At 45.7% G+C, this 143,296-nt stretch overlaps 5 protein-coding genes and 1 non-coding gene across 11 annotated transcripts in view; 5 read left to right on the top strand and 1 right to left on the bottom strand.

Annotated features, from left to right (window-relative positions):
• The window catches only part of LOC149336116 (uncharacterized), a 12,154-nt gene extending 2,824 nt beyond the window's left edge, over positions 1-9,330 (top strand). Inside the window, exons 3-4 of the mRNA XM_089554661.1 lie at positions 5,398-5,506; positions 8,901-9,330. Coding sequence (XP_089410787.1) covers positions 5,398-5,506; positions 8,901-9,330 — 539 coding nt within the window. The remainder of the gene's footprint in view (positions 1-5,397; positions 5,507-8,900) is intronic.
• Positions 9,331-26,492: 17,162 nt separating this feature from the next.
• On the top strand, positions 26,493-36,054 carry LOC149336115 (uncharacterized). The gene is made up of 5 exons (XM_089554660.1): positions 26,493-26,588; positions 27,804-27,948; positions 29,194-29,333; positions 33,456-33,564; positions 35,670-36,054. Exons 1-5 carry the CDS (start codon positions 26,525-26,527, stop codon positions 36,052-36,054), a joined length of 843 nt encoding a protein of 280 aa, XP_089410786.1. The 5' UTR covers positions 26,493-26,524.
• A 10,835-nt stretch (positions 36,055-46,889) lies between these two features.
• Positions 46,890-60,650, top strand: LOC149336114 (uncharacterized). The gene is made up of 5 exons (XM_089554659.1): positions 46,890-47,156; positions 51,618-51,744; positions 53,846-53,985; positions 55,386-55,488; positions 60,100-60,650. The coding sequence occupies exons 1-5, from the start codon at positions 47,090-47,092 to the stop codon at positions 60,509-60,511; spliced, it is 849 nt and encodes a 282-aa protein (XP_089410785.1). The 5' UTR covers positions 46,890-47,089; the 3' UTR covers positions 60,512-60,650.
• Positions 60,651-71,324: 10,674 nt separating this feature from the next.
• On the top strand, positions 71,325-113,883 carry LOC149336112 (uncharacterized). Of its 3 annotated transcripts, none has more exons than XM_089552599.1 (5): positions 71,325-71,740; positions 105,030-105,165; positions 108,369-108,517; positions 112,123-112,234; positions 113,562-113,883. In XM_089552599.1, the coding sequence occupies exons 1-5, from the start codon at positions 71,671-71,673 to the stop codon at positions 113,776-113,778; spliced, it is 684 nt and encodes a 227-aa protein (XP_089408725.1). In that variant the 5' UTR covers positions 71,325-71,670; the 3' UTR covers positions 113,779-113,883. The 3 variants fall into 3 exon arrangements, with proteins under 3 accessions (XP_089408725.1, XP_089408726.1, XP_089408724.1); XM_089552600.1 differs by lacking the exons at positions 105,030-105,165; positions 108,369-108,517; positions 112,123-112,234; positions 113,562-113,883 and adding exons at positions 80,458-80,590; positions 83,935-84,074; positions 84,879-84,987; positions 86,504-86,742 and having other exon boundaries at positions 71,413-71,740; XM_089552598.1 differs by lacking the exon at positions 71,325-71,740 and adding an exon at positions 97,437-97,583.
• TRNAT-CGU (transfer RNA threonine (anticodon CGU)) lies at positions 87,580-87,651 on the bottom strand. Its single transcript has one exon. It is a non-coding gene; the product is annotated as a tRNA-Thr (tRNA).
• A 4,255-nt stretch (positions 113,884-118,138) lies between the features above and the next one.
• On the top strand, positions 118,139-139,047 carry LOC149336111 (uncharacterized). 4 transcript variants are annotated; one of them, XM_089552594.1, is made up of 6 exons: positions 118,139-118,867; positions 131,345-131,484; positions 134,102-134,240; positions 136,290-136,438; positions 137,266-137,374; positions 138,735-139,047. In XM_089552594.1, exons 2-6 carry the CDS (start codon positions 131,415-131,417, stop codon positions 138,952-138,954), a joined length of 687 nt encoding a protein of 228 aa, XP_089408720.1. In that variant the 5' UTR covers positions 118,139-118,867; positions 131,345-131,414; the 3' UTR covers positions 138,955-139,047. The 4 variants fall into 4 exon arrangements, with proteins under 4 accessions (XP_089408720.1, XP_089408721.1, XP_089408719.1 ...); XM_089552595.1 differs by lacking the exon at positions 118,139-118,867 and adding an exon at positions 128,533-129,476; XM_089552593.1 differs by lacking the exon at positions 118,139-118,867 and having other exon boundaries at positions 129,548-131,484.
• Positions 139,048-143,296: the final 4,249 nt, after the last annotated feature.

Raw genomic sequence — 143,296 nt, 5'->3', positions numbered from 1 at the left:
ACAAAGTTAGCGGGTGGTCTTACGCATTCTCACGCATAAGCAGTCTTGAATGCCTCTGCTAACTTTTATGCGTTGCATATTGCAATCATTCAGTTCAGCCCTTGGGCGCGGCCGGGCAGCCACCATTGACCTTGACCGCAACCACGTGACGTGACGTCACGACAGCAGGAGGAAAAGCTGGGCCCCAACTCGCGCGGTGGCGCGCGGCCGCAGCCACCACCTGACTCCCGCTCCTCCCGCTAGGGGCGCTGCGCCGGCGCGTGACGTCTTGCCGAAAAAATCGAGTGCCGCCAAGCAATACCTCGCCCTCAAAAAAAAAAAAGACCGCGCAATATGCAACGCATTCTTGGCTTAACCAAGCTAAGCCTGGGCATCTTTTTTTTTTCATGCTCTTAATCAGCAGTACTTGAGCGCAGCTGGGCTCGCCTCAAGTTAGTCGGTTAGAGCAAGAAGAAACTATGGGGACCGCGCTTTTCTGGAACAACAGCCTCTTCTTTTCCTTTTGGATGTCGCTGTCTTGTTAGCACAGACAGAATAATATGGAATAATTGTAGTTATTTCTCGCACTGGGTTAGAGTAAACGCAGTCGCAGGGATGAGCACGACGGTGTTCGGTGAAAGCGACTCCCATCTGTCTTCTCACTGACTTGATGTGCACAGAACTGTACACAGTACCAGCATATATTCCGCCTAGGACAGACAATAGATATGCTCAGAGATATGTATTCGAGATATGCATCCTGTTGATAATATCTATTCAATCGGAAACTATCACTCACATGGGCAATGCAAGTAAATTGCTGTTGGCCTGTATCGAGCGGTTCCCGTATTCTAAATACAAGGACGTTATTTTCAGTACAAACGAACTTCTAATAGCTACGAAAGGGAAAAACATTAAGTATAGTAGTCGCCATTATCGACCGGTTTTGCAAATTAGCCGCATGCGTTGACAACTTTTTACGTCGATCTCAGAGGCAAGGTTACAAAGCCTTTCACTTCAAAACGGCGATCACGGAGTCCATTCCGGGGATATGCGCAACAGGTCTGACTCATTAGTGGCGGAAAAATTTTAAATACGCTTGTCTGAACAAACAGTTCATATTTTGCTGCCGACAGTCATCAAGATACTTACAAAGAACTTTGGAATTTTAATCTAGAGCATTTTAATTTTTTTAAAGCTATTTGGATGCAGCTGTCCTCAGAGTCCCGTCAAGACAAATCAATTTTGCCCAGCCGCGTATATTTAAGATGGAGCTGTGTAAAGGAAGTGTGTCTTGCACTTTTAATGGTGATAGAACGTTCACCTTACTTTTACCAGCACAGTCGTTACAGCTGGGAGTCACTTTACGACCACCTTTAAAAATATCTCTTTTCGAATCTCACTCATCACTGCAGAAGCAAAACGAAAAATCTGAGATTAAACCTATTCGCTGACTCTAAGCTGTTTACATTCCTAGCGCCGAGACAAGGTGGACAAAACTTAGGCGCTGCATTGCCATTTAATCTCTACACTAGTGCTGGGAGCTAGTGTTTGCGAGGGAAACGTGCCGAGGCGGTACTGCCTATCTCTTTCCACCCATCTATATGGCACTGAATACCGTCTACTTGTTGACAACACAATCTATCAGAGTGTTTTTGGGTAGTGCTTCGTCATGAGCACCGGCCTTCAAGGTCAGTGGAATAGCTTGTATGAAAACGGAGGGGCCGTTCAAGAAGCGATGGAGAGAAGAAAGAAACTCGGAATAACGTTAGGAGAGCGGAAGTGGTCTGCGTGCTCTCGACACATAACTCGACAATATTATAGCTGCTGACAAAAGACTGACGAAGGCTCGAGCAGGACATGCGGTGGTTGCAGAGTGTACAACCCTAGACGATTCCAGAGAACAGGGTTTTGGTACAAAAAAAGAATGGAAATGGAAAAATTGAATGCAATCAAAAATGCATTAAAAGAGAATTCATAATAAAAAGAAGAGACCTGGCAACTCTTACTTTCAGTGATGCCTGCTTTTGTTTGAACTGCCGGCAGTGCTTTTTAACTAGCCAAGGAAAGTTGCACACGACGATGGCGACCTTTTGATGCACGACTTATATCAGGCAAGTAGGCTTGTTGATAATTAGCAGCGATGAGAGAAAGGTAAAATCAGCCCTCAGGTGTTACTTAGTTTCAGAGCACAAGAGTATTTAGCCGCAGCGAATGTTCAAAAGAAACCGTTAACTTAATTTATAGTCTACCTTTGCACCTTCAGGGGTTAGCTGCTGTGTGTCCTGCAGTGCCGCATGCAGTTATTGACGTCCAAGCAAATGAGCAAAAGGCAAACCTTTCTGCAGTGAAGAGACGTTTGCAGGGTGTCGAACCGGAACCGAACCTGAACCCGAAACCGGAACCGAACCCGAATTTTCACCCGGAACCGGAGCCGAACCGAACCCATATTTTTTCGCCATCTTGGAACTGAACCCGAACCGGAACGATTCAAAGGAACCGTTCCGAACCGGTTCAGAGCTCGGTTCAGGCCCACTTTTTTTGCAACCCTGCAGGCTTATTTTTTTTTTAAAGACAAAATGAGATAGCCTAGCGCGTAGGTTTACTCATCCGAAGCTCTCTGCGCTGGAAAGTGGCAGAATGGCACCCAGTATATGCGACAACAAAACTGAATGAAGGGTGGTGTGTAGGAAGAAACCTAATTGACTCTTCTTTAATGTACTAGCGCCAATTCTAAAGCATTGTACGCCAGGTTTTTGGGAAATCCTGAGTTTTTACTTCTCCTGCTTTTCATGTTTGTGAATGGTTTTAATCAAATTGTTAGCACTGATCTAACTCAATAAAGGACTACAGACACAAATTTTTGCTTGCGTATTTTCTTCTTTCAAACAATGATTTCGGCATTGGTATACATGGAGCCCCCTGTGGTATTTGCCTACAGCCTATAAATAATTTGTATTCGAATTTCTTTCTGACGTTGTTTTATTTTCATCAGCAGAACGATGGCTGTTACCTGTAGTTGAATTTAAGTTACAAGAAGCACGAAATGAAACGGCAATAACTCGTTTGTTGTAATTCTAGCCTTTGACGCAGGCTGGTTTATGTGCAGTAGTGAGTAAAAACGAAGTATCAGCGTCTATATCACAGGTTTTCATGCCTCATGTGACAGTTCCACTACAAGTCACATTTTTCGGTTGATGAAACCGAAACAGCATGTGAGAATAAATTTTTTTCTAAATTATTCAGCGGCCGTAGGCGAATACCGCATGGTGACCCAGGTATCCTAAGATCTAAGTCATCGTTTGAAAGAAGAAAACACGCAATAATATGTGCGTGCGCAGTCCTTCAAGCACCGATTGAGAATGCTGTTGCGGGGTACGGGCTGCGGACTAGATGAAGACTAGGAATTGAGTCTTTATTTAGAGAATATGACCCAAAGAGCTTTGTCACACATCTACATGCGTTTGGTCACGTGTGTTTTCGAGCTGCTTCTGTAGTTCGTGTGCTCATGCAGCGACAAAAGTAGCGCGGCGCTCGTGGCAGTGAGTGCATCAGTTGCACTGTCCGCTGTATGACGCTGCCTGCACGTGGTAGCAGCGCAAAAGATAGAGCCTACTGGGCAGGCTATGCATACCACGTGACCAACCCGTGGCTAACACGCATGGCTAGCAAGGCTTTAAAAATTCTCAAATCGCTGCTGTTACTTGATTCACGACCATGGTCAGTAGCTCCGCTTTCGAAGATGCCCCTTTCTCACACGCACCGCGCTTCTTCCACTTGAGAGGCTTTGCCCAGCCGGCGAACACGCAGGCAATGATTGCCCTCGTAGGCCATCGATGCGGGCTTGGCCTGCGGTTACTTACTGTTTGAATAGAGAGTTATAGCATATCGTTACCGTGTTTACGTTACCGTTTATAGTGGGGTTCCCAGACGCCGGATTTTCCGGTTAGTGCTGCGCACTGCAGTGCCGTCTTTTACTGCATTTTCGGGTCGACATGTTCTTTCCGGAGCTGTGTCGTGAAGGTTGAGAGACGTTCTCTCACTCCGCGTTTACTGGAAGCACGACCTCTTAAAACTCGGGGGTAGTTTACGGCGCCTGCTCGTTCGCTATAACCGAGTGGTGCGGCCAAAGTTTTTCATTGTATCTGCGGCGAATTGCCGTTGCCCTTATGCATATTTTCCCGGCAACACCACACCCATTCGTAATGAGCGAGCGTTCGTTATATCTTCGGCCGTTGGGCTGGACTACATCCGCTGAATTCGTATCAAGAATGGCTAGGCAAGGGTGCAGATATATGGGCAGAGGATGTAATGACCGAACACAACCTTTGTCGTCTGCCTTGTGGAGAGGTCGTACAGGTATCATAAGGAAAAGCGAAGAGGGAGAAAACCGAATGCATCAGCACAAAGTTCTCTCACGGCCTTGTCCAGAAAAGACAGACGAGCACTTAGTCGCCCATTAAGCACAGCTCCCAAAAAGGGGTTGTTTGTAGTTTTGAAAATAAATGCCCTGAAACAAGTTGGTGGACAAATTGTGCACGACAGATTCACCACACTCTACCAAGGGTGCCCGCGTAAGTGTACTGCGTACGAAAAATTCCCGTCTACCTCGAGCTTCAAGGAGGCCAATTTGTCGCGCGACGGGGTCTCCGAAATTCCTCAAGGTGGAGAGTTGTGTAGATGCAAAACCCACCGGCTTTTCGCCTTATACATCATCATAAGGTTATAGCATACACATAGCCGTACATTATATTTCGAGTTTATTTCATTTTTTGGCTCGTGACGTAAATTCGTCGTTTAGCCGCGGACAACACCAAAGTGGGCAAAGGGAGAACATCTCGCATTAAAAAAATTTTGCATTTTTTATTTCATATATAGATGCCACAGAAAAAAGTAAACACCATAACAAGGTTGATTAAAACCCATCTATGTTCAAATTTTTTTTTTGCCCTGAACCCGTTTGAACCGGTTCAGTACAGTCCGAACCGGTTCGAACCGGAACGGAATGTTGCTCTGTAGCCGAACCCGGAACTGAACCCGAAAGGTGTGAACCCGAACCTGAACCGAACCCGAAAAAATTCCGGTTCGACACCCTGGATGTTTGTGTAAGATGACAAATTAGACGGATTTTATTTCATTACCAAATACCGAAAAAGCGACGAAACCGGAAGAGCTTGAAACTGTACGAACGGAACTCACAGTTCAAGAATTTCGGATTCTTTCTTGACAAAAGGCTGATGGAAAATTGTGCTGCCGTTAGCAAAACAGAAGGAGTCACTCACGGTCTCACAAATTTTCTACGCATCCTTCGTTACCACACAATTTCTGTCAGGTAACTAAACTAAATGAGCACATTGTTAAGTGCCATGAAACCCATTAACAATTTTTGTTTTTCTTATGTCTTTTTTTTCTTGCCAGCACCTGGTTTCCTCCGCATATGTGTGGACACTGATGTCATGAAGAAGTGCACACTGAAAAGACCGCGCGAGTATGAGGACCTCTATGCTTTTAGGAAGAAAAGCTACGCGTAAGTTAGAAATTAATGTTTGTCCTGGCTGCTAGGGGCGTACTTGAGCTGACGTCATGCTGGCGTCGTATTGAATGCCGGAGGAAAGCCCGCACCACGTTTTCGGTACGTGGGGCTGTCTCAACTGGATTTTCGCCGCTATCATACTGTCGTCTGAAGAAGACTACGAGAGTTTTGCTTGGATTTTGATATGTCAACAGTAGCACACGTAGGAATTTTGATCAGCTGAACTTAAGCAAACATAATTTTTCGGTGGATCTCTAAATTGTGATCGGCTGAATATAAATAACTTTTCCGTGAATACACATTCACAGAATCTTTTCGGAAAAGCCTAACGCTGAGATGAGTCCACCTTATCTTAGACACAACAGATGCCCCTGCTGTCTTTCTCAGGAAAAAAAAAAACAGTGATGCTAGTTGCTAGAGACAGGAAGTAGATTAGTTAACAGGGCTATTCTACTGCCCAAGGATAGTGCATAACGGGGGGAAGGGGTTTGGATAAACTGCAGGCCGGGCTAACAAAGGGAATAGTCGCTGTTAATGAGGGTCATGCATTCTGTAAGGTGGCGTAGACAGCCAAAATAAAAAATGAATATGAAAGTGAAGTTTATTAATTTTGTTGAACCTGATTAGAATGGTTACGGCAGGGAGACGTTCGTTATAGTCCGGCTGCATTGGCACTTCCTGTAAATAAAAAAAAAATTAAGCAGCAGGTATATAAATAAAGCAAAAGGGAGCAAAAACGCTGTGAAAAGTAGCCGCGGACATAAAAACGAATGCGAAGAAAAAACTACTAAAATATGTGTTGTTGATTTGAGGCGCAATGTATTACCTGGTTTAAAATCTTCCTGCGGGCCATGATGCTATACAGTATACAACACCTATAACAAGCCTGACGGTCGCACTGAGTGCGTTCGTTGTATCCGAAGTTTGTAGTAAGTGGAGTTGTCATTTTACTGCCAGAGATACGAAGTCGAACGAAACTGGCGTCGATTTCTTATAACAGTTCGCTATGCGCTCAGAACACGGTGTTTTTCAAGCTTTCAAGAGCGGTCGTACTTTATGTTTCTCTCTGAGGCCGTAAGTCCCAACAGTTAGGCTGCTTTAAGATTATGGCGTTTACGGCAAACTAGTGGAAAATTGGCCTCCTCGTAATCGTCATAAGATTCTCTGCAGTCACACAACACTAGTGCTTCGCGTACAATGGCTTCGTCAGTGTATGACTGCGATGCCCACGTCATGATCCGCGCCAACGAAGTTATCTCAGACTAAATCATGTCCGGCTATCTGTAGATTAACAACACGTTGCTACGAATACAGATACTTCTAATCACGAGGATGTTCAACAGTGCTCTCAGCCGTTAATTGCCCCATGATGGATGATTTACGGAAGCAATTCATAATGAACTCCACAGTCTGTATCATTCAGATGGCCTTAATAACTTTCACAGCAGAGACTGAAGATATCCGAATCGCAATATCGCCATTTATTGCATGAATTGCTATCAGCATGAGTCGGATGATGCACCGAAGATGGGACATCCTAGCACGTGAACGACACCGATGTCCGGTGGTTGGATCTTGCGTTTGGCATTTGATGACGAGGGGAACGTTGTCACCATGGCTAGAGAAGGTAGCGTATGGCGCGTTACAACGTTATCATGAACCAGTTGGCACTCGTATTCTTTTCGCTATGTCATGGTTATGCTCAACAAGCCTCTCGGCGAACAAATCGTTCCCAGTAACCATCGCGCCATTGAACCTTATACTTGGTTGCACGCTCTTCTCGTGAAAACAAAGTCACGCGTTATCCAGACCTTTGTAGCTGATAGCAGCGCACACAGGCTTTGTAGCTGGATAGCATCGCACGTAGCTCCCAAAGCATCGAAGTGCACGACATTTGTTGATGATAAAGGGTCGTTGCCGGTCTCTGCCGTTGCACCTTGAGTGCACTCGGAGGTTAACGTGAAAGCTTGCCGTGGCTTTCACCAGTACAGGTGTCGCCTTTCAAGGCATGCGCTTTCGACGGCAGCATTTAGAAAAACTGTTCCGTTTTGTCGGCAATGTCTCATCTATTCTTACTGCGCTTTTCAGTCCCCGCGTACTGAAGGAGGGTGTCACGGGCGGCCGGAGACGCTCCTTTATCTGCGCGATTATCGGAAGCTTAAGGTTTATTGGTTCATTGGGGTTTAACGTCCCAAAGCAACTCAGGCTATGAGGGACGTCCTAGTGAAGAGCTCCGGAAATTTCGACCACCTGGGGTTCTTTAACGTGCACTGACATTGCACAGTACACGGGCCTCTAGAATTTCGCCTCCATCAAAATTCGGCCGCCGCGGCTGGGACCGAACCCGCGTCCTTCGGGTCAGCAGCCGAGCGCCATATCCACTGAGCCACCGCGGCGGGGGATCAAAAGCTTAAGGACGAATTAGGAGGCTCCTTAAGCGAGGCCCCACTGTCGAAAAACTTATCGAAAGCTTAAGTTTTTCGACTGCGGGGCCTCGCCTAAGGCGCCTCCTAATTCGTACTAACCTATTTACGCCGCCACGCTTGTGCGTTGTATCTGAGACGCAGTCCCGTTGCCTTAATGCATATTTTAACGGTAGCATCGCCCTCGCTTGTAATAAGCGAGCGGTCGTTATAACTGCGGCCGTTATAAATGGGCTCGACTGTATTTACTAAAGTTTGGCACTATGGACGGTTGAAGTTTGCAGGCACCTTTGCTCTCCCTATCTTGTGCACTTAGATGAGAAAATGGTCGAATTCACGTGTTTTTTCCCGAGCATTTTTCTAAGATCCCCAGTGATCAAGGCGGCTATAGTACTCGTAATTCTAGACATTATTTGATGAGAATAGGTGACTTTGGTTGCCTTTCAGAACGTGTCAGTTTTATGCGTGCTTTCGGCGAATTCGCATTTACTCTGCCCTAATTTTTTTTTGTGAGCGTAAAACTGCTTGTTTACGGCTGTTTAACGTCCTAAAGCGACTCAGGCTATGAGAGACGCCGTAGTGAAGGGCTCTGCGTCTATACAATGCACAGAGCATTGAAAAGGCATTTTCGCTTAAGCCTGAATTAGTGTGCAAATAGAGTTTCAAAAACAGGAGAACCAGTCTTCCACTGTCAATCTTGTTACGCATCTTATGCTTTAAATTAAGGCATTTCTCGGTTTTTGCTGCCGCACGTAGGTCGAAGGATGTCGCTAGGCTCTAGTTTTAGGCAGTTCATTGCCATGACATTTCGTACTACAGCGCTTTATGGAAAACTTTTTGTACGTCCCAAGTTGAATAGATAAAATCCCCTTACGCCAGAGTTTTCTAACGCAGTTCTCAGCTACATACCGGACTGGATCCCGTCGTAGCCATTTCTCATGGTCATGCACTTTTCCTACCCGCAGCTTGATCCAGGACCTCACAGCCTGTGTGGAGAAGGCAGTTGCGCAATGCAACGACATTCAGGCCGAAAGACTTAACACACTGAATCTGGTGCTCATCGCCGCCACCGAACTCAACTGGTTCGATAACGTGTTCGAGCCAGAGCCGCCGACAGACGCTCCGACGACAGTTACAACGAGGGAAGCCACATATTCCACCAGCCTCAATGACGAATCCGTTTCGACACCTGCGGTGGCGGCCGAAACCACGAAAAGCTGGGAGCATACATCGGAGGCATCGTCGGCCGAGTCTTCGGCAGAGCATTCGACGACGCCCTCGGAAGCCGCCACTGAGGCGGTCATTGCGAACACAACGTGGCCTCACAGCAGTGCTTCAAACGTGAACGCCGTCGGAACGCTGTTCTTCCTCACGGTAGGCTTGCTCCGACTCTAGGACTGTGGCTCATGAGCATTTTGAAAGGACTCACGTTGAATAAACCGCCCATGTCTGTGTCAACGCTTTGAAAATAAATGAAAGGAGCGAGTTTGCCTGTTTGATAGCTTTGTGGCGACTCGCAAAGGGCCTGTTTCTTTATTAATGCCAAGGCATTAGGCGGCTCAACCCCACAAAAACCCGGCGTAATCGAAATAGTTTCGTTACAAAGCTCGCGATTGGTCGAAATGGTGGGACGTCATCAAAGTAAAGAAAACGCGACAAGTTAACCAGTAGCAGTACTTAAAACGACGCAAACTATAAAGGAATACAAATGAGTTAGAACAGAATTATAATCGAAAGCATTTTAATGTCGTGAGACGACTCCAAGCACAACTGAGGCTGTGGCCGTTAAGGCATTAGATAGCAGCGCTTCCTATTTTTGCACCCCTATACTTTCGCACCAAGTTGCCCAGTGTTGTGGTGTAGGGTCAAAGATTGTGACTCCCCAAATTGTTGCAGAAGCACTGGGATGTTTGCGTTCGAATCGGCCTGAGATGTGCCACAGAACTACTAGGTGCAAAGTGAGTCGGACCGTCAACCAGCAAATTCAAGGGTGTCTATGAGAGTTGGTAGACGCCATATTGCAAGCTCGTTGGTAGCCGAAAATGATGTTATTGCAACACCACAGGCAATTAGCGATTAAGTGTCCCTCTAAATTTTTGTTTAGGAATCTCCACTCTTTCTAACACTGCGCCCATAGCCTGGGTAAAACGCTCAGTATTTCCTTGGCCAGAAACAAGAACCTGCAAGTTTGTGCGCGATTCCAAAGAATTTGATTCTGGCTGACAAAGTAATTTGCGGGAGGAAGGCTTATATAATTTTTGTCTGCTCTCTCTTCTGTCCCAAATAAAGTCCACAGACAAAAGATGTCACCGGTATTTATCTACATTTTCTCGGGCCAGGACATTAAAGTCCAGATATTTTTTATTAAAGAAACACTATGGGATTCATACAATTTACATTATCTGCCACATGCTTCTTTCCAGCACTGCAGAGCTTCGGTGTTTCACACCGCTTCAGCACAGCTGTCGAGCACGCTGTGTTTACTTAATCTTTATCGTGTTTGTCTAGTACGGACAGATTGCTTTGCTCTGGAGAAAAGGCCTTTGATTCTGAAGAATAAAACATTGTAATATCAGCGAAATACACGCCAAGCACCGATAGTGTTTATGGGCGTCTCACTTATAAGGGCGGTAACCTCACGGTACCGAGAAGATGACGTTATCTAACTGTCTGGGGTGTAGAAAGGAAGCGCAGCATCACTGACGTTCTGATCGAAGATACAAAAACAGAGCCAGCGAATAAATTGTGGGAGCTGTAATACATGTATCGCAGTAAATAAAAGCATAACGCTGAGAAGATTGCCGCTTTAAGAAAAAGCAGGGATGCTTTTAACTTGTGCATCGCCACTTTTCACAAGACAAGCGGATAAAGAACTTGAAAAATGAAAAATGGCAGAATACTTATACAGTCAAGCTGCAAGCCTCCGCCTTCTTCACATATAATAAGCTGTCGTACGCAGAGGCAAGTTCAATACAGGAATAGTTAGAGAAAGGTTCTCCATAACCTCATTTAATCACGTGGGCACAATGGGACGGTAAAGGGCCCTATGAATGTGCGCAGATTCTAAATAAATGTTTCAAAGCTTCTCTCGCTGGCTGTGGCGTTACTAGAGATTCAGGTCAGCGTTCTGGTTTCCTTATTTTATTACCATGCAGCGGATGACAAGAAACGAACAGCTGAACTTTTTTTCTACAAAAAAAATTCATGGCTGAAGCGAATGTCTGATCTGAGAACCTCTGTATCTGTGCGGTGAAGCGTTGGAGCACTAGGCTGCATAGCGTATTGTTGTGGACGGATTGACTTTTAGCCCTGAAGCGTGTGACAGGGTGGTAACCACGTTTTGAGGGTGTCTATTTCGAGCAATTTCTTATTGTTTTGACAATAATAGCTTGAAATTATAGAAAGTTGAGTCACTGTCCTAACTGATGCCTCTAGAATAAGTTATTGGCCCACTAAATTCCTTAAAAAAATGCACTTTGGTCACTGCATTTTCACCGCTTTGATATACGCCCATTGTTTAAACATTGCGTGGTGTCGGAAGAAACTTTAGGGGAGGCATCCACACGCCGCTATCTTAGACGCGTGCGGAAGATCACATAAGAGCTAAATCCCACGGCAAAGCCAAGTCTGCTTTCTTTAGGATTATTTCTACCAAAAACCACGACTTCTCCCGCTGAATCGACATATGCCGCAAGGCTTAGCGGCGCTAGCTTTCTAGCTAGCAGCTGTCCGAAATTATAACGAGCTTCACTGTGGTGAGAAAGTTCTCAAGAACCCCTTTATGTCCGTATTAGCTCCGCTCAAATTGGCTTATTTTTATTCATTGCCTTAATATGCAAGGCAAATTCATTCTACCGTAGCGTTTCGTGCAGTATAGAACTTGCGAGCTGGACAGCCATCAAGTGTCAGCGAAATATCTTCGCTCAGTTTTCCTTAGTGTTGTTTTTGATGGTCTTCCCGCAACAGAAACAGCGCTCGGGCATAACAAGTCACTGCTGTCGTAGTTTTTGGCGTCATATGTTGAATCAGCAAAATACCTTCCTAAGCCCTTCCTCCCCGAAAAAAAAAAAAGCGTTCTTTGTTGCAGAACCTGTCCTGAAATCTACGGGCCGAGTGAAACTGCTGTCTCCAGTTAATAATTTCATGTTGACTGTCGAGGTACCAGTGACAGATTCATCAATCGTTACTTAAAATCCGCCGGCGTCATCTTCGAGTTTAGCATGACAACATTCTACCCGATTTTTTTTTAATACGCAAGTCCAAGTTTGAGCGCTTATGTGAATGGCAGCTCAACACTCACAACAATTTTACAACATCATTTCAACAAATTACAAATTCCTGATTCTACAACAACTCGAATAATAATCTCTTGTCTACCAAAATGACGTCTTCCAGACTTCGGCGACCCTTCTAACAGGGGAATGCAATGGTGCGACGGATGCATGGATAGTCTGACTGCACGTTGTGTGTTAATACGGCTGTCCACGTTCGGACAATCTCACTAGGACAGCGCACTGCCTCGGAACACATCCAGGGATCATGAGCCCATAAAAACTTACAGCCGTTGCTCCCAGTTTTGTGGCAGTTTTGATCGCGTCGTAATTGTTGATGGTGTCCTTCTCTTCCTCTAGACTCATTCAGCGACTTTTATTACAACGCGGTGTGAACAAGATGGAGTGAGTGAGGAGACGCACATGATCTGTAGTAAACTGCAAGGCATCTCGAACCAAAACTTTTTACTTCAAAAACTCCGATGCCGTGGTAACGAAGTCGAAAAAGCTGCGGTATGGCTGGCATGTTACCTTCACTTCAAGTTACCGTCTTGCTATGAGCAACCTCATTTGGAGCTAATCGATGGTTACCTTGGTCACGGTTAATGCTTCACTTGTAACAAGTGTGTTAGATTTATAACTTATCGAAGGTTCTTGGTATTTCGCTCGACCTTGGGGTTGCGAAATAATCGGAGCATTCCTACTGAATATTCGCCAACCAAGTTGTACACGAGATACGGAGCTGGTGTCTTATGCGCATCCTGGAAGTATGGGCCAGAGACATTCTGCTGCAAAGCCGGCAGGTTCGCAAGTCTGTGGTATCTGTGGTAGCACACTGCGGAAAACACGGGGACCACTTTTTATGATGAGAAGCTGGTGAGACTGCTCCCATGTAATTCTCTTCTCTTGAAGGGGCTGAAACTCCTAAAATACAGAAAACTTCACCACCGTTGCTCCGTAACTGCCCATAATATTCGCCACAAGACTTTTCGGGTGCGATCATGACATGTGAGGTCAGAGACTGAACGGAACAAGTGCAGCAATTTCTCCCGTGGCTAATTAAGTTTACCACGCCATCAAATATCGCGGCATCCACCACAGCCAGCACAAGCAAGTTGCAGCTCATAATGGCGCCATTTGAGGATTTCAGCAAATCGAGGCACCGATCAATCAGAAAGCAACACTCTAATTTGCGCTCGCAGTGATATTGTGCGCCTAAACCGACACGTGATAAGGCCGTGTCGATTGCAGAGCTCCAGCACATCGTTTACACTCGATGTCACTCGCTCATTCCCAGTGCGTGAGTGGGTGCAATGTTTCGGTTACACACGAAAGAGTGCCTAGAATGAAAGTGGAAGTCTCTGACAAAACGCCAGCATCGAATGGCAAGTATGGTGGTGCAGTTCGACGCCTGGCTTTCATCGGTTGTAAGGAGAGAAATCATACAGGGTGAAATATGAGAAAGAACAGCAGTCGTTTACACAAGAGAGAGACTCGTGATACACGGTAGTCCAGCACACATGCAACATAGGTACGTAAATCAGTGCGAATCGAACGTTCACAAAAGTAGGTAAGATACTACAGCAAAAATGCATGCATTACCACATTAAAGTTGCAGCGGGCACAGCAGCGGTCCGCATACAGATTTTCTCCAAGACGCTGGCACCCGTAGGCAAGTTTTGTAGTGTGAACGCAAGGCTTGGGCGCTGTCTACGCGGTGCCCATAGACAAGTGAGCCTTCCCTGTTGTTGTTTGATGTGCTGAGCAGTATTTGTAATGACCGATAATAGTGGCGTGTTGGCGGTTTGTCCCCGATATGGTGGTCTCTATAACAAGTATAAGTAACTTGACAAGCAGGAGGAACTGCTACCAATGAAAGGTCGGCCCGCCCATGTGAGGAAGCATTCTTTTCGAAGCACATGTGACCACCTCGAACTCGCCAAACAGTTTTCTTCTCCATGGCCTGACCAGCGTACGCAATCCGACTATTTTCTCATTGCGCGGCTATTCGCAGTTAGGTGGCACGCAATATTTATTGCGAAAACGTTTGCTCATTCTCTCTTCGCGGAAGAAACTATTGGCAGAGGAAAAATGAACAGGCCAGAAGACTCGCGGAAGTTCTATAATACCAGACGCTGTCCTCCCCTCTTGACATAAAGTAGCGCACAAGAGACAGCGCTTTTTGTCCCGTCATCATGAGGAGCTTGCGAGTGTCACCTGGAATGCTCTCTGGCATGCACCGGATAGTTTATGAAATTCAGCTGCACAAATGGCTTTCGAGTACGCTTAGTGTGGGACACCCGTGGCGTGTTTTAAAATGCATGCGTTAAGGCGTGAACAGATGGCGGAGTAACATAATTCTTGATGTCTCCGTGAACAGCATGGGACTAATAACTTTAGGAAATTGCGGAAAAATTCATCACTTCTATCTGACAGGAAATTATACCACAGATTAAAAAAAAAAGCTTCACCTATGCACCTTGTTTTCGGTCACTGTCCGCTTCCTTCAAATATGTCATAACGATCCTCTCTTTTTCTTTCACTTGTCTGCTGAGAAGACACTGCTGATATAAGTGGGAAACTTAAAGAAAATGTAGTGATGCTTGCCGGATAATGATTTTGCTTAATCCGACGAAATCTTGGGAATTTGAACGCCAATATCTTAATCAACCACCACGGAAAGAGAGCAAGCGGCATCTACATCATGTGCGGTCAGTTAATCCGGGGAAAATACACACGTCCACATTGAGCCTCAGCAACTGTGTCCAGCCAACAATGTCCTCCATTTCTGTCCGCACCTGGGCACTATTTGGCCAAGATAAACCGCAAGATAAGAATGAGCGGCGACAGTTACTACGAATAGAAACCTGTATCGACAGCTGAGCGCACAGTTCCATCTCCAGGCCGCGTCAACTCGCAATAGCTTTGCTCTTTGATCCTCAGGAAAATAAGTTTTCTTTTCTCTCTCTTTTCAAGCGATCCTTGCAGAATCACAGGAAAATAGTGACACGTAAAATAGTTGAAAATAATCTTTCCGCACCGTTAATTTTTTCTCTCTTGTTTGAAAATGGGTGCATAGGTTACTGCAGATTCATGGGGTGCCAAGGTACATGGTTTATGGGCGCTCTTTAAGCTATATGACATTAGAACACTGCGAAATCGCGTTTCGCGTCAGGGAGAATTTCGACGTTCGGAAAATCTCGTCAGCCTCTGTGCGTGACGTGCCTTATCATGGGTGGTCTTTGATACCCGCATGGATTCATAACCCAATCTCTGGCACTCCTATAGGATTGTAACACGAGTTTTGCTTGTGTTATTAATCTGACAGACCAAAGCTGATAACGCCTGTTATCGGACTTGTCTCTGATAACATCTCTCACAACAAGTTGCGCTGTGAATCTCCACGCCAGTTGACTCATCGGTAACAGAGATGAGTATCACCGTGTCCCCTTTCCGCTTTGATGCAACCTTAATTGCACCAAATGTTGCTAGAATCGACTAGAAATAGCGTACATCTGACTAGCAATAATCGATGGACAAAAATACGTTTTTTCAGAGCGAAGATTGTCACCTTAGAAATTTTTGTGACCCTGCGTAACAAGGAGGGCACCTAACACATGCTGATAGTGTATTTAATAACTTTTCAAATCTAACACTGAACTGTAATCCAACACCCTGATGAAGAAGAGCTGACCTATAGGTCAAAGAACAAAGCTTGCAACGAGAGACCAGCAAGAGGAGATTGAAAGCATGAGGACCATGAAAGAAAGGGCAAAGGGCACTACCACTCTTGTGTTCTTTTTCTGATCTGTCGTTCCAAGCACTGTTTTCTTCCTTTCCTTTAAGAAATTTGCGCGCAACACTACGTAAACCTTAGATTTGTCTCTGGAAATAAAACGACATATGTTTGCCGCGGAGGAGTACAGTTACAGTCCGCAAAGAGGCGCACTTCTGGCACAGGGCAATGAATCTGCTCCACGTATCCGCCCCTTCCGTAACGCCCAGACTCATTGAACTCGCAGAGTTCGACAGACCTCACAGACACAATACCGCATTCAGCCTCTCAGTTATCCGGTGGCGTCTGCAAATGAAAAAAACAAGCAAATAAAGCCGCGGGTGTGTCGTATCAAGATAAAAGAGCAAAAAAAGTCCAGAGGACCGAGACGCCCCCTGTTACGTGTGAGAACAATTGTATCGCTTGACATGGGATGTGGTCTGGAGAAAGAACAATCGTACTGTCGTAAACGTGCAGGTTTTTTTTTCTGCCCCGTTTCAGTGGAAATTGCCAGCGCTCAGGAAATTTTCGCTCACTTCTCGCGTTCAGGTTTTTCTAGACCCTGCTTACCACTAACATGGTGAAATGCTTAGGGGAATCCCCCAAGGTGGAGTAAATTTGTCATAAGGGAGCAATTACTCATTGACATCCACCCGAGCGCAGCCATACGGCTACAAAGGAAAGCTATACAGCTTTCTCAGAAACTTCGTAGTTAAAGAAAAATTCGTCCTGGTTCGCGGTTCGAACCCGGGACCACCGCTTCACCGGAGCAGTCGCTCTACCAATTGAGCCAACCGGGACGGCAAGCTTATGGTAGGGCGAGAGCGAATTGATCAAAAACTCGAAATGGGAACAGTGTTGGTGAAATGTTTAGGGGAATCCCCCAAGGTGGAAGATTTCTTTAACTACGAAGTTTCTGAGAAAGCTGTATAGCTTTCCTATGTAGCCGTATGGCTGCGCTCGGGTGGATGTCAGTGAGTAATTGCTCCCTTATTACCACTAACATGCTCAGAAAAAGCTTCAATACTGGAGAAAAATAAAAATAAGTCAGCTGCACTGAACGTCATCGCGATTTTTCACAAGCAAGCAGAAGCATAATAAAATATGCCAAACAGTCGCCTGATAGCGTGATATAATTTTTCTTGGTCAGTGGTACACCCGTAGCCGAGCGTACGAGCCCACGGGGTTTGATTGTGAGGCCGGCTGTATGCATCATTATGCATCCTCAAGGACCGTCATTTCTCGAAAGAGGAGCGGCTTCGCGTCCTCGTATCTTTCCAAGCTTGGAACTTCCAGGTGCTCTAGGCAGCCCCGCTAAACAGCTTAGAAGCAAAACTCCTTGGCCTGTACACTTTTGACAGAGGCTGTGCATGATGACACATGGAGTCTGAATTTGCTATGGCGCAAGTTTTCATTGCCTGAAGCCTTGGAATTTTTTTCTGTGCTACCGTCTACTATAACATCTTTCCTTCATTGTGTAAAAAGAGGCCGCCATTTAATTTGTCCCGATTCCCAATGTCTCGCTTCCGGTTACGCCCTCGCGCGGCTCTTAATTGAATATGTTTATTGATAAGCACGAATTTCATGTTTTTGGGCACCAAAATTTCCCTCACGGCGATGAGGCGAGTGGAAGTGAACCGCTCCGTAATAATTATGATTACTGCACGTTCCTTAACGTACACTGAATTAGCCTCAGTACAAGATGGCTCTTAAATGATGCCGCATACTTCTCGTACATTCGTTAGCGCAGTTCCGTTAAAACTCGATATGTTTTCATTCAGCCAATTTTCTCTATGTATATTCAGTAAGCACTTACCCTCAGTTGGTACCTAACTTTCAGCCACTAGGTTGAGTATTTATATAATTAGGTGGCAACAGATAAGGTTTGTTAATAGCGTTCACGTTGACATTCTCGTGTACAAATAAAACAATTTGCATCATTAAGGTCACAACACTGCTGAAGACAGTATTTGCGCACTGGTAATTTTTTTTTGTCTTCTTTGTAAATGGGTGCTCAGGTGGAAGCGAGAAGCAGCTCCATGGGATGCAAGGGTGCGCAAGGGTTTATGGGTGCTCTTATACTCTGCGATCAACTTTACAGCTGTTCATCAAGCATACATATTGTAGCGCCACCGCTTCGGCACGCGGAAGACGACGAAGCGGTGGGCACGGGCAGGAGAACGCCGGCTCACGCAGGAGAGAACGCTCTGGACTTCGGCCTCGCCGGACGCTGCCGCCGCTGCTCTGTCGCTACCTCTTCTCAGGCAGCCTCAAATAAACGTGGCCGTGGTCGCCTCCTGGGCGACCTCAACATGGCCTCCACAATATAAAGTGATGTCGGCTCTTCGACGTTTTCATTATAGGATAGCTGCAGGTTTGATGCCTTCAGCTATGGCTGCGATTTCCGCCCTCAAAATTTGAGAATGAACTAAATTTTCTTAACTCATCTACGAAGCAGCCCTGGCTCCAAATGAGGGCCTGTTTAGCTGGAGCATATAAACGTAAAGAAACCATTACGAGCAGGTGTTGAGTACGACACTGTGTGTAATATCACCTCAGTAGCGTAGAGCGACTTATTACAGTAACTCCCAAGTCTAGCTGCATTCACCTGTTTTGAATGACGTATGCTGGCGTCGTGCTGCTGTGCGAGCTGTTTAGCCGAAGGTTATTGCCATGGCGGATATTTTTTTTTCTGTTTCGAATATATTCTACAAAATACCCTGTGAACACGATTCGGTCCCCGGAAATCTGATTTGACTGCATGAAGGTACAGTCAGGCCGTAAAAGCCATGCCATGGTGCCATTATAATAGTCGAGGACACTGTAATTCTAGTGTATATTGAGACAGGTTACCGGCAGCTTTTTCTACGCACTGCTCAGCTTCCCTTTAAAAGTGCGCGCCGAACAAAAACGACCAGCGTCTTTTAAAGTCGTCGATATTTATGCCATTGCCCAGAAACCAAGCCCTGTATAACTACAATGCTGTCGGCAAAAAAGTGCAACTGAACTTATCACATCCCATTTTATGGGCGTGGCAACTATACTTTGTATCCATTTAAGGGGCTGCAAATATGCGAATTTTTTTTTAGAGTGGTAGGTAGCTTACGTGGTTGCTGCAGTTACTAAAGCATTTTAGAGCGCTACTCTTAGGCGCCCTTACCTGGGTTTCGCGTCATCGGCGTTGGCGTTGTTGGTGTAGTCGACGTAGTCGCCGTAGTCGACGTAGTCGCCGTAGTCGATGTAGTCGCCGTAGTCGATGTATTCGGCGTAGTCGAGGTAACCGGTTGCACAAGAAGCAGAGTGAAACGCTACCTGAACGATGCCTGCCACGGGAAGATCCCGGAGAGTAGCTAGTAGCGTAACATGTCACCTGCCAGTCGTGAAGAGTTGAGCTGACATTTCGCTGTAGCGGCTATCGTAATCGTCTGCCAATTTTTTGGGGAGGAAGCTACTGCAGGACGTTTTCTTTTGCTTTCTGTGTTGCGAAGGCTCGAAAACCTGTACGCTGTAGCAGAATTTCAGTACAGTGCTGGTGTAACTCATGGCTGCTTTTCTTGGGCGAATATCCTCTGGCAGAAAACAGATCGTAAATAAGTTTCAATGACACCAATCAATACTCTATATTCTCAGTAAGTGAAATTTTGCTTGATGGTGTTTAAACAGAGTGTTTGATGGAGAACAGTCCACAGGCAGCCCCGCCAGAGATGTGGAAAAGGCTTCGATTCAGCAGCCACCACTGTAAGACTTGAGTAAGAGCTTCCAGAAAAATGCTGCTGCCGGGATTTTTTTAATTTTCAGCATTTAATAAACACAGGCTTGAAACGTTTCCCTTCCACCACAAAGATCGTATGTGCAACGCCCCATCTGAAATATCCTGGCCACAATAATGGGGAAGTGGCTCTATACGTTATTCAAGAACAAAGCAGCGGCTGAAACTGTTATAACCAAAACTTCATTGGGCAGCAAAAATAAAATAGGAACACGTAATTGCATCCTCCGAATAAGCTAGGCGCGCGATTGAAGCGTGTTGCAACGATATGTCTCTTTTTTGCCAGCGCTGACGACGTATTTCATTCGTGAAACAATGGAGGTATCGAATTGTTTTATACTCATATTATGCACAAATCTACTATGAAAAAACTTGAAACAAATATGGATCAATATTTCAGTAAGAACTAACCTGTCGTGTTTATCACGATTTCTATCAATGCGTGGGCGACACGTACAGGGTTTTGTGTAACGCTTCCGCAGAGAAAAACCTTGGCATAGTTCCTTGCTATTCCCTCTGTAGAATATAAGCCGAGAATTTGCCTCCTAGCTCTATGTTCTCCATTCTTCTCCTTGCCTCTTGGTTTCGCCGGAGCTCTTTGCTTACTTTTTTTTCCCCCAATCTCACCAATAACCTATAACAGAGGCTTGCACAACCGGTTCTTCTGTAGCTTTTTTTTCACCGCACTCTCGTGCATTGTTCTCCTTAATTATTTGACCGCACCCGATTAAAGCTCTCGCGGATCGAGGGCAAATATCACGCCCCCCGGAATTTCCTGGGACTGGATATCAGCACAAATTGGCAGCGGCGCTATTCCCTTCATTCTTTTAGCCTCGTGCCTTTTCAATAGCATCCACAAGTTTTCGAAGATGTTTTCTGTTTTTGATTTTGGTTTTCGGAAATAAACATTCTTTGCATTTAATAATTAGCGGTATAACCGGTTTTATTGTAAATGGAACAACAGGAAGCATTCTTTTTGTTTCGGATTGATAATTATTTTTTTTTGGGTACTTAATAAAATGTTTATTTCGTGATACTTAAATGTTGCGTGATAATTAAATGTTGCTTTAAATGCGAGAAGCAAGCTTTCAAAATAAGAGGCGGGCACCTCGTCGAGTTTTACACGCTGCATGTTGTTACATTCGCCATTTAAGCTTTTTTCAAAAGGAAGAGGTGTATACGCAAACCAAACAGCTTATTGATATTGAGCACAATACTAAAAGCGTTAAGGTAAATGGCATACAAGGAATGGTTCGAAGCAGCAGCCGGAAATTATTTTTCTACATAATGTCTTAAGAATCAATGTAGTTGTAATCTAACTAAAAAGCGAGAAATGTTCCGAACATTTTCTTGCAAGGCAAAGTACGCATAGACTCTCATGGTGTTCATGAATTAAAAGCCCGCTTGAATAATTCTGACACGACCTGCACAGGTATTGTCTGTTCGGTGTGTGTATAGATAGGCTGTGAGTCAGAGCAGCGCAATGCTTGTCAGTAGCGCTCTCATTGTAACACTCTGTTAAGTTTGCAGTGCGGCAGCCCTGAAGTGGCTACGAACATAGGCAAATATTTTAATGCGCTCGCGTTACAAGACCTACCGTGAAGAAAAAGTTTTCGTAGTAGGATGTACAGTCTTTGTCAAAAGTTTAGAGCCCAGGGGGTTTGCTTCTAAGCCTTGTAGTGGGACTCCTGAAGCATTCGTGGCAGCCCTACCCATTGCAGGAGGCAGAACCAGACATCATCTTGCCTTCAGGAAATTTGGAGCGCTGGAGATGCATTACGAACCACACGGTGTGGCTCAGGAGCAAACCCTTTGGGCTCCAAACTTTTGACAAAGGCTGTACACCACTTGCGAACCACTGCACCTGCCACTGTTGGCAGGTGGTAAAGCGAAGAGGGAAATCCCCGTCTCCACTTTTAGGTGAGAACCCGGAAGGTGGCAGCCATAAGAAGTACTCAAAAACAAAAATGACTAGAAATAACTGAGCAAAACTGAAAATGACTAAGAATGACTCAGCAAGAATAACCTGCCATGGTTGGAGGGTGGAAAAAGTGGAGAGAAAGAAATACCCCTTTCAATGTGTAGGGGGCAGGGAGAGAGGCCGGAAGGTGGCTACCCCTTAAGGACACAGAGGATGGCTGCCGTGGGCGGAGGAGGTTTTGACGCAAGCGGATTAATGCGCAGCCTGAGGGTGCTTGCCAAGAGAACAACCCAGGGTGACAGCCATGGAAAGTGGAGGGCGAATCTGCCGGCAACCTTAGATCTTTACGCAAGGCTAACAAGCACTGCATGAGCACAGAGAGAATCCAGAAGAGCAAATAGCTGGTCTTTGAGACCGGTGCTTAAAAAAGAAGATAACCTGATAAGTGGGTCCATGAAGTGATTGCAAGGATCTGAAAGTGCTCGGACATAAATGCCAAGCGTTTCTTGTGCGCCTTGAATAATCATGATACGTGGTAGGAGCCAGAGGGGAAGAGAGCAGAAAAATTCGTGAGTTCTTTGCATCACACGGTTGAATTGTTTCGAAGCCGATCGTAAACTGAAGGTTTGGCATTACGATGTCGAGCCCAGCTGAAGAAGCTATAAAAGAGCCTAATTACTGCGCTTTAACTGCTACTGTGCAGAAGCTTCTGCATGGTGCGGGTATTTTGAGTGCGAAACCTCACTCCAAGCATACACTCTTCGGACATTCCGCATACAGCCCTGAACGAGCGCGTGGTATCCGTATTATTTCTTTTTCTCCTTTACTCTTACCGAATCCCTCGCTGCGCGATTCAGGTGCCTACCCAGAGTGAGACAGACACCGCGCTGCTCCTTTATTTTGCTCTTCCACTTCCCTGCTTTCTTCTCTTCTTCTGAAGTTCTCCGCTACAGTTGTATTCGGAGAACAACCCAAGAAGACCAAGCCCTTATTTGCCCTTATTTATGATCGTTCCCATTGGGGCTAGCTGTCTCTGGAATAAGGAAGAAAAGGGGTGTTAAGGACTTACAAGAACACCAGCGAAAAGAGCATTTTAACTTCTGCCGTTTTTGTTTGTGCGTGCATAAATATCTAGCCGCCCTTTACTCCGAAGAGCCTTCTTCTCCAGTTGTTGCTGTCCTCTGTTGGAGTTGCACATGCCCATAGTCTGACAGGAATAATGTCTCAGTCTTCCTTCTTAAGAAATGTCATGACTTTCTTGAGCTTTGTGAAAAATTAATCGCTAGTGTTTCGCGAGACGTGGCTTGGCGCGCCCCACCCACGCATGGTCAGGGACAGCAACCTCTTTATCAGGACGTCAGCCTCGACAGCTCTAGCCCAACCAGCCATCGTATCGTCAACACTTGCTAAAGTAAACACCCCCAGAATCTTATCTTGGTCACGAAGCAGCATCCATACCTGCCTTTGCTTTCATTCGCGACACAGGAGGAAGTTGCGCCGCCGCGGTGGCTCAGTGGTTGTGGTGCTCGGCTGCTGACCCAAAAGACGCGGGTTCGATCCCGGCCGCGGCGGCTAGAATTTCTTTGGAGGAGAAATTCTAGAGGCCCGTGTACTGTGCGATGTCAGCGCACGTTAAAGAACCCCAGGTGGTCGAAATTTCCAGAGCCCTCCACTACGGCGTCTCTCATAGCCTCAGTCGCTTTGGGACATTAAACCCCATAAACCAAACCAAACCAAACCAAACCAAGCAGTTGCGGAACAGTTTACAGCTGCCACTGCTTTGTGTGAACTGCAGCTAGTTGTTGGTCATGCATATCCTAAATTAAGTGCGTACATTGCCTACAGTGCAGGCTGGCTCTGAGCAACGCCACGCGCACCTCAGCGTACAGAGGAAAGAGAGCGCGGAGGAGAGCAATATAAATTGTTTAAGCATAAAATGTTTCTGGCGCCTATTTTCTGCAAAAATCAAGTGAGCAATGTTCCGAACATGAGGCCGAAACACAAGCCGAATTTTGGCGAAATATTTCAAACTTTATCATCGGAATGGACCACAGCGTAACAAAAACTTTCCCATGCCGTAGCCCCGAGCGGGATTCAAAATAACGCTGGCGTAAACAAAGTGACCTCGCGGCCCGATAACTGATACCAATCGGCCGACCCAGCAGCTCTCGGTCTGTGTTTTGGTTTGGTTTGGTTTGGTTTGGTTTATGGGATTTAACGTCCCAAAGCGACTAAGGCTATGAGAGACGCCGTAGTGGAGGGCTCCGGAAATTTCGACCACCTGGGGTTCTTTAACGTGCACTGACATCGCACAGTAGACGGGCCTCTGGAATTTCTCCTCCAAAGAAATTCTAGCCGCCGCGGCCGGGATCGAACCCGCGTCTTTTGGGTCAGCAGCCGAGCACCATAACCACTGAGCCACCGCGGCGGTGGTCTGTGTTTTGTAATTGGCGTATACCACTTGCACACGAGGACAAGAAGGCGGCCAAGAGGGTCTAACGCGTTGGCAAAGCCGATGAGGAGTGGAGGGAAAGAGTGAAGAGAAAGCAGGGGGCACGGGGTGGGGCGGGGGGAGGTGGGGAGTGGCTGGTACGGGTAGGTTTAAATGGCTCAACGCGGCGACACGCAAAGCAACGAAAGCGGTGGCGCATGCAAGTGCGCTGCTCTTCAGCTGGAAAAGAAGCAGTTGATGGTGTCGACTAGTCAAACTTTGAAAGCAACCATTACCACCATCCGCGCTTCCTAGCTTATAAAACAGGAGCGGGCGAGGGCAGTGGAGACTCCAGCAGCCAGCGAAACTGGCCGATACCCAAGTTTGGTTGACACCATTTATTGAACCGTCTGAGATTTTACTAGGCTTTCCCTGCAATGTACTTCATGCCTATTCTTGAGGATGAAAATGGAAGCAGTTTTTTTTTTAAGTCACAGTTTTGTCAGCATCGTCATCGCCCTAAACCTCCTTGTGTTTTCTGCAGGATGAAGATCTCTGCAATGATCTGCAATTGGCGATTAACTCAGTAGCCGCGGTGATTCTGCTCCAGAATACTTGCTAATATGTCCGCAACGGACTTCATGCTGCCCTGGTTTTCTTTCCGTCGGAATGGACTATCGCCTCTGTGCTCTTCACATTAGGTGCCTTCACTTCATGCTCTTGATTTCAGCCAGGATATGATAAACTACAGGATGGTTAACCATTCAGCGTGGCTTAGTATGCAGAATGTCGCATGGCAGGCAAGGAAGCGTGTGCCTTCTGTACTACTAGTTTGAATGACTCCTGTTAGAGAGCACGCCTGTGAAAGTAGTATGCTTTCGAATGTGCGAAAGGGCTTCAAATATTTTGTGGACGAAACAGATTTCTTCCAGCTAGCTGAATTCTTACGCACTTTTTGTAAAATACTTGAAAGTTGAATGAGTCGTGCAACGGCACAAGGACGATAAAAAAAAAACGCAGCATAGCGCTGCTTCTAATATGCATTTACGCCTAATTTGTTTAATACGGCTAGTAAGTGTAACGTCTTTTCTTTGCTTCGTTTATGTGCCGTTGCTATGTTTCACCATCATACCATACCAGCTCACCGATTACTTCAGGCTGACACGAATGTTCGTACCGAAAAGAAATCCGTTTGAAAATTCGAGATACTTCAGAAATGAAGGAGGTCTGTAACCAAACCTAAGCTCGAATGTGATACGCCGCGAAATATTACGGTTTTTGTTTGTGGGGCTTAACGTCCCAAAGCAACTCAGACTATTAGGGACGCCTTAGAGGAGGGCTACAGAAATTTCGACCACCTGGGGTTCTTTAACGTGCACTGACAACACACAGTACACGGGCCGGGCCTCTGGCATTCCGCCTCAATCTAAAAGCGACCGCAGCAGCCGGGATCGAACCCGCGTCTTTCGGGTCAGCAGCCGAGCACCATAACCACTGAGCCACTGCGGCGGCCCCAAGCACCGACGACGCTCGCTCACTGGGCATTAAAGTGGGAATTAAACACTGGGAATTAAACACTGGGAACACTGGGAATTAAAGCCTGTAGACTGATCTGGAACCTCGAATCTATGACTCACCTCCTGTCTATCTCCAAAGTACCGTTAGAGAATAAAGATCAAGTTCCATTTTTCCTATCGCAGCTATTCGGTGGTTTTGTCAATGGTTATCCGGGTGTGATGTAGGGCGGGTGTCCTCAAAGCAACGATACTGGCAGCGTTCAGTTGTCTGAACTCTTTCGCTCAAAATCCTTTACGTTCCAGTAGGCGACGCTGCTCGTATTTTTATTTCTTTATATACACAGACAGCAGTTTCGTCTCCATTCAACACTGAAATAAATAAGACGGTTGCCATTTGAGGAAAGAATACTGTTTGACAAGAGGAAGGCAGGCTTTTACCACTTTTCTCGTAAGCTTGTACAGCAAACGTCGTGGACGGACATAAAATAAGAGCCAGGGGCTTAGCAAAAGTTTCGCAACTCTGATTATGATGCTAGGTTTCTTTGGCGCAAGGGCATCTAAGGAGTTTAGTCTAAACTCGTTTCAAGGACGGGTCCCTGACCGGCCTGTTGATCTGTCGTAGAGCCGCCGGGTGTGATAGCGTGTTTCAATAAGCTTGTCGGCCAGCGCACTCAGGTGCTGTGCGAAGCAAGATTGTAGTGTGCTGTCAATAACCGACGTTTGGAGGGCGGATCCGCATGCTGAGAATATGAAACTCGGCCACGAAAGGAAACTTTAACAGGCTACGGCAAACGGCGCGAATAACAACCGTCCACTGGCTGCTGCGTGAAGGGTAGTCTCGGTTCAGCAAATTCAACGTATATAACAGTTTGATTCGACGCGACGGAAACAAATACGAAGTCAACATGCTACCCACAGCTGCTGCTTTCCTCATAACAGTGCCGCTGGTTATCGGAGCTAACCACACGGGTAAGCTCTTTACAGCCTTATCTTTAGTGATGATTATCTTTCTTATCACTAACACTGGTAATTATTAATATTACACTAGCCGCGTTTACATGAATGCGACAGCAGCGCATCGCATTTCCTAGCGTATCCCGTGGAGCCGATGCGCTACTGCTTACACGTACAGCATCATGTCCGGTGGGACAGTGACCCTTCGACCTTTGCACGCGGCAGAGGGATCCAGTGACCCCCATCTTGAGCCAAGTCTGCTTTGTTATCCGGCGGGGTGTATTGTGTAGGCACGACAAGAAGGAGGAGGGACACCTCCAAACCTGTTTCCATTCACCGCTGAAGTCGACTTGCCATTCTCCATCTGCCCCCGTCTGGCGCATTAATGCGATGCGGTTTCTTAGCGCATTACCACCGTTTACATGAATACGATGCGCTAAAAAGTTGATGCGATGCGCTGCTGTCGCATTCATTTCCTAGCCTACCCACAAGCCAAATGAGTCTCTGCCGTCGCGTCAGTTATGTGGACACCTTGATGCTATTTTTAACTTCAGAGATAGCCTTTAAAAATAATCAACAATGGGTGGCCCGAAAACGCACATGGTGCGGTACTGATATCAAAGTTCAGCGAACTGCAAGATATATGTATTTATTACCTGAAATACAAGAGGGTACCAAAACAATAACTTCATGAATGGCTTTTACTTTGGACACGCTTAAGTTTGTCTGCTCAACGTAAACAACGCGGAATTATCAACTTAATTCTCGTGCAGTTGAGCCATGGCAAACCACTTAACAACGTCGGAGAAATGTAGTGTCGATTATTGCTAGTAGATGCTGCTAGAACTGCTTTTTTTTGCTTTAAGCTTGAAAGCTGCAAAGCTTCAGGAGCTTAAACAGCTACTCTTTTAGAACACGCTAACAATTCAGATCACCCACTGGTTTGCATGTACAGATACAAAAAAATATGGTAATAATCTAGGAAAGTGTAACATCGTTCAATGTTATTATCGCTCAGAGCCGTGCTTATGATTCTGCTGTCACACGGGTTGTTGAACACGTCTGCGCAACTCTGAAGGTATACCAAATTTTTACACAGCCTAGGATAACTTTACTGCCTTCTGACTTTTTAATGCAGCAGTAACCGCTACCAAACTGCTTTATAGGCACTTCCAGTGTGCATAAAAGCTCGTTTCCTTCCTTACTCCACCTATTACTTTTATTTCTAAGGTACTAACCAGAGCGCTCCTGGTTGTGATGTGGATCGCGGATTGTGGTGCTACTGGGAAGTCGCCTACTTGTTCGGCACGGAACACTTCTTGCTCAGCTCCGAACCAGGCGCTGACAAGAAGTACCTAACCGAGCTTTGTAACAGGTTGGTATGCGTCAGTAGAGGCGATTCGTAGTTACCCCCACTTTAGGAGCCGCAGGTGTGCAAAAGCATCTAGATGCCACAATATACTCGGCATCCATGACTTCTAACGGAGTTCAGTTTTTGATTACTGAGGAAACATCGTCAGTTCGAGCGCAAGCGTACCCTACTGGCCTCATGTATTATGTTAAGATTTGGTGTTCGGGAAGGATTGACACTCTTTTCTCGGATTTTTACAGTTGTGAAAGCTGAGCACTAACTTGGCGAAAGCACGTGCGATAAGAAAAGAAACTGAGTGATAAGCACCATAGACACTGTTCCCTGCACCATACCTGGCACGCTTCGAAATCACTAACTATTCCCGTATAATTACTTACAAGGCAGGGGGGGGGGGGGGGGGGGATGCACATGCGTATTTTGCATTTCCTTTGGTAACGCCTCCAAATAAAACACTGTGAACCCTCATGGTTTATAGTCTGAGGGTGATTTATAGTCAAGTGAAGCGCGTTTATAGAAGTTATTCGGATATAAATATTGTACGGAGTCATCCGCCGGCTCGTTGGTGGCCTATTTGACTTTTGTGATTAGGAGACGAGTTTATCCTCACGAAGTGTTGTTGTGTATGCTAACAGTATTTCAAAATTCAACCACTAATATATCGGAATCAATGCTGACTTTAAAACACAGCCAGATTACTCCGAAGCAGACTGTTGGAGCTACTTGATTGCAGGCATTACTGAGATAAAGTCAAAGTATTCATACTCTGAACTACTATTTAAAATAACTTAATGATATTTTCCCATTGATACAAATAATCCGACCATATAAACAGCAAAAAATCTGATGCAAACTGTTGACCTAATTAGCAAGAACCAAACAATCTTGGGGTATAAACACCATAGCAGCCTCGGGACGCTGTAATGCAACAATGCGTTTCGCTCAAAAAAATGTCACTGTAATAGATAGCAGTGAAAAAAACAATAACCAGGAGAGCATTGTGTGTCAGTGGGTGATACATAGAAATACCTAAGGGGTTCTGTCACAAAAAAAAGTTCTGTGAGGATGGTGCGGGCTTAAACATGTTTGTCTAATTTCTAGAGCAGCCTTTGACTCCTTGTTGACTTGTCTAGGAGAGCGAAAGCTAGTTATAAATGCTATCTCTAATGCTGCATACCAGCTTTGTAGCGCGTGGGAAATGCACAATAGCTTTTACCTAAATGTTTTTGCTTATATTTTTTCTGCATGCAGAACCATTCTATTTCCGACTCAAGACTCCTGTAAGTCTGAATACGCCCTGTGTTCGGAGAATGAGAAGCAGCGTTTCGAGAGTATGGAAAGAGGCTACTCCACGCTTGAAAAGGCTATCACAAATGAAAACGTATGTTCTGGTAAGGAAAACTTTTTCTTTGAGTTGTTCTTTTTAAAACTCTGCTAGAAACTCCCCTGCGGATTTCCTTCTTGCTTACCTCAGCAGGGCTAAAATGTGGCAGCATCGGCAAGAACTGGTTGTGAGATTTCGCTCAATTGACCCATGCCATATAGAGACCAATTCTGAGAGGCTTAACTGACTCGGATATTTGACTTTGGCTTCAGTTTTAGTTTGGACGGGGTCCAAACTCGTCTGTCAAGATGGGGCGTCGCATACACTAAAAGCACCCTCTAAAAAAATTGTATTAAAGAAGCAGCTCTCACTTTTGTGTCTCTTCCTCCTGCTCTGAAATACACAAGTGCCAATTTTCACAGCCTTCGCGCGAACCTGTTTATGCGTTTGTGAGGAGAGTATTTCGAGGACAGGGATAATTGCAAGGATATTGGAAAGGTATTTGTCCTCCGGTGGTGATAGGCTGGTGCTGCTGCTGATGGTGATGATGATTATGATGATAAAATTGAGCGACTACTGCTCACAATGACCTGAAAGAGCCACTGGGCGAGCATGTTGAATCATCATTAAAGAATATCACCAGTCTTACTGCACTGCCACGTGAGCCTCAGTCACCTGGAAGACTCGTTTCCTGACAGCCATCAATACTAATATAGCTTTACAAATTTTCTTTTGAATTTTCTCCAAGGTAGCGGACGCCGTCATCGCTTTCGACGTCTTAGTATGTCGCCTTATAGCGACCGTACGCTGCTATCCATTGTTTGCCCACATCAGGGCAAGCAGTATGGAAGTATGTTTCGATTAAAATAATCCAAGTTTAAACAAGTCATATAAAAAATTTGAAAAAAAATGCGGGGAACATTACCAAAAGCAGCTCACTGAATTTTTTTCTCAACCTCGAAGGTAATCTTTTTAGGACAGTTATCACCGCAGTCGAAAGCGACACTTGGCGGTTTTTTCTCCTAATTTCTGAAATTACTCTTCCACCACCGCAGCTCGTTGCCATTACACTCGAAAAGCTAGCCTAGAATCAGCTACGAAGCTACATGAGGCACTTGAAATAAAAATTTCTTCAAAAGAACCAGGGTGCAAAGTTATGAAGGTGTTGACGTGGCACCTAAATCTAGCTTGCCGTCCTCAATGCTTGTTTGTTTATTTCTCGTACTTTAACATGGCCGACTTCAGACTTGCGCGGCCACTGGCCATTTACTACAATGTTTGCGCGATCGCTGTGGTCCTCGCGCATCGGATAAAAAAAAACAATTTTCACTCCTTACAAAGTTAAATGTGTGTCCCTTTCAAAGGTAAACGCTTTGCTTAGAGTAATTATACTGTCGGCACAAGTGTAGTAAGCAAAAATGGAGTGCCTAGAATGATACTAATGTTCGGCTTGCCTGCTTACGTGCATTGTTTTGAACAACTACGACACGAAAAAGAGAGCTGATTCTGCAACGTTTACGTAAAATGTAAACCTCAGCAACCGAGGAGCGGTTTTTGTCTCCAGCAGGTAGTTATTTAGAACTCTTGCTCTGAAAAAAAAAAACAATGACAAAAATGACGGTAATGAGAAGCCCATTGGCTTCCAAGTGACCCACAGGAGAGGGTTTCCGGCTGACGGGTAACTATGGGCAACGAAAAGTAACAAGTGGAGGTAAAAAAAATTCCACGCTTAACGAAATATGCGCGATCCACAAATACGCCAAATTTGCTCGTGCTGTGCATACCGGAGGCTACTAACGCTTCGTTGGTATTGTGACAGTGACAGTGAGGCAGGTGGGCCGCCTATGTCGCGTGTCCTTGTGGCGTCATCCCAACCTGCCCACCGGATTGTGTGCACACTTTCCACCATGACAGGTGGCAATTAAATTAATGATTGGTCGCTCGGGAAGAGCCACCTGGGTTGCACAAGGCCCACCGGTGGCAGCACCTGCCATCGCAGGGCAATAGTACGTCCCTTAACCGCTGTATCCCTGCGCCGGGAGGGGTACGAGGGCACCCAGGGACCTAAGCATGTAATGTAGAGAATGACGACTTCTGCATATATTGGAATTAACCAATTACGCTATCGCCTTATACACTTAAAGGGAGCCTAATTGTCCTCTTCAATTTTTGAGTCCCTAATATGCATCAGTTTTGTGTCTTTTGGTTTTTTTCTATGCGACAGTTTTAAAACTGTATCCATTGGGGCCGAAAAGCTCTCGTCGGTTACCGAGATTAGCAATTCATTTGAACGCTGCAGAAACAGCCCTATTTTTGGTGTTTATTGTAGAGAGAGCGCAGGTAGATGTGTTTCTTTACAACACAAAGTGAACAAGGGAGGGAGAATCTTCAGGGTACTTGTGGAAACGTTGGAAAGCCCCCTTAGGCTCCAAGCGTACAAGCAAAAAAAAATAAAAATAAAGTGAGGTAACCTCACTTCGTTTTCTTGAATGCCCGCTTGCGCCTCCCCCTTCCTTGTTCACTTTGTGCTGTTTCATTTGGTGCAGTATTTTTCCAGAACAGTACACCCAAGCTCCAAGTCGAAGAGAATTGTTTTAGGCAATTCATCTTTGTTCACTCCGCTCATGCCACCTAAAATTGCCACTAACAACACATACAATTGAAGTCTAAACGCATTTTTCTTACTATGGGTGTAAAACTTGTTTTCCCATCATCAGCTGAAGGGTCATAGCGAACACGCAAATATTGCAATATAAGGTCACTGGTCGTGGAAGCGTGGGACCATCACCTTAAGTTGAAGAAAGAGCCTAACTATGGCTGAATGCTCATTTGTGTGTTATTTTGTTTTCAGTGACTCATTCATTCTCTGAATTACCTTGTACGACACTACACTGAGGTGGCTGCATCCTAAAAATTTAAAGAATAGAAAACATAATTGAAAAATATAGCGCTTTAAAGGCGCTTTCAAAGGTTATTCAAACCCTCCCCCTGAAGAGTATGTTCCGCTTAAGACGCGCAAAGCTTTCTTGTATTTGGCCAAGAAGAATCCAGGCTGCCTTTCTGTGCTTCTCCAACTTTATGTTGTGTTTAAGGGTTATGCAGCTAAAGAAACTCATGCGCAATTCAAGTACTGAGCTTCGTGTATAGTACGCATATAAAGTGGTCTTGGCCGTTTGGTAGGGAACTAAAATTTAACCATGGAGAGCCACAACGAGAACTACTAATTCACCTTGTGTGCTTAGTCTCACTTAGGTTGTGGAATAACTAGATATTTGAGTCACCTTACCACAATCAAACTAGTACCACAATCCGATGCGTGGACAACTGGGCAGGAGATTTTCGCGTGTTTATGGAATCTGAAAATGCACCACATTGTAGGGCTTCTTCAACGTGACAAATATATAGAGTTGCTTCAGGAGAATAAGAAGGTAAAAACCAGACATGCAAGCAAGACTATGCGCGCAAAAATAAGTAGCAGAAATGCGATGGCAAACAAGAAAAAGCCACAATCGAGAGGACTGGCCTGTGAGACTGACTTCAAAGTTTTGATTTGTGAATTTCATTTCGTCATGTCTGACAGGAAGATTTAAATTCGTTGAAGCACTCCCATGAAATTTCGGTATCGGCATCACTGCTCACCACTATTTTGATTTGAACAACTGCATAGCTGACAACCATACACATTACTGTTCCAAAGGTTCTAGGAGGCAGGGCTTGCTTAATAGGCCTATGTCATGCTCTGTACCCGTAACTGGAAACACCTGGGCAGTTAAAAGAGTTGTACTCCTTAAGATTTCACAGCTTTTAAGCTCCTGTTGTGTTATCACAACTCTATTATACACCCAAGCAACACACCTGGCCTCCTGGGAGCCTTAGCGAAGAGCGATGTGTATTGCTATCAAGTGTCCATTAGAGCATTTTTCACGGGGTAGTGTGGATTGTTTACCACTCGATTATTAAGGAACTTGATTATTACTCGGGCATGCCTATATATATTTAGACCTTCATTCAGAAAATTGAATACGCATATCGACAGCCAGACCACTTGCGCATGACAATATTGAGTCCTGTATAATTCCACTAAGTGTAAGGTCAACCTGAAGAGCGCGGAAGGTGGGGAAGCGCGCGCCGTGACTTATGAGCCCTGAGAAATATTTTGTTCGTCATGCTTTCTTTTTTCTTTACCTAGCCATATCCCACCTCAACAAATGTGTCAACAAGAAAGAAATGAAGAGTTGTCGAATTCAATACCATCCAGAAGCAGGGATGGGTGATGCATTGAGGAGATCGAACTACGAGTACGTATACGATTGCGATATAATTTTTTGTGCACCTTTTGACTTTCTTTATAGCTCGGTGTAGTGAGCAGTGAGTGCGTCATGCTAGACTGCATCACTGTGCGGCATCTTTCAGCCTTCGTTTCTATATTGTTTCCTTGGTGCAGTGGTGGTTCAAACATAGATGCATAATTACGAACACGAAGGTAAGACGAGAACGGTTCTCGCCGCCACGGTACAGCTGTGGTGAAAAAAGTTTGACAAGGAGCTTGACTTCATCAATGCGGCCACTTAGTGACGTCATTGTCAGAGCGGTGACATACAAATAAGTCAGTTGTTGGTGTGATCAAAATATAGTCGTGTGCACAGCGTCGTCGTCGCTGTGCACACTTTCTAGTTTGCGAAATGACATTACCGCCTTCAACTTAAAACATCACCAAATAATACTCGGCGCATCATGTGCGATTACAAGCACTGCGAAAATATTTTGGTTGGTTTGGTTTATGGGGTTTAACATCCCAAAGCGACTAAGGCTATGAGAGATGCCATAGTGGAGGGCTCCGGAAATTTCGACCACTTGGGGTTCTTTTAACGTGTACTGTGCGATGTCAGTGCACGTTAATGAACCCCAGGTGGTCGAAATTTCCGGAGCCCTCCACTACGGCGTCTCTCATAGCCTTAATCGCTTTGGGACGTTAAACCCCATAAACCAAACCAACCAAAATATCGTCGCAGTGTTTGTAATCGCACATGATGCGCCGAGTATCATTTGGTGATGTTTTAAGTTGTAGGCGGTAATGTCATTTCGCAAACTAGAAAGTGTGCACAGCGTGTGGATGTGGGGTGTCAACATTTACCACAGACATAACTGTTCTATAAGCTGTATGAATGATGTTGCCGGGAATGGGCAAAACATGCGCGTACAAGGTAGTGGGCACTTCGTTTCGGAATACTTAAAATAATTACGTACACAAACAAGCTGATGACAACCATATAATAAATGTCTATTCGCAGCAATTTTTACGCGTGGTTAGATGCTTGGCGCGCGTTCAGTGAACTATATCTACAGCTGGTCTAAACGCTCAAAATAAAATGAGTAGGCCCGCGATAATTTTCGGACCCGTCGGTTTACATAGCACTCCTTGAAATATTACCAATCCATCTAGATTGTTTTTTCTCGCTGAAATTTAAAAGGCGGTGTAATAGTCCCAAAATTCGCGAAACGTAAAACTAGGTACTGACGAATAAACAGCCTAAGAGACGGAGGACAAAAAAGCAAAAAAAAAATTCATTCCACGACAGAGGACTAAGTCGTGATCACCAAGAGGTTCGTGGTCATTAGAGCTCTAATGAACCAGGAGCGTTACGGGAGATAATGTACAGAAAGCAATACTCAACAAAAGGTAGTCGTAAGGCCTTCGCATAAAATTATCTCAACAGCATGCTGTAGCTCTCTGGAGGAGACCCTCGCCTGCGTTTTACATGCTGCTTTCTTGGGAACAGCTATGACTGTCTTTTCCCTAGGTTTGCACTGGCTCGCTACTTTTTCACTTCCCTTTTGGAGCTATGTCTGTTACTGCTTGTACACACTGAGAAACGGATCGCCATAGGCACTAGCAAAATAGCCTCCAAGAAGACTGACGCATTGAGTATACACAACGCTTTTCATTCAAAGAAGACTCTGAACAGAAAGATGAGAATTGCTATTTGACCTGCGCCGCTTCACTGCCACCTAGAGTAGGGGATAGGAAAAACTTCGGCGCTCTTTCAGGGCAGAAATTCGGGCTAATTTACTTAAAGCCGAGAAACAAAAGGCAAGTTGGAAAGAGCTGTTCTCTGGATTTTGTAATTGCGCCAGTGCAAAAAAAAAATTAATCCAACACTTTTTACTTCCGATTATCTATTTCTTCAGCATTTATGGAAAAAATATAGCGAGGGAGACTCTACCACTGAATGCTGACTTATCTCTTTTGCTCCTTCCTGTACTGTGCCTTGCAAAGCGAGTCTGACGCATGCTTCGTCCGATGACTGCCTCGCTAAAACCACTTCTGCTTTCTGTGCCTGATGTAGAGGGGCGCGCCGTTTAAAGTTGCTTATAATGAAAATTGAATCCCATCTTCTGGCAGGTGGTCACTTAACCTCAGCAACTGCATGGAACATGCGCTCAAAAAATGCGCAAAGGACAACCTCAACGTTCCCCGCCTGAGGCACCTGCGCAGAATCATCCAGGCAGTGATGGACCTCGTTTGGTACGACGAGTACGAGGGCTCCGTTACCCAAGCTCCTACGGAAAAAGCCGGAAACTCCACAGAAGCGACTCCTGTGGGAACAGGGTCGTCTAGTGAATCGACGGAAGAGACGACAGAGTGCTCGACGAATGCACCGTTGCCAACGTCGACGCATGGGACTCAAGTTTCGACGCTCCCACCACACAGCTTAGCCGCTTTACCAGCGAGTTCAGGGATATTAAAGGTTGTTGTGGTTGCACTGATCCTATCACGGGTACGATGAGTGCAATCTGATGAGTGGTTCTTGAGTTACAAAATTCTCTGTCGAACGTTTTTTATTGCAGTGTAGTTTTGGCCGGCTTGGAAAAGTGAAGTTCTCTAAAGAAATGATTTTTTGTTTCATTTTTTCTATCCAATAGAGGCGGTTATCTCAAAAGGCAAACTTATGAAATCAACAGAAAGTGCGCTGTTGACATTCATGCATATATGCATTGCGATAAGGTGACTCAGGAGTTGAAGTACATAAAGCAGGATTTTGCTGCTGTGGATATTTATATCACGGCTTGGTCATTGTTTCAAGTGATAAGTATGACTAGTACGGCATGAAAGGTATGAAGGCGCTGGAAAAAATGCATAGCCCGCGTACTTATGAAATCGAAAGAAAGTGCGCTGTTGACATTCATGCATATATTCATTGCGATAAGGTCACTCAGGTGTTGAAGTGCATAAAGCAGGATTTCGCTGCTGTGCATATCTGTATCACGGCTTGGTCATTGTTTCAAGTGATAAATATGACTGGTACGGCATGAAAGGCATGAAGGCGCTGGAGAAAATGCATAGCCCGCGTAGTTTCTGGTGTGGCACAATATCGAAATCCCGTTGTGCTGCCGAGGAACAAGCTTACTTATTGCAGGTCAGTCGTACATTAAATGCCACATCGGAGTTTTAGAAATAGAAATAAAAAAATATCCGAGGTGTTTAGTGTGGTTCCTTGTGTCATTCATTGCGCCCAACTGACGACATCTTAGTGATAAGAAGACGAGAATCAGAATCAGTTTATTAGAACAAAAAAGAAAATACACTGTGCAAAAATTTATACAGAAGGACATTCCGTTGTCGGTGACTGTACTGGGACCATGGGAAAGATGCACAAGTTTTTCTTCTGTTTCCTTCCTGCCTGCTAGCAGTGATGTCAAGCTGTAAGGACTGCACACAGCGTCAAAAGCGATCAGGCAGATTTGGAAGGCACTGATTTCACATGAACGGACCCACAAAGACACGCAGAGATGAAATACCATCTAGCCCCAGTAGTAGGTGTTCTGTCAGAAGGGATTTATACTGCGATATCTGGGAAATGAAGGAAATGAATCGGTGTTTCCTATGAGGCACGATTTCCTCTCAAGATCGTTCCTCTGACACCTGAAGCAGTGTGGACGGTCGAAACATACTTCCGGAGAATCTAAGAGCTTTTATTGTTGAGCAAATAAAGTATTCTTACTGCGCATGCGCTAGGTAAGCTCAGAACATGTTTAACAATGTAATACTTACATTGCTTCTATGTATGAAGGCTAGCGGTGATAAAGAGAATTTTTCCCCCGCCATCGTACATAAGCGAGGCTACCGCCGTTATTGTATGAGACACCGTGGGAACGGGAGGAAAGGCGAACACATTTGCACAGAACAAACGCTGGACATTCAGGGATTGTTTGGTAAACCAGAATGGTTGCCCCGAATGAGAATGGTTCTGTTTCCTTTCAGGGCTTTTGCTGTTGCTATTCCTCATACCACGTCCAGCCAACTAGCCATCAGTTTTAACCTGCGGGGAATCTCAGGCGAGTCCAGGAGCATGGTTGGAGCATTGAGTGGCCAGCAGATTTACTTATTTATTCACATACCCTAAATGCCCGTTTCGGGCGTTACATAAAGGGAAGGGGGGAGGGGGTGTACAGTCCACAATATAATATTCCACACTTAATTATACAACCACAAAACAAATCCAAAAGCACAAGCGAAATGGATAGAGAAAACTCAGACCTTAGCGTACACATGACTGGGGTGTTCCTACTCCGAATTTATTTGTAAAAAAATACTTCAGTTTTTGCACAAAGGTGTCATGGTGTAATGTGAAAGCAATAGCACCCGGTAGCTTGTTTCAAAGATGTATGGCAAGGAATAATGGTGAATGACTAAGGAAGTGGGTACGCGCAAACATTGGTTACATTTTGAGAGCATGGTCTGAGCGTGGAAAGATACGGCGGGCGGATCTGATATAGGATGTAGAGAAGGATGAGTGGCTGTGATACAATCTGTGAAAATGTGATAATTCTAGTATTCTTCGCTTTTCAAGTGATGCTAGCTTTAGCGATGCTTTGATGACCGTTATACTAGAATGGCGTGAATTGTCCCTAGTTATAAATCTCGCTGATTTATTCTCTATCAACTCGAGTTTGTTAATCGAGTGCATTTTATGCGGGTTCCAAATTAAAGATGCGTATTGAGAAGGCTACTGTAAGCTAAAAGTTTTGTGGCAGGGCTAGTTTGGTGCAAGTGACGCCTGTTGAAGCCAAGTGCTTTAGAAGATTTACTAAAAATTCCATCAATATGATTGTTTAACATTAGTTCAGGCGAAATATGAATGCCTAGGTATTTAACTGTGGAGACATTCTCAATGGGTATACTATTCATGGAATAAAAGTGATTTTGAAGCTATTACTATTCGTAATGAATTCTTGCCTTGAACTAGCGCCTCAAGGGCTGCATATAGTAAATGTACAAAACGGCATAATTTACCTACCAGTAGAAATTTTCTGCCTGTCGCACTTGGGAGTTTGTGCCCACGCAAGCCTCGTTTGGGGCATCTCGACACCATGAGCGAGCCCTTGCGTACTTCGCGGCTAGACCCCAACATTCCCATAGTGCATAGCCCTTAACAAACTTTCTCAGACAGTTTTAAGACTGTTCATCGACTTTTTTGAATAAAGTCCATAGACTGTCTATGCAGGATTCTTATTGACTAGAATCTATACATTAGATATTCTATAGACAGTCGATGACAATCTATAGCTTTTAGGCGATACACTTTTAATAGATTTTCTGTATTGACTGTCTATGCGCTCTGGTTAGACACAACAGTCTGTGTATAAGAAGCCAAGACAGAGTCTATAGAAATTTTATAGAACTTCTATAGACCATTTTAATTAGAGAGGCACCCGAATGTTCTTGGTGTGCCCAACCGTCGCCTCTGTAACTGCCGTAAGGCTGTCTCTACAATCTATAGAATTACCCCTGGCATACAGGAGGCTCATAGAAAGAAAGCAAGGAAGTTGTTCAGCGTGTGGCGAATAGATATGCACAATTATCCTTCGCGCACAAAAGAAATGCTGCTGTAATTTTGTTTTTAGCCCACTATTAAAACCATAGACTCCAGGTTCAGTTCCAGCGCCACTATCAGAACTCAGAAGTCGCTTGCATACCTTAATCGACTAGAGGCGCCTATTTTTTGCATATGAGCGCCTATTTTTTGCATATGTTTCCAACCACATTACGATTGCGCTACCCCACAAAGCATTCTTGAAACGCTAAACGCAAAAAACGCAAACCAGTTCCCACATTGTGCCAGACAATCGTCATCAGTACAAACATTTAAAGAAATATGTATCATTTAGTTTAGCGTCTACCATTTATGTAGCATTTAGTTTAGCGCCATTTAGCGACCGGTTTCACAGGCGATAGAAATGACCCGCTGCTGATGTTGTGCAGGAAGAACGACACTTTAACAGACAAAGTGAATGCTTACCGATGCTCCACAGTACTGCACAGCTGCTACTGATGCTCGAAACAAGTAGGCGGAATAACTTTTAAACATGTAGATGTCCAAGGCACGCTCCACCACCTTATGAGGTCCGCAGCTTCAAATACGTTGGTTTTAACCCCTGTGCTTTGCTTTATGAACTCGGAACTAGAGAGACGAAACGGAGCAAGCATCCATTATCGAAACCGAGTACTTGAGCTCAATAGCACAGTCGAAAGTAACTTAACCTCAACAATTAGAAAAAATATTCGCGCTATTGAAGATATTGCCGAGAATCTTTGTAGTGTTTGTTTGTTTAGTCTTCAAAGCTGCCGGCACGCCGCTTTATCGCTTTGTTTGTAATGCAAGACGCGTCTAGATTTATCTCGATTGATCCCATCCAGGCGGAGCCAGTTCTACGTTGTTCCAGAATGTTCTAGTAACTTTCCAAGCTGTATCTCGAAACTTCGATATCAGCTTTGAAAAGAGCACGGCCGAGAACGGCTGGCATTCTGTTCGACGACCGCCGAGCACGCTTGTTGCTACGCCGCCGGCGAGTGATGCAGTTCTTTGCGGGCGCAAGTCAGCCCAAATAAAAGAGTTTCATTAAGGAGTCATTCTCGCTGTTTTTCTTTTCGCCGGACTGCAGTAACAACTGCGTGACAATATCGTCATGAGAACGCGGACATTACGGCCAGTTTCGGTGCGCCGTACGCAGCGCCTCAGGCAGGAAGATTAAGGCCCGTCCGGCGTATGATGTATACCGTCGAACCTGGTTATAACTAAACGACTTGTAACGAAATAATGAATATAACAAATGAATGACGACTCCCCTTGGGAGCTCGATCAGCGCGGGCTATAACGAAGCTACGGCTGTAACGAAGCAATCGCAGGGCTATTTCAACTTCGTTATAACGAGGTTCCGCACGATTACCTCCTGCTGCACTTGAACACAGGGAGAAAAGAAGCATGTACTTTCGGCACAACGAAAATGAAGAGAAGGGCCAAGAGATGCGCTGGCAAATCATATCTAACATCGATCATACAGTCCGAGATAGCAATAACGGTGATCTCGCAAACGATTTTTTTTTGTTCAAACAGAAAGGCATTTGCAGGCGCTACAGGTATCGCCGTTCCCGGATGCGAAGTGTTGCTGCGCGCTGTTCTACCCGTGTAAAGGCCGCTGGTGCCACCGTAGTTAGGAGCTTTAATGGAGGTGAGGAAATCGTCGGATTACGTTTCTAAATCCCCACGAAGCGCCTGCGATAAACATGTGTACAGCATGTATACAAGTATACAGCCCAAGGGGTCTGCTCCTGAGCCCTGCAGCGGCGCGGCTGCTCTTGCATACTCAGGGACCCTAATCTCACGAAGGCGGGAGGCACTTAAGCCCCCAACCCTCCCCAGCTTAGGACTGTCAGATGTGCTTAGGAGCCCCGCTACACTGCTTGGAAGCAAACCCCTTGGGCTGTACATTTTTGCCAAAGACTACGTGTATAAAGTGTTTGAAATGAGAGCCCTAGGAATTATTTATAGCAAAGAATGGACATTACGTGAAAGGCTTTTTTTACGTACATCATCTACTTTATAACCTACATATATAGTCACTAGCATACCTAATATCTGATATGAAATTAAATAGCTAGAAATAATTAGTAAACTTTTCATGCAAAGCTGTAAGCACGATTGTTTATTTTCTAAACTTATGGGCGACCGAACGTCCAGACATCCTCCTCTGAGGCCGTATTCTCTCACTAGATTTCTCTTTAAAAAATCCACTTAATTGCGCCTGAAAGTCTGCGACGACCGAGGCGCAACTCCTACCTGTTGTGGCACACCTTGTGCGGATGACGTTTGCTATTTTCTCTTCACCGCAGTGCCGCTTATTGGCCAGTTGCGATCACGTGGTTAAGCGCCGGCATGGATCGCCCACTCACTTGAGTGCCTGGCTCGACGCAGCGCTTCCGCGGCGGCTGACCGACGTGTTTGATGAAGTACAATTTTTCTGGTATCTGTCTGCGTGCCTAAACGTACACAACATGAGACCTCTGGTTCGCCGATGATGCCGCGGTCTTGCGGCTTCGTGTTCATTGACAGGAGAAAATCTGGTGAAGCGTTATTAGCGATTCATTGGTAATAATTGTTATTAACGATTCTGAGCTGATGTCAGATAGTAAACGAAAGGACGGTGTGCGTGAATCGCATTCGGTGCGACAAATAATTATTAACAACGAGGGCCTGGGTGTGCGAGATAGGTGTCGTACGAACTTACTGCCAGGGACGGAAGCCAGTATTTTTGTGTACGCTGCATTCTATCTATTTGGTGTCACTATCGGGCACCCAAAAAAAAAAACTGCATTGCTTTGTAAGTGTTCTTTGCTGAAGATACTATGTTATCCAGAGACGTTGTTTTGCGAGCTTTCTCTCTCGGCTGGTAATTGACATCGCTGCCCGAGGCTCCTGACTAAATGTACACATTCGTAATACCGGCTGCTCATACGGAGTTAGCCCCATGAATCAGCATGCTAGCACCGTGGCCATGTATTCTAGCGAACGCATCTCTTGAAATATATGAAGATTTAAGCGTAATGCCTAGATGCCGTAGTACTGTTTTTGCGTATATGCACACGAGCTACGCACATTTGCGCATTTTGATGATATATTCTTCAATCGATGGCCTTGCAGTTTCTTGTTGACATGATCCTATGCTTGCGGCTTGGCTATAAGAGCATCGAGTTGAGAGCCGCGAGCAAAGGATCATGTCAAAAAGAAACTGCGAGGCCAGCGATTGAAGAATATATCATCAAAATGTTCAGATGTGCGTAGCTCGTGTGCATATACGCAAAAACAGTACTACGGCATCTAGTTATTACGCTTAAATCTTCATAGCAGATGCGTTCGCTAGAATGCATGGCCATGGTGCAAGCATGCTGATTCATGTGGCTAACTCTATATGACAACCCGTATTACGAATGTGTAGATTTGTTCAGGAGCCTCGGGCAGCGATGTCAATGAACAGCCGAGGAAGAAAGCTCGCAAAACAATGTCTCTGGATAACATAGTATCTTCAGCAAAGAACACTTACAAAGCAATACAGTTTTTTTTTTTGGATGCCCGATAGTGACACCAAATAGGTAGAATGCAGCGTACACAAAAATACTGGCTTCCATCCCTGGCAGTAAGTTCGCACGACACCTATCTCGCACACCCAGGCCCTCGTTGTTAACAATTATTTGTCGCACCGAATGTGATTCACGCACACTGTCCTTTCGTTTACTATCTGACTTAGCTCAGGATTGTCAATAACAATGTTTAACAATGAATCGCTAATAACGCTGCACCAGATTCTCTCCTGTCAATGAACACGAAGCCGCAAGACCAAGGCATCATCGGCGAACCAGAGGTCCTATGTTGTGTACGTTTAGGCACGCAGACAGATACCAGAAAAATTGTTTCGGCAGCTTTACAGCAGCTCAAGACCACTTCAGCACCAGGAGCAGATCAAGTCACCAATAAGGCTCTGAGAAATCTGGATGGCAAAACCGTCGCGGCCTTCACAGAATTCGTGAATCAGCATTGGGAAGTTGGCACGCTCCCAGAACAGTGGAAACATGCCAGAGTTACCTTTATAGCTAAACCAGGCAAACCGTTAGACCTGCAAAGTCTACGGCCCATATCTCTAACTTCATGTGCGGGGAAGCTCATGGAGCATGTTGTCCTAAACCGTCTCATCCGACACACGGAAGAGAACAACATCTACCCCCATACCATGTTCGGTTTCAGACCCCACCTTTCAACACAGGACGTCATGCTACAGATCAAGGAAGACATACTTGATCCATCGATACCTCACCTCACCAAAGCACTTTTTGCTTTAGACTTAACCAAAGCATTCGATAATGTGCAACATTCGGCCATTTTACAAGCTTTGAGCTCAATGCACGTGGCAGAGCGCACCTATGCATATGTGACAGCTTTCCTTACGGGCAGGACCGCGGAGTTCGAAATCTGATCAGTCACATATCTTACCTTCCCACTAGGCAGCCGAGGCACGCCACAAGGTGCAGTTCTCTCACCATTTTTGTTCAACATCACGCTCATCCCTCTTGCTCAAATCTTGTCTAAAATCCCCCACCTCTATCACTCCAACTATGCGGATGATGCAAGGGTGGAAGAGCGGGCTAGTTGGTAGTTCATATTGAGGAAAAACACAGCGCACTCCTAAGACACGGACAAAGAAAGGCAAGACGATACAGCGTTGTATCGTCTTGCGCAGGACGAGCGCAGGAAACTGCGGTGAAATAGAGGAAACATTACAAAATGCAACAGACGCGGTCCAAAAATATGCACAAAGTATAGGCCTGGCATGTTCGCCTGCCAAATCAGAACTCCTTATAATCAGACCCCGATACCCGGATCCTGATCCGCCACAAATTCTCATCAAACTTGAAGACATTAAAATTCCAATTAAGCCCGTCATTAGGGCCTTGGGTATGCTCATCACGAATGACGGCTTCAACACAGTCACCATTAAATCCCTCCGCCGCACTGTCCAGAATACGACTGCGATCATTCGTAGAATTAATACTAAACACAGAGGCATGAAGGAGGCAGACACGCGCCGTCTCGTTCCAGCCTTCTGTATCATCAAATTCATTTATACTCTCCCCTATCTGCATCTCACTCGGATAGAGGAAGAGCAGATAGACAGAATGATCACGGGTATATATAAGGCTGCCCTTCACCTCCCGAATTCAACCCCCAGCAACAAATTTCTCAAACTAGGCGTGCATAACACCCTGGCAGAACTAATTGCAGCCCACCTCACGGGGCAATACTATAGCCTATCTCGAACACCTACCGGACAGAATCTTCTGAAACGGCTCAAAATCACCCTCGACGACCAAATAGAGCATAACATTCCTCTCGACCTTGCAAAAAATCTTTATATTCCCCCTCTTCCCAGAAACGCCCATCCTGAGCATGACAAAGATCGTCGCACAGCTCGGGCAACAGCCCTACATAAGCACTACGCTAGGGATCCAACAGTCGCATACGGAGATGCTGCAGAATATTCTACCACCTCAGCCTATGCCATCACGGTACTTAACCGCGATCATAATCCTTGCTCAGCTCTGACTCTCAATCGCGTTCAACATCCCATCGAGGCTGAAGAAGCCGCTATAGCCCTGGCCATTACTCAAACAAATGCAAAATACATATTCTCGGATTCTAAATCAGCGATACGAAATTTCGCTAAACAACGGGTTCACACGCCACCACATCGTGTTCTGAACAGTGTTGTACCACCGAGTCGGCTCATCACACTTATCTGGGTTCCTGCGCATTGCGGACACCCGGGGAATACGGCTGCACACAATCACGCCCGAGGACTCGTCGACCGCGCGGTGGACGGCCTCCCCTCGTTCCGTCGTGCTAGGGAACGCATGATGACGTACCATGAAGTCACGCTTCACTATCGGGGTTCCCGACTAGTTTGCTCCCCTACCCATAAATCGCTAAATAAGGCCGAGCAAGACGTTTGGCGACAGATTTAGACAGACATTTTTCCGAACCCTTACCTGTATTCCCTCAAGCACCCAGGGGACTATCATACTTATGCCAGCACCCTAAGGCGGATGTTTATCACATACTTAGGGCTTGCCCTAATACTCCAACTCCGCCTTTTCTGAGACTTGACGAACGGGAGTGGTGGGGGGCCGTGCTGCACAGCTCACAGCCGGAGGTTCAGCTCCGGATGGTGACCTGGGCCACAGAGGTCGCCAGGGCCCGTGGGCTCCTGGCCACCTAGCGCGACCGCGAGGGCCCACCTGTTCCTGCAACCCCCTTATCCTTATCCCCACCCTCACTGGCTTCCTTTTAAGGGTTGCTTAATAAACGTTTTTTCCTCCTCCTTTGCTCGCGGCTTGTTCGTAAAAGTTTGAGATCGCAGAAAAAAAATCTGAGGTGAATGCAGTTCCATTTCTGCTTCTACACCGCCTAGAAACGAACGAGAACTCACGTTTCCACGTGAACCTCGCTCTTACCTATCACTGCTCTGACAGCTCTGAAGCAGCATGAACACTTCGGCAACGATTATTGGTCCCTTGAGAGTATTTGTGAGCATAAACTGCAAGCTCTGCTCGTTTCTGCAGGCCCAAAGGCTTACCAGCGCCACTAATTGAGAGAGAACGAAGCCCAGTCATTTCTGGACTGCATCTCTCCTAAGCAGTCGTCAGCAGACTTTATTGAGGGTCCATGTGACCGCGCAGTTAGAGATGTGGACCCGCACACAAGAGCCCCTCGGGCCGTCCAACAGCTTCCCAGAGAGTAAGGAAACGGGGAACGCAAAAAAGCCACCGTAAAGAGAGTCCCATGCTTCGCAGGCTTCACCCGCGGCGTGATCACCGCGGCCACTGTGTGAGAACCTTCATCTGCGTCAGCGGGCGTGCATTAAGGCACACCGGCGAATTGCATAGACACTGCCGTTAGGCCCTGTATGCAAGGCATGCACAGAGAATGCGTGCCATGGTCTCGTCGTACTTAGAGACTGAACGTACAGGGTTATCCGCCAGACCGTTAAAAAAAATTGTAAGCGTTCTTGAACGTGGCACGAAGGCGATTTCCGTTGCGGTAGGCCGGGTGGAAGCCGAAGCGTCAGGTCAGAGGTCGCCTTCGAGCTCGGGCATCAGGGCCGGGTTTGCTTGGTGTGCGTGGGCCCTGCTGTGTAGTCCAATTTTTCTGGGCATGTGAGGGAATTATAAACTCAGCGACCCCAATGGATCTCGTTGCGGCGCTGATCCATCCCGCGCACACCAATCACAGTAGCATCGTACGCTTCGTGTGTACCAAGGTTTGGGCTAGAGGTCCACAAGACGTAACCGGTGAAGCAAGCTTTCTAGCGGCTCGAGATGCCAGTGCCGTTTTTAGTTTGTCAAGCCCACAAAATTAATATAAGCCGAGAAACTTGCTGGTTCTATAACATACTGCTGCTTGCCCGTAATTCCAACCTGTTTCTGGTGTGGTTCTCCAGTCACTGCCCATATGTTGTTTCTAAAAAAAGGTTTATATCTCAGATGGGAGAAGCGTCATTGATAATAGTCAACGCGAATGAGGTCACTCTTGGAGATACCTCACTTACTAGTGACGCGGAACGGGGTCACGATTCGGAAGCACGCGCCGACTGCTGCCGCCCCCCGGAGTCCAAAATGTGCCCTCTGTGTGCGTCCAGACACACCGCCCTCCGCTACCTTACTGTAATTTTTCCTATCTCGAGGGAGGAATGGATAAGCTACCGTAGGCGCGTTATCAACTAAATGCACCGGCGGGCTCAGGGCAACTAGAGCTTCGTGATCGATAAGAAGGAACAATGCCGATCTGTACCGACGACACGCATTCCTCTCTATCGTAACGGGCGCCCATTTAAAGCTTTCGGTTCATATAGTCCCGTGTACAGTGCCTGTGAGTTACTCGCCACAGCGGTATCGCAGTTGTCGGCAAGGTACGCCCCATTCACAGACTGCCCAACATGACCGCCTGGAGGTCCGCAACGCTCGCAGTCGCTGCCTTGGTGCTGCTTGCCGGAGTTCAAACAGGTACGGTAGTGTCTTCTTTCGGAAACAACCTTTTTATTTCCGCCGGAATTATGGATGGGATAGTATTGGAAAGGTAGAAAGAAAAAACAATTAAAAAGTGCTTGCCAGTCCTTCTGGAAGCTGTCTGCGCAGTTGCGAGAGTTCAAAGAAGCTTAGAGGTGTAGAGCTGTACTTATATAACTTAACTGAATCGCTCGTCCGACAAGAGGAAATCTGGTTTTGACGGATTTTGCAATGCCCTTAGTAATAGTCACCACAGAATCTCAGTCAGTGAAGCTTTGTGCTTTTAGGGTAATGGTTGTATGGAGGAGCTTCTCTTGAGGCCAAACGCCGATGCCCGGCGAAAACTCTGAAGACCGCAAGAGCGCGAAGGTCCTGACTAAGAACTCTTTATAAAAGAGGCAAGCAGAATTAAATTATCAGCTGATCTCTAAAACCTAAGCAATCTGAAGCCGCTATGTGCGCGTTGTACGATTGGCGGAAAGTTGTTCATGGGCTGTCGCCCCTCCTTAGGCGTAGAGGCAACGGGGAGTGTTACACCACACTACTCTACTCCTCACCTCGCTCGGTTCGGTACAAAGGAAAGATAGCAGTAGTGATCGAAAACAATGCGGAGCCCTCCAATACGGTGCGTCTCGCAACCCCGCGGGTTGGTTTGTCCCGTAGAAATTCGTTAGTCAATTCGAGGTCCATATATCTGCATGGTTCACTTCGGACACGTGACCAAAGAATGCACCACCTCGACAACGCCCTTCCTCTTGCGGACTTATATAACACTCTTATCATTCAGCAACTGCACTTGCAAGTTTCAATTTTTTGCACACATCAGTAACCCCGACCACCGTTTAGCACGCACGTATAGGACTCGTATATGATCTTAGCGTAATCAGCGTAGATCGCGCTATGTTCGGAACTACACCCTGAAAGGCGGAATCGAGAAGTGTCGTGGCTCACGACTGCCGAAGACCAAAAGGCTCGCGTCTCAAAAGTCGCGAAAGTGGCTGCACTTATCATTGTGAAATGAAACCATGGACAAATTCCGCGACATGAAACGCCCCTTTTCTCCCTACTTTGTGGCTTCTGCAGCGATAATCGTCCAAAGTACCTGATCATAGAGAGGGCTGCCCCTTTGTTTGATAGATACTGATCAGAAGAACGGCAGTGCCAAGATATGGAGGCTCGCCAGAGCCAAATGGTCGTCGTTTTCCACTCCACGTAATGAGAAGAGATGTCCAGGGAGTTATCAAGCACAGCTTAGTGCTGTAAAAAAGCAGCCCGTATTATCACTTCACGCGTTCGGAAAAGCTGCCTAGGATAAGGGTTCCACGAAGGAAAAAAAGATACGCAGTGGCCTGAGCTGCTCCGCTGACTATGCAATTAGTGAAGAAGAAAACGCGGAGACATGAATTAGCAATTAAGAGCAGTTTTTGTAAAATGACCAAGCATAGCGACTGATGCACCAAATCGCCGAGGATTAAGAACTTTAAAAATAATTAAAATGTTTATGATGAAGGAAAGGAAAAACTAAACTCTAAAAATAGCACGCCAGTTGGTTAAATAACAGTAAAACGCCGAGTGGCGGAGCGAAAAGGAAGGCGCAGAATTGAATATATTGCTCTTATGCCGACAATAGAACGAGGATTGTAGAGCTGCATCCACTCCCCGTCACCCAGTGTATTTGCGGTAAATTCCGCACTCGCGACTCTAAATGAACTTCGTTGACACCTGGTGCAAAATTTTTGTACCCCGGGCCAATCGATGAACAGTATATATAAGAGCTTTATTGGGTCCCAAGGAGATAGTGGGAAGTCCGAAGAGTGCGCACCCCGAACCCACCTAGAAAGCATAGTATTTACCCTTAGTGAGCATATAGCGGCTAGCCAATAGCTTGAAGCACAGTGTCTCAAAATCTTTCAGACTTCCAATTATTTCTGGCTGGCTCCACACTCATGTCGCCTACGGACGAAAACCTGCAGTTTATCATTTACAGTGCCCTTACTGGGTCATTGGAGACTGAACTATGATTCCAGATATTTTAGTGCGTAAGCAATAATCCGATGGGTACGAACCCCGAGCAAAATCGTCCGTTGTCTGTTCGCCTAGAGCGAGCGCGCCGTCCCACGGCACTTCCCGCTAATCGTAGTCTTCTACGTAAGAAAAATACGTGCTTTCGCATTGATTCGAAAGCAGTAAACATTCTCTATATTTTTTTTTTTCATCTCTAGACCAGAAATACTTCCAAAGCAGAACACAAAACCAAACGAAATCAAAAGTGGTGATAAGCTGGACACGTGATCATGTGAATGAGCACCTGCAGTCGTGCCGTGCGCACCAATCAGCAGTGAAATAGTTCATAACCCAGCGCATCGCATAAATGTGAAAAGTTTACCGGATCTACCGGTTCACAAGATGCCTAATACATCTGTCAAACCAAGTTCTTAACGTACGTGTGGAGTTACATTATGTTTCCACTGCACATTAGCGACAGCGTTACATGGACACTAGGCTGCAGACAAGATAGCCGAAGTGAACAACGCTGATAGAAACAGGACAAGTACATCGATCATATGCGGTGCCAAGATACGGGGAAACTCCCGCTCAGTAGTGCAGTAATCTGTACACTTCAGGCGGTCCCATTGTCGACTGGCAAGTACGAATGACTATTTATCTCCATATTTTCTCTCTAGGCAAGAAAGTGCCGGTCGCACACCTACCTAGATAAACACTTCATTGACCCCTTCTTTTAGCGCAAGGGAGTACTCCCGCTAGAGACAGAATGACAACGCGCGGTGAACCGATTCGAGAAGACGCCGATAACGAGAACACCACTCCGTCCTATTTCAATCAGTCTTAACGATAATACAACAGAAAGTCATCGCCAGCAATTATTTCCCTCCAGTTTAAAGCGATCGTATTCAGGTTTTTACCTTGGGATAACCTCTCGATTTCTCCGTAACAATATTCCCTGATTGGTTGAGAGGTAGCCACGTCACCGGTACCAAGAAATTTAAAAATCTGAGGACTAGAATGTTCGAATACCTTCCTTTGGATTATTATAAGGGCATGCTGTCGGGGTAGTTGGTGTTGCACAATGTACAGAAATTAGCGCCGAAATAGAGCCAAAGAAGAACGGAAGAAGGGGAGATAATCGTCGTATGTGTCTCCATCCTTTTCCTTTGTCTCTACTTTTGGGCTAATTAATTTCTTTACATTATCATATGACAGTTATATTAACCCGACCTACTCTTCTACATTAATCCACCCAATAATCAACATTAATACCACCACTAATCTAAACTAATCCACATGAACCCACCTACTATTCGGTCATAATCCATTTTTTGGGCTGGACTTGCCTCGAAAATTCGGGAAATCCTTTGGAATACTTGGGGGTGATTCACCTTCCAATTGCTATCTCATTTTGTTTTTTAGAACCCCGTTAAGAATGCCCCAAGCTTTTTTCCGTTGCAGCGGTCGTCGGTGGCTTCTGCTCATTTTTTTTATTCGCCACGTTTTAAACCATGCCGGCATGGATTTAATTTTTGAATAGCTCTTTTCCACTTTGATAAAATATACTTTGAACCCCTTTCTTTTTAGTCCTACACTCATGTTTTCTTTAGGTTCGCTTGCTTGCTTTGCCAGCAGATTCGCGTGGTGTATTCAAGCTTGAGTGTACTTTTCGCGTTATTCGCATCTCTGTGTGACCGCTGTCATCTCCACTAATGTAGCCTCAGAGCACTTGAGTTTGTAGAGTGTGTTTAGGTCAATGAGTAAAAAGGCTTCGTGACCATGCTACCAAACGGTCCACCTCACCACCGAAACCGAAACCGAGAAGCCGAAACTGCATGATGACTGGTATGCGTGTTCGATTTTGTGAGGTCGCTTCGTTAACAGTATCGCCTATCGCTAGCTTCACAGTCGAGCATGATTTCTTTTTTTATCAATCATTGCCTAAAGGCTATTGCTTCCTCCCGTTACTGAAAGCCCAAGGACTCTTTCGGAGCCCAGGGTGTTCCACTAGGTTAGGTACTAGAACGCTCGGGCATTACGTCCCTACATACTTAAGTAATCCCCCCCCCCCCACACACACACTGCGTTTCCTACCAAGACAAAACAAAACTACAAGTTAAAGAGATTGTAAAGGCGTGTCTGTTCTCAAGCGTAATCTTTGATATTTTCTTTGGTTACCAAAAGAGCTTGTTTTCGTGAAAAGCGATCCTCTTTGTACAACCGGCAACTTGTCTCAAATGCTTTACTGACCATTTCTTCAACGCAGATTGCCTTGTTTCTGTGTGTTATTTTATTTTGGTAAGCTCAGCGAGAATTTTTCTTATCGGAACATGTATAAATTTTAACGCTGCTTAAGTCACTGATGGCTTCGATGGGCCTGAATATATTCAGCATTCTCTTTAGTGGTAATAAAAGTATTAGTTATAATATTATTGCCGTTTCTACTTGCAGCGTCGTGCAACTCGCAATGCAATGTCACAAAGGCCACCACGTGCTACTGGGCTGAGGCACGTGTCCATGGTGTCGAGGTCCTGAAGCCGACAAAGAGCGTGGACTTCCTCGTAAACATCTGTTCCTCGTAAGCTGAAAAAAAAATAAAACTTAAACTAGAGACGACAAATGAGGGTCTTTTTTATGTTGGGTATCCTTGCTATGCTTAATGCAGCCTCTTCCTCAGGCTTCTGTCATGCTTTCATTCTAATCCAGAAATACAATGTGAGCCCTAGAATAACAAAATGGGATAACAGCACATTCTGCAAGCGTACCGTTTATCCCAGTGACACAGCTTCGTTCTTCTTCGTTCTGCAGCAACTTTAATGATAATAAAACGTTATTTAGTGCAAGCCAGCCTGTACATAGATTAAGCCACATGGCCTCACCAATTGCTTAATGCAACACTGGTGCTCACGAATGGCACTGAAATTTGCCCCCATTGGAGTGAGGCCTTCTGACGGAGCTATGAAAAGAACCTGGTATTATGTGGCGGAAACTGAACTCTTTAAACACTGAGGAGGACTGAAAACCTCGACATCTTATCGTTAAGGTTAATGTAAGCGTTCAACAATGAACTGCAATGCTTTTTTTTAACTATTCTTTCGAGCACATCTGTTTAGTGAGCCAGGTTAATCGCTTGTTATTGATTAGTGATTGCTTGTGAATATTGCGCGCATATGTGAGCGCGCATTAGAGCGCCGTTATACAGAGACATCTGGAGCCGCCGCGGTAGCTCGGTGGTTATGGCGTTCGGCTGCTGTCCCGAAAGACGCAAGTTCAATCCCGGCCGCGCCTGTCGAATTACGATAGAGGCGAAGTTCTAGAGGCCCGTGTGCTGTGCGATGTAAGTGCACTGTAAGGAATCCAATGTGGTCGAGATTTCCGCAGCCCTTCACTACCGGATTTTTCATAGGCTGAGTCGCTCTTGGATGTTAAACCACCATAAACATAGAGAGATAGAGAGAGAGAGGCAGGGATGTTAACCAGAAAGGATTCCGGTTGGCTACCCTGCACAGGGGAAGGGAATGAGGGGAACTAAAGAGGAAAGAGAGAAGGAACGGGAAATAATCACAGTCTGTCAGTCAAGGCAGTCGCTCTCAAAAAGCGAAAGAGTGCCTTGTAAGCCTTGATCGCAGTTGACTGTTGTGGCCACGGACCGAGGATCTTGGCCTACCATAAACATAAAGATAAACGAAGCCATATTGCAAGGAAAGCTGGCCAAAATCAGGGCCAAATGCCGGCCAAAGTCAGGGAGAGCTTGGTTTGGTTTATTGGGGTTTAACGTCCCAAAGTGACTCAGGCTATGTGGGATGCCGTAGTGAAGGGCTCCGAAAATTTCGACCACCTGGGGTTCTTTAACGTGCACTGACATCGCACAGCACACGGGCCTCTAGAATTTCGCCCCCATCGAAATTCGGCCGCCGCGGCCGGGATCAAACCCGCGTCTTTAAAATCAGGGAGAGTGTAGGGGGGATCACGACATTGACATTGCACCAAGATATCGATGGCCTGTGCTATAACAGCGTAGCCGCCAGACGGAGAGAAAATAACAAAGCCTGCGCGCCGCTTTAGGTTCCAGAATGCGCTTCTGCAGAAAAAAGCAAAACGCTCAGGCAGGCTATGAGTATCGAGCGTTACCAATATCGAACGAATATTACGTCATCAGGTTAATTCGCTATATCCGGTACCAAATTTTCGTTATATCCGGATATTTACTTTTTATGCCAACTTACACAACGCAAGAAGACAAATAGTTTGACACCGCTACGACTGTCCTACGTCAATTAGTTTGGCCGTAATTGGCGTTTGAAGTTTCAAGAAGTGGCACTTTCGGGAACCAAAGGTAGGCGGTGCGAATCTCTATGATAGGCTAAGTTTTGATTCGACTAGCAATCTTTCGCTCCGTAACGCGTTGAACCGTTTAACTCTACCCCAAACATTCTACGCGAAATAGGTGGTCCACAATTTTTCTACCAATAGTACTTCCCCCCCCCCCCCCCTCCCCCCGCTGGTCCCACTTGAATGACCTAGTGTTTCCTACTAACGCGACCTCGAGTAATGCGAGTATTACAGCTTGCGTTCTAAAAGTACGCTAGCGGAACGCGGTTGTTCACGGATGAGAAAAACGCCCCAGTATGGTTAGGACCGGTTTAAATGTTAATTTGCTCCTCTCGCTCTTACCACAGGAAAGAGGAAATGCCCGAGCGTTCCAAGTGCTGTGACTACTACGACGAGTGCAGCGAAGAAGAGATAGCTTGGTTCAATGGCCAGGAGAAAGGCTACAAAGAGCTCCAGCAGAGAGTAACGGACGCCGTCATGTGCAAACGTAAGTTCATCAAGAATTACATATTTACACCTACAGAGAAGTCGCTCTCAGTGAAAAGATTATTTACTTTGAGTCTGTGTGTGAGCTCGTTCGTCTGAGCGACAAAGCGATCATCAGTGGCTTCTCTAGTGAGGAATGCTTATTAGAGAACAGAAAAACAGTTGAGGACATGAGGTGGCAAGCGGGTGCTCTAGAATTGTGAAAGTTCAAATGAAGTACTTTGTCTTGAGTTATTTTCTTAGCCCGACTTCAGATGGAAACGCACTGTCCTAAGTTTGTTCTCTCGGAAGCACGCATGAAGAAGGCATTGCTTGGCTTAGTGTAGTAATTGCATCGAAAGTCAGTCATGGAAGCTGGTCCGCCTTCAAGGTTTTCGAAAATAATGTTCGTTAAGCCACTATTAGTTAGGAAAAGAAGAGAAGAATAAGTAAAATGACGAACTTTTACGCACAGTTTTGACGGACAGTCTGCAGAAACGAGAATATTTCTCTCAACTGCAATGCCTGCAAACGTTGTCGTATTTCGGGATATTAATATCGACCTTCTCATTCATCTGTGTACTGACCATTGCTGTTACGCCTCCCGCTAATGCACCGTGAGCTGAGCAATATGCGGTAGGCAGTGTTCATAAGGCTCCCCTGCGAAACCAAAGCTACTGGAATGCAAGCATAGGGCGAAGTATAGGAGGTATTCACGTCCCGTCATTGGCGCCACTCTCAAGTATAGACTGTCTACTACGGCACTGCTCTTACAATGGAAACCGCCTGGGCAGGCTTCTTACGTCTATAAGCAAATGTGTTTAGCCGCCCCTTCACACCTTGATAAAGCCGCAGTAGGAGGAGGCTTTCGTATAGGGTTCCGTGCTAACATGCACGTGCGAATTCGCCTTCTCGGCGAACGGACATGCTATTTATCGCACGCAGAATGAGAGAGGTTCATATGCAGCTTCATACAGTACCGGAACTATTTTAACTCAGCTGCTTTTATAATGTTTGCGTGGGTGTGGAAACATCCTCGCGCAATACATAGCGCATGTCATTCATTTCCAGGCCCGCAATAGCTGTGTTCAAAAGTAGTTATTTGCACCTGGATTTGATCATCGCTACCTGGCGCCGATGTACTCCCCACATTGCTTTCGTTGTAAGATGTCGGCATGCTACGCCTCGCGATATCAGAAAAGCGAAGCGATGAGACTAGAATTGCCAGGTTCAACAGGCCATTTAAACTTATTCGTTTTGATACTCCGTCTTGGGCCACCTAGTAATATACTAAGGGAATGCCAGCTGCGGAGCATCGGTCATGAAATGTGTGACGAGACAGTTTTTTTTTTTTACTTCTTGAGGCACCGATTGGCGTCTTCATTGCGGGTGACAAATTGTTTATTTCCTTTCCTTGAACAGTGGTGAAAGAAATCATTGTCTGCATAAACACGACGGCATTGGACAAGTGCGAAGTGCAATTCGATGACGATTACTCTCACGAGAACGCCCTCGCAAACGACAAGTAAGTAAAGTCGCCATTAGTAGTATTCCAGATTATTTCAGCAGAATTTCATGATTTTCGAAACAGATCGATCGGTATCGATCTATCTATGTGTCTTTGTTTCTTCCCCTCTCGGTATGTCCATCCACCCCCCCGTTTGGACGTCATCAGAGCTAGTTTTTAGTTTCTGTCTAGCAGCAGATGAGCCCGCCGGTCGAGCGTTCGCTTCGTGTGGGAAATGCTGCGCTCGAATCCTGCTTTTGCCGGAGAAACAACCCAATTTTGAACCTTAAGGGTGTAAGAACCAAATCCCGTTGGACGGCAGCCCCACGTCGCAAATAATTTCAGTTTATTAAAACAACAGATTAATTTTGATCATAAGGACACGTCGTCACTCAAGTCATTATGACATGTAAGAATCTAAAGTAAACCAATTTCGCTGAAGATCTGAAGAGAAAATTGGAGTGAGATGGGAAACGAACCCAGAACGCTTGGGTCGCGAGTCGGACTCGCTAGCCTTAGGCCATCGATGATTGTTAGATGGAATCTGTTAAAGGGGCGCCTTTCAAGCGTTACGGTGAGTAAAAACTTTTGCTAAAAATAAAATAAAAATAATAACATACGGAAATACTAAACAAAAATAAAAGAAAAAATAATGTAAAGAACAGTGTCCACGTCTGCGAAATGATATGCAAAGAAGACCCCAGGCAATTTATTGGACGCCGTAAGGCTCCAGCGTCAGGCCCATATATGCTGAGTTGTCCATTACTGGCGAGCGAACGAAACAGCGACGTTCGGACGGCTTGCAACATATCAGAGCGACTTCAATCTTCATGAATTTCGCGCTTCCTACTTACACATGATAAAGAAAGGGTAGTAGTTTCTTCTGAGACACAGCGCCGTCGTGCGGAGCAAGCTAAAACAACATCGCTTGCTTAAAATTCTTAAGATTCAACAAGATAGGTAGTCGGATTCAATATGTGATGCGAAATGCGCTCATTCCTGCGCCTTTTGTCGCATCACTCCACCGATCCCCTTCCTCCGCGCCTTTCGCGTCACCGCTTTCGCGATTTCGACCTTTATGCATACTTAAAGACGCTAGCTACTGCCATAAGTCACCCCTGAAGAAGGAGTCGAGGCGGCCCGAAAACGTTGGGTTTCAAGTTAGTTATATTGATTTTAACTAACTAACTAACTTGAAACCCAACGTTTTCGGGCTTCAAGGCGAAAGCCTTAAATGCCTCATACTGTCGTTAGCAGACGCGTCGGCAGCCGTGTCAACAGACGCGTCGGCAGGAGTGTCGACAGACGCGTCGGCAGCCGTGTCGACAGACGCGTCGGCAGAAGTGTCGACAGACGCGTCGGCAGCCGTGTCGACAGATGCGTCGGCAGGAGTGTCGACAGACGCGTCGGCAGCCGTGTCGACAGACGCGTCGGCAGATTCGTCCGCCTTTCGGCGTCACTGCTTAAAAGGCTCAAGGTTCCAGCATGAATAAAGACTCTAGTGAATGCATGTGCTTCATAAATAAAATAAAAGGAGTAGAGTCAAAAAAAGGAAAATAAAAATAAGAAAATAAACAAAAATAAAAACAAAATGAAAATAAGATGTGGAAATAAAAGTAAAAACAATGAAATTAAGAAAATGAGCAAAAAATAAATAAGAAACAAAATACGAAAAATAAAAAGTAAATAAAAACAAACAGTGGCCAGGAAACGCTTTCGCCTTGCAGCACTTTAGAGAGCCAAAGTGCCCCCTGAATTTTTTAAACAATGCTTTGGTTTGGATGTCTCAATGTTCATTATACAGGCGTCCCGTTGTAGCTAGAGGTGGAACCGAGGGTTCAGGCAGGAAGGTAAGTAGGTAAAAACTTAATTAGTGAACAAAGTAAGGGAAGGGTTCAGGGGAGGTTTGGTTGGCTCGGTCCTTAATCCCGGGTGGCGGCCATCAGTCCATGACTTCTGGCGACCTTCTCCGTTCATTCCACCAGCTTCTTCTTTGAGGCCGGCTCTGAGCTAGAGACCGCAATCTCCCAGCCTTCTAATGTCTGTGAGGTTCCAGCGAGATGGTGCTTAGAGTTTCCGACAAATAAACAGCATGTGCTCGAAGTTTGCTCTCGGAGCCTCACAAAGAAAGCACTCGGGTTTGTATTGACCCGCGCGTATTAGTACTAGATAGGCCGGTGAAGGAAACGTCCTGGACTGGAGTTTCCTCCGTATATTCTGTTGTTCCTTCGGGATGGTGTGGTGTGGCGGCGATTATCTGAGCCTTTCTTCTCTATAGCGTAACGTGATTTCATTTTGGGTGATTAGTCTGTCCCTCGTACAATCCCTCTTGATTTTTTGGCCTGCTCGGTTGACGTACAGAGGGCAAAACGCATGCCTAGAACAACCAAACTCTGCGTTACGGAGCTCCCAAAGCCGCTGCGACCAAGAAAGCCAAAAATTACGGTGAAATTCTATGAGTTTAATAGCACATGTTTACATCCAGACCATTTTAAACCAAATATTATGGCTAGTTATCGCGTGTTACGCCCGAAACACGCTCAGAACGTGTTCTATACATGCGTTTTGCCCTCTGTACGGTCGAGAGTGGGCCTCCTCGTTTCCGGGGTTGCCTGCGTGCGCTGGCAACCAAACTGGTTGAATTAGTCTGGAGTCGTGCAGCCTTGATTGCAGAATATTGTAGGTGGCAGAATGGATCTGCCCCTTGCAAAATTCATGATTGCGGTTTTGGAGTTGCCCGTTATGGCCACGGCAGTGGAAGATGCTATGCCTACTGCTATGAATACGCCGGTTCTCGTCCAAGGGTTAAGAAAATGTGAACTAGACTGTATCTTGGTATCTTGGTGGGTGGATGCCAATGAGTAATTACTCCCTTATTAGAGACTGTATCTTGAATTCACTAAACGCTCCTGTCCTTATACCTCCCCTGGCTTAGCTAGGATAAGAAAAAGTTTTTTTTTTATTGCAAGTGGGTCACCTTTATTTTTTTTTCCCCCTCGTGAAAAATTGGCTTTTCAGGAAACAAAATGGTGCCGTATCTGTCTCACATTTTGCTGGACACCTGAAGCATGCTGTAAGGGAACAGATAAAGGAGGGATTCAAAAAAGAAAGGAAGAAAAAGGTGCCGTAGTCGAGGGCTCCGTAATAATTTCGACCACCTGGGGATCTTTAACGTGCAATGACATCGCACAGCACACGGGCGCCTTTTGTGTTTTGACTGCATCGAAACGCGGCCGCCACGGTCGGGTTCCAACCCGGGAACCCCGGCTCAGTAGCCGAGCGCCCGCACCACTGAGCCACTGTGGCAGGTTTCGTATTATGGAATGAAAACACTTCAGCGTTTGAATGGTCCAATTAAAGGTACTTTTTGGTGAAGAAATTCATAGCCCATCTCGTGCATTGCCCGAAATGTATTTTCGGAAAGGCGTACCCCTTTCTAGGACAGCCCATAGATGCTGATGCTGCTGTATCCGCACCCTGGTGCTGGTCAGACGTTTTGGCTGCAGAAGCTGCACCTGCTTTCATCCGCTTGTCTTATTTGAACTTGGCGGCACGCGGTATCTCGGGATGAATTCGTGGATCGAATAACCTCCGACATTAACCGCCTGTTTAGCTGCCGCCGCAATGGCTCAGTGGTCATGGCGCTCGGCTGCTGACCCGAAAGACGCGGGTTCGACCCCGGCCGCGGCAGTGGAACTTCGATGGAGGCACAATTCTGGAAGCTCGTGTAATGTGCAATGTCAGGTCACGTTAAAGAACCCCAGGTAGTCGAAATTTCCGGAGACCTTCACTACGGCGTCCCTCATAAACTGAGTCACTTTGGGACGTTAAACCTCCCATAACCGTAAAAGCTTTCCTATCTGGACACCACGCTCGACTTCTCTCATCGCTTTTAATGACGAGAGTCGCTGCGTTACAGTTTTATTATTATTTTTTTACGGCTAGATAGCCAGCTCAGTGTCTCGCTACTTTCGCTGTTTGGCGAGTGCCTGACGACATCGCTCGCTTGCTCTTCAGCACACTCAGTTCAGGAAACATTCGAGGCGTATAACGAAGCAATGAACGTTTGCGAAGGTGAAAATTTACACCGCAGAGCAATAGGCTGCCTATGAGAAGATATAGAGTGAAAAGATGGAGAGATAGCCGAGTGGTCTAACGCATCAGGAAGCAAAGGTAATTTATTCCCCCCCCCCCCCCTTCCTTCCCGGTTCGGGCTCTGCTCACGGCAGTGTAAAGGTGGTCATTATTTTGCGCTTGATGTCATTGGGATGGAAACTTGTGCAATGTTTTTGATAAGCACTGTTTCATGTTCGTCGCTGTTTCCGACGAATGTTCGCCATAGTTTACCGTGGAATGGGAAATAAAGTGTTTTATAATCAAAAAGAAGCGCAGTACCTTCAGTTCGCCAATTAACTGATGAGTGTAGTAAAATAGCCTTTGGCCAAACGTCCCTAGGGCTGTCGATGAGATTGTTAGATTTGGAAGCGTATTCGTGTGCCTCCTGCTTTGTGTGTAGCAAGCAGTCGCGCTTCTGTACGCAACTGTTTGCTGCACTTCGGTGTTTATTTAATAAAGGCAGTACAAAGACTGCGCAATTCCACCGGTGTGACTCTAGTCTTCTCATTGCAGATCTGCGCAGCATCTGAGCAAGTGCCTTGACAAAGCACTCAAGCCGTGCACACAAAGGAGTATGACTGCTTTCAAGGAGTACCTGAAGGACATTGCCGAAGGCACCGCCAAAGTGTACAAGTACAAGGAGCCCTTGACAACACCCGCTCCCACCCAGTCGACGACCACAGAGGCACAAACCACTACCATCACCTCTACCACAACTCAAGAATCCACAAGCGACCAAACCACAACTCAACAGTCCACGAGTGAGCAAACCACAACTCAAGAGTCCACGACTGAGGGAACCACAACTCAGGAGTCCTCAACGCAGAGTCCAACAACTCCGGCCCCACCCAGTGGCGCCCCCAGCGTCCACGCTGTCGGTGTATTCGGCTTTGTCGCACTCGCTTTGCTAGCGCGTGGGGCTTAAGGTATGAAGCGCACTTAGTGTGGACCGTGGCTTGACGTGCCATCGGCCCTCACGACAAACATCTTCCTCAGCGAAACTGCACCGTTTCAAGCTCGATGCCATTGTTCTTACAAAATAAAAATTACAAGTGGAAACGGTACTAACTGCTTTATGTCGTGTTATAGTGTCGCCCCGTCCTTATGCGAGTTTACCGGAATGCCTCCAAGTACGGACTCTGTATATAAAATCAGGTCATCACTGCGCTATCAAGTCCACCTTTCTTGGACGGCAGTGTAAATTCTGAGGCAACTGAGGAATATTGTAAAGTTCTCTTAAGCACATATTGATAGGAATAATCTAACCTTCCGATTTATAGTAATATCTTGTTTTTATACATTGTCCTCTGCTCACACAGAGTAGTTAAGACTGCCATTGAAATCCAAGGTTGTGTTTTTGACAAAAATAGGAGAAAAGTTAAGATCCCGGGGAGAAACTGGCAGACATAATGTTTGTTGCGGCCCATGTTACGATATGCAAAAAAGGGACATAAATAAATTTCCGTTGAAAACAATAAAAGCTTTTGTCCAGAATTTCTTAGCATGACAGGCGCTGCTTCTATTTCCCCATGGTTGCTGTTCTGCTATTTTAGAGCAGGTTGCAGCACGAATTAGAGCAGATAAAGCCAGTGTAGAGCACAGCTTCTTCTCTCTCCGTTCATAACAAAAAAAATTCAAAGGAGGCACTTAAGACAACTTAGGTGCGGTAATGCGAAAGCATTTGTACTTGCATTATGGCGCCATCTGCTGGGCCGGCGTAGTTCATTGTGAGGGCGGTTTTCCGTGGGTGCCGCATTATGGCACTACGAGACGCCAAGCCAGAAGTAAATTTATCGGAAACGTACTTTTGCACTCGGTAAATTGCGGCATCTGTAAGTTTTGCGCATAATTATTCAAGTGCGCTTCTAAGACAACCCTGCATTCACTAGACGCGCCTTTATTCAGCTGCAAAGATAGAACCGTCTTGGAAGGATCCTCGCAGCCGAAGGTCCGGGTTCGATTCCCGCTTAGACCCAAATTTCCTTTTCGTATTTTTCTTCATTGACAGTTCACGCCTTTTTTGAATTGTCGATCGGATTGTGGATTATGGTTTGGTTTGTTTAATTATGAGTTGGGTTAGGGATCAGCTTTTGGATGGCTATAAATTGGATTGCGGATTGTCTATGGATTGCTGAATGCGTGACACATCCTGTCCACGCCATTCATGAGCCATAAAAGGCTTTCGCTTTAAAAATGAACGAAGAAAAAGCACCCATAACCAATGGGCCGGACCACTTGAGTTTTGCACATGGCTTCTGGCGGTTGTTAACCAGTAAAGTTGTCTCGCGCTTATATGCCACTGTGAAGAGCTTCTACATTGTATAGCTCTTAACAGCAAGTGACGAAAGCGTGTGCCATTTGGCAACGGTGATACTTGGAGAGTGCCAAAGTTAGAAACAGTGATATCGTTCTTCTGTTGCCTATATTGCAGCGCTAGCTGTCTGGCCGTAGTTGTCCAGGTTCCCCAAAGTTGTCGCAGTCGACGCCGTCCAGTGCGCATGCTCTCTTCTCCTCCTTCCCTTTCCCTGGGAGGGAAATGGAGAGCAAGAGCGGAGAGGGGAAGAGAGAGGAGAGGAAGAGGGCTAAGGCGGAGGCTGGAGCGGAATAAGGGAAGGAAGTAGTGGAGAAAGGGGATGTGGCAGAGCGTTGAAAACGGTTGCGCACACACACGAGTGCTCTCCAGACGAAGCTTTCGCTCACTGCCGGTGGCGTGATTCGATTGCGACACGTATGATTAGCCGCTTGGCACATACGCCTTGTTGGGACTGGGAGTCCGAGCCAAGGAATGGTCGAGGCGACGGTGAGTTAAAGGACGTTTATGTACACTATGTACAAGGGCTTTTACTTGATACAAGGGCCAAGAGCACCACGGGCTAGCACAAAGGAGAAGGGTGGCCCCGGCGGCGAGCGTAGCTCCGGCGTGATGGCTCTTCTGCTGCCCGTCTGCCGCGCGGGTTCAGCGCGGCTCCGTTTTTAAAGCCACCGGTGTCGGTTGCGGCAGCCAGCAGTTCAAATCCTCCAATCAGGTCACGGCACTGGCCACCGTTCAAATTAGACCAATGGTCGAGAGGCGACGGCCGGCGAAGCGTCGTAGGAGTTCGCACCGACGGAGAGGAGGGGAGGAGGAAGGGTCTGTGCCCGGCGCCGGCGTGGCGGATGATTCACGCTGCAAGCCGCGGCATGTCCGAGAGAGTCTGGGCCTGGTTTGAGCGACGGCGGGCGCGCAGCGCTGGTTTAGACAGGCCAGCCAGCGAAATGTGGGCGCCAGCAGAACAGCCTGCATAGTAGCCGCCACAGCTGCAGTAAGACCAGCAGTGTCGACGTGGAACATCAGTCTCTACGCGAGAAAACCGAATGCTGGGAATGCGGAGAGTTGGACTCGGAATGATGCTTATGCGGAAGGCCAGAACCGCATGTGTGTGGCGAATCGTAAACAAGACGAACGCTCTCAGAACGCTGCTCGCAGATGCGTTGGGCAACAAGATCTTCATAAACGGCACACGTATTCCATCCTGCCGTAAAACACGCATTGTAACCTTTCCACAACCATCAACACAATCGTTGCACCATCAAGCGTGCCATCATTATTGCTTTGATCATTTACCGAACCTGGTAGCACTGATAAGTCGCCGTATCATGCGAAAAAGAGGTTCTAATTTGTTGCTCAAGGAACTCTCCGAATTGGCAAATCAGTTAAGGTAGGTGATCCACGAAAGTATGCGAATGAACTTAACCGGAACGTCAGGCTATGTGGGTCACTGACGACTCCGACATAATTACAAAAAGTAGGTTGCTTCCTAGCAAGTTGCTGACGTATTCTTCCTATATAAGGCTAGGCTTCTGATCGCGTCCTTTCTTATAAATAATTTTCTGTCATAAATTGGTCGAATTATTAGCTTCCTTTAATGAACACGACAAAAATTATTTAACATTTTCCTATGGGTTACTTTGTTTCAATGAGTGTTGGTTTCCTTGGTAAACAGGTAACTAGACGATCGCTCAAAAAAAATAAAGCTATGAAAATGACTCAAGACAGGGAAGCACAAGCGCGAAGGACGGCTGTTAGTTCGTTTTTCAGAATTTGAGTCCTTTGTTCACAGAATGTCTTGTGCGTGCCATTCTAAATACCGCAAAACGTTTTTTATCAGCAAAGTAAGGTTGGTATAATGACTGCTAAAAAGAGTTTAGTGCATTGTGATTTGAGAGGCATTGTTTTTTTATGGAAGTTTGTAGTGCCATAGTGATATTTTAGATGGTGAGCACAACAGTAGTCTCTGAAAGTGCTAGGAATACTTGATAAACGTTCGTTACAAAGCGGAAATTTAAAATGCATGCAAAGTTTGCTTGCAAGAAGCTTCCAGGTAAGTTTTCGCACAGTTGAACACGGAGATTTACTCGCTTTGAAGCTGTGCGGGGTCCCAAAGGGGAGCGGAAGGCTTTAATGTACGAATTAGAAAGAGTACAAGAAAGAGCACCTACGATTAAATTAGGCTGCAGTCAGATGCATGTGGTACCTGGCAATGTTAACCAGCATGCTCTACTTTTTTAAAGAAGCACCAAAAATCACGAAATATTGTCAGTCAATTTGTAATGCGATCCTTGGCCTGAATATTTGTGATTGCAGAGGTTAAATATTACTTTTACGCTACGTTAAATTAAGAAGTTGTCGAAATGAACTACGGGTTGACTGCCAGCAAATTACAAAAATTGCTTGAGGAATTCATTCATACTTCATGTTCACTCATCTGCATTGATACTGATTGCTGAACTTTGAGACAGAACTGCTTGCATCGTTAGAAATATCCAGCAAAGTGGCTCGCGAAACTTTATTTTGGCATTACAGACGAGCCCACTTACAAAGCCCGCAGTTACAACGAACGCTCGCTTATTACGAACGAGGGTGAAGCTACCATCAACACAGGTATGATAGCAATCGCACTACATCTCCGATACAAAGAGCAACCGTGGCCGCACCACTCGATTCTAGCGAACGAGACTCCATAATTGCACTTTTCCCCAGGTTCGAAAATCTCGTGCTTCCATGCAGATAGCAATGTACGCCTGTCAGCCCCGGTGGTCACATCTGAATCAGAACATGGCGGCCCGAGAAAGCAATAGCACAGGCGGTACTGAAATTGAAGGTAACGGCGGGCGAAAGGAGCGGTGTAGAGCATCAAGGTTAATCAGTGCTTGTCTGTATGCTGGTTGGGCGAAGCTTGTAAATTGGAAGACGCGGCGTAGTTAACACAAGCCGGGAACAAAGTTGAAATTACAACTGCAGAAAACAATCGGGGATCAACCAATGGCAGTGATTTGGGAAGTTTAAATACCACTCACGCGGAATGAATTGCTTGCCAGCGTTAAAGCGTGGCATGCATTGCTTGCGCAAGCAGTTCTCCATCTTATTTCCTGCTCCCGCTTGGAGAAGACTGTACAGGTTCCCACAGTAGTTTTCTTAAAACGAACGTTGCAAAAAAGCTTATTTACTGGGCGCGGTAAGCATGCAGCCACGAACTGAAGGGCCCAGTTTACACTAAACCGCTCGACCTGCTGAATGCACCCCTCAATGTCTGGCTGCTCCTCTATGCAGCGGGAAAATACAGGTTTATTTTTTTGTCACTTCGTTGTTCCGAAACTTTTTGCGGGCACCTGTGCGTACTGCGCGCAAGTGAGTGATGCGATTTCCCTTGCGCCATCTTTACAATTTCGCCAAGGATCGGTGACAACGAGGCGTCATCGCAGAGGTGTGAAGGGTGGTAACCTCACCAGGTGCAGCACTGAGAAGTGATGCAGGTGCATGGTAAGGGCGCGTGAATGGTGACGTGTCTCTGGCTGGCTGGCTGGTGACCGCTGGCTGTGGCGACGTCTCCTTGGGGACGACGACCGAGCATCAGTTACCGTCAACGCTTCAACCACGACCAGTTAATTAAATCCCGTCTCTAAGCAGCGTGTTGGCTGCAAACGGCTTGGCGAGGAGCACATGACCTAGCTGGAGAACTTGGAAAGCGTCTCGATACGTGTATCTTTGAAGAAACGGACGTGCATAGCGAATGTTTTAAAGAAATAAACCCAAATATTTTTTTTTCTGTATTAACGCCATCTCCTTAAGGCACTCGTGTCGCGGATCATCTCGCGTAGTCGGTGCCGTCGGCGTCATTGACAGTGAGCGATAGATCCACGAAAAATCCCCAGAGAAGGAATGGGCCACCTAGGTCACGTGACCTTACGGCATCATGACAACCTGTGCACCGTATTGTGAGAAAACAGCCCACCGTTGGAGCTGGCAGTGAAGTTAGTGATTGGTTGCTCGGGAAGAGCAACCTGAGTCGCACAAGGCCCATCGGCGGCAGCACCTGCAATTGCAGGGCAGAGGCTTATTAAGCATGAAATGCTTTTAGCCCCCGTTGTCGGCAGTGTGGTGACGTCACGCCGAGACCGAGAGCCATCATCCGGGCACTCAAATCCACTCATCCGGGCACTGAATTCCAGTCATCCGGGCTCTGAAACGAGAACATCCGGGCACCGTACGAGACTTAACGAGATATAACGAGACTCTCTAAGCCCTCCTACGCGACCGGCATGCAAGCGCCAGTTGATCTCCAAAGGAGTCACAAAAAGTAACTGCTGCCAGTGCCTTCTCAATGTTTATCAAGATATCATTCGCTGTGCGTTTGATAATGCACGGAATTATAATTTCCGATTTCTAATAACTCGTGCAAAAAGCACATAAATGCCACGATACACTTCGTTGTCATACGTGATCTCTTAAGGGCTTCGCGCATCGAAGCAAAGCCGCGCAGGCGCACAGGGGCCCGGGGGAGAAGCGCTGCGTTCAAAGGGCAAGGCATCGCGCCGAACGGCTGGTGGCGTTCCTCTCTTCCATTACGGTGCGGTTCGGGTGTCCACCGAGATGGCAGAGAATTACTGCTCCATTTCCTTTCCTCAAAAAAACCTTGCGTTCAAATGGCAAGGCATCGCGCTGAACGGGTGGTGGCGTTCCTCCCTTCCTGTACGGTGCGGTTCGGGTGTCCACCGAGATGACATTAGGCCCGTAAACATTTCATGCTTACTCTACTCTGGGTTACGGGAGAGGCAGACATTTTTTGTTTAACGGCGGCACCGCTACGCCAGAATCGGTACGATGGCTCCCAGGGATCTGTGAATGTGAAGTAGTGAATGACCAATTCAGCATATGAGGGAACTAAACCATTACGCTATAGCGTCGCACCTTTAAGGCGCAGCTTCACTTTCCCTCACCAATTTTTTCCAGCTGAAATATGGAAATTCCACTTACTACTAACTTCGAATAAAACGAAGGAAATCAGAAGCACCGTCAGGTTCGCTATGAGTGCGCTCGACTGCATGCGCAAAACATGTGAGTCGCTAGAAATGACGCACGCAGGTGAAAAGCTCAGAAACGTTTCGAGCTGCGAAACAGAGCGCGGAATGAAGAGCGGACCAGTCGGTAAACTGGTCGTAATAATTCAATACCGTTAGTTTTAACAAGGAAACGGTTCGCCGTTATTGTTTAGTGCCATGTGTGCAATAACACACAAGGATTTCACGGAACTAGGCTGTAAATATTATGTTTGTCATATTTATAGACTTTGCATAATTTAGTATTTTATGAAGTAGCGTCTGGGACTCCACCCAAAACAGGGATATGATTCTTTGCTCTCCAACTAAAACCTTCCTAGAGCCGCCGCGTTAGCTCAGTGGTTATGGTGCTCGGCTGCTGACCCGAAAGACGCGGGTTCGATGCCGGCCACGGGGATCGTATTTCTATTGAGGCGAAATGTTAGAGACGCGTGCCCTATGGATGTCAGCGGGCGTTGAGAGAACTACAGGTGGCCGAAGTTATCCGGAGACCTTCACTGCGGCGTCCCTCATAGCAGCAGTTATTTTGGGAGGTTAAGCCCCGTAAACCATATAAGTTATCACGATTCAGCTTGTAGTAATAGAAAGCAAGTTTGAATCGAAGCGCGTAAAAAATTTTATATCATAGAAATACACATAGCAAGACGGAGAACTTTAAATTCCTTGCGCGCATGTATTGTTCAGATGATATGGAAAACTTCGAACATACCGTATATAAGCGGCTAAGGGCCTCTGCCCTCAACTCCGGAGCCGATATTATGGACAAAATATATCGGCTGAAATCGACTGCTCAGCACAGGTGCTCCCGTTGCCCGAGTAGTCTCCACATGATGAGAGCTCTCTGCTTATATCATTATTATAATTTTTTAGCATGCACCGCTTTGTAGCTGAATGCTATCTGTGAGAGTCAGTTTCCTCTACGCAGTTAGACATCAATTTCAATTGTGCCGCTTATGAGTCGTCTGTTTTGGCAGTCAGCCACAGGTGACAGTTTCCGTAGTGAAGTAAAGGCTGAACCGCGTCTGATGCAGCATTCAAGCTTCTAGTCGTCGCATACGCCGAACTACACGCCAACTTCGGCGTCGACCGCAAGCGCGTGCAACAGTGGTGTAGCCAGAAGATCTGGTAGCCACAGACTAATGAGGGAGGGCCAATTTATTTTATAGTGTACGGGTGTTTAACATCCTAAAGTGACTCAGGCTATGAGGGACGCAGTAGTGAAGGGCTCCGGAAATTTCGACCACCTGGAGCTCTTTAACGTGAACTGACATCGCACAGTACACGGGCTCCTAGAATTTCGCCTCCATCGAAATTCGACCGCCGTACTCGGCGGAATGACCAGGCACCAGGCATAAATAGAACTATGCACAAGATATAGCGTCAAACTATAATAGACAATGATTTTATGGTTTATGTTTTATGGAGGCTAAACGATCCGAAGCGGCTCAGGCTATGAGGGATGCTGTAGAGAAGGGCTCCGGAAATTTCGACCACCTGGGGTTCTTTAAAGTGCAATGACATCGCATAGTACGCGGGCCTTTCGGGTCTTCGGGTCAGCAGCCGAGCGCCATAACCACTGAGCCACCGCGGCGGTGTTGTAATAGACAAGATGTTTCCTGTGAAAAGAGGTCGAGATTTGAACAGAAAATTCCCCTTTCCAGTAAGGCTTGCATACCGCCAAAACCCCCCTCCCCTCAAATATATGCGATCCTTACCGCATATATATGCATCAACTTCTGGACAGAGGTCTAGGAAACTAGGTATCGACAGAATAGAGGACCAAAAGTGTGTTTGCATGGGAAACCTACCCTAGTTTTCCCGCCAACCACTGGCGCCATCTAAGGACCATTCTCGCACTTACTCTCCAGAAGCATGGCCGCATGTAATGGGAAAAGTTCCCTCGCGCTCCGCGGAGCGGCGGTGTTCTCCCACTCCTGCCTACGGTGCCGTGGCATGGCACACGCTTGGAGAAGCGCATACATCGCAGGGTGCACGTGTCCAATCTGGCGTCAGCTTCGCTCTAAAATGTGTTGACAGCCAGAGGAAACCGCAAGGAAATCAATGTACGCCGCTTTATATCCCCAAATCAGGTTTACACAGTGCACGTTGTTTTCTGTAGCATAATATGGTCGAGACGCAGCTAAGGCTGTGTTGATGCACAGCCGAAAAAATGCCGAAAACATTTTACCCAGAGCTATTGGAAACTTTTAAAGGGCCGTTTTAACTAATACCTAGGTGTCTGGATTATTTTAGCCGATTGTGACAATTTATGCTCCTTTAGAAAATTTCAGAGATTAAGAATTGTTCCCTTTGATTTTACTCTGTTGGTTTTAGAATGGACATTCTTGATGTACAAGCGCAGAACGAAGCGTGGCTCTATTCGCGAACGAACTGAACCTCAGGGGCTCCAGGAAGTCTGGTTGCATTGGGGAAAGACGGCAGGTTCATCGAAGTTTAAGTGTAACTCATAGCTTGAAAATACATTGCTGTTCTTTGCTTGTGACGAAATGTGCAGCGTATTGTGGAAAGTTGTTATCGCGTTTTTGTTCGCGAGAACTTAATTCGGACACGAGCTAGATCACCGCAGACAATCAGTCCGAAGCTGGTCAAATGTTCTTAAGGGAATCCCCCAAGATGGAGTAGATTTGTAATAAGGGAATAATTACTCATTGGCATCCACCCGAGCGCAGCCATACGGCTACAAAAGAAAGCTATACAGCTTTCTCAGAAACTTCGTAGTTAAAGAAAAATTCGTCCTGGTCCGGTGTTCGAACCCGGGACCACCGGGTTCCATTTCGGCGGGACATTTTGTCCATTTTCCATTTTCGGCGTGACAGATCCACGTGATCGCGATCTGACAGGCGAAAGTTTTGATGCACGAAGGCATTCAACGGCAAAATTTTACCTCTCTGTTCGCAGATTTTTGTTAGCCCGGCCGATTACACCGCGACGAAATAAAACACGAGGAAAGATACACTGCAGGCATGAGTGGGATTCAAACAAACTTCTGTTAGGTGCTAGTACGGGTAGTGGACAGGCGACGCGCCGAGGCCATATATCTCCGCTGATGCGAGATGATGGCGCTGGCGCTGCTGCTCCTTCCATCTACTTGTGCTGCTGCTACGATAGCAGCAATAATGAAGAGGAAATAACACGATCCTGTGAGACTCTCTCCAAGAGGGCCAGTATCACTGCCGCGTGCAGGCAGAAATGAGTTGAGAAAGTTTCGAATGGAACGAATAAAATTGCTGGCGTCACTAAAGCATCGCGCGACTAAGGGTGTGACGCAACAGCTTGATGGGTTAATGGAAATATGTGGAAAAGGACATTGTCTACTTTACATTCACTGATCCCTTGGAGTCGTTGGAGTCAGCGTGAAAACAAAGGTGCCTCTGCCGCACGGGCCTCCGGGCATAGCGTTTTCTGATGTGCCCCGTTCGCTGCGTCTAACCTTGCGTCTAACAGTGGTAGAACAAATTTTCGCAGAACGGAATATGCATGTAAAATAGGACGCAGAAAAAAGTTTTCTGAGTGCTTTCAAGGTATCGTGTATCGCATCCCCCTTTTCTGCGGAAAGCATTACATCGGACAAACCGGGAGGCGTGTTAATGACACAGCAGGAGAGCACGCCACAGCGATAGCAGGGAAGTGCGGCACAAACCTTGCAATCCACAGCAGGGATTGCGAATCATGCAACAAGCAAACAAGCCCCGCTGGCCTTCACCACGTGCAGGTACTGAAAAAGAACAAAGAGCAGCTGGCACTAGAGATCTTGGAAGCCTGGGCCATCCGTGATTCAGGATAGCAATGCGTCAGCAAGCCATCAGTTTGCCAATCGAAAAAAAAGGCCAAGTACCTGCGCGGCGATCTAAGAAGAAGACGATAGATTATCTTTCGAAGGAATGCCTGTCATTCAGGATAAATATGCGGTTTTTCAAATCAATTCTTCAGTTGTCAGTGCAGAATCGTCCTCGTATGTATGTTTCTTGAACGTCTTTGTTCACTTTCTACTGCTCAATTATACGATTCTTCAATGTCCACAAAGCTCTTCTGCTTCCAATCTGTTCTCACACCACGCAAAATAAAATGCTCCTGATTTACCCTTCAATTTGCCCAGAAGTTTCTTTCCACCAGTAAACAAATTTTTTTCTCTTCTACACGAGCAGCTGTGCAGGGATAATGCTTTGACCTTTACTCTTACCGGTTGCTCCGAGACGACAAAGTAAACCTCTGGCTTATCTCCTTAATGTCATCTATCGGTTTTCTTTTCTCCAGCCCCGTTCAGGTTAGTAAGTGTGCACGCCTCCATATCCTGCGAGGTAAAGTGGGCTGCCAGTTTATCAGGTCTAGCCCCTCAACCTGTCAGCACTCACCGATAAGGCTGCGCTGCCACCTATTGCGTATACCGCACTATCGGAAAAGTACGCAATTATTTCCGCGAAGGCCGCAGTCTGAAGCGCAATTTGTTGAGCGAGTGCGTCACATCTGCAGAGGTTGAGGGAGACATGCGTTAAAGGGGAATCAGTCATTGGAATTTGTGTCACAGATCACAAGTGTATGACGACACATCCGCCCCGTGGAATTTTCGCAGGGTGACGTTAGGTAGGAGCTATTCGGGCTCTGGGGCGATATTAGAGGCGCGCAGAAAGGAAAACACTTACTCAACGGATACTCCGGGGCGTAAGCGGCACAAATTCTCGTCGTGCGATGGCGGCGTCGGGTGTGGCACAGGTTGCTGGAATCGCTGTAATTTTCGCGACGCTTGTACTCTGCCAAGGTAAGCCAAAATTACATTTATTCCTCTCAATGCCTATTTGTTAATTGTCTGGGCATAGGTTTCTTACCTGAGACTTGAAAATACATCTCTATGACAACATATCGATTGCCGTTTGGCGCTGATCCTGTAGTGGGAGTCTTTCCACCCACTCAAGGATGAAAGCGAGTTTGAGCTTAATATCTCATCAAATAGCCTAACATCAGGAAATTTGGTTTATTTGGGTTTAACGTCGCGAAGCGACTCAGGCTATGAGGGACGCCGTAGTGAAGGGCTCCGGAAATTTAGACCACCTGGGGTTCTTTAACGTGCACTGACATCACACAGTACACGGGCGTCTAGAATTTCGCCTCCATCGAAATTCAGCCTCCCCGGCCGGGATCGAACCCGCGTCTTTCGGGTCAGCAGCCGAACGCCGTAACAACCGAGCCACCGCGGCGAGCTAACGCCAAGAATTGTAACTAAGCGAAGGCAATAATGTTCTGCTATTGTGTTTTTTTATGTTTTTTCTTTTTTATCCCCTTTCAATCACTGCTTTGACGACTGTTGGTGGCAAGAAAAAATGAACTCTCCCTGATAAACAGGTGAAGGCCTAAACTTGAGAACAGCACTTTGAATTGCAGATTCCAAAATAAATATATCTCATTGTTGTGTAGGCCTAAAATGCACCGCATGGAAAGAATGCGCTTCTGGTAATCAAAGCTTCAAAAGATTCAAATAGTGCTCGACTTTTTCGGCAAGTGTATTACACCTGTGCAGAAATACTTATTGGTATGCAGAGAATTATACATGAATAAATTGTAAGACGCAAACAGCGATTGGCTAAACTACAAACGATAAACTATAAACTAAAGAATGGAGGAGTGAGGATGAAATAAAGTCCGTGTATACCCGGATACTACCAGAAAAAGGTTTCAGTCCACCGTAGGCTTTACATTTTGGGATCCTCACTAAGGACCTCCTTTCTGATATCCACATCATTTGTCTGGGAACTGCGCCATGCACAGCTCAAGAGTAAAAAATAAAGCTAAAAGTTAGCTTCAAGAACTCATGGTGGGAAGTCTGGCATATATGTGATATGACACAAAACGGTGTGATTTCTGTTGAGCAGGAATAGTTGTTAGCATTTCTTGAAAAAAAAAATTATACTCCTCTGATTTATCGAAGAAGAGCAAGTCTTCTGTCGCATATATGTTAGTGAGTGCACTTTCATGTTTTCTCAATGAACAGCACAAAAATTTCGTAACCAAAATTAATTGCGATTATGTAGCCAACTACAACATTTCAGGTAATACAGGCCGGTTTAGTCGCTGGAAATGTTAGTTTATAGAAGTAGTCTAAGAGCGTATGTCCTTATATTTTCTCTTTTGTTCATAATATTCGAAGAGATGTAGGAAGACGAAAAAGTTCAAGACGGACTAACTCTTCTTTTTATATCTCCAATGTCTTTAAAAATGGTTCCAATATTAAAGGGAGCACATCACACACATGTTACCAATAATTATTTGATGGCTAGGAGTGAGAAGCCCATTTTTCCTTCCTTGGGCGATCCTCAAGACGAATAATCCTCATCAGTCATTTAGCACTTCCATTGGGAAGCAGCAACAAATTTTGTTTTTGGGTTCGAACACACTGTTTTGTTTTAAACTAGGCTCCTATGTGTGGGTCACCTATACATGATTCGTAATAAACGTTACTTTTAGTGTGAAATTTCTGGAGCCCTTCACTGCGGTGTCCCTCATGAACCGTAAACTATTTTCCGTGAGAAAGCATTACTTTACTAGCATTCCTCAAAAAGATGATGGGTCTGTCGGGCGCAGCAATTTGCTGTGCCCGACAGACAGCAATGTATTGGTGAAAAGGCAGAGAAGGATCCACTCATCCGACTTCTTGAGGCCTTTACGAGGGCGGGGGTAAAGGCGATGACTATCTTGACAGTAGGATGTAATATCTTTGAAGGTATAGACAGCATTAAAATCGGGTTCCACATCGAGTGGGTAGGAGAAAGCCCGGTGAGAGAGCGCGTGGGTGGCTGCGTCTGCTGCCTCGTTTCCTGCCAACCCCTGAGGAGCAGGGGCCGATATAAGGTAACGGTGTGCGGGGTCCGTATCCCGTATGCAAATGTGGTAGATTCGATAGGGTAGGAAGGTCGTGCAGCCTTGTTCGACGTTGTATTTTGAATCGGAACGTGAGACAGCGAGAGCAATCGTGACCACTTTTGCATGGCCGTCAAGTGTGTTGCTGTTGTGAACTACCGCTGCCGTGTACCATCTCCCGTGGTTAGGGCCGGAGGCGTCCACGTAGTATGCACCTGTTTTGTTGCCATAATGTCGGGCTAGGGCTTCCGCTCTTGCCAGGCGCCGACCATTATGGTCTTCGTGTGACATTTTGGCTGGAAGGGGTCGCACATGGAGGGCGCGTCTCGACAGTTCTGGGACGCGAAACCTGTCTTCCATGGAAGGGTGTGTTGGATTTGGAGTCGAGCAAGAAGGCGGCGACCCGACTCCGTTAGCGACAAGCGCGTGTACTGGTTTGTAAGGTGCGCCTCCCGGAGCTCCCGGAAAGTATTCACCATCCCAAGGGCCATAAGCCGGCTGTTCGAAGTAGTGATGGGGAGGTCAAGGGCACGGTTAATAATGTTGCGAAAGATGGCCTTAAAGGTATTCCCCTCTTGTTTCCATAGGTGGAGATAAGGAGTCGAATAGAGAATTCGACTGGTTACAAAGGCGTTTGCCAGGCGCAAGGCATCCTTTCTTCGTAACCCCCGCGTTTGTTAGAAATCCAGCGGACCATGCGGCCCACCTGGTTCCCCACCTTACGGAGTTTTGCCAATGTAGTGTCTGGCCGCCTGTGTTTGCTGATGTAGAGTCCGAGTACCGGTATCTGGTCAGTTTCGCGTATGGGGCTACTGTCAAGGGAAAGAGACATTTTAGTTCTGCCCTTTTGTGAGGGGCGGAGGTGCACAAATTCTGATTTTTGAGGGGAACAACGAAGACCGCAGCGGCAGACGTAGCGGTCTACTATCGTCGCCGCTGTTTGCAGGCTGGTTTCAATGTCCTCTATGCTGCTCTGCGTGGCCCACAGGGTGATGTCATCGGCGTTCCGAAGCGTGCTGCACGCCGGCGACACCACCCAGCTTGGCCGGTAGGTGCATCATAGCCAGACTGAAGAGCAGCGGGGAAACCTTTGGGGGGGGGGGGGGGGGGGGGGGGCGGTGTCCCCGCGTGCCGAGTAGGTAAGGACCATGCTCTCTATCTTGGATGCGGATGTAGGATTGACGATCCATTAAAAATTAGCTTATGTATCGGAATGTGTTGAGGCCCTAGTTGGTCTGGCTTAGGTTACGGAGTGTGATCTCGTATGTTAAATTGTCAAATGCCCCTTTAAGATCCAAGGCGAGTACTACCCGGACATTATGAGGCACTCGATGGGGTCAAGGACTTCCCGACTGAGTTGCAGGAGGACATACTGTGCGTATCTATGCGGGAGGAATCCGAACATGGTGCTTGCAAAGACATATTTGAGTTCAAAGACATGTTTGCGTTCTCCATTAGTTTACCCACACATGGGGTGAGACAGGTGAGGAGGAGGTTATCTGTGTCAGTTGGTTTGCCTGCTTTAGGAATAAAGGTTACCACAGCCGTTTGATATCCACCTGCAAAAAAAAAATGTATTTGCGCACAGTATTTCGTTCATAGCTTTGCTAAACCTCGACACAAGTTTTTATTTTCGAAGGGTTATATTTGGTATAACAAAACCTTAATTCATACGAAGTTATTAAGACACCATTTCACTCTTGAGATAATGGATAAATGCGTTTTAGATAGGATAAGATGTAGGAATGGAACACTAAAGTGTGCTTTAAAAAAGGCGAAGTTTTTGCCCAGCATGCTATAAGGTAAAGCACTACAGAAAGGGCTCTTGCACGCTCGTTTTCAAGCGGCTTGCCGAAACACCACATCGAGGCCTGAAAGAATTATAGGACATGGGGGTTTAACGTCCCTAAGCGACTCAGGCTATGAGGGATGCCATGTTGAAGGGCTTCGGATATTTCGACCACGTGGGGTTCTTTAACGTGGGCTCGCTCACATCGCACGGAACTCGGGCCTCCGGAATTTCTCCTCCTTCTAAATTCGATTGTCCCGGCCAGGATAGAACTTGCGTTTTTCGGGTCAGCAGCGGAGCCCCATAATCCCTACAACACCGCAGCAGACATTATAGGACCTCAGAGCGCTACTTTTTCAAGAGCACCCACTCTGGGGGTCACCTACATAATGTTTTTCTGGTCAGCAGAGGAAGCAGAATTTTTATTTTCAACATATTATTATGAAAATACAGTTTTAACCAAAAGCGAAGGAGAGCAGAACTTTTTGCTGGGCTAGTTGGTCCATTCTGACATTGGTGAAAACAGCGCTCTTTCCTGTCACTTCCTCGTTTCGCCTTCGGGCTTCTTCTTTCGCGCTGTTTTCACCAATGGCGAAGGAGAGACATGGACGTGAGACTAAGCTGAATGCTTAAATGACACTCATCTGACTCGAGGCACGACTTTCCGGAACTTTCCTTTACGGGAGGTAGCCAGAGCACAGAAGGCTGAAGGTGGTTCCAACGATGGTCACAAAACTGAGTTCACGAGCTTCAAATGAATGAAGCCTGTCCAAAAGGCGAAGCACGAGGAAATATAAGGGTGGTGAATTGAGTGAATCGATATTCGTTTATACAGCATTCCGGCAAGCGAGGACACAGGAAATAAAAATTACAGGTATTCATACCTACCTCGTGGAGTAGAGTGGAATGAACTTCATCGAGGGGAAAGGGAGGGTTGGTCTGGGGACCGCTGGTAGCTACTCACAGTCCGTGGAGATTTGTGGCTCGGCCGCCCTGCTAAATGACCTTGATTTGCGTGTCCTGGAGTTCGGTGGTCCTTAGCAGGTCCCAGGCTTCCTGTGAGCGATCCGGCAGGATGTCCTCGGGAGGTCTGTGGTACCCACAGGCACATATCATATGGCTCAACTTGTTCTCCTCGATATAGTGGCAGATAGGATTTATTCCGTCATTAAAACTAGCAAAGTAGCTCAGATTATGGTAACTGTCTGTTCGTACTTGTCTCCGGGCTACGTGTTGGTGTCCGTTCAGCGATTTGTGTGGTGATGGGAGGAGAGTTCTTCTGTTTAGTTTACTTCCTGTAGTGACCTCATTGTAGGTTGTGAGTGGCTCTTATTGGGTATCCTGGTTGTGAGGGGCATCACCTGCTCGGCCTGCGAGTACTCGAGAATGGCGGTGTGCTGCCTCATTCCCAGGGTTTCCCTCATGAGCCGGAGTCCAAATTATTTCTACCTCTTTGTCGAGGATTCTATCTTTGTGTGCCATCAAGAGCTAGACCGCTTCGATAGAGATCCTGCCTCTAGAGCAATTCTTTATAGTGAGCTCGGGGTCGCTGACCACGATAGGGGCGTTAGTCATCTCAATAGACCTCTCCTCGGGTACGTCACGCGAGGCGAGTGACGTCACGGCGATGACGTTTCCGGCTCACGCCGGGAACCCGATGGGCAAAACAGTCCTCCGTTTGCGTGCGATCCCGTATAGTTTTGCTGGGCGAGCAAGGAAGCGATCGCAGTGCGGGCGCCGGAACCCGTGCCTCGACCCTGTCTCGTGATGCCTGCGAGCTGCTGTGCCGTGGGATGCACTAACCGTGCCAAGAGAGGCATCCGCTTCAGGTGCACCCACACCTGAAGGTGTGGGTGCACGCCATGCGTCGAGATAAATGGAAGCCAAGACCGGCAGATAGGATATGCGGAGCGCACTTCATCTCTGGTGAAAAGCATTCCTTTCTTCCGCTTGCTGATTTTGAAGAGCTAGTGAGGTGAATGGCACAGAGAACTTTTTTTCTCGTCTTACCCGCCAACGCAGGCGCCCCGTCCTCGTTACCGGAACCACCCGGACCGGGTGCCCAGCGTTTCCTCATTCAAGAAGAGAAATCACAGCGCAGATATGAAGAAGTGTGGTCGTTTTGAGCGGACAATCTTAGCAACATCTTAGTTGTTGCAAACTGGTAGTATGGGGCAAGAAAGCGTAAAGCAGGTTAGCTGTGCAGGGTTTGAACTCAGGCGACACATGGGATGTAAGGGGCGTCGCGGTGCTCGGAACCGGAGCAGTTTCAGCCGCCTAAGGACCCTTTTAACAGACCCGACACCGCACGGCCATAAGCGTTTTTTTTTCGCAATGGCTCTGAGCAGTGACCGCGCAGAGGGCACAACAGTTAGAGCAGATTCTCCCCCAACGAAGCGACAGTCAGCGTTCTCAGCTTCAGCCCCGTCGACAAGCGGCCGAGATCGAATCAGCGATGCCATTGCGGCGGCGGTTGCGATACAGAACCGGATAACACAATCAAAATATAAGACCTCGCATGCAGTAACACAATCAAAATATATGACATCCTACGCACTGCATTATTGTACGCTGACTTCACACGTGAACAGTATTCTGACGTGACGGTTAGCCTGTAATGCATTTCGAATCTACCGCATGCAATTATCTTTCTACTGATCACGGTAGCGCGTTAAAACGCTGTTGTTCGACATCCCGCCGAACACTTGAACTAACCCGGCCATGCATGTGCAGTGAGCTGCCTGTACGCTTCCTTCTTCTCGCAAAAGTGTCCACGCTTCGTACGGCTCGCCGGTGGTCCTCTGCGACGGGGTCACTTTTGCTTTTAAAAAGCTGCACTCTAAACCAAAGTCGGCTGCCAAAACTTGGCGCACGTGCCCTTCCGCTGCAAGAACGTACGCCTTCAGCGAACGGTAGCACTGCATGCTCTCAGTAGTGTAAGGGCCGGGCGTCTGAACGAGATAAACGTATATGTCGCCTGTCACAAAATTCAGCGCATTTTTGAAGCAAAGAAAAACAGCGCCGCGCGGACGCGTCTCGCCGGCACGAGACGAACGGGAGAGGAGGAAACCCCCGCGGAGCGCCTAGCCTGTGTGCGTGTGCTCCCTCTCCCCTCCACCACCGCTCACCGACGCGGCGTGCGCCGAGGAAATGAGTCATCCACGCCGAAGATTTCTCTCGAACATGCGAGTCGGTTCTACTGCTGACGGGGGGAAGAGGGGGAAGCCTTGCGTGCGCTAAGACATGTCCCCCTCCTCTGCACTCGGACGTCGGCGACGCCGCCACGATGGCGCCACGCCAGAATACGCTCGAAACTTCGAGACGCGACCCCCGACCTCTGACCAATGGGGACGCGCGGCTGGCGACAGAAAGGAAGGGAAACTGCACCGGAGATGCTGCGTGTATGTGAGCGCCTACTTTGGCGCGTACAACAAACACACGGGAGAGCGAGCCTATAAAGAAGGACGTTGACCGCTGTCAAGTCAGTCCGGACCGCCGTTTAAGCTTCATCGAAGCGCGCCCGTTCGACTCCAGGGAAAACACCACTCGGCAAGCATCGGACCAACGAGGCAACGTTCGCCAGTCTGCGGGACGGCATCGTCGTGGAACTCTGGTAGTCGGACTGCCGCAGTGCCCGGTGAACAAATTGTGTTTTGTTTGTTTACCTCTCTCTTTCGTATGTTAGTGCACTTTAGGTGCAATATTGCCTTTGTATTGCATTCTCTCTCGAGTTTAACTTTGCCCGAGTTGCATTGTTTGTTAATCACTTTGTATGTGCTTGTACTAGTGATTGTGTAATCCTCTGTATCGTCCCTTTGCTGCATAAACTTTGTTTTGTTTGTGAACCTTTGGCTCCGACCCATTCTCTGGCTTGCGACCAGCGAAAGCTGGGCACCGAACGCCCAAAAACCTCTTGTCACTTGGTAGCTGGTCTCCGCTGAGCTTGCCACGCTGAGTCGAGGGCATCTCCTTTGAGTCCGAGACCGCTACCCTCACACGCTCTAAGGGTGTCTGGGAACTTCACGCGTAAACGTGCGCGAAGTGTGGGTGACATCGCCAAAACGCACGTTTGGCCGCAATTTCGGGTCGTTTCTCCAGTCCTTCAAAACGAAGGGGTCAGGGTAGTGTTTCCCGTCGACTTTCAGCTTTTCAACATATCGCTGCCGGGCGATTTCAGGCAGTGATTTCGCGTACTCTGACAGCTCCATCGCTTCCGAGGCACGTACGAGAGCGTTGGATGCCAGCCGAAGAGAGAGCGTTTTGCCCATCGCCGCTAGGAAGGAGAGCGCTGCAGTCGCTGCACGTGCGTTCCGTGACGTCACGTTGTTTACTCGAGGGAAAGGTCTATTACAGCCGCTCAGATGTTTCTTTCTGCCACTAGGGCGTTACCGGTTGTAATACCACCAGGACCCGTGTTTATAGTTTCCTTCTTTTATCCCCGTTTGAAATTGAAATTTGAAATTGAAATTGAACTTTGTTCCGTCGAGGCGGAAAGGGACTCGAACAAAAGTGAAAACATATCACTTGACGTGGTTCGAGCCCGCATTTACAAGGCATACAGCAGTTGCACATTTACAAGTATAGCAGTATAGTCACGAGAACATACACACATAGAAAGTGAGTCCAGACCTTCTTGTCTGAAAAGAAAAAAAGAAAAAAAAAGCGTTGTGAGAGTATGACAGCAAATAGCGAAATCTAACAACATGTTTAAACGTCACTGAACGGTACGTCATGCAGTTCGCTTTGTGGGAAGAAGAAATGCTATTATTTAAGGCAATGAAGTAATAGAAGCAGCTGTGTAACGCAATGAAACATTTGATGTTTTTGTTTTCAAGCTGAAGATAAGAAGTTGGAATGTGACGTACAAACCATTTGGGCATGCTACACGGGGATCGCCGAGCAGTACGGAGTCATGCCACTGACGAACACCTATGACAAGAACTCCTACCTGGAGAATTTGTGCCAAGAGTAAGTTACGTTTGCCCTCTCATCTTGTTACCGCACTTCCAATGTCTATCTATGTAGACATATCGAAAAAAAAGTTTTATCCGAAGCATTAAGTTTCCACCGTGCCGACTCTAAATGATCTCTCTCAATACTGAATAGCCCACATCCTCGTCAGGAATTGACCGCACCGTATACAAATAGACACGGCTCATCACAAAAAGAAAATGATGACAAGATGAATGGGTTTATCCATATCATGCGCAGAAGCACACAAGCACGCACGCACGCACGCACACACACACACACACACACACACACACACACAAACACACACACACACACACACACACACACACACACACACACACACACGCACGCACGCACGCACGCACGCACGCACGCACGCACGCACGCACGCACGCACGCACGCACACACACACACACAAAAACATGCGAGTACACCTGTGGCCGTGTTCTATAAGGAGCCATTATTCATTTTCTAATTGGAATCCATTTAGTGTCACAACCAACGCGCGTCACGCCTGAATCCGAAAACATTCTGGATCTTATTTTGACAAATAACCCGGATGCCCTACTTTCCGTTGCATATCTTCGAGGAATTAGTGACCATAATGTCATTCATGCTACCTTCTCATTTCCTGTAACACCAAATAAGACTCAAAAGAAAACTATAACACTTTACGAAAAAGGTAATTATGACGCGATAAATCATGAACTTGATACCTTTTTTCCCAGCTTCGAAACTGCATGTCACACTCAAACGATCCAAGATAACTGGGCGATGTTTAAGAATAAGTTAAATGATTTGGCTAATAAATATATACCAACTGTTAACATTCGCACCAGCCACCAAAAACCCTGGTTTACTAAATCCTTAAAAAGACTAGAAAATAAAAAAAGCGTCTCTATCGGGCGGCTAAAAACAACCCATCCCGATTGCAAACCTACTACGAAGCCGAAGATGAATATTTGACTGCGATCCGCAGCGCAAAGCGTTTATTTTATGCTACTACACTTCCAAATTTGTTGCGCAGTAACCCAAGACAGTTTTGGCAAGTAATAAACCCTCACCCACAACGCGCTATCACTCTCACCAATGATTTACAAGAAACCATTACCGATGCTGAATGTGCCGACGCTTTCAATTCCGCATTTGCCACTGTTTTCACGAAAGAAATCGAAACGCCCTCTTCTTTTCCTTATTTCAATATGGAAGGTACCATGCCAAACATCACATTTTGTGAAGACGGAATTTCATCCATAATCCAGAAGACTAAACTGTCGTCATCATTTGGCATTGATGGTATTAACTCTAAAATTCTAAGGAACACGAGACACACGGTTACTTCATACTTGTCATTGCTGTTCTCCCAGTCACTTTCTTCAGGAACCATGCCAGATGATTGGAAAGTGGGAAAGGTCGTTCCAGTCTACAAAACAGGTAACAGAAACTCTCCATTAAATTACCGACCTATCTCCCTAACAAGCGTGCCATGCAAAATCATGGAACATGTCATCTACTCTCAAGTTATTTCTTTCTTAGACTGTAACCATTTTTTTCATCCCTCGCAGCATGGGTTCCGCAAAGGTTTCTCCTGTGAAACCCAATTAGCTCTTTTTGTTCATGACTTACACACTAACATGGACACTAATGTGCAAACTGACGCAATCTATCTGGATTTTGCGAAAGCCTTTGATAAGGTGTCTCACCAGCGCTTATTACTAAAACTTCAACTGCTAAACCTAGATCCTAACGTTATAATGTGGATACAGGAATTCTTGTCCAATCGTACGCAAATGGTTTTAATCAACAGTAACTTATCTAGACCCCTCCCAGTAACTTCCGGCGTGCCCCAAGGATCTGTCCTTGGTCCTCTGTTGTTTTTAATATACATTAACGATTTACCTCAGTGTATTTCTTCTAATATACGCATGTTCGCAGACGACTGCGTCATTTACCGCACAATCAAAAACATATCTGACCAAACTGCTCTCCAGAACGATCTAATCAGCGTTTCAGACTGGTGCAACAATTCACTAATGACGCTAAATGCCAACAAATGTAAATGCATGCACTTCTCCCGCCGGCGCAGTCCCTTTTGTTTCCCTTACACAATTCTTAACACACCCCTGGAACTAGTGCAGTCTTACAAATACCTAGGTGTAACGCTCTCTCACGATTTGTCTTGGAGCACACATGTCACTAACATTATCGCCGCAGCTAACAAAACCTTAGGCTTTCTGAAACGTAATCTGCGAAACGCCCCGGAACATGTCAAATTACTAGCTTATAAATCACTTGTCAGGCCAAAACTGGAATATGCGTCGCCCATTTGGAATCCGCACCAAGCATATCTCGCCGACGCATTAGAATCAGTCCAAAATCGCGCTGTTAGATTTATTCATTCATCGTACTCATATAATATCAGCGTTTCATCTCTCAAAGCAGAATCTGGTTTATCATCGCTTTTCTGTCGACGTCGCATTGCTAGCCTTTCACTGTACCACAAGTTCTTTTTTTCGTCCCTTAATCAAGCACCATACATCACAGCAGCAGCACGCATATCATATCGAACCAGCCATCCACTTCAAGTTGCGCGCCCACGTGCCCGGACCACCACCTTCACTGCTTCATTTTTTTTCCGAACCGCCACAGACTGGAACGGCCTTCCCCACGAAATCGCTTCTACTACCTGCCCATCTTCGTTTTTGCAACTTGTATCTGACCATTTTTTCAATAACTGTTTACCATGATCCTTATTGTTTGTATAAAAACCCACCCCTTATGTAATGCCCCTACGGGGGACTTTTAAGGTAATAAACTGAACTGAACTGAACTGATTTGTTTTTCTGTCATTCGCCACCTCTGTTGGATGATGTAGCAGCGGCCTTGAATATTCCCTGGGAAGCCACCACAAAACTGGCTGATTGGTGCCCGGATTCCACTCTTGGCGGCGATATTTTACTGCAAATAGCAGCCAATGATCAATCGTTGCGTGCTGGCAGTGGCGAAAACTGTCGTCAATGAGGGAACACGCCCTCTTGCGACTTCTATGATTGGCCGCTTGCTGCCCACATCTGATGCTGCGGTTACTTTCACGTCACTCCACAGAAATGCCCAGTGGATATTCATTTCAAGTGGATCCTTATGGAATACAGCGCCTGCCCGCTTTACGATGACAATGTACGTTACAGAGCCTCGGACGGTCAAATTAATACATAGTCCTCACCTCTCCCATAGCCCAAGTGGAGCTTCGGGACGTTAAACTCCACATACCACATCATACGACTAGGCGATTATGACAAAAACTACGCTGTTATCTAAATATTGGATACCCTCGCAGGAGACACGAGTTTCCTGCAGAACCCCAATGCAAGGTCTCCTACCCAAGTTGCTCCGAGGACGAAAAGAAAAAGTTCACGGCCATGGAACGGGGGTACACTGCGCTTCGCGAAGCTACTAGCGATTCACAAGAATGCAAGTGTAAGTGCACTCGACAGTGTTGATTCCAGCATGCAACGGTAACTTTGCCGTGGCAATTAATACGGCGAGCCGTCATTGGTATCAGCTTCTCAGCCATGTTCCAATGTTTATACCACTGAAGGATTATGGCCCTCGCCAAGTTCATGCATCTTCGTAAGGAAATTTAATTTATATTTTTAACAACGGGAAAGATAACTAGCTGTCACTGCTAGAAAGGAGCGATACTCTCAGCATATCCATGAACTTGCTTTAAAGTTTTTTCCTCCCTTAAGAAAGGACACCATTGCTTTGATTCTGCTAGAGATTATTTCCTTAAGCCGTGCGTTCATAGAAGAGTATATAGAGCCCCCTCACCGGGGCAGAACCCGCCAAAAAAACCAAAAAAATGTGATTGGCTACCGGGCAATGACATCATAAGTGAAGTCACTGAGTGCAGAAATCCCATTGGCTGGAGGCAGGAGAGGTGTCCAGACCGGCAGTGACGTCACTAGACTAAGTTCGTCTTCGTGAAGGTTCCACCTGCCGACCGTGGCAGCCGTTATAAAGAAAAAGCGCGGGAATAGCAATCTATGGTATATGCCTTACGGCGGCCAAATCACCGGCTATTGGCACGCCACTAAAATCTGAGAAATACACTTGATTAAAGCTCAAATTTCAGTATAGAACAGCATTGAGGATTATGCAAGGATTCCTATTATTTGCTTGTAACCGCTGCAGTTTTCTTTGCATAACTTCAAATCGATCTAACCCGATAGGCTTTGATTAAGCGCTAATCAATTTTACCTTTTCTGCTTTTTTTCCCAGCTGTCGCCCTCCTGCGTGACTGTATGGACCTCGAAGTGATTGCGAAATGCGACGCGCACCCTGAAAGTGTAAAGCAAACATTTGAAGGCTCAGTGGAGGCGAACAAAAAGTAAGTACAGAAGACAGACTATCCTGCTCTAAAAGAAAACATGCGTTGGTGTTGTATATTTCATGCGGACGAAACAGTATTTGTTCTAGGGTTAGTGTTCATTGACAGATCCATCAATTCTGGACAAAAGCATTTTTAAGCGGGAAATAATTTATAAACGCTTTTTTTATTACAATCAATATATCCGCAGATCATCCGACGGCAGTCTTGCAATTTTTTTCTATTAACGTCTTTGCTGTCGTCAAAAGCGTTCGTTCCTCTTTGGCTTCCTATGGCAGTCTTAACTGTTCAATGCGACTGACTGAAACACTTTAAAAGAAAGATCTTCCTACATATCAGAAGAATGATCATTACCTTCAATATTTCCAAAACCGTATATTACAATTTTTTTCATTTTCAACATTTTTCTCCCGGAATGTTGGATATGTATAACTCCAAAAGACTTAAACGCGGCCTTGTTTTTCTGGCCTCAATTGCCCCATTTCTACAGGGTGATTTTTTTACAGCTTTAGAGATTTTTATTTTCAAAACCGTCAGCCATTCGTCATGGTCTCTTGCACTGGATTTTACGGTAAAACAGATGTCATGTAGTTGATACGAAACCATAATTAAGCGGTTAATCAAGTAAAATAACTAATAAACTTTTTATTTTTTACTTTAGGGAGCAAGGTTATACTGCGAAATTGATGGCAGTTAACATCCAACGTTAATTACGTCTTCAAGTTTTCTTGATCGGCAATGCGGGTCTGAATAACGATAGTCAAAAACACGGATTTGACAGCTCGTCGAGTTGGCTTTCTCGCATCGCATATTTATAAAATGGCGTCTTTTTCATTTACGCATAAAATATGCGCATTTGGTGATGATGGCGAAGAAGTTGACGATTTCGGCGACGATATCAGACGTAGCTACACCGTTTTATGTTTGGGTAACGCGGGAAAACCAACTAAATAATCTTTGCAATCCGTACATTTGCCGTTCGATATTTCCAACCACACTACCGATTACGGAAACTTAAAAATAGGACTCCTCTTCTATGTGCACTGCCAGAAATTTCGTAATATAACCTTGCTCCCTATAATAAAAAATTTTATAAGTTTTTAGGTTACTTGATTGTCTAAATAATGATCCATATGAGATGCATAATGTCCATCTTGCTGTACAATCCAGCCCAACAGAACGCAGCGACGTTTTTCACAGTTTTCAAATAAAAATGTGTACATGTTAAAAAAAAATCCCCCTGTATATGTGCACATGCTAACCTTTCAATTTCCTTTTTCCGTATTGGATCTCATTGGTAATTTTCAAAATATTTTGTAATTGCCTGATTGTCCTACTTTATCTGCCTTTATTGCGATGAAGTGCAAACGGTGGGGAGACCCACGAAAAATAAGGATGAGAGAGGAACATTAACACCCTGTGTAGTCTTCTATACGGTTCACAGCGCACGCAAGAAGATACGTTTCTGCTTGTCTGAAATCTCTTATCTACGTATTCTGTCATCTTTAATCCTTAGGGGCACTGAAAACTTGAAGGCATGCCTGAAGGATGCGGTGAAACCCTGCGCTGGCAAGCAATATGCTCAATCCATTGCACATCTGGACAAGATTGCCACCGCCATCGTAGACCTCCACACTTTCTCCGATGGGCGAAACTCTGCGAGCAGAACGAATGCAGCGATGGCAGCAATTGCTGCAGTCTCACTGAGTTGGCTGGCTCGCAGCTTGTATTAGAAATAAACACGGCTCACCGACATTGTTTGTGCTGTCAATTTAAGAGCTTTAAATAAGCGGAAAAATTCTGCTACCACTGAGGAAAAAAAGGGCAACTGCGGGAAAAACCCCTGAACTTTTCAGTCAAATACATTCCATTCAATTCCTTCAATAAAGAGCCAAACGAAATAGTTTTCCTCGTGTCTTGCTTTTTGTTCGGTGCATAGAATCATAGCCAAAGTGAAGCTCATAGGTTTCGTAGGTGGAGAGCTGTCGTTGCTTAACTGAATAGATAAGCAACCGAGTGGTCACACGCAATCAGTCTAAAACGAGCTGCATCACCATGTGCATAGTTGCCTCCCACACAATCAGTTAAGTATAATGTAGCTGACGTGATTTCTGGCATCTATAGCCATGGAAGAATATCAATGCATCTTTTCCATTTGTCACGTCAGAAGATAAGGGAATCTGCGTCAATTGTGTAGGAGTCTAGTTTGAAACATTAGTTCATCGATGTCTCCATTAATGTTCATCTAATACTTGCATGGCAACTTAGTATATTTCGTATATTTATTTCTTTTCAGCGCTCGGATATATGCAAAACGTTCACTGAAGAGCGCAGTATCGCTCCTAGCAATAGCGACATGAACGACAACTGTATAAGTTAAACATAGAGGCAGTAAACATGGTGTTTGATTAGCTAAGAACACTACCGCTCTAATAATAGTTTTGAGAGAAGCCAACAGCCACAGAAACCAAGGAAGAGAGGGGATTTTTAATTTATTTATTTATTTTGTGCTGTTGTTCAATTTAAAATGTTACTGAATATGTTATCGCATAAAGCTAATTGATTAGAAAAGGAGAAGAAAAAACAACCACATGCCGCCGGTGGGATCCGAACCCACGACCTCCGAATTACGCGTCCGGTGCTCTACCGCTGAGCTACGGCGGCTTTTTTTTCTTTATTAGCTGAGCTACGGCGACGGATGTCAAATGTTCTGCTTTCGGGGGTATTTATGTTTACAAATAACCTAACCTTGAGAGTGTTCATCAGCGCCACCCACGTTATTAAGCGGCGGACGTAGCACGTCCTGAGTTACCGCTGATGTGACGTAGAACGTCATCGAACGGCGAGGGTGGAAGCTGTGTGAGAACTCTCTTATGCTTCCTATGGCGTCAAGGCTAATTTAGTTTTGTACATTTCGGCTCCCCGGTGTCGTTTTAACATATCGCACAGAGTAGCCAAGCTAAACTGATGTAATAGTGAAACTTAGATGACAAAAACCGTAATTATGACATAATAATAGGATGCAAGAAGCATCTTATTGATTACGGGCGCACATGCGCCCAGCTCTGAGGTGAACCTCAGAGTTAACGTAAGGCGCCGACATCGTCTACGATGAATATACAGCATGCGGTATCTACGACCGATTGTAGAAAAAACCAGCGCTTACGAACACGGACAGAGGACAAGGGAAACAGACTGACGGCGCTGAACTTACAACTGAATTTTATTCATACGTACGCAGTCAATTTATACATTTACACAGACATGCGTATGAATACAGACGTATGAATAAAATTCAGTTGTAAGTTCAGCGCCGTCAGTCTGTTTCCCTTGTCCTCTGTCCGTGTTCGTAAGCGCTGGTTTTTTCTACAATGGATCACCACCAACTCGCCCAATCCTCAGTTCTTCTACGACCGAGAAAAGCGCGAAAATATGATGGTGCAGCGTTTACAGACAAGTTGTAAGAGAGATGATATGAAACCAAATTGATCTATCGCCCTGATGTATTACATTATCAAGGACGCGAAATGAAAAATGTTTGTTACGTTAAATAGAAATAGTAAAATTTTATTGTTCAAGGTGGAACGAACGGAAGGCGTACTTATTTAGTCCAGTATAGGGGAAGGCTTAATCTAGTAGTTGTGGATAATAGGAATTAGAAACCTGCATCGAAAGAAACGGATGCAGTAGTAGTTCAGATGCGCAACAAGGCCGAACATTCAACTTTCGTAATTTCTGGCGATGTTGACGTTTGGTGGGCAGCAAAGGACAAACTTATGGATGAGAAAATTTTATTTAAAAACAGAATATTTCCCGCGCCATTTCATTAAATCGAGTCAAAGCCGAAGAAGGCTCCGTGATTACAACTTAAAAGTAGAAGCAGAGTATTTGAGCATCAATGATCCGCGTGAAACAACCGCGTTAACGTCAAGGCCGTTTACTTGCAAAAACAACCGGAAGTGGTGACACCTTTGTTGTATTTTTTTTTTACTTTTTAGATTTTAAAAGCTCTGTTCTCGGCGGGAAAAGCCTGCATTTTATTTAAACACCGTAATCTGTTGATACAGGCAAACTTCAGTTAGCTCTCAGTGTCTCTTTAAGTTGGTCAGGTGGTCCGCATAACAGAAAGCTAATAAAAGTCTTGGTCTCTGTGATGACAACGAACTGGCTCACGATAGGTGAACTTCCCTGTCTATGTCTAAAATAGCCGCTGTTGTAAGAACGTGTCTCTCATGCTCTCACAGATTAATGAGTTGATCCTTTGTCTCTCTTTAAACAAAATGCTGCCGAACGATCTTTTCGCTTCTTAATTAGTACGTTTCATGATGCATTCGTTATTAGCGGCGCAGTTGGAAGGAAAGAAATTATTCCATTGCTTTCATTTATCTTCATCATCATCATGAGCCTGACAACACCCACTGAAGTGCAAAGGCCTCTCACACATTTCCCTATTTAATCCTGTCTTATGCCAGCTGCGGCCGTCCTATCCCGGCTATCTTGTTAATCTCATCCTTCTACCTTTCTGCCATTCCCTAATAGCTTGCCTTCTCCGTTAAAATTACGTCTGAGTGAGTGTCTTAGGTGTTACGTATATGCCAGGTGTTGCTAGTTCTTCTGAACGAATTAGAAACGACGAGCGGCAGAAGCCAAAACGAGATCAGGAATTTTTATTGTATCAAACACATTTGAGTAATATAGATAACACACATAAGACCAAAATGGACTGGAGTAAGATTTGCGTAACATTGCAATAAGGATTACAGATGCTTTGTTCTACGCGGGAGGTATGGGGTTTCATCCTTAGTGCCACCGCGTACTCATCGGTTTCCAGTAGGTACAAGTCTCCCCCTGACCTGGTGCTCCACTTCTCTGCATGAACTGCTTGAAAACTGGGTCTTTGGCTCCACACTGAGCAGACCATAGCATCGTGATACATAGCGCTCTCTTGTCAAAGTTGTTCTTGCGGCGTTAAACTCCCACGAATCGCACCTACAGCTGAAAAAATATTAATAGGAATTCCAGACTATTTATTGCTATTATTGGGGTCCTTTTGTGAACCCAATAAAGACAGAAAGAATGACTGAGGAGCGAAAACATTTTCAAGTTACTCCTCCCTAATATTGTTCAGCTCGTGTTTCACGCGAACTGCTTACTTCAGCAGTGGTCATCCTACCAGGACAAAAATTTTGAAAATTGAAAAATTGTCAGACACTCTTCTAGAAATAATAAACGTAATGGTCTCTTCTCGTTACATGCAGCAACATATTTCTTTTAAAGCGTTTCCATCAATCGCATTGAACAGCTAAGGCTCCCATAAAATATGTGAAAAATTGCGCTCATAAATAGTTTCTCGCTGAAAAATGCTTTTGTCCAGAATGACTGAGTACGGGTGGTAATACAGGAGTCACGGTTGCCACGCGGATCTTTAGTCAGAGCAGCTATTTGCTGTCACTTTCTTTTGTTTTATCCTAAGGATACAATTTTGAAATTTCGACGCGCTATAATATCACAATGATTAGTCTTTGGCAGGCGACAAGCCTTGATGCTTCACTCCCCTAGATGACGGCATATTTTAAACACAATTCGCCATTCAAAGTTACTTCTCTTTGTTATTTCCACATGCCACATTAGCACAACCAACAGACTTCCCAGTCTGTCAACTCAGCTGCAGCCAGGCTGTAAAGCGGTAAAAAATCGTTAAAGCGGTGACACAGACTTAGACCCGCTACGTCCTACTCTTCAGCAAACCTACCGAAGTACCCCGTCAGTCGCAGAGTAGGAAACGAACAAGGATACCGAGTGTCCACTTATTAATTTTGCTTAGCTTTGATACCCGTGTTACTGCATATGCCAGTGTACATACAACCAGGCTGCGAGGTGCTATAGCGACGTTAAGACCCAGAACACGCAAGTTGTACTACTAAAGCTAAAGCCGATGTATTTTATTCCTGCAAACTGGAGGTCAGTGAGCCCGCATAATAACGCTGCAAGAGCAACAAATTTATGTGCTTATTTTTAAATTACAGTTTAGAAAAAAATAACTGCCCACATAGGCAAGTACTTGAGAGATATATTCCAATTATTTCAGCTCAGTGCAAGATTAGGTACACAAACACAGCTGTGTATCTTCAGTGCAGAATGCGTTTAGGATGTAAAAATACACAACTAGTGACCACAACATGTCCGTATCGTCTGCTGCTCAAACGTGATGCTCCAAAGACTGTCTTCTTCCGGAACGTAGAGGTAGCTCTGATACGAAAGGGAACATTATATAGGTCTTGAAACAATGATTTCCCCCTTCGTCATCATCATCATAATCAACCTGACTACGCCCTCTGCAGGGCAAAGACCTCGCTCATGCGTATCTAAACAATTGCCCCACTCCTGTGCCAGCTGTAGCCACATTACATCCGCAAACTTCCTACTCCCATGCGCCTGCCTAACTTTCTGCCGCCCCTTGGTGTGCTTGCTTTCTCTTTGAATCGAGTGCGCCCTTAACGACTATCGTTTATATTGCCATCAAAGTACATGCCCTGTCCATGCCTAATTTATTCATTTCGATTAAGATGTCGTTAACACGTGTTTGTTGCCTGATTCGTTCTGCTGTCTTCCTCTCTTTTAGCAACTATGATTTCCGTTTCCATAACTTATTCCGCGGTCCTCAATTCATGCTCAGCCCTTTTTGTCAGCTTCCACGTTTCTGCGCCTTAGCCCAGTACAAGTAAAATACAGCTCTTATATGTTTTCCGCTTCAGGGATATCGGCAAACTGTTGTTCATTACTTGGTTTAGTTTGGTTTATGTGGATTTAACGTTCCAAAGCGATTAAGGCTATGAGGGACGCCGTAGTGAAGGGCTCCGGAAATTTCGACCCCTGGGGTTTTTAACGTGCACTGAGATCACGCACAGTACGCAAGCCTCTAAAATTTCGCCTCCATTGAAATGGGACCGCCCGCGTCTTTCGGGTCAGCAGCCGAGCGCCACAACCACTGAGTCACTGCGGCAGCTTTAATCATTACTGTTATTCGCGACAGTTCTTGCAAAATACATGGCATCCCATTCTTGTTCTACTAATATTTCATGCTCGTGCCCCGGATCTGCGATGACTACCTGCCCTAAGTAGATGCATTACTTTTTGACTTCCAATTATTCTTTACCTATCATAAATTGTAGTTCTATTCGGGCACTGTTGCATATTACTTAAGATTTCTTTATCCCGAGTTTTCGACCTAACATTATGCGTTGCCTCTCAAGGTCCTAGACGACGTTTTACGATTCGGCCCCTGAGTTACTCACGTAGGCAGTGTTATCAGCGAATCAGGGACTACTAAGGCGACCCCACTTTACTTCCGTGCCCAGCTCTTCCCAATCGAGTTCTCCGAAAACCACCTGTAAACGCGGCGTATACCCTAGTAATACGTTTTGCTGGACAAGTCGTTTCTGTAGCGCTGCATGCATTCCCAATAGTGATGAAGGCTACTAGAGAGATCGTGTCTCTTTACCAGGCACCTTCTTGACAGATATTTTACACCTTTCCTTGTGAAAAAATTCTTGTACAGCCTGTGTATATATTTTTAAGTACCTTTACAAATACTTCGTCTACACTCTGGTTACGCAATGACTGCCCGACTGAGAATGTGGCGTCGAGACGACTGTAACGGGAAGCGACAACTTCTTTTCATAGCACGAGAAGGAAATGCCGCGCAAGAGGCGCAACAGCACGCGGTTAATCAGAGATGATGCTCACAGTGTCCTCTTTGTTTCGACGAAGGGTGAGAAGTTTCATATTTCTTGGTCACTCCTGTACTGACTACATTTCGCTGTATTCACATATTCGGCTCCAGTAAGTTTTTCTTAGTTTACTTCAGTTAAGAAGCAAATCTCATCTTTTTCTTTTCTAGTTAAAGTCATATCTCATGTTAGCCTTACGAAACCGTCTGGTTGTTCTATAGTATACTGTATACTAATAACAATCACTAGAAAGATCTGCACGGGAGCCAACTCCAGATAAGTAGTCACCAAGACTGCTACAATCCGTTGTGTGTCGAGATAATGTGCATCAATGTTGAAGTTCTGTGTTTCAGCAGTTACTAGTGCAAAAGATATATTTCATGGGGTAAACCCGGAGCAAGATATTCCGATATTTGTACGTTTGTGGGTTTGTGTCAACTGAGATAAATAAATAAAAATAAATGAAATATGTATCCGTGCCTGAGATTCAAACCCGCGGAGGTATGAACAGAGCAGCTTCACTGGCCAGTATACTCGAGAGCACTATCACCGCAGCCGAGCACGCGTCGTGTTAAACTGCAACACAGTCTCGCGTTGTGCATTGCACATCTACCTATTCAAGTGACGCTACTATTAAACTAATATTCGCGTTTTAAGCTACGTGGCTGTAGTGACAGGGAGATGTGCGCTGCATGCATTGGCGTGGACAACGCTATAGAGCAATACACGTTGGCTTTGACAACACTGCTGCAGAAACGCGGCACTGACGGAGGCCGGCGGCGTGAATCGAGTAAATTGGCATTGAAGATGAGAAAGTTGAAGACGCGCACCACTGACTTCCTGGGTCAGTGGACATATCAAATGCGCTTTCAGGTATACACGTGGTGGTGGCGTCCCCCTAGAAAAAACTGCGCTTTAGCATAATATTTTGTGCTTAACAAGCAGCCAGCCATTTTTATCAATATTTTGAGATAGTGACAGACAAATAAGTCCCACGCTATGTATTCCCAAAATCAAACTCTGACCATTCCGTTTACCGTGGCGTTATACAAATGATAAGTGAAAGCAATACGTAATCAGTGTAGAGACCAGATTTCAGGCATATGCCTATTTTTTTCAACGCTTCGTAGGCGCACCATTTTTACATATGAGCACGAATTAGGTGTTGTCAATATGTTTAATACTCTTTTTATGGTGCCTATAAATGCCTATTTTGGGTGTCAGTGCCTATAAATGCCTATTTCTGACGTCTGTGCCTAAAAATGGCCTATTTGACAGAAAAGGGGCCTGAAATACGCTGTGGTTTTGCTTTCAGATTCTGTTTGCGTTCGAATCCAGTTCGGTTTTGAGTAGAACACACACGTGGCAACATTAGATGACCTCCTTAGTTGGCTGTGGTGAACATTGCACCTACGCCGGCTGCGTACACAATACCAACCACGTCAGCCGAAAATGTCGAAGCAACCTTTTTCCTATTTTCTGCCATTTTATCGTGGCAGCTTGTTGATGTCTTTGGCTGTTAAAGTGGTAGTTGACCAGATGGCACCACATTTCGGAAAGTATACCGAGGAAGTTATAGGTTCGTTCAAATAGTTCCCAGTTGGTTCCAATTGAAACGAACGGTAAAATGTTCCATAAACCTGCTGGAAACAGTTTAACTGATTAAAATTTCCACCTGGGTAACCTGCCTTATTTTCGTTCCTTGTGTCCCAGCCGCATGCCATCTTCATCAAATGGCATTTGGATGTAATCTTGTTGGAGCAGGCCGCACTAGACAGCTGGCAGTCGGGCGTGCATACGAAAACGCATTCGTGCACTCAAACCATAGAGTAAATGACTCAAACAATGTTTATTTAATGCTTGCATGAAGGCCACTCTTCCGGCGTCGCTCCCGCGCCATATTCCCGCGATCCTTAAACCGAAATGGTTTCTTGCTCTTCGCCAGATGGCGCAATGTCCCTGTAAACGTACTGCTAACAAAAGCACCAGAAGCGGCGATGGCGCATGACGAGTTGACGCAGCACGCCTCGTTAGTCGTTATTTTCAAGTGGTAAGGGATCTGCACCGGGCTTTTCAGCCATGCCGAAAGGAAAGACCTCAAAGAGCGCATTGATTCGGCAATGAACTACTGATTCCCCATGCTACACTGCAGATTGCGAAACTGTCTTCTGCCAACCTGTCTTCTGCCAAGAAGTTGCCGAGTAAATCCGCGCAAAGTTGCAGACCGTCTTGGAAAAAAACGAGGGGTTCTTAGCCCTCAAGCAAATTTCAGGAGTACTTACCGGTGAACATTCTATGATACCGAACAGTGCAAAGCCATCAAATGTTCCTCAGTACAAGCACGCTCCTGTAACACCCGTTAGTGTTGAGCGTTCCTTTTTAGCATACAAGCTTGTTCTTACTGATAAGAGGCATAAATTTGAGTCCATAAACCTGGAGATGGTGCTTGTCTCCTACTGATTTCATAGCTTTAACAGTGACTTCTAGATGGATGATGTTTATTTTACCATGGATCCTCGTGGATTCACGTAGGCCCGTGCAGAACTGTGATTCTTTTCGGCATATTCCGCATCAAGCAGCACTGTGTAACATTTTCTAGCATGTCGTATTTATGGTTTCCAGACCATTCTAATGGCAAGCACCATTTGATAGTCGCGTGGCTCCAGACACGTGAAGCAACAAACTATAAAACACTGTTTACACAAATGACAACAATTTATTAATTTTGAAGCATTGTGTATGCCTGAAATAAATAAGTTGAATTCCTGTGTGAGCGAAGACTGAACTCATTTGTCAGATGCTTTGAATTGACAATGTTTCTATCAATTTCTAAATACAGGCCTCCTGCAAAGGTGTTCATTGTTTCTACTTTTGTACACGACAAGTGAATTGTTTGTTTCGAGGTATACCAAAGTGTATTCAAAGAGTTGGTAACAGTCCCCTTTGCTCTGCTGAAGCATGTGTATATTACGAAAAGTTGCGCGACAGCCTTAAAAAAACGGCTTCTAATGTTCGCACCTTGCTTAAGGTCGCAAATTATTCCTGCTGTGTTTTTTATTTATTTTACGGGAGATATTGCGCGCTGAAGATAGGAACTGTGTGCACTTTTGATAAAGTTTATAGTGCCGATTTTTCTCCGTTAGGTGCCTAAAATGCAATTTTAGCCGCCTATTTATGGCGCCTAAAACGTGCTTTTTAGAGCCTAAAAATCCGGCCTCTAGTAATCACATAAAAATGGGTTTGTCTTTAGTTCTTACGGCTCATTGCGCTGTAAAGGCAATATATACTGCTGATGGGCCATAACTTACCCAAATTGTCTACCCTGCATTCTTTTTATTAATCCTTCTGCACTTTAAAGTTCCAGTGACGACTACAGTCACCCGAAAACTTGACACGAATGGTCAAACACGCGGCTCGGACCAACATTACCGCCTCTGAGCGTTTGCCGGTGTGTCCTAGAGGTGCCTGCAAGCCAGCTGCTTTCGTCAGCCGCCACAAGCATACCGTGCAGCACAGTCTTGAGCCCAGTACCAAGCGCTCAGAGGCGATAATGTCAGCCCAAGTCACGAGCTTGAGCGTTCGTGTCAAGTTCGCGGGCGGTGGTACTTGTCTCGGGATATTTGTGTAAGCCTCACACATTCTTTCTTATATTTACTGTATGCTGTAGTCATTTGGAATTCTGCGTTGCCTATCACATCACCTAAATCAAACAATTTTCGATATTCTGAATCCTCTGGAGAGAGAAAAGTTTTTTATATGGCCTAATCTCAGTCATGAGACATAGTTACCTGCATGGCACTACGTTCAGTGCGTAACCTGCATCTTTGCGTCCTCCATTTTTAAAGGGCTCAGAACTAGATGCTGTGCCTTTCGAAGGAAGCCAGTCGCTGTTTAACAAGCGGTTGTCTCACAGAAATATCTAAAGGTCCGATATGACGACAGTCTTGGAATTCCATACAGATCATGCATGTAGTCCTCGGCATGAAACGGTGCCATCACAGAACGAGCTGACGTGACTGGTTGTCATCAACACGCAATAGTAAAACGTCATACATCACATCATAAAACAATACTTCACGCGACCAATATTTTCATGCAGCATCTACAACGCCGAATGCAGTCTCTTGTCGCTGCACTTAGAGCTTAAGGTGATACTGGCCCCCCATTGTATGACTACGCTTTCCATTTTTTCCATTTGCCTACGTCACATAGTTCCAGGTTTTGCGTTAGCGTTCAGGCAAGCAATGAGGCCACCGATAACTGTTGGAGGTGCGAAGCTATTAATGCGGAACCTGCACGCTGCTAAAGATAGCGGCGGGTGTGGGATACTCAAGGGCAAAGGCCCACGATAGCCCCTTGATAAACTTGTTGGCGGAGCACCTCTTTCCAACCCCTGGTCGCGAGTGAAGGGAGGAGCTATCTCGACTTAAACGAAACGGGAAAGCTGAATATTTTTATCAGGATTGGATTCCAGCGGCTCTTTCGATAACAGTAAAGGGGTTTACATAAATGTGCGTCACCGTTTATGATTACCTTACTATGAAAGAATTAAGGTTTTCGATGTAATGCCCCAAAACGCTATGTTCGAAGTGTACTCTTCCACTCTCACTTACATTGTATCACCTGTAGCTCTAGATATTCATTTTAGCACGTGGGCTGCCTGCTGTATCGCCCTCTTATCTCCACGCGTGTGAAGAGGAAGGCGTGAAAAGCTCCGGCACGATTCGTACAAAGTGTTCGGGGACATCAGTCGGACCGTGTTGTGAGTGCAGCGCTGTGACAAAACACTGATGAGTATGGTAGCGCATTTTGTGGCAAAGATTGCTAGCACAAGCCTATTTTTTACTTCTCTCGTGCTGGTGAAAGGTAAGAGTTCCTGGTTGTCGTCTTTGTCATTGCAAGCATAATGTATAGTAACAGTCGCGGTTCCTGTCGACACTAACTGAGGAACATTCACATTGTAATGCTTGATCGGGGCCGCCGCGGTGGCTCAGCGGTTATGGCGCCCGGCTGCTCACCCGAAAGACGCGGGCTCAGTCCCGGCCGCGGTAGTCGAATTTCTATGGAGGGGAAATTCTAGAGGTCCATCTGCCGTGCGATGTACGTGTACGTTAAAGACGTTAAAGAACTCCAAGTAGCCGAGGTTTCCGGAGCCCTTAACTACGGCGTCCCTCATAGCCTGAGTTGCTTTAGGACGTTAAACCGCCATAAACCATAAAACGTGATGTTGATTGTGTTGAGGTATATTTCGGGCGAAATGTTACGAAGAAACATGACACAGGTGCATGAAAAATATGGGTATGAGGCAGAAAAAACAGACAAACGAAGGAAAATGTCTTGAAGTGTGGGCGAAATCTGCTGTACGTGTGTCTTGAAGGGCGTGATGTCTGCAACTGATTCGACGCATATGCACCCTACAATATGTTACAATGGCTGTGTTCTTGCGAATTTGGGATGTTGCTAGTTTTACAGCAATCCCGCTCATCTTCACTGTGCCCTTTCTCAGAGAAACTTCTACTCCTTGACCACCTCGGATTAAAAAAAAGGGGGCGGTAACAGCTGTAGACAATCATTTTTCTTTCCAGCTGCTAACAGGAGGCCTGTGGGAAATACGACCAGCCTCTGTATGTTTCCGCTGTTCTCATTGAGAATTTCAGAAAGGATGGGAAGAAAAGTGAAGCTGTTTTCATGTGGCGATAGAGCATTTTGGAGCTTTATGCCAATATAACCACATTTGAGGCAAAAATATCCTAGCCAGATGTATCACGACAGTGGTTATTGTGAATTTGAGGAAATCTTCGGTCATAGCAAAATTATTTCTCTATACCCAGATGAGAATAATAGCAGAATCGCAAAAGCTTTTTCTTACAAAAATTGTAAACTGCGAGGCTTAACGTCCTGAAGTGACTCAAGCTAGGAGTGACGCCGTAGTAGAGGGCTCATGATTAAGTTAGACCGCCTCGAATTCTTTTCGTGTTTTGTCTCAATCAATACGAAGCTGCTGTGGCCGGGATTTAACTTGGCCTTCCTGTTGGTTATAGGTTTTTGACTCATATAAGGAACCAAGTTTCTGTTTTTATTTTCGTCTATCGTTAAAAAAGATGCACACTGCTGGTCACTTTCGGGCGTTCACCCTGAAGAGGCCTTGTCGCATCAACGCGCCATGCCTCTTGCATAATTGCGACGGAAAAAGAATTGAATTATGACTGCATCACGAACCTTCGGTGTAGATTCAATGCAGGTGGAGTGGGAAAGCGTCAATAAGTGGGGTTGTTTTATTTGCATAGGATGCTCTTTAGTATAATTTCCTTGATTGATATGCGAGTCACGCATTCATAGAGGTATTGACGTTCGCAAACTGCATGCAACGGTCAAACAGCGCGATAGAGAGTGCAATGACGTCATCTACGAGCGGCGTAGGGCTCAGAACAACACCTTAGAATGCATACGCATTCGCAAGAGTACTTGTTTACTTCTAACTTCTCGAAAATTTTTATCGAACTCTTCAGGGAGGGACGAATGTCATCAGCGCACAACGGAGCGTGCCATTCCAGCGATCTGTTCAACTGTGCCGATGTCTGAACGTTATCGCGGGTTCCGAAGTATCCACAGCATAGGCTTCTTTGGGACAGCCAACAAAAGCGTACACAGAATTATTGTTCGTCGGGGTATTTCTTTGCGCTCGCACCAAACTACTACAGAGAAATATGAAGAACTCGTACCGCTCAATACTGATTAACATAGCACTCGTTCTATATGCTGTCATAGAATTACAAAGTACGTATCTTGCAAGACAGCAGAGACGTGCACGAAATATCATTGTGGCTGAAGATTGTTCTTTATAATAATATTCTAAGCCGGTTGTAACATTGCTTTTGAAGATAAGATAGCAAGCACGGAACATGAATTTAGCCGTTGGAATACCTGCACTTACTTATCGCCGTTGAGTGTCACCTGCTATCAATGCTCGAAACAAGATCCTGCTAGCGCCGCTGACGACAGGCCGGCGGGAATGTGGTGCTTGAGTGCGAGAGGCTCGGAGTTTCTTGTCGACGGTGAAATCTGTTCTGGGTGTTCAGACGACCCCTGGAAAAACGCAATCAGGATAGGACGGGACGCAAGAGGTGGACCTAGGTAGACGGTGAACACCGGCATGACGAGCGCGCCCCGTACGTGCCCAAATGACTGCGCGCTTTGCCGCATCCAGCGAGAGAACTGGCGGGGCTTCAAACCGTTGAATGGGTGCCACGATCATTAAGCAAAATGGGGTTTTTTATTTGGTAGACATAATGTGCAGCTGCGCAAAGCTGTCACTGAATTTGTAAACTTAAAATAAAGAATTCAAATATTTCAAACAACTTCAAGACCTTGGATCAGCTCAACAAACTGAACAACTGCTCAGCAAGCGTCAAAGAAGAATTGAGCAGTTGTTTCGCTCATTCAGTAAATATTTAGTAGGTGAACTGTGGAACTGCGAATTTATGTAACTATATTTTTGAAGTGGTTTTACTAGTACTGCAAAGAACTGGCTGTAATATATTCAAGGGTTCTTCCCTGAACCTTACAACAGTAAATACTTCATTATACTCTATAATGGCCGTGTTGGAGGCAGCACATCACTTTCATTACATTGAGAACTGCCTATTAAGTAGACGGGCCTTCTGGGCGCAGAAGTCCTGGGGGGGGGGGGGGGGGGGGCAATTTTCCCTTGATGTGTTAGCACTTAAATATTGCAGATATAAGTCAACCTCCGTTGTGATTCCCCATCTGGTCTTTTTTGGCTGCGGTTTTTTTCTGATGGTGTAAGACAACGCAGGCAGGAAAGAGCATGTCCATCCGCTATGGTGGTAGTGACTCTTCTAGCCCCCTCTACGATTTTCTGAAATCGACAATAATATTATTTTATTGCAGAAGCTTTGGTTAAAGCAGGCCATGGCCTACGTTGTTTTACTCCCCTCAAGGTGGAGTCAAAGACCCATTCGCTAGCATTTAACCAGATGAAGCCTTGAAGCAGGCTAAGGGAAAGGCTGTACCAACAGTATCAGACGGGCCAATTCCGCATGCATGGTAGATGGTTACAGTGTGTGTGCGCTGGTCAGAGAAGACAGCAGATGTCAGGAGATATTTCGCGTTCTGTTTTGCAAGGCGAAATAGCGGTCAAATACGGGAGGGGGGGGGCAGGGGGGGACGTCTTTTCATGTTGACTAATACCAGTTTGCAGTCCACCGAGAGTGTTTGGATGAAACAGGAACTCCGCGCTGAATCAAAGCCGCCACCATATTTGACAAGGCCGCCAAAGCAGGTGGGCCGCATGGTCCGCCGGGTCTCCAACAAGCGGGGCGGATTACGAAGCAAGGATGCACTGCGGCTTGCCCATGCTTTCGTAACGAGTAAAATCCTCTACTCAACTCTCTACTTGCACCTGGGCAAACACGATGATGACCAACTGGAGGCCATCCTGTGGAAAGTCATCAAGCGGGCTATCGATCTCCCGGTCGCCACTTCTGGCCTTGGGCGTGGTGAACACATTCCGGGAGCTTGGAAAAGCACACTTAGTCAACCAATACACGCCTCTTGCACAGACCACGTCCGGTCGCCGCCTCTTGGACCGGCTACACATCAAACACGACTACCACATTGAGGAAAGGAAGAGAGTGCCAGAAGCCTGGAGACACGCCCTCCGGGTCCGACCCCTTCCCCGCAACATGCCCAGAGAAGATCATAGCGGTCGTCACTAGGCGCGCGCAAAAGCGTTGGCGCGATACTATGGTCACCAAGAACACGTATATTACGTGGACGTTGCCGGCCCACACCACGGGGGGTGGTACACGGCCGCAGTCGTACACAACACAAACACAGTTAACGGGTTCACTTTCAAAGCATACAGCGCAACACACGCGGAGGAGATTGCCATTGCTCTGGCTCTCACGAATCCCAAGTCAAAACACATCATCACCGACTCGCGAGGGGCCTGTCGGAACTACGAGTTGGGCTGGGCTCCCCCGCTTGCCTGGCGCATACTGGAATATAACTGTCGATGCGAAGATCCAACTGCACGCAACCTGATTTGTGCCCCCGGTCACCAGGGACTCCAGGGAATCTAACAGGCCGATCAGGCCGCCCGCGCACTCTGTCCCCGGGCTATCTCTCTGTCCTTGGAAGGGTACTCCCAATCAGACAATTTGGCCCTTACATTCAAACAAATCACCGATTACTACAAGGAGGAGCACCGGCGCTACCTGGCCCCTTGTAAGGGTCTGGATCGCGCTGACGAGCGCCTCCTCATCAAAATTCTCACTAACACTGTACTGTGCCCGGCGGTGCTTAAACATTTCAATACATCCTTTGATGGTGCGTGCCAGTTCTGTGGGGAGGTGGCTGACACCCTCCACATGGTCTGGGCGTGTCAATCAAACCCATCTATCCCCCCCAACCCCAACCCCACCAGAGAGGACTGGGAGGCGGCCCTGCTCGGCTGTTAAGACCTAAAGAGCCAAAAGGCCTTGGTTCAACGGACGCGGGCGGCGTTGCTTGACAATGGGGCACCGGAATAGGGGCTCCACCTAGTATTGTAAAGGGAAAGGGCCAATAGGGTCCTACCCCAGTCCGCTTTTTAGACCTGAGGTTGAGGTTTGATGCAGGACACACCTGTTGGGCGTATTTTCCACGCGCAAAGAAGGAACTCTTGCCCTATGATTCGTCTCCCTCTAAGACCGTTAAGAGAGCAGTATCAATGCTCTGCCTTGAATCCGCGCTTCGGAAATCGTGTCCGCACGAGATGCACAGCAGTTTCGACCGTCAGGTGCGCAGGCTTTTGGCCGCAGGCTTCCCTTGCTCGGTCCTTACGGCAGTAGCCGAAACCCTCCTGAAGAAGTTTCGCCCTCGACGAAACGTGGCTGCAACTTAACGCGGAAAGCCCAAACCTGAGGTGATGCCTTATAGTATTCATAAGGTGTCACATAATATCAAAAATGTGGCCGGCAGGCACAGAGTGCCTCTTGTATTCTCCGCGCCAAATAAGTTGGCGAAGCTGTGCCCCTGCATCTGCGGAGATGGTGAGCGCGGTTGCAAAAAGTAACATGAAGAAGCCTTCGTCAAATGTGATTTAGGAATGGTTTACAAGATCCCCCTGTCCTGTGGAAAGTGCTATATTGGGCAGACAGGGCGTTGCATCAATGACCTTTTAAGGGAGCATGCTCAAAATTTGATAAATCAAGATAAGCTTGCGAATCTAGTTTCGCACGTAATGGGGTGCATCTGCGCGCCACGGTTCAAAGAAGCAAAGGCAGAAGGTGGTAGGCAGAAGTAAACGCACAAAATCAAGAGTTATTTTGGAGGCCTTTCATATTCATAAAAAGTCTAGCCAGTGCATAGCGACCCTTCCATAAGTTTGTACTCGGCTGAGCGTATGTTTTTGAACAACGTCATATAACGTCATGTAACATCCTGGCCCGTTTCTTTTTCGTCTGCCGATTCTCGAAATGTTTCGGTCATATCCCATCCATATCTTTTCTTTTGTCATTTTCATGTTCAGAGTTATACACCTTATCTAGTTCCCGCGCTTTCTTCAGTGACATAATGTGAGCTTAGTTAAGTGTGAGCCGTCTAAAACTGGGCGGCTCCAGTAGCCTGGAGCCGCCCGATTGTGCGCATGCGTGTGAAGACTATAAATGTGTTTCTTGCATTTATCAATAAATCAGTTGTTAGTAGCGCTCCGTGTGTGTCGTTTCCATTCTTTGTGTGCGTCTTTGCGCTGAACCAAGTTTCAAATATGTTTGCAATCGACACCAGGCGTGTTTTGGGGCTTTAATTAGGGTCTTGTGGTCGGTGGGATATCGTTTACGGCCGAGTAGGTATTCTTGCACAAGCTCCTGGTAGGTGGTCAGTATATCCTTCTGAAAGTTAAATGTGTCTGTCTTCTCCTTCGCTCGAGAAGAATAAATGAGCAGGTGCCGAGGTTATGCAGACGGTGAGGTATCAAAGAATTCAGGCCGCGTGGGGCGTCACACGACTCCGAGAGTAATGTTGCCCATTAACTGCATACGTGCTGGTCAATCTGGGGAGACAATGCGAAGTTGAAGTCTTTAAAGGGCAACTGCAGCACTTTTTTGAGAATTTCGCGATATTCAAGGATTCAAATCTATATAGGTTGTAGGTAAAGCATGCCAAGTGTTTTCGCACTAGCATTTAAAATAGTGACGTAATCGACGATTGAATTTTGCGCTTCTCCTCAATGCACCGGAGTAGTGCAGAAAAACTCAGCGTGACGTCACGGAAGGTATGATTTCAAATTACCGCTGTCGTCAGCCACGCCCTGCCTTGACTCGTTAGACGCTGCCAAATAACTCTTGGCAGGGTTCGCCTTCTGTGGCGTTGGTTTTTTTTTCCTTCAAAGCAGGCGTTTGTGTGTTGGAAATGTACCGATACCTTCGATGACGTCATCATGCGCCCCCCCTTGGCGTTGTGCGCTGCAGAGAAGCTTGAAGGGCATCCGGATTTTAATCGGCGAATATTTCACTATTTTAAGTGCTAGCCCAAAAAGACTTCGCATGCTTTACCTGCAGGTTTCACACATTCGACCCTCTTAAGCTCGTTGATTTCTAAAACCTAAGCAGTTTCCCTTTAAGTGAATGCCCAGCAGGCCAGCCGACCACAGGACTGGCACAGTTTCACAAAACAGCAAAGAGATGGTCTGCGACAACTGTAAAAACACGTCCATAAAGGCGCGAACGAAATCCTTGTACGCCGAAAAGAACGGCGATACACTTCCCAAGGTCTTTCCAAAAGTTACAACATCGTCCAGATAACACATGCACACTTGCCACTTCAGTCGACGCAAAAGCATATTTATAAATCTTTCAAATGAGTCAGGAGCGCTGGAAAGGCCGAATGGCATCATAATAACTTCATAAAACCCATTTTGGGTTTTATGAAAAAGCCATGAAAAAGCCATGAGCCAAGACAATTTTTTTTTTTTTGCAAACGGTGTCTGGCAATTATTTCTTGGGTAGGTATTCAAATAGGTAAATTTTCTGAGTTCATATATTGTAATCTACTGATAGGGTAGCCTTGCGAACATTCCGCCGGCAATTTTTTCACCGTAGGCACACTTGATTATTGATTGCAAGAGTTCTGGCACAGATGCGTGACCAGGAAAACCTAAAAAAAGATATGCTTTCTATTCTGTTTACTGTATTAGACATGAAGGGAGAAAATATCTTCAGGAATATTTCACAGCCGAATAGGGCGCGTGTAATCGTTCAACACGCTTACACTTCCCTGGCGAACACACCTTTCTCATTCATTTTGAAGGTGGTGACACGAAACCTGAATGCGATCTGCACCTCGTCTCATCATGCTACTGGGAAATTGCCGACCGAGTCGTTATAAGGCCATTCATGCATATTCCTGAAAACAAGAACGACTACCTCAAAGACTTCTGTCGCAAGTAAGTCCTCTTTGTTCGCTTACTCTCAATGAACTTGAAATCTACTTGGTGACATACGCAAGCTTAGTTCACCTTTACAATATATATTTTGCCGCTTGAACGAACGAAAGTCACACAAATATTTTCATGCAGGCGCACCAAGAAAAAAGGATCCTACAAGAGCAAAGCTTCGACCAAATCTCTCGATAAAATAGACCTCATTAAGAGCTCAAAGAATACTTTTTTTTTCGCAGAGTACGTACGCTATATTAAATGAAGAGGAGTTAGTTTTATGATATAACATTGTCTTTTGAATACTGCTTTTTTTTTCGGCATGCGAATGCACTTTTTTTGAAGCTACGCACTCATTAAGCCTTAGTGTGTTGTAGGCGCACAAAATATTTCCCTTAAATTCCTTACGATTTCTACCTGCGGCTTTGTTCTAAACGTTTAGAATCGCAAACGAGTGGAGTAAGTAATGGTAGATGTTTCTAGCTTTTTTTTTTGAATTTTTTCTTTATTCTCAGAAACAGTACACAAACTGTTGTTTGGACCCATAGCCTTTACGGCTAGTGAGGGGTCCAAATACAAAACAAGTACAATATTACTGCAGAACGTGTAAAATAAAAGAACTTCAAGATTAACACACACAATTGAATTCATTCCTACATTTCCGTGGAAATTAAATAGTGTTTTAAAGATGCCGAAAAGTTACTTTTTTCTTTAACTTCATTAGGGATTTCATTCCACACATGGGCTCCGCTGTATTCTAGGAGTCTCCGGCCGTACATATTGTAACAAGGTGGTAAATTAAATAGATTGTTAGTTGCAGCTCTTGTTTGTTTCATTGGTAATCTAAATAAACTAAGGGGCAGGGGGTTGTTAGATTTTATTACATTGTTTACTATTTCAGCTATCTTCAGTTTATATGCCATTGATAGGGGTAAGATACGAAGCTGCTGAAAGAGTGGCCTGCTGGGGTATGTATTATTTGAATAAGTTATCATACGAATAGCTCGTTTTTGAAGGCGAGAAACAGGATCTAGATATGTTTTATATGTACCACCCCATGCTTCCAGGCAATAAGATAATTGACTGTGCACAAAGGCGAAATACAGAATGCGTAGAATTGGAAGATCAAAGCAGTCCCTGGCCTTTAGTAAAATATGACAACCATAGGCTAATTTGGAGCAAATATTATTACTTTGTTCTTTCCAGTGCATATCAGACGCGAACAGGACACCTAGATACTTGTATTGAGGCACCCTCAGCAGAGTCGTGTTGTCGATAGTTAGAGATATATGTTCGTAGTTCATGTTCTTCCTGCGCGAGTGAAACACGGTGTACTTTATTTTCTCAGTGTTAAGGGTTAGCCGATTACTTTTAAACCACTGCGAAACTTCACTAAGCTCTTCATTAATTATACATTTAAGTGCCTCTAAATTTTCTCCTGTAAAAAGTAATGCAGTGTCATCGGCATATATTACAGCTTTCGAATATTTCAGCATTGATGGAAGGTCATTAATATACAGGGAAAAGAATAGCGGCCCAAGCACGGAGCCCTGAGGCACACCTAGATTAATGCTTTGTGGTAGTGAGGCTAAATTGTTCACGACAACATATTGTTTCCGTCCTGTAAAATAGCTTCTAATTAGATCACAAATTTTCCCTCTTAAACCGTAGGTTTCCAATTTCTGTTGTATTATTGTGTGATCAACCGTATCGAAAGCTTTTGATATGTCTAAATATACTACTATGGCCAGCTTATTATTATGCAGTGCAGAATTTATAAGTTGTGAAAGAACAAGAACTGCGGATGACGTTGACCTTTGGGGCCTGAAGCCATGCTGATTATGACATATAATGTTATATTTATTTAGAAAATTTTGTATACGTTTACAAAGAACCTTTTCAAAAACTGTATTAATTGCATTTAATACCGATATTGGTCTGTAGTTTCGCGGATAAGATCGCTCACCGCCTTTATAAATAGGTACAACCCTTGCAACCTTCAGCTCGTCAGGATATATTCCATTTGCCAATGAATGGTTAAAGATGTGTAGTAGATGGATCGCTAGTATATCAATGTTGTTTTTTATCAGTCTAACGGGTATTGCATCAGGTCCTGCCGCCTTGCCGGCTGAAAGGCTGCCGACTGCAGTGATTATTTCTTCTATGTCTATGTCAGGCAAAGCAAAACTGTTGTTAACACGTTCCGGCATCTTCGCCGTAGGTGCGTCAGCATGAACCTGCGCGGCAACCGTAGGCCCAATGGAGGTAAAATAGGTATTAAATGATTCTGCTGTGTCTTCGTCAACTGTCTCAGGGAGTGTTGCTGTACTGGATCGCAAGCCGATTGCGTCGTTCACTATATCCCAAATTTTTTTTTGCATTTCCATGCGCCTGTTTCACCAGTGATGAATAATATTCCTTTTTTCTTTTTCTCATAAGAGATACAGACAAGTTCCTGCAACGCTCCGCTCTCCGCTCTCGTACAGGTTATTCGGGCGTCCAATACTTTCAAAATACAGGGTGCTTTACTTAATACTCTACACAATATTTAAAAATAGGCTTTTTGTTATGGAAGACCGCTCTTTTCGGCATGGATTGTCTGGAGTGTAGTACATCAGGATACACCTAACACGTGCTATCTAGTAGGATGGATAACTAATAGTGAATAGTTAACTTTTTAACCATTACTGTTAGGCCCTTCAATTATTGAGAGGCGTGTAGCCCACCGTAAGTAATATCCATATAAGTTTTTAGAATTTCGAAAACGCACTTGCTCTGGGCGCTGCAATCCAGCAAATTCCGTCTACATTGCGCCGAGCTACGTTCGCTTTCGAGAAAGTTGCAGGCAAAGCAACCTCTCCCATGCACAACTCGTTGAAGTAGCGAAAATTCTCTGTTGGCACAACAGATCTGCGTATAGTATTTTGGGACCTGACAACAGAAATTATTTTAGCAACAACAGTATTTTCTGTAGTTTTGTGCTGTCTCCTGTAGTAACGACAGACCCAGTTCTCTAGGAACGACTGACAACTTCCCAATACATCAGAAAATTTGGCATAGGATAAAAAGAAAATTTCTGTCGTATTTTGGGACCGTCTGTGCCGAATTTTTGCACTGGAATGCGCTGCTATATTAAATGCATATGGTACGTGCGGTGAACGGAGCCTGAGAAGAAGCATCTTCAACTATTTGGATTTTTTTATCTTTTCTAGTGATACAAAATCAGATGAGCTCCCTGCTCAACCACCCTGCAAGAACTACTACAGCAGCTGTTCAAACGAAGAAAAGGAAATGTTTACTACCATGGAGCGAGGATACACTGCGATTCACCGAGCGACTAGTGCTTCAAAGGAGTGTGACTGTGAGTGCGTGCAATTCTACCTTTTTGAGCTAACAATTCTCTAATGCTCTAATTCTTTCCGTTTAACCTTCGCAGCCTTGCCTCATTCGTCGGGCTGGCATGGAAACACTTATGCTACATATCTGAAATTCCTGTAAATTATGCATTGGTTTACAAATTGATGAGGATGTCTTGAGAAGTGCCTTTGCATTCACGTATGGGAATACTGCCTGACACGTGGCAATCGGAAAAGAAACGAATAAGGCAGCAAAGATTTACCTGGAATCCCTTCATATTCAGACGACGGCACGCGCTCTGAATCGCAACGTAGGAAATCTACCCCGTTATACACCCGCGTCTTGCATCACATCATGATGCCTATTTAATCAACCTTCACTTCGTTAATCGTTTATGGGGTTTAACGTCCCAAAGCGACTCAGACTATGAGGGACACCGTAGTGAAGAGCTCCGGATATTTCGACCACCTGGAGTTCTTTAACGTGAACTAACATAGCACAGCACACGAGCCTCTAGCATTTTGCTTCCATCGAAACCCGATCGCTGCGGCCTGGATAGAACTCACGTCTTTCGGGTCAGCAGCCGAGCACCATAACCACTGAGCCACCGCGGCGGCTCGACCTTCACTTCCATCCCTGCATTTTCAGCAAGGCCCCCTAGAGAGACCTTTTATTTGAACAAGATTGCTCGACGCTTGATACTTTCCCGCCAGGCATAAATACAGTGATGCAATGCTAAACGACAGTTACAAGTACCATAGAGCCAAAGAAAGAAAGAATCGGAATAACAGAGCAAAATATCAAGCGCTCATGTAGTAAAAAACAGCTTCGCTTTCCTGGAAGCCATTCCGCGTTTCTGGTACATATATCTGTTTCCTTCAAGAACAAATGCGTCGCTCAAAATGCGCCTTGAGGAGCAGCGATTCACTTAGCTTCCACAGCGTGAACTTTAATCTAATTTTCGCATACGTTGTCGACATCCGCTGGTGGGCTTCAGTAAACCATTGAGTCCTTTTTTCTCCGCTAACCTACGTTCTGAGTCGACTACTTCAAGCAATCCTTTCGGAGGCAATGTGATGCGAGGGATTAAATTAGGGACTCAGGCCATGAAGTATCCCACGTTTGTGAACGAAGTTCGTATGTTGTAGATGTTGAGTTGCTTCTTCGGGTTCTTCAGCAGCAAAGACGAGAATCATCTGTCCAGTCTTGGTGGTAACTGATAACAGAACAAACTTCATGGTTGAAAAACAGCGCACAAAAGACACAAGAGTAAAGGCGACGAACAAACTTCCTCTGCAGTGTGCACGTGGGGCGAGAATAAACTGTGTCCGTAACGAGGATCGAGGTTACCGAATGAAGATTCCAAACACCTCGCACCTGTTTTCCAACACAAATTGTCATTGGCAAACACGCCATGATATTGGCGATATATGTTGTTTTCTTTGTCCTTTAACTGCGGCCTTTATCGCCGGCGGCACGCGGCCTTATCATTTTGTTTGCAAGGCGAGATGCGACCATGGCACAATGGAAGAAACGTGATCGTGTGCGGAAGTTTCCGTGGTGGTAACGACTGCAGCCCTTGCTCCATGCTTTTCATCGCGGACGTCCGACGCTGTCTTCAAATGAAGCGCTGCTTAGAGTGACCGTTATCCTCACCTTCATCTACCACAAAACATGCTCGCTGCTGTCGCAATCGCCGAGTAGTTTTTGTTAGTAGACAAAGCTTAGCTTTAAAAAGTTACGTGCTGATCAGACATCTGATGTGACAGTTCTGCGAAAGCAGCTGGATTAACCGTCAATAATAACTTTGGTGCGTTTACTTTAATGTTTGCTTTTAATCTAGGGCGCGGCTTCGCACACGGGACAGAATTTTTGTGGAGGTTGAAAGTGGGCGGAGCTAGCTCGAGGGTGGTCGGGGCTGGCCGGTTAGCCCCGTAGTTGTGGGTATCGGGTTAAGGAGGTATCTGGGCGTGCTTCTCCTGAGCTGGCAACTGGCGTTCCCACTGCGCGTTTGAATTAGATTTCTCCATCGGTTCTTCCTATCGCTGCTGGGTGGGCTTCCATAGCCGGATACAACTCAAGAAAGAAGCGGCTTTTCCCCGTCAAAGGACCCCTTTCCAGCCAATGGGGTCGGCCGATTCTCAAGAACATGCTAGCCTGAAAATGCAGAAAGCGGCGTGACAATGCGAGTAGGGGACTATTCCCGGGCATGGAAGGAGGGGACTATCCCCTTTCATCTGCAGCTTCCAGCATTGTCACGCTAGCAGGCTCATGAGAATAGGCTGACGCAATTGGCTAGAAAGGGGTTCCTTCACGGGGAAAAGCCGCTTCGCTCTTGATTTGTATTCAACTATACTAGATGGAGGCCTAGTGGATGTTGGAGGTAGTTAGGATAATGGCAGATGGCGCAAATGGAGGCTGAAGGAAGGTGGGAGTGCAAAGGGGTGAAGGTTCGAGGATGGCTGTGGGTATGGGGGCAGCTTCCAAGCTAGCGGATGTGGTCGGATGGTGTTTCTTTAGCTTGGAGGCTTCATTCTCGGAGACTGCAAAAACCTGGGGTTTTAAAGCGACAGCATTAGGAGGACCATGAAGGCGAAAACTGTGCGGCGATGCCGGCGACTGTGTCTGCGTGAACCCTCCACATGCAACCACGGCAGGTTCCCGTCTCTTCACCTGCCACCTGCCAGCCGTCCTCTAGGTTCTCACCTAGGTGCTAACCTAGATGCCCTTATATGAGGAATCGGTCACTCTCTACATTCACAAATCATGAGGAGCCCTCATAATCTGGTGCTGTGGTGCAGTGGTTAAGCGATGCGTCACTACATCAGCAGGTGTCTGTTTCAGAGACAGCCACCTGTGGAACTTGTGACGTCCAGGTTCCTCTCGAGACCAATGAATAATTTAACTGCCATGGTTGGCAGGTTGCTCACAGTCTAGTGGGCTGGATTCAAGGACATCACAAGGTCACGTGACTGAGGTGGCAGGTGGGCCGCCTGATTCTCTGGACTCGTCAATGGCATCGACGTCGGGGTTGCCACTTAACACTTTCACGGTAAAACGGTGTAATTGAAGATGCTATGGTGACTGCCGCTAGCACCGATTGCAACTATGGGTTGAGTTGGGAATGATTTCTCTGCGCAGTGGCGACCGTTAAAACAGTGTAATCCAAGATGCTATGGTGACTGCCGCTAAAACCGATTGCAAGTATGGGATGAGTTGGGCATGATTTCTCTGCACACTGTCGACTGCTACCTTACAAGTTCGAGATTGGCTCATTTAGATGGCTTCGATTGCTGAAATATTCCAGAGCACTAGCAGACATGAGAAGGCTGACGCGCCTGCGGGCGACGGTCAGTTGCGTGTTAAACTTCATTTTCTCTTTTTTTTTTCATTTAATAACATCTCAGCTGTCGTCCCCCACAGCTTCTAGTACAAAACATCCTTTTTGTTTTAATCTTCTTTACTTTGAGGTTTCTCTTGTAGGATTTAGGCGTTCAGTTATATAATCCAACGTGCTGACTTACATGTGCCTGCACGGCGGTTAATTATGCTTGTCAATGTTGTGTCAGACTCGCTCTTTATCTTTTTGTTTATCTTTTCATTTCCTAGCGGTTACCTTTCTTCGTGGCTGTCTCAACCTTGACGAGATTCGCACCTGCCGAAGGCACCTCCGGAACGTCGAAGAAGGAACTTTGGCAATGCAAGCAGAGGCACAACAAAGGTAGGAAATTCATTACGAAACTGTCCTTTGATATTTTTTTTTAATGAAATGATTTCAGGTTTTATTCAGAGCTGGTCCCCGAAAGGCTGCGTAATGAGTTTTCAGGGAGTGCATGTTTCACGTGCATAATATCGCGTGGTGGTGATCACAAGTACGCAGGCGAATGTGGAATGTAACTGCTCAGTGTGTGACGTTGTGTCGGTAAAGTATAAAGGTGCATCTACCGAATGAGACATGGAAGGCTTGCAGACGTGAGCTTGTATTGCCACAGCTATCAGTTACACTCCATATGCACTATTTTCTAATAATCGCAGCCCAGTTGCAGGCCTAACGCCATCTAGGGCATAACTGCCACGCTGGCTAGTGCGGCCGGCCGCAGCTGCGTTTGACTGAGATGGAGCAGACGCGAGATGCTGTGTGTAATATGGGGCTTTTCTTAGCGTTTCTTTCCTGTTTGGTGGTTTTTCCATGACAGCATTGATCTGGGAGTGCTGTCGCTGGCTCGAAATGCCTGTGTGCGCGGCAAATGTGCGCGTTTGAGAAGCTATATATATATACATACTATTCAAAATAGGAATTATCCGAAAATGAATTAATATCCAATTGGTTCACTTACTAAGAAAATCGTATCAGCAGAGCTTGGCTGCTTAAATTTCATTTTATTTTCTTGAACATGTTCGTGATGATAAACTGCTTTATTACAAACTTCAGTGCTTTGGTAGCTGCTATCAAATTTGTTGAATAAAGACCCGAAAATAAGTCTAACGGTATGTTTTCTGACAGTGTGAACCAGACAATCACACTTGTGGTCAGTGCTATTACATTGTGCAGTAGTTTAAGAAATAGATCAGTGTGTAATAAAACCGCTGATATGGCATCTTATTTAATCGTATGTCACATTGAGGAAACAAAATAAGCACTCTACGAGCAACGTCTGAAAAATTCGTGTCCTGTATGATTTTCATTTCTTTCTTTCTATTTGCCTGTGGTGCTTGCATTTGGTGTTACCTTCTCTGATTGTTAGTACAAGTGCATACACTCCATTAAATATATTGCACTCATAGTGATATCTAATAAAATATTTTCAAGGATTGTACTTAATTAAATCGATGCTTTATAAAACAGAACTCGAAATGAGATTGTATCGATCAGGAAATTCTTTACATAAAGGGCACACACAGAAATAGAGAAACAAACTTCGCAGGATAATCAAGGTAGCTAAGACATCACAGATACCTGAGAGTCTCTTGCGGTCACCGGGCCATATTTACGTGTGCGGATATTTCAGTTTTAACTGCTAATTTTCTTTGTCCCTTCTTTATTTTAGGAATGCTCAGGACATCAAGCTGTGCCTTCTGACGGCCGCCAGTCCCTGCAGGCACATGCCAAGCACTTCAGGCATTGCTCGCCTGGAAAATATAGCGGACGCCACCATCAACCTCACTTTTTTTCCTGTCAGCGGTGGCGCTGCTTCTTTGACAAAAGCCTCGATAGTAGTAGCTGGAGGAATTGTGCTAATCTCATTGGCCAGTGCTATTGCTTAGCAGTCGACATGTGTTAGAGGCCCGAGTACTGAAGTTGCAATGCCTCACTCTCGGTAATATTCAATAAACATATGCCTTCGCGCGAAAATGAGCGCTGCCAATGAATCACAGCACAGTGCCACCGTCTCGTGTTTGCGCTAAGAACGTCCACTGGCGTGACTCAGACATTCACCATTGCTGCGACGCACCTGGACAAAGCTCTATTTTTCTAGCTGCGTGAAGAAGATCAAAACTTTGCGTCTAACTGCGCGACAAAGGAGTTGCAGACGCTATTGTACCACATTTTGCAACTTTCGGCAATCATCTCGAACCTTTCTGCTAAAAATGAAAAATCTCTGCCGAGAAGAGTTTAAATATTTCGTTTGCTTCTAAGAAACCTGCCTAGATTCTACAGCAGAAAATTCTCTGATCATAATTATGCAACCACTGTTGTGTCCTGATATTCCCGCGTCACGATCTCCACATTGTATTTATTTCTCAGACGTCTGTTTACACACTTCTGTCAGAATTGGTTTGGTTTATGGGTTTAACGTCCCAAAGCGACTAAGGCTATGAGAGACGCCGTAGTGGAGGGCTCCGGAAATTTCGACCACCTAGGGTTCTTTAACGTGCACTGACATCGCACAGTACACGGGCCTCGAATTTCTCCTCCAAAGAAATTCAGCCGCCGCGGCCGGGATCGAACCCGCGTCTTTCATTATGTAACTAATTCAGAATAGTTTTCGCGATTTGAAACCTTTATCAGGGCAAAACGCAAGGGCGAACTCGCATAGGTTTCGAGGCTACAAAGGCAGTTGCATCAAATGCGGGCGGCGCCATCTTAAAGTCAGTTTTATACATTCATTCCATATGCCTGGCTTAAATTGGTTCCGCCCGACTTGCCCCGAAACGTTCTAATTATATATTTCATCCATGCGCGGCACAATAAGCGAGTATTCTTGCAGTAACCGAAGTCGACACAAAGCAAACTGAGAGAGAGAAACTCTTTAATGAAGAGCAGAGAATTTAGCCGGCGTTTAAAAATCACTGGCATGCTACTCTGCGTAGGGAGGGGAATTTGGGAGATAGACAGAAGGAGAGCAGAGTGGAAGAGGTAAAAAAAAACGAAGATAAAATGCGGCCATGAAATGGGTACTAAGGATGCAATGGCGAGTATTGATGTAACCTATGGAGTGATGGAGTGCATAGTCCGTCAAATGGGCTGACGAAGTTCACTGCATGAAGAATGCATGAAGGTGACGTGCAAGTGAATTTAAAGCTTATCGAGATGTCCAATGTCTTTTAAATACGTGAATAGAAAAGTCATTGCAAGTCTCTGTTGCCTAAGGCAGGCTAAGGGACCTAAAACTTTGTCCATTGTAAGGGGCACTGAGCAGAGCTTCTGCATGCAATGTGCGTAGTACGCACGCTCGTTAGCATATGCAGGGCACTCAAGCAAGATATGCTCTACAGTTTCTATCGCGGCACAGTTGTCACAGTGCGGACTGTCCATTTGTCTAAAACGGTATCGTAAGCCGTTTGTATATGCAGCATTAAGACGAAGTCGATGATAAAGTGTTTCCAGATGTCGAGGAATTCTGGGTGAGAGTCTAGATCTAAGATGTGGGTCGATTGAGTGAAGAAATTGGTACTGATATGTCGGCAAACTCCAAAGCCGATACATTTCTTCGGAAGCAAAACTTTTGGCCACCTGGGACGCATCAGATTTCGTAAAAAAAGTTCGAATGTATCTCCGATGTTGATGGCCCTTACGGGCCGCTTCATCTGCTTTTTCATTAGCCTGAATGCCACAGTGAGCAGGTACCCACTGAAATGTTATGCAGTGGCCTGCGGCAATAGCTAGATGATGTAGATATCCGATGTCCAGGGAAACTGGCTGGTGATTCGTTTTCTTCAGCAGGTTGGCCAGGATCTGGAGAGATGCTTTCGAATCGGTGAAGATAACCCAACGGTCGGCGGTTCGGCGCAGGATGTACGAAACAGCTTCCTTAATGCCGTGAAGCTCAGCTGTCGTAGAGGATGTCCTCCGCTGTAGCCGGTAAGAAAGGGCATGGCCTGTTGAGGGCACATAAAGGCCACATGAAGATGTTTCTTTAGTAGTTGAACCATCGGTGAAGATATGGGTGTGCTGCCTATATTCCTCCGTTAAGCAGGCGAGAGTAGTTTGCAGAAGCGCTGCCTGTGGCATGCGGCTCTTTGCATTCACACCTGGAACAAACTTCTTCACCTTTAGAGGAGAGAGTGTCCATGGAGGAAAGGCCAGAGGTAGTAGTTTCTGTGGCTGATTAATAGTAGGGATGGGCAGGAGCTGCACTGCCTGGCCAAAGCTAGAGTTGCTGTGAGTTAGGTGGACACGGTGCAGGAAGTGCTTCTTCCCTTGAAGAACATGGCGGAGATGGGTACGCATAGTTTCCTGGGCGGCAATCACCTCTAGTGGGAGACATCCTGCCTCCGCTACTGTTCCTGATGCAGAGGAACCCTTTGGGAGGCCAAGGCATATTCGCAGGCAGTTGTTCCGTGCGGCAACGAGAGACTTATTGCTTGATGTAGATAATCTTTGAAACACTGGTAGACAGTAGCGCAAGGTTCCTTCAACGTAGGCTTTTTCAAGCAGAAGCATTGATCGGCAGTTGCTACCCCCACCTTGTTCCCGCCATGAACCTAAACACTTGCGATGCTGCAGTGATCCTCTCGCGGAGTTTTTTGATCTGAGGTGTCCATGACAGATTATAGTCGATTACAACACCCAGGAATCGCTGAGATCGTACATATGGTAGCGATCGTCCGCCTAGGAGCAGCGGATATCGGGTCATCGTTTTTCTTGTAAACGCCATTGCGACACTCTTTTCTGGCGAGAGACGAAGACCTCTGGAAGCCAGGTACATCGAAATGTGCAATAGCGCTCTCTGTAGACGTTGCTGGGTGATGTAGCGTGAGCGTGATGCGGTCCAGATGCAGATATCATCAGCATAAATTGTTATACGGACCCCTCGCGGAAGGTTTTTTCTTATGTGTATAAGGGCAATATTGAACAGGAGAGGGCTGAGCACCGCTCCCTGTGGTACGCCCCTCTCTACAGCGTGAAAGCGTGTTGGACCGTTTGGAGTGGTCATAAAAATTTGCCGTTCTTTCAAATAATGCCCAATCCATTTGTATAGCTTTCCTCCAAGGCCAAGACTGGCAAAGGCGGCGAGAATTGCATGGTGAAAGACAGAGTCAAAGGCGGCCTTGATGTCTAGGAAAACGGCTGTCGGGATGTACCGAGCATGAAGGTACTCCTCAATTGATGAGACGAGGGAGATGATATTGTCAGTCGCAGACCTGTTTTGACGGAACCCGTTCATTTCTTGGGGGAACTCATTTCGGCTTTCCAGGAACCAAGTTATGCGTTTGCAGATCGTGCGCTCCATGAGCTTACCTACGCAGCTCAGTAGGGCAATGGGCCGGAATGATGCGTAGCTTGTTGGCTGCTTACAGGGTTTCAAAGCAAACTGCGTTCACACATGGGCACGCTATGTTCCGCAGCGTTGTTAAACAGACCCCGATTTCTTGCGTTATTGCATGCAATACATCGGTAATCAGTGACTTGTTTACTTTATCAGCTGCTGTATTTTGTGCTCAAGTGCAATTGTGTGCTGATTGTGAGAGCACGTCTGTCACCTGCACACTGATGTTATGCGCACCGCCACACCCTTACAGCACGGGAGGGCAGAGTGAAGGAAGGAAGGAAGGAAGAAAGGAAGAAAGGAAGAAAGGAAGGAAGGAAGGAAGAAAGGAAGGAAGGAACAAAGGAACAAAGGAAGGAAGAAAGGAAGAAAGGAAGGAAGGAAGAAAGGAAGGAAGAAAGGAAGAAAGGACGGAAGGAAGAAAGGAAGGAAGGAAGGAACAAAGGAACAAAGGAACAAAGGAAGGAAGAAAGGAAGAAAGGAAGGAAGGAAGAAAGGAAGGAAGAAAGGAAGAAAGGACGGAAGGAAGAAAGGAAGGAAGAAAGGAAGGAAGAAAGGAAGAAAGGAAGAAAGGAAGAAAGGAAGGAAGGAAGGAAGAAAGGAAGAAAGGAAGAAAGGAAGGAAGAAAGGAAGAAAGGAAGAAAGGAAGGAGGGAAGGAAGAAAGGAATGAAGGAAGAAAGGAAGAAAGGAAGGAAGGAAGGAAGAAAGGAAGAAAGGAAGAAAGGAAGGAAGGGAGGAAGGAAGAAAGGAAGGAAGGAAGGAAGGAAGGAAGAAAGAAAGGAAGAAAGGAAGGAAGGAAGGAAGGAAGGAAGAAAGGAAGGAAGGAAGGAAGGAAGGAAGAAAGGAAGGAAGGAAGGAAGAAAGGAAGAAAGGAAAGAAGGAAGAAAGGAAGGAAGGAAGAAAGGAAGGAAGGAAGGGAGGAAGGAAGAAAGGAAGAAAGGAAGGGAGGAAGGAAGAAAGGGGGCGTGGAACCGGCGATACCGAAATGGCGTTGCCGCTCACGCATTTACTGCTTTTCACGCAGGTATTCATCGCTGGTTATTCAAGTCACTGCTTTCATGCCGAGGAATTGTCTGCTGTGCATGATTCGTCTACGCTGGATACTGGTTCCTTCACCAAGCTTTCACCTGTGCTAACCACGGTCGACTTCAACGATTGTGTGTGCCTCGCAGCCGATTTTGGACATTGTGCGGTGCCAGTCAACCCACCATGGTTTTACAGCCCGTGCCACTACACTCTACAAAAGGCGGGAATCGTCACTTCATCGTTGGGGCGTGGAACCGGCGATACCGAAATGGCGTTGCCGCTCACGCATTTACTGCTTTTCACGCAGGTATTCATCGCTGGTTATTCAAGTCACTGCTTTCATGCCGAGGAATTGTCTGCTGTGCATGATTCGTCTACGCTGGATACTGGTTCCTTCACCAAGCTTTCACCTGTGCTAACCACGGTCGACTTCAACGATTGTGTGTGCCTCGCAGCCGATTTTGGACATTGTGCGGTGCCAGTCAACCCACCATGGTTTTACAGCCCGTGCCACTACACTCTACAAAAGGCGGGAATCGTCACTTCATCGTTGGGGCGTGGAACCGGCGATACCGAAATGGCGTTGCCGCTCACGCATTTACTGCTTTTCACGCAGGTTAGTGACACATATTTCAATATATGTTTAGTGTATGCTTTGCCGGTTCCACCCCCTGTATTGTATGCATGCGTTTCTTCTCATTCTGTAGCACACAGACCCATGTTACGCAGAAGGTGTCGTTTTTCTTTATTTCGAAGAGCTGCGTTTTACCTTTTGCTTCTGGTTTTGTGCGGCGACATAGAAGTTAACCCAGGACCTAGCGATGCAATCCTGCAGCAGCTTTTGCAAGGCCAGACAGAAATTAAGGAAAAACTTGCAACTATCGAGAGTTATCAGGATGAAAACAAAACAGCTATGTCGGATCTGAATGCCCGTATGGCCAATTTAGAAGCAAAGATTGTAGGTCTTGAGGAAATGAGGGCCGCTGTCGAGGACTGTAGGGCGAGTAGTGAAAGACAGCGTTCCGAGTGGCAGACTCTGATGAAGAAAGTGGACGATCTTGAAAATCGATCTCGACGATGCAATCTGCTCTTTTATGGAATTAAGGACGAGGATGAACGCGAGTCACAACCAATTTCTGAAAAACTTGTCCTAGATTTGTGTAGATCTACTCTGGGAATAGACCCCAGAATCGAAAGAGCCCATCGCCTCGGACGGTTCCGTTCAGAAGGAACTCGCCCAATAATTGTTAATTTTAGTTCATTCAAAGAGAAAGAGGCTGTTCTGTCAAATGCGAAGAAATTGAAAGGAAGTTCTACTAGCATTTCAGAGGACTTCTCTGAACCAGTACGAAACAAGAGGAAAATGCTATGGGACTACGCCAAAACTTGCAAGGGACCCAATGGCAAAGCACATCTGAAATACGATGTCCTTTACTTGAATAATGTCAAGTACATTTACGACGAATCTCAGGGGCAGGTAGTTCGAGCCTCTTGACAAGTTAAGCCGGATCACTCTGTTTTGTCGATTCTAGTACTAAACTGCAGAAGTATTAAGAATAAAGTGGACAAGCTACATGGTCTAATTGACATGGCGAGACCTTCCGTTGTGATCGGATGTGAATCATGGCTGGATGGGGATGTTAGCGATAGCGAAGTTTTTCCGAGTAACTATATCAGCTATCGAAAAGATCGAGACAGGCACGGAGGAGGCGTATTTATACTGGTGGACGTCTTAGTTAGTTCTCGTAAGATGGAAATTGATGTTGGGACATGTGAGGCAGTATGGGCTCAAATTAGACTTTTAAATGGTAAATTACTATCAGTTTGCTCGTTTTACAGGCCACCTGGAAATCAGCTTGAACCCATCAGCGACCTAACTGATATGATTGAAACTGTTAAAACAGACTGTTTAGTTGTTGGAGGTGACTTTAACATTCCTGAATTAGACTGGAGCTCAGGATGTCTTCCGTCTAGAGCCAATTCCGCAGTAGGCAAAGAATTGTTAAATCTGTGCAATTCATTTAGCTTATCCCAATTAGTGCTGCAGCCAACCCGTGGCAACAATGTTTTGGATTTATTATTCACTAACCAACCATCGGCAGCTTGTTCTACCCTTGTAGTGCCCGGTATCAGTGATCACAGTTGTGTTTTAGCGGAAATGAACTTTCAGTATGTTAAACTTGAAGACTGTGGCAATCGGCGCATTTACAGTTACCGAAAGGCAAATTTCCCCGAGATAGCCCGGGCACTTGAATCCTATGTCGATGTGTACGAAACATTGTCTGATTCACTCAGCGTTGATGAGCTGTGGCGCACACTGACAGCCAAACTTTTTGATTTGCGTGAGCAGCATGTGCCGTCATGGGTGATGACGAAACGTCGCAGCAAAAGCAAGCCATGGTTCACAAAAGCGCTGCGCAGAGTCGTTGAAAAGAGGCAACAACTATATGCGCGCTTCAAAAGAAATCCGTCGGAAGATAACATGGATCAGTTAAAAAAGATTACAAAGGATATGAATGCTTCGGTCAAAGAGGCTAAATTTACCTACTTTCAGTCTTTCGACATGCGTATCCAGGATCGCCCTAAAGAATTTTGGCAGTACATAAAAAAAAACAGAAAGGATGAATTGTCTATCCCGCCACTCGATCACAACGGAAGTATCGTTCATGATAATCTGGAGAAAGCCAAGTGCTTTAACACGTTTTTCAGCTCAGTTTTTTCTGCTGAGGACAGCAATAGCCCTGCCGATTTTCGCCTTGCCTTGAACTGTACGGAACCCATGGAGAACATTGAATTTGATCAGCGAGGAATTGTGTCGCTCTTAGAACGCTTAAAAGATAACAGTGCCACCGGTCCGGACGGCTTACCCACGATCCTGCTCTCTTCTTGCGCTTTTGCGTTGTCAAGGTACCTTCAAATTCTTTTCACAAAGTCATTACAGGAAGGCTCCTTGCCTGATGAATGGAGGCTTGCTAATGTTGTACCTATACATAAATCGGGACCTAGGAATGTTGTTTCAAATTATCGACCAGTGTCCTTGACCAGTGTATTATGCAAAGTTTTAGAGCATGTGTTTTATACTAGTATTATGAATCATCTTAGTATACATTCATTATTAAATACTAATCAACATGGCTTTCGCAGTGGTTACTCGTGTGTCACCCAGCTTACCGAATTTGTACATGACCTGTCAAGTGCTTTAGATAAGGGATATTCTGTTGACTGTATTTTTCTAGATTTTAAGAAGGCCTTTGACGTTGTATCACATTCCTTATTAATACAAAAATTATACTGGTACAACATAAATGAGAACGTTATTAGGTGGATAAAAGAATATTTGAGCGTTAGGCGTCAATGTGTTGTTGTCAACGGGAAACAATCGCATGAGGTGGCTGTAACATCAGGGGTGCCTCAGGGATCCGTCTTGGGCCCATTACTGTTCATAATTTACATGAATGACATCTTTTCAGGTATTTCTTCATACATGCGTCTTTTTGCGGACGATTGTGTATTGTATAGAATTATTAACGATCAAAGTGACTGCGATGCATTACAACAGGATTTGTGTAAAGTGGCCCAGTGGTGTGAGAGCTGGAGAATGCATATTAACTTACAAAAATCTGTACATATGTGTTTCACTAAAAAGAAGGTTCCCCATATTTTCACTTATAACATAAATAATAGCAGACTGCTTTCAGTGTTGGAATTTAAATATCTTGGTGTATATTTAACAAGTTCAATGTCTTGGCATCGTCACGTGCATTTCGTTACTGCCAAAGCCTGTCGTGTTTTAGGTTTCCTGCGACGTAACGCTAAACTTTTCCCTTTAAAGACTAAAGAACTGCTGTATAATACAAACGTTAGAAGCATACTTGAGTATGCTTGCACTGTCTGGGATCCGAAAACCTTGCTTGACGTTCAAAAGCTAGAAAGAGTTCAGAATTTGGCCGTTCGTTTTGTTTTCAATAACTATGGGCGATATTTTAGTGTAACGAGCGCGAAAAAATCTTTGGGTTGGGACTCACTTCAAAAACGTAGGAAAGTACTGCGTTTAAAATTATTTCATAATATATTTCATTCTAGAACTGGAATAGACAGAACCAAATATATAGCCAACCCTGATTACGTGTCTTTACGTAGAGATAATTCACTTAAAGTTAAAGAATACAGGTGCCGGACTGACCTTTTTAAAATGTCTTTTTTCCCCAAAACGGTTTCGGAATGGAACAAGCTGCCTGAGGAAGTAGTGTCCATATTATCAAATGATTCATTTTCTTCCATGCTGTGACATTTTTTTGTGTATAATAATTCCGTGTTCTTTCTATCTCATTGTTATCTTTTTTTTTGTAACCACCTGCACGCGGTGGCATTTGTGTACTTTTTCTTCTACCCCCCCACTGTAATGCCAGCCAATGGCGCTGTGGGTATGATGATAAATAAATAAATAAATAAATAAATAAATAAAGGAAGGAAGGAAGAAAGGAAGAAAGGAAGGAAGGAAGAAAGGAAGGGAGGAAGAAAGGAAGGAAGGAAGGAAGAAAGGAAGAAAGGAAGAAAGGAAGGAAGGAAGGAAGGAAGAAAGGAAGAAAGGAAGAAAGGAAGGAAGGGAGGAAGAAAGGAAGGAAGGAAGGAAGAAAGGAAGAAAGGAAGGAAGGAAGGAAGGAAGAAAGGAAGAAAGGAAGAAAGGAAGGAAGGAAGGAAGGAAGAAAGGAAGGAAGGGAGGAAGAAAGGAAGGAAGGAAGGAAGAAAGGAAGAAAGGAAGGAAGGAAGGAAGGAAGAAAGGAAGAAAGGAAGGAAGGGAGGAAGAAAGGAAGGAAGGAAGGAAGAAAGGAAGGAAGGGAGGAAGAAAGGAAGGAAGGAAGGAAGGGAGGAAGAAAGGAAGGAAGGAAGGAAGAAAGGAAGAAAGGAAGAAAGGAAGGAAGGGAGGAAGAAAGGAAGGAAGGAAGGAAGAAAGGAAGAAAGGAAGGAAGGAAGGAAGGAAGAAAGGAAGAAAGGAAGAAAGGAAGGAAGGAAGAAAGGAAGGAAGGGAGGAAGAAAGGAAGGAAGGAAGGAAGAAAGGAAGAAAGGAAGGAAGGAAGGAAGGAAGAAAGGAAGAAAGGAAGGAAGGGAGGAAGAAAGGAAGGAAGGAAGGAAGAAAGGAAGAAAGGAAGGAAGGGAGGAAGAAAGGAAGGAAGGAAGGAAGAAAGGAAGAAAGGAAGGAAGGAAGAAAGGAAGAAAGGAAGGAAGGAAGAAAGGAAGAAAGGAAGAAAGGAAGAAAGGAAGGAAGGAAGAAAGGAAGAAAGGAAGGAAGGAAGAAAGGAAGGAAGGAAGGAAGGAAGGAAGGAAGGAAGGAAGGAAGGAAGGAAGGAAGGAAGAAAGGAAGAAAGGAAGGAAGGGAGGAAGGAAGAAAGGAAGAAAGGAAGGAAGGAAGGAAGGAAGGAAGGAAGGAAGGAAGGAAGGAAGGAAGGAAGGAAGAAAGGAAGAAAGGAAGAAAGGAAGGAAGGAAGGAAGGAAGGAAGGAAGGAAGGAAGGAAGGATCCATCCGATGGATGGATGGATGGATGGATGGATGGATGGATGGATGGATGGATGGATGGATGGATGGATGGATGGATGGATGGGAGCGCCCCCTTTGAAATGGTTTAACGGCCATTGCCACCATGCTCAGCTTTTCCTTGTTTATTTTTGTCCAACGGTGTTGTCAATTCTCATTAAAATTCGCCATCTTCTTTACCTACGGTTCCCTACACTTCTAACCTTCCGTCACATCTCTGCTTTTCAGCCACCAATCCTCCAATCGCTTTTTGCTAACTTCCACTGCAGATTTATTTACGTGACCATTGTTATCTTTAAACCCTAGGGCCTCAGGAAGAGTGACTGTGCCTGCATCGACATCCGGATGGATACCATCACAATTGATTATGAGGTGTTCAATTGTTTCCACACATCTACCACACACTGCACATGTGTCATCTTCTTCGTTAAATTTCTTTTTGTAGCTGCGCGTTCTAAGACGCCCTGACCTAGCTTCAAAAAATAGGGCACTGCCTCTTGAGTTATCATAGAAAATTTCATTCCTGATCTGCCTTTTCCAGTATCGATATAGGGAAAAGACCAAGGGGGTGGCCCTCTAGTGCCCAACTTTAGCCCGTCGCAGGGTAGAGAAAGGGTCAGAAAGAAAGGTACACTGAATAGCAAACTTTATGAAGCAGAGATAAGGCACACAGCATTTAGTAATCACACAAAAGAACACATGCAGAGGCTTAAGCTTGAGAGATTACAACACACTGACCTTACAACAACAGTGCAGAACACACGAAGCTTGGTTTGCTGGGGGAGTTTGTCATTCATTTTCTATAAAAAACCCAGCGAGAACCACGACAAATCACCAGAAAGACGTCCGTGGAAGAGAACACACGTAAATGTGAGCTCAGAAGACGGCGACAGAATGTGTGTGTGCCCTCTTTTGGTCCTGTGTCTAAGTTTTCGTTGGTTTTTTTTTGACAGAAATAATACACAAGTAGACTGATACCAAGCTTGGTAAACATAAATTGTTCTCCGGGCACTGGTAGTTGACCGGAGGACGATGGAAGCGAGCGTCCCGAAGACTGGAGCGCTCTGTCTGGCCCGTGGGCTGGGTACCTGCACTTTTAACGCCAGAGCCGAACGATTGCGCTTGCTTGAAGAAACAGAAGTGTGGCACTGGCTCACTGCCGGTGTCAAACGTCAGGGAACATGTAGACGATCCGCGGCTGTTAGTTGCATGCTAAACTTGTCTTTCTTTTCCGTGACGCTAACCGTGTATTAGTGCGTCGAGTGTGCGCTCTGCTCGTATTTAATGTTTTTAGCGAAAGTTCAACGCAACTATCTAGGGCTTTCTTGCTGCAGAACACTAACATCTGGTTGAACAAACACATATATCCCCGGTCAGATCAAAGCCCTATAATATAGCACAAAAATGGAATGCTTGGAGGTGGGACGGAGGAATTCGTCTCTTCGTCGTTCTTGCCAAGAGTCACAGCACGTGCCCGACTGACCGGTCACTTCAGGCCAGGTGGGATACACTCGTCGGTGTGGAGTGCGGCAGAAACCCCGGATGTTGCGTGCGCTGGTAGTTTTATCGGAGGAGTGACCGATAGCGGCCCGCACGTATGCGATGGGCACGCCAAGGGTCGGCCGGCCGCTGTTCAGTACAGACAACCTTGAAACTTTTTCTCGCCCACGGTACCGCGTAACGCATAGCCAAGCAAGAGTAGGAAAGAACAGTGAACCGAACGCACAGCAGTCCTCACACGTGGCCTGCATCGCATATACATGGCATTACATAAGGACGTACGAGTTCTTATTGTAACCACTATGAGAGCACAGAGATTGGGACGCACTGGGCAGTCATCCGGATCTCAATGAATCAGGCTACAGTCGCACGTAGTATATAATGCTGCCTTAATTTTTACACGACCCAAACAGCTTTGCCCCAGTGATGTTCAATGCGCTGAACTGTTACTTTTTCAGAAAAGGGTTTCAGAGCGTTAGCTCTTGTTCTTCACGTTTCTCAATTTCGTGAGGTCTGCTACCACCTCCCTTCGGCGTGAAATTTCTAAGTCCGAGGAATTCAAGATGGCGGCCCCCATAGTAAATCGATATAGCAACCCAACTCGTGATTGATTGATAGCGTCATTAGTGTGTTGAATTGGTGATTGGTGAGGTCACTGATTTTGTGACATCATAATTAACTGGTAATATGACTATGTATAATCGCTTTTAAGTCAGTAATTAATGAGGCGTCATAAAACGAATTAGATATTTGAAATCCTCTGTATGAGTAGAACACGTTAGACACCAAAATTAAGAAATCAATTTAATATTTAGTTATGGTTATGCTTATATTTATTTGCTTGTAACTAACCGATACCGTCAAGATCTAACTAATGGATATTCGTAACGTGCTCGATGAGTAGGGCACGTTAGACGCCAATATTATCTAATTAGGTTAATATTTACTTAAGGTTAGGCTTAACACGGCAGCCATGTCTCAGCACTCGGCAGCTTACAATTTCATACCTCATGTCGACCTGGCACCTACAGCGCTGAGATAAGAAAAAATGGCCCTCCAAAGAGTCGAAAAGGACCACTCGGACCCGCTTGTCACGGAGCTCTGCTAATCTGTGAAGCTATGAATTGTTTAAATAACACAGCGTTTATAACCGAATGCCATAATTTCATACACGCCTTGGCAGCCATAAAACAACTGAGAAGAGTAAAAAAAATTCAGGGGGCACTTTGACTGTCTAAAGTGGGTAGAGGCGGAAGCGTTTTCCGCACCACCTTCGCTGTTTCTGTGGCACTGGTGGCGTCACATATAATTGAGTACTAATTACTAAGTGATGACAAATCACTAATTAATGGTTAATTACTTATTAATGCCTGAATACTAATTAACTGCTAATGAATGACGCTTAAGCTTCGCCTTTAGGAGTGGAACGCGACAGCGCGTTGTAGTGCTGCCAGGGAGTCCACGGAACGCCACCACCCGTTCGGCGCGATGCCTTGCCCTTTGAACGCAACGCTTTTTGAGGAAAGGAAATGGCACAGTAATTCTCTGTCATCTCGTGGACACCTGAACCGCACCGTAGAGGAAGGGAGGAAGTGGGAGTGAAAGAAGATAAAGAGGAGCCGTAATGAAGAAAATGAAAATTGTATTTGAGGAAAGGAAATTACGCAGTAACTGTCTCACAAAATTCAGGGGGGCACTTTTTTGACCTGGTTGGTTTAGTTTATGGGGTTTAACGTCCCAAAGCGACTAAGGCTATGAGAGAGGCCGTAGTGGAGGGCTCCGGAAATTTCGACCACCTGGGGTTCTTTAACGTGCACTGACATCGCACAGTACACGGGCCTCTAGAATTTCTCCTCCAAAGAAATTCAGCCACCGCGGCCGGGTTCGAGCCCGCGTCTTTCGGGTCAGCAGCCGAGTACCATAACCACTGAGCCACCGCGGCGGCCCCTTTTTTGACCTAAAGTGTGGTCACTGATGTGTGGTTAAGATGTTAAGCTTCGCCCCTAAGAGTGGAACGCGACAGCGTCTTGCAACGCTGCCAGGGAGTCCACACAACGCCATCGCCCATTCGGTTCTACGCCTCGCTCGTCGGTAAATTGGTTTTTGAGGAAAGGAAATGTATATGTCTCTCATTTGTCGGTGGACACCTAAACCTCGCCGGAAGGGAATGGAGGAGGATGAGAGTGAGTGAAGACACCGTATTCACTATATAGACGCGCCTTTGTTCATTCCAAACCGTCGAGCTGGCATGGCGGAGTGGATAGCATGCTCGTCTTTCCCGCCGAAGACTGGGGTTCGATTCCCCAACTCGACCAATTTCGTTCTCGGTTTTATTGATTTATGCGGTCTAACTAGAAAGGTTAATTAGGCTATTTCATATTTATATTATTGTATTTCTATCCATCGTGTTCTGTCATTCACCTGTCAATTGTTGGAACTGTCTAGGATGTTCGACACAACGTATATGAAACGAGCAACGTCAAAACTGAGTGGGGAAGTGCGTGGTGGTGGAGTGAACGCGGCTTCGTACTTATCTGTTTTTTTTTTTTTTCAGCAGCGTCTCCTTCCGCGGACGCTGTTGTCGCTGCGGCGCGCGTCTTTCTTTTCTTTTCCTCTTTCTTCTGACCTCTTAATTCTCCTCTATCTTAATTAGGTTAATTGATTAATTAAGCAATTAACTAAACTCAGTCCAACTTAGTTGGAGCATCACTATACGATACCTTTGATTGGTTGCATGGTTACTAGCCAAAGTACAATTGGCCCCATTTGAAATGCGCGCACTGTGACGTCACGAGCATTTCGACCAATTGAAAAGCGTGACATTTTCTGTCGACAACTCCTGCTTACAACGATGAGGCATTAAAGGCTTCCGCCTTAATACACTAAGTGTACGTCTACTGAGCCGGATAACCCGGGTTCGAACCCGACCACGGCAGCCGCTGACCAGAAAAAAAAGTAGACACCTTTACACACCAAGAGAAAGAGAGAAATAATTTAAATGAAAGGAAAGGTGGAGAGGTCGGCCGGCGTTAAGGTGAACCTGAATTGCTACTCCACACGGGGTAAGGGGGAAAGGGAAAGTAAAAGAAGAGTGACGGTGCAAGTGGAGGGCGGTGATGTCACAATACAATGAGTTGTTTGGAGTGATCTTGGTTAGACACACACTAGTGGTACAGCTGCAACGGAAAAATATTAGCACAAGTATCTCATGACCGGAGCGGAAAACTTGCGAGACGCGGCACTATTGCAGCCGTACGCGCAGATAGCGAGAGTGCCTGGCACATTCCACTTTCCAAAGTGGCAGTGGCCGATAGAAAGCAGCCCATCCGAAAGCAGGCACTGCCACACATTACTTTTGACAGTGCATCACCACTTTTGACAGTGCATCCCCAGCACATTTTTAAAGGAAAACGATGATAAAGATAGCATTGATCGCCACGCCAGCGCAAAAAATAAATAAAACGAGATTATGTTCATGGTAAAACAGCGCGGAAATTATGTGCTCAGCCACCTTGGCACATGGTTTGGCTGATAAGAGATCTACAGACGTTCGTTTAAGATGTTACATTTCAGATGGGCGAATGTCTAGGTGGGCTGCTTTCTGCCGGCCACCCCCGCTTTAGGAAATGGAATGTTCCTGGCACTCTCGCCATCGGTGTACTCGGCAACAATAGCGCCGCGTGTCGCGATTTTTTCGCTCCGGTCATGATTCACTTGTGCCATTCTTTTTCCTTTGCAGCTGTACTCACCACATGAGACATGTAGAACATGGAGCATATGTCTTCCTCATGCAGCTTACGTCTCGCACACGCTCATCCCCCACCATTAATGTATCCCCCACCGGCCTGCCTTTTGGTGCCCATCTTCACATCATCTTTAGGAACAGTACACATGCCATGATTTTCTCGCGCACTTTTCCTCTCCCTCACAACTCCAAGAGATTGGAGGACTTGTTGCTTAGACACCTCCTCCGATGTAGTTTGGGCTCGGCGCCCTGCCTATGGGGCTCTCAGAAGTGGCAGAACCCAGCGCATGCCCGATGTGTTCCTTTCCGGCCGCTGACGCGGATGTTCGCAACCTGCTGTGAACCTGTACAAGGATAAGTGCTTCAAGAACGCGAATATTACAGTGCGTGCAACCCAGGGCCAGCAAAACCAAGACTTCTCCAAGTGGTTGAAAGATAACAGTAACGGTAGGAGCCTACTTTCACTTTCATATTAAAAAGCACACTTTTTTCCCATTGTATAGCGCCAGCCGAAATTGTGCTTTTTTGCAACTGTTTTGAAAAGAAGAGAATTAACGAGGTTCTGATCGGAGGCGTGAGGATCAGCACAGCCTCGAAGTTCACGCTCGAAACGCGGAGCAAGAAAGTGAACAGCGCGAAGGCTCAGAGGTGCGGGTAAGGAGAGGTGGTTCAATAAAATCGATTAAGAATTTCCCGCAGTCCGCTAGCCATCACATCGGATGCATCTGGGGATGCGCGTGGCTTAATTTCTTTCGTTTTTAGACCGTTGATTCAATCCCTACAGTACTTCAATTAATCCCGAGAGTCAGTGTGAATGTACGCTCAAGAAAATTCTCAAAATTTTTCTTTGGAGCGTTCGAACGTTTGGCAGCTGAGTTGCCATTCACTGGATCGCAAACTCGTATTGATGAGTGATAAATTTAGCAATAACAGTGGAATATTTTTCCCTACTACTTGACTCAAACTATCGACGTTGAAGATGACGTTCAGTGTACTAGGGTCTCTCATACTGCCGAATCTATACGGATGGCGACGCTCTCAATCTTCGGACATTCGATATAACAATGTCTGTATCATCGGAGCTTCCTTATACGAAAGGAACGCGGCGGAGATGCTTGTATTTCAGTTTTTAGTATTTCCTAGTAAAGTATAGAAGCTCTGTTTTCAGCGAAAAAGCCTCCTTGACATTCGAAGGCAGACTCGCTTCACAGAAAAACCTTCGTTTTTCTTCTCTCTTTATGGCGCGCGCTAGCAGAGTTCCTTGTCGACCGACCCGTCCGCTTATTCGTGTACTTTCTGCGCCAGCATAAAAGCTACCTTTCAACTCCGACTGACCCAAAGCCCTGACAGTAATGCAAGATAATGACGCATCAAGAGGGCTACATAGCCCAAAAACCACCGAGCAGATATTGTGAAAAAAGCGCTCTATGCCTCTGGTAACTACAATGGTTCATTTCTCGCTGTCATTCCTCCTTTAATAAACCGGCGAGTTCACATACACAATAACCATGTCAAAAAAAGTTACAAGTCGATTTCTTTTTTGTCTCGCGAATGCGTTACGCGTCTCTTATTTTCACTTTCTCTTGTCCGCTTTCCGCATTTAGTCCTTGCGGTCTCGCCGCGTTTCCGACGTCTCTCCTGGGATGGAGTCTACAATAACTATAAGAGTCCATGTTCGCATCTAATCTAGATAACAACAACACCCACGCAATTGCAACCGTCCATTGCTGATAGCACCGTGTGCATAACACCAAAGGTTATTAGTATTATTTAGATAAGCTTTGAAGAAATAGGTACATGGTGCAGAGAGAGAAGCATTCAGCGGAGAAGAAATGGCATAGAAGATGAAGTTTACAGGAACAACAACGCCGTACAGCGACAGACGAGTTGCAAGTGATGCCGTGCTTATGCATGATAAGATAAAACCGCGCGCGTCACGTACTCCTGCTGTATTGCATTCTGTCGTCAACGTGGTAGATCGAGCAATTTATTTTATCTCATACTCTTGCAGGCTTTGGTGCCAACTGCAAAGAGGAAACAGATGCTGGAGTGGTGCCGAAACCAGACGTCAAAATAAATGCGAAAACCATACAGTAATTTCCGGGCGGTATAGCTGCTAATCAGCAATATAGGGGGCTGCCTATAATCAGCATCCCTTGCTATTTGATGCTACTGGTCTTTATTCGGCTCATTGCCGATACGACAATTTTTACCCCTCCCCAAGCTCAGTATTGCATGTATTGTTTCCCGATAAGGTACCAGTGACACAGAGAAAAGGTCTAATGAACCGGGGCTGCCTCAAATTATTGTTCTAGCTCTCAACACACCAGAGAGGAGCAGTAAGAAGGACGCTAAAGAGTGTCACTGAGGCCATTTTGTCCCAAAATGAAGGCATCAGCTGGAACGCTGCTTCGCCTGAGTACTCTGATCTTCACGACGCTCATGGCAGCGCAAGGTAAGACAGCTTTGCATGTGCACGTTCGTGCACTTTTAAAGTGAACACATGAGCATGTGACCGCGTTCCGCGGAGCCCCAGTGAGCAAGAGTCGGTCGCGCATCGAAGCATATTGGCGCAAGCCGCAGAGGGCCCGGAGGTGGTGTTTCGCTTTGTCTGTACCCTCTTGAACTTAGCAAAGCGCAATAAAAAGACAGGGACAAGAAGAAGAAGCATGCAGGACAAGCGTTTGTCCAGCGTGCTTCTTCTTCTTGTCCCTGTCTTTTTATTGCGCATTGCTAAGTTCAACATGTATTACCAACTCGCCCAACTTTCTGCATTGTCTGTACCCTCGTTTCGATGCTCCAGTGTGCGGGACGCACTGGCGATTCGTGAAGCGTGGCTACGTGCACTCACGTTCGTTTTAAGAAAGGACGGAGCTGAGCAGGATTTCCTGCGTTGCCAGAAAGCCGGCAGTTTAATACGCGTCAGATACTATGGACCACCTCGTAACATTAAATTTCAATATCTACTGGGTGGACCCTACAAAAACAACTGCTGCTTACACGAAGAAAGATGCAAGAGAAACAAGGAAGGGATCCCACACTTCGAATGCGCGTCCTCCCGCCCATACTTTCGACAAACGCTTTTTTTCATTAAAGTAGTGTTATTTCGACTAGTTTTCCCCAAAATTCTACAAATAGTCAACCATAAATTAAAGCAGTGGTTTTTGGGGCTGTTATGTGGGCTAAATTTGAATGCCGTTATACTCAGGAAGTAGAGAGGAAAACACGTGACTCACGACCAGAGCGACGGAATCGCAACGCGCGTCGCGGTGGTTCACGAGCGCGCCTATTTCGACATGTCGAACATTTCCCATGCTTGCAACACGGGGAAGGTGGGCATGAAGCAGCTTTTCTTAAACGTAGCGCTTCCCAAGCGTTGGAGCGCCGCTGTGCTGACTAAGGCGTTGGTCCGCTGTACGCCTATTGAGCTCCCTTTAGACTGAATAGCGAGAACGACCTGGCCCTCATGTTATTTTTGTGTTCGTGAACCGCAATGCCACTCGTTGTCATTCGGTCACCGGCCGCTTGGGCTAATATATTTTACTCCTCATTGTACGTAACAAATGGTGCTCAGTAAACCACCTCACTGTAATTCGCTAGTGGTCACATTGTGTTTCATGTTCATGTTTCAAATACGGAACTGAAAACGCACCTTTATCCGACACCTTTCTGGTACCGAAGTAAAACTCAGGCGGACGCCAAAAAATCAATTTCTGACTTATCGCAGGAAGTGACTGATGTAAAACGGGGTCCTTACCAAGCGTTGGAGCAGCGCTGTGCTGTGATATTCAGTTGTTTCCAAGAGAGAAGCTTATGTAGGCACTCGCCCACACCCGTGAGTAGAGGTACTGTGGTAATACGGCGTACGTTAACGGAGGTATGCATGCGGAAAACAGACCGTTCTGACATGCGAACAATTGGAAGAATGCAGTCCCAGGTGACTTGCGGGGCTAGCTGTTTGCTTCCGCCTCGTGCCAGCAAATCGTAAGGAAGAAAGTGGTTTTTAATAAAGGAGTAATTATTCATTGGCATCCAACCAAGCTCAGGCAAAAGGCTACAAAAGAAAGTTATGCAGCTTCCACTGAAGTTTCGTAGTTTAAGAGAAATTTGTCCTGCTCCTGGGTTCGAACCCGGGTCCACCGCTTTAGCGCAGCAGTCGCTCTACTAACTGACCTAACAGGGACGGCTTGCATATGGTAGGGTGAGAAAGAATTAATGAATAACTGGAAGTGAGAACATTGAATGGTTACCTTAGCTTGTAGGGCGACTGCTCCGGTGTAGCGGTGGTTCCGAGTTCAAATCCCAGACCAAGAATCATTTTTCCTAGACTACAAAATTTCAGTGCAATCTGTACAGCTTTCCTTTGTAGCCGTATGGCTGGACTTGGGTGGATGCGAATGAGTAATTACTCTCTTATTACAAATTTACTCTCATTTAGGGGATTACCCGAAACACTTGACCAAGGGTGGTCTTTATTCAGAACATTTCCACTTCATCAACAACCTTAAAGAAGCGATTTTGTCGAGACACGTGCCCCAAAGAGAGAGAGAGAGACATGTGCCGCATTCAGACGCAGTGATCGGTGGGGAGTGCAGCAAATGCCACACGTAGTAACTCCGTTCTGAGCGACGCGCATAGAGTTGAATTGCATGTGATCGCACCGGCGCGAATGGACAGTGCTTTCTCGAGAGAAGAAAAGTATGAAGGGTTATTCTTAGTCTCTCAGCCGTCGTATCTCTCAGCTGCTGCTGTTATTCATGTTGGTGGTCATCAGGACGAAATCGTTAAATTTTTAGAAATTATCAGTTCTGAAAAACAACTCTTACTTTGCTTATCGCACGCGACCTTTGCGAGAAGTGCTTGTTTTATCTGTTCTTCTCTATAGCTTCTGGGCGGGCAGAGGATTTTTGCACACCTGATCACAACAGCTGACTCACATCGCATGCTTTTAGACCCTTTGAAAGACATTGACCTCTTAAGTTTTCCACATTGCAGCACTGAAAAAAAAGCATATATATCAGATTACCTCTCGCCTTGCAATACAACGCTTTTTTTGCCATTTTCCTTTGAAGGGCATGGTCTGAAATCTTATTGCGACGTTCAACAAGTCTCGGCTTGCTACTGGGCTGTTGGCGTGTGGCACGGAAGAATGCCGTTTGCAGACAACGTTCCTGAAGACAGGAACGACTACCTCGCGAGCCTTTGCCAAATGTATGTGATCAAAGCCGTTGTGCTCTATTTCACACGTGTAAATACCTGTTTACAAATGTATTCTATCCTGCTCCTTCGACAGCACACTGTTTTGAGCTCGCTTGGAAAAGGCCGTGTAGAAAAAGCTGTCGTACTCGGAAGTTGCAGAGAATGCAAAGCCGGCCGTAATATGCGGCACTAAAACGTCACGAGGATAGCCCTGTGGCACTGGGTCTCGAACGTACACTTACCTTCGCTAAACCTGGTTGATCGCGGACTGGCATCCCTCACACGGGCCCCACAAAGGCCTTTGCGAATGAGGGGCTGGTGTTCAAAAGCGCATGGTGCTCAGCTCCACTGCAGTAGTGCAGTAGTGTAGCGCCTTTGCAGCTAAGCACCTTGCAGGCGAAGGTGTCTGTCTGAAGCCTTTGGGCACAAAGCAGCGGACTTCGAGAACTTACGATCGCAGAGCCATATTTCGTAGAAAAGTAAAAACAAAGGAGAAAATTAAAGTAGAGCATTACACTTGTTAAAATTTAGAAAAGTTTTGACTGAATTTTTCACTTTAATTTTTGAATAGATTTTTATATTTTGTGCTGGGATGTCAAGACAGCGAAAGTGTTGGAGCCGCACTGAGTGCCTCCTGACGGCCAAGGCGCTAAAGTGAACCTTCTGCTGCTTTATCTAAACAAAATAGTTTATCTATACAAAATACCATCCGACTGGATCTTTGTTCCTAACCAAAGAGAGAAAGGGCTACATATAAAGGCTTGTCCCTATATGCGCTTTGTGATTTGCGCAGACCCTTCGCTTAACAATGGAGATGGCTAGAAATGTCTGGAAAGTGACAAATTTAGCTATTAAGTAACATCAGTGTATTAGCTGAGGCACAAATCACATGCCCCAAAGAGTCGGCGGAATTTCGAGGAAATAGCATGCCAAACTTCAGTCGTTCCCGGCGAACCACGGTCACCTATCTATCGCTGCAGGCGCGATTGCTTGCTTGACGCCTGTCATCGGCAGTCTCACGTGGCATGCGTTTTTCGCAGCCTGTGGCATGTGTTTTTCGCAGCCCTGCTGAGGCTACGAGCCGAGCGGGCATGCGCATCTGTTTTGTTGTGTTCTGATACCACCGATCCCAGAATATAAGACTTCTAACGACCCACGAGAACGCCAGGTAGGCGTGAGTGATTCTCCCCTACGCATTTCTTTCCTCTTTTCTAAATTTAACCGCCCCTTTAAAGTTCCTCTAAAAGTGCTTTCGAGGACTTTGAACCCACCGTGGCGGCCCGTATCAACGCGCTCAGCCTTCACAGCAGCCTCCTCTGTTTGACGGTCCATAGCAAACGTCCACTCTTCATCGGCATTAGAGACGTGTGCGACCGCCTTGGCTGCCTTCCCCGTTCCGTGTCCGGCTACAGAAAGCTGTCCGTGGCAACACAAGGAAGCCAAGCCTCCCTATCCCTCGAGTCATCTGGCTATGTTGCATGGGCTCGGCTGCAGCGTTACTGGGGCTGAAAACACAGAGCGCGGAACTGGCGGGTACAAACGAAGAAGGCGACTTAGAGCCCATAGCCTGAGAGGCTGTGGCGATGGCCGGATTATCTAGTCCACCGGGAAACGTAGCTGATGTGTCTGTGGTTACGCAGGTTCGAATCCCGCTCGCGTTTATGGCACTGTCAAGTTATTTATGTTGGACGCTGTCGTGGAGGAAGATTCTAGAATGTTTCAGAAAGGTTCCGCCTCACATTCGACGTCATGTTCGGCTCCAGTTTCACCGCTGTTCCAGGCGAGGTTCATCTGAGTTTGCTTACAGTGGGAGCGAAGCTAAGATCGTGCAATGACTAGAAACTGCTCGTATTATCTCTTGAACCTCAATGAAGCGTCAGAAATGAAGTGATGGCTTATATTGGAGAAAAGTGCTATAATTCCTCATTAAACCCTGAGCATCGTGGTTGCTTTGATTTAACTGTCATCCAATGATAATTACCACCATTCTCGCAACGGTTGCTGGAGCATGGCCAAGAAGTCGATGTTAATTTGTTGCCCCTTCTCGTGCCCTCCTCTCAGTCATAGTAGCCCAGAGGAGTTTCCTGTGAACGCCACTTGCAAGGCCTTGTACGGGAGATGTTCGGATGCTGAGAAGAGAAAGTTTGCGCGAATGGAGGCGGGCTACTCAGCGCTTCAGGATGCAACCAGAGCTACGAAGGCCTGTGAATGTAAGTGACTTTTGAAGCTCACTTACGAATTGGAAGATACCATTTTTCAGGTGAAACTGACGCATGGTTATGACAACTGCTGTTAAGTTGTTTAACTTCCCTTACAAAGGAGTATGACTCGCATGTTAAAACGCGAAAGAGTTAAGCAAACGTGATGTTTTTGCGTATGAAAGAGCCCTATGCTCCATGTCCTGTTTAGACCGCCTTTAAGGCCTATGAGTTTTAGGGTAGCTTGCCCGCCAGCATTACTAAAATGAAAAATTATCAGCGCAAATCGTTGCTGTCATGTAAGACTTTACAAATTGTGGAACTTGGTAGAAACTTTCTGATTAAGCTTTACGCGCAACAAAAATTTAAATTTCTTTTGGCAGCACTCGGGTGTCGTTTTTTTTTTTGTTTCTATTCATCCAAAGTTTGAAAGCAGGAGAATATCACACTGGTGTGCTACCGAACTTAGGAGCGGCCGTAAGTGGACGCAACTTAAACGGAGTCTAGATGCTCTGAAACTTTTTGACATCTTGAAGTTCTTATCTGCCAAGAGAAAGATGAGTTTCAGTAGGCCCAATGTGTTTTTCTTCGTTTCTTACTTGAAGGCACACCAAGTTTTTGTAGCTTATAGACACATTAAGGTCAGAAGTGCTTCATTTACGGTAATAAGTGTTTTATTGTATATTTAGCCGGTCTCTTAAGCACAGTTACTCTCAAGGCTGACATTTCAGGGTTCTTGTGAAAGAAATACTGATCTCAGAAGGAATAAAAAGCAAGATGTCTTGTTGTAGGTCGTTGTGGCTTATGGAAACGTAATTTTTGCATTTTTTCTCTACCAGCCATCGTGCTTTTACGTCAGTGCTTGGACCTTGAAGAAATGAGGAGATGCAACGTCATTCCATATACTGAAGACGAAAGCTTCGAAGCACTGGCTTGGGCGTACGAAAGGTACCAACAGCGTGAATAAATACACGAACTTTGCGCAAATTATCTAAAACAAAACTTTTGGTTTAATTCAAATCAGTTGCCACCCTTGAAGCACTAACGGGGGTAACTCCATGCCGGGTGCCATGCCGGCCAAACCCTTAGCTGACGCGCGTAACGGCCGTGTTTTGCGTGCTCCTGAAGCTTGTGACGTAGCAAACTTGCGCAAAATAGCAAACCTAACCATGGCCTCTCAAGCGCGTGTTTAATATTGAGTTTCCGCAAGTTTGCTTCGTCGCAAAGCGCAGGAGAGGAGAAAACGCTGCAGTCGCGCACGCCAGTTAAAGATTTCGCCAGCTGTACTATCGGGGACTAAAGTTTGCGGGACGCGAGCTCCTAGAAAAACATTTTTGCAGCTCCACCTAGCCATGCATTCGCCTGATATTCTTTGAAGGTATCAAAAACCTAAATGCTCCTTCCTCTGGTAACGATATCAGGCGACTTTGTAGTGAGGTGAAGTTACATAAACGTTTTTCCAGGAACTCGCGTCCCGCAGACTTTTGTCCCTGATAGTACAAAATACAAGAGTTGATTAAACATCACGCTAGTTTTTCAAAGCGGTACAGTGCACAGATAACAAACACCATATTCAAACTAATGCAAACTACTCATCCAATGGGAAAGCATGTGATGGGCTGCCTGGAACTCTGCAGTTCAATAATGGGTGGCTGAGGAGGTATGAAAGATTTAAAACACGTATTTATAATTACGTAATAAATATCTGACTCTGTCCAGAAAGGGAAACTAGCTAAACTCAAATCTTCGTACACTGCACCAAAGAGGTATCAGGTGGGAGGGATACATTGCGAGAGCGCTTGCTTGTATACATTTTTTTTTTGTTCATACCCTTTGTGCATGACGAAATGTGTAGACCACAACGCATCAGTTCATTGATTTATTAACTGTTTTCTCCATTACATGAGTTGTTGGAAGGCTTGTTCCACATCGCCAGTCATAAAGTGAAATGGCAAGCAAACAACTAATAAAAAGAGCATATATTAAGGAAGCAGAATGATATGAAATGATTGAAACGTAGCAGTTAAGGTAGTTTGAGTTCGGAAAAACCAAACAGCAAGAAATACATTTTACATATTAAATCAAATAAACGCCTGAAACTTACCAACGTGATCAGATTCTACAAACTTGCTGCCAAGGCCACACCACCACAGTACTGATGGAGCAAAAAATAACTTTCAAGCACTGTTTTGTATTAAGAAGGAAGCAAAAGAAAAATATAGGAACGTGAATATATCCGAGAATATTATTAGTAAGTGTTCTGTCTTGTACGCGTTTTGTAATGCATACCTTTGTTTCTCTTCATCAGGGGTGCTCAGAACTTGAAGACTTGCCTCCTGAAGGCGGCTGAGCCCTGCATGAAAAACCAGCCCACTGAAGCCATTGAACGCTTGAAAAATGTAGCCGATGCCATCATTGACTTGAACTCGCTCTCAGAAAGTCGAAGCGGTGCTTCCATAACGAAGGCTTCCGTCGCAACCATCGCAGGCGCCCTGCTGTGCTTGTCAGCTCGCAAAATTTATACATAACTAAATTTACTTAATTATCTATTTATTAAGAAGCGCGGGTCATTGAGTGCATTTCGCTGTATATTTTGTAAATAAACACCCGACTCTCTCAAATGTGCTCGCACTGTTGTTTTGTACCCCAGCATGGACCGAACGACCTGTCGGCCAATATTGGAAGTTTCAAAAGTTGATGAGTGCTGATACTGACATGCAGTTCCGCCTGCATTGAGCTGATTTATTCGTAGCTTACTAGCGAGCCTTACGCGAGTAAGTCAGAAAATAACGTCAGCAGATATTCAGACACCCATTCTAAAATACTATTTAGCTTCCGAGAGCCATTAAGATGATGTTATGGAAACGTTGATGGAAATGGTCTAAGCTTCCGATGCGTTGCAGAGGGTTGCGAATAAAGTTTGTTGTGTGCTCCCACAGAATAATTCTAATTGGCTTAGGAAAGCACTTGGGTGCGTTCTTGACAATAGAGAACAGAAACGTACCAGATTAGCGAGGAGGGATCCGTAAATATATTGATTGTTATGGTGCAATCTTAAGATATGCGAAAGAAATACGTTCGTAGACAACTCCCCATTAAAAAAAATGGAAGTGTCCAGAATTCCTAGGTATGTGCGAGCTCGGGTAAATGAACTGTAAAAAAAAATTTATTGTTCCATGACTGGAATCATATAGCGTTTCATCGGACAAAAGGTAGAGTTGTTTTCATCCAATAAGCCTAAATTAATGACCAGTATTCACATACTTCAGCGAAGCTCGACGTGTTATCTTAGCAAATAATATTCAGTAAACGTAATGTGAAGCACGAGGTACAAGCGGCGGCTTTCCGGTCCATTTGTACGCTTCTTTAATAGTGCGCGAAAGAAAAATCTAGGCGCGTGCCAAATTTCTTCTGTTAAAGTGCACGCACCTTCTAGTGCCAAATTGTGGAACGACTGTTATTCTGGAATCACAGATTAATTCAGGAGTTAAGCGGAGCAATATCAGAGCATTTACGGACTCACATGCTACAGTGCATGTGACGTTTCATCAGTCAACTGCAGGCGCCTCTTTGAAGGCTATGCAATGCGACGGACTTCCATAATGGCTTTAATAAACCACTGCAGAAATACCTGCTTCAGCAGATAGTTTAACTCTGTTTCTCAGCTGTTCAAAATAGGGCCGCACGTTTTGTGACTAATTCCTGCACGTATAACACTAGCGTTACGGCATTGAAGGAAGCGCTTTTTTCCCGCACTCTCGTAACACACCTTTTCGTATCTAGGCTTATATTGCTGAAGGAAATAGCGCGATAGCGCGAGGAAAGGCTTAAGTTGATCGCGACCTTTATCTAAAACCACCTGCGTTTGTCTCCGCGAAAAAAGATCACAGCTGCAACATACAGGAAAAACCTGCCGCACATTTGTATACTAATCGTCTTTTTTCCCATCAACAATAAAACAATGGAACAGACTACCAGGATGTGTCATCTCAGCGACTGACGACACTTTTCCAGTTCTTCTGATGCAGCATTTACGGGCTTCAGTATACAGATTGTATCCCTGCTTTCCGGCTTTTTCTTTTCTTTATTAGCTCAGTATACTGCAGGCGAGTTGTCTGTGTCGGGGCTGCTTACCTGCTTACCGTCTTCTCACTTCACTGTGCGACTGTTAGCTTGACGACTTGCCGTTCGTGACGATTGTTGTGACGATTGTGCTTTGTTTTAAATGTCACTTTTTGTTACATAATCTTCTACTTTAATGCCCCCTGGGCGCAATGTAGGACCATCAATAAATGAAAAAATAAATGCATGTAAGAGGAAGTATGATTTCTCGCTGTCCTAACTACAGTTTTATCGCGTAGAAATACAAAGAGGCTGATAAATTGATTTGGAAGGGAACGCAACGAAAAATAATGGCAAACAAAAACTATGCTGTGTGTTTCCAGCTGGGATTAAACTAAAATACAAAGTAATTTACGATTCCCAGAACCTCCTAATCGATTGAGTAGATATAACGAACTGTGTCGAAAAGCTTTCCTGGTGTAAATTTTCAAGCATACAACAAGGAACTCCACTAAAAATTCGCTTTGCTCTAAGGCAAAGAAAAATCGACCGCAAGGGTTTTAGCTACTACCCTCCTCCCTTTCCAGTTGGCCTTAGCTAGTCGATGTGTGTTATTGGAAAACCTGGCTGATAATTAAAGCTACCAAAATATGCTGGCAATGAAGTAATGTTTGTTTATAGTCTACTACATTGTGATATTCCGGCAAATAATACATCACAACTATCATTCTGCGCAAAACAGCGTCCTCCCTTTCTTTGCATGCCGGTCATGTTGGCACGGCAACTTAGACAAGCACCCAAGAAAGAACGCTCCGCCTTCAAAATTCATGATTAAACGATTCACGGAGGTGGCGTAGGAACCAGAACTGGAAGCATAAGAATTATAGAATGCATGCAACACTAGAGAGCTCGATTGAACAGTATCGGCACTTTGATGTGCCAGCTCGCAAGCACCCTCCGACTACCAGACTGGCAAGACAGATGCGGTAGCTGCTCTCCCTCAGCTAGGTTGCCCTTTGAGTCTAGTTCATTTGTCCCTTTCACACGTGACTTACACCTATCAAGTTGGATAATCAACTGCGCCTCTATTCGTTCTGCTTACAGTGGTAAGAAGGCAAAGCCAGCGTTAGCTGATCATTTCTTGACATTCAGCAGATCGGCTGTCATTTAATATCTATGCACCAGCTCTACATAGCATAGTTCCCATCAACAATCGCCTTTATGTCCACAAAACATATCCACATATCCACATGTCCACAAAGCCAAATGCTTGCATGACTTAAAGCGAATAGAACAATACATAAAACTAGCAGCGCAATGAGTACACAATACGTGCTCATTTCTTCGCTGACACTATTGTGTTGTCGGTATTGTCAATGTCAATGTCAGGTATTGTCGGTTGTTCCAAGTGGATGTTAACTACAGTTATTTCCTGTTTTAAAATATCCCTGCCAAGCCGAAAAGTACATTCTTGGGCCAAACAGGAAGTGTCTGTTAACGAAGGCGAAACGTGTGCTGTGCGATGTCAGTGCACGTTAAAGATCCTTAGCTGGTCGAAATTATTCCGGAGACCTCGACTACGACACCTCTTTCTCTCTTTCTTCTTTCACTCCCACCTTCTTCCCTTCCCTTACGGCGCGGTTCAGGTGTCCGCCGAGATATGTGAGACAGATACCGCGCCATTTACTTTCCTCAAAAACCAATTTACCAATTTACCTCTTAACGAAGAGAAGGCAATGTGCTTTGCATCTCTCACGGTTTGACCCCCACCTCTCATGTTGGGAACAAAATGTGAGGACAAGTGCATTGAACTTGCGTAATAAGTAAATCTGTAGCGTTGCTGAAAAAAAAAAACGTGCTGATTGAGGGTAGAGTGCAACGTTTCAGTCCGAGAGAAGATGCAGCATATTATCTCATGTAGTCCATATGTGACGTTAAGTATGCTAATTAGTATACAATCAAAGAACTCCTCTGCCCCTATTTTGGTAATATGTGTACCTGCCCACTGAATTTCACAGCCTTTAGATAATAACTTAAAAGGCGCTAAAGGCCCTTTCCTAGCTTCCGTAATTTCCCAGGAAATGTTTCTTTTAGCAGAGCTTACTGTGACTAATTGTCAGCTTTAAAATATTGTGCGAATATCAACTTGTAGTGTAATGCTCACCCCCGCTAAGTGGTTCCTTCGCTTCGTCTGCAATCTCGTTTTACGACATATCCATTTCTCCCAGAAAGACGTACTTCTTCTACGGTATTTCCGCATCTCGCACTGTAGGGAGGCCTCAAAGCGGAAACACTTGAATGCACTGAAGGCGTAGAATCGCAACACGGGAACCCTGAATTAGTTTGGTAGGGCACTCTATTACGATTACTTATAAGTCGACCAAACAACTTTTTATTACTTAGTTGAGCAGTGCAACGACAACGTCTGAAACTCGGCTGCTGCAAAGGAATATCGGTTTTCAGACGTCTCGCACGGGCACACCGCACACATCGGCATCAGGACGTCAAGCGTTGAACGAAGAAGCAGTAGAGTGCATTCACAAACAATGAACAAAGCAAAAGTACCCTGGACATGCCCCAACTTCCATATTTTCCTCCTCCTTTGCGAGTATCTTTCGAATCCACTTTATTACGTGTCGAAACTGCGCTCGAACTAGCCCGTCTGCAAGTTCTGTTGAGCCGTCAAGAATCGAAATTAAGAACCAAGTGTTTAAACCTCTCTGAAACTCAAGAACCTGAAGGCATTCGACCTGAACCAGATTAGATTTTTATTGTTCTCGCAGTCGTCCATAGTCACTATAGCCGATA

This window comes from Amblyomma mixtum, chromosome 7 (genome assembly GCF_055824585.1).
Source record: "Amblyomma mixtum isolate Tamu chromosome 7, ASM5582458v1, whole genome shotgun sequence".
NCBI classification, from domain to species: Eukaryota; Metazoa; Arthropoda; class Arachnida; order Ixodida; family Ixodidae; genus Amblyomma; species Amblyomma mixtum.
This window is presented reverse-complemented; position numbering and strand designations above follow the sequence as displayed.

Bases quoted from the DNA above. Each gene is read 5' to 3' on its own strand.
- LOC149336115 (XM_089554660.1), top strand. From the start codon at position 26,525: ATGCTACCCACAGCTGCTGCTTTCCTCATAACAGTGCCGCTGGTTATC. The intron at 26,589-27,803 runs GTAAGCTCTTTA...TTTATTTCTAAG, and splicing joins TATCGGAGCTAACCACACGG to GTACTAACCAGAGCGCTCCT. The intron at 33,565-35,669 runs GTACGTATACGA...ATCTTCTGGCAG, and splicing joins TTGAGGAGATCGAACTACGA to GTGGTCACTTAACCTCAGCA.
- LOC149336114 (XM_089554659.1), top strand. From the start codon at position 47,090: ATGACCGCCTGGAGGTCCGCAACGCTCGCAGTCGCTGCCTTGGTGCTG. The intron at 47,157-51,617 runs GTACGGTAGTGT...TTCTACTTGCAG, and splicing joins GCTTGCCGGAGTTCAAACAG to CGTCGTGCAACTCGCAATGC. The intron at 51,745-53,845 runs GTAAGCTGAAAA...CTCTTACCACAG, and splicing joins CTCGTAAACATCTGTTCCTC to GAAAGAGGAAATGCCCGAGC.
- LOC149336112 (XM_089552598.1), top strand. From the start codon at position 97,508: ATGAGTATGGTAGCGCATTTTGTGGCAAAGATTGCTAGCACAAGCCTA. The intron at 97,584-105,029 runs GTAAGAGTTCCT...TTCATTTTGAAG, and splicing joins TTCTCTCGTGCTGGTGAAAG to GTGGTGACACGAAACCTGAA. The intron at 108,518-112,122 runs GTGAGTGCGTGC...TTCATTTCCTAG, and splicing joins TGCTTCAAAGGAGTGTGACT to CGGTTACCTTTCTTCGTGGC.
- LOC149336111 (XM_089552594.1), top strand. From the start codon at position 131,415: ATGAAGGCATCAGCTGGAACGCTGCTTCGCCTGAGTACTCTGATCTTC. The intron at 131,485-134,101 runs GTAAGACAGCTT...TTTCCTTTGAAG, and splicing joins GACGCTCATGGCAGCGCAAG to GGCATGGTCTGAAATCTTAT. The intron at 137,375-138,734 runs GTACCAACAGCG...TCTCTTCATCAG, and splicing joins CTGGCTTGGGCGTACGAAAG to GGGTGCTCAGAACTTGAAGA.